This window comes from Salminus brasiliensis, chromosome 6 (genome assembly GCF_030463535.1).
Source record: "Salminus brasiliensis chromosome 6, fSalBra1.hap2, whole genome shotgun sequence".
NCBI lineage: Eukaryota > Metazoa > Chordata > Actinopteri > Characiformes > Bryconidae > Salminus > Salminus brasiliensis.
The window spans coordinates 15,465,489-15,585,782 of record NC_132883.1 but is presented as its reverse complement, the minus strand read 5'-3'; the positions used below and the strand labels follow the sequence as shown (position 1 = coordinate 15,585,782).

Below are 120,294 nucleotides of genomic sequence, written 5' to 3'. Positions count from 1 at the left end.
CACAACAGCCAGGTTGTAAGAAAGAGAGAGCAAAAGAGAGAGAACGAGATAAAGCCTCCTCTAAAGCTCCTACTGTTGATCATGAAACCAAGGCAGTTCTGTAACTTGTTTTTAGCAGGAAAGGCTGAATTAACGAAAGGTTAATTAACTTTTTGGTAAAACAAACAAAAAAAATACTTAAATTAATTACTGTAGAATATAATTAACCTATATATATATATATATATATATATATATATATATATATATATATATACACACATATGTATATACATATGTATATATATATATATAATGTATATATATATTACACACACACACACACGTGCGCATTTGGCACATGGCTGATCTAACTATTAGGGACCCTACTTCCAAATATGACTGCTAAAGCAATCAGCAAAAGCAATCCTCTTTCATGACACAAACACACACAATGTCTCCCATTAGTTTATTCTTACAATGGTTGTCAAGCTTATTAGAAGTATGTCTGTGGATTGCAGTAGAATATGGAAGGCGTACCGTGTCTGGGACTTGAGTGCATTCCTTCCATAGTAATGATGGTATGAAGTTCCCACAGTTCTACAGGTGCAATAAAATATTCTCTTTTCTAGCAGTAGTGCTACCTATCTGGCTTCTGTCTTGCCAGCAAAAGATGGAGGGGGGGGGGGGGGGTAAATAAACAACAACAACAAAAATCAATCAAACAGCCTACCCTCAGAAAATCCACCTCAAAGCTCCCCAAAGCTCTTCCCGCCTTCAAGATATGTCATCAAAATGGGATTTTCCTAGTCTTTAAACCAGACGGATCTTGCGCTAAAGAGAGATTAGGATGCTGGTGGGCCTGCCTGCAACCAGTGTGGTGGTGATGAATATTATTATTATAGTTTTTAAAGGATCAGCCATAACATTAACAAAAAAAAAAAACTTAAAATATTGATCTTCATCTACAGTGGCATCTGTCAAAGGGGTGGTCGATATATTAGGCAGCAAGTGAACAGTCAAATGGTCAAGGGTAAGAATCTGAGCCACTTGCCGCTTTTGTGAGTTTTTTTTTATTCTGGTATGCAGGGGTCACTATCCAGAAAGGGAAAAAGGAAAAAAAACAAAAAAAAAAACAAATATATATATATATATATGAAAATTTTACATAAAGTATCCAGAGTTGTCTGTCCACTGACCATGTGCTTGGAGCGTCCAGAGAGATTTCAAGTTAAAATCACATCCATATGATAAAGTCAGGCCAATAAAAGCAAATGCTGAATAATAAGCACCCTCAATGTAATTAATTATGATCACTTGATTGGCTCCTGCCAGTAAAGGATCAGTCCCACTAAACTCAACCCTATTGCTGCAAATATTACAGGTTAATTTTACTTTAATTTAGCAACCTGGGGCTGAATTCACAAAAGGTGAATTGATATTCTTAAAAAATGTAACCTATTAAAAAAAGATATATAAAAACCTTGAAACCTAAGAAAGATAAAATATTAATATTCATATAAACAATATATACAATGGCCTCACACTTGTCCAGAGTGTTAGAGGTCAATAGATACGCCTCTAAAATGAACTTATTTATGTCTAGTTGAACAGGATTAAAAGTGGAGACTGTTCTTAAAGTATCATTAGTGTCTACATAAACACGATTCACTTCTAGCGCTTGTTTACTGTAAATGTTTAAACGCTTAGTTTGATTCTGTTTTGCCTCCATTTTACTCTCCAACGCACATGTTTAACTAAATACTGGAACATGTTATTTTGTATTGTTTATGATAAGCTGTGATCTACATATTTTTGAGAATACCAGTTGTTCTTAGAATCTTTGAATTTATGAAAAAATATCATTTTATCTTTTTTTTTTTTATCCAAAAGAAATTTCTTTGAGACTTTTCACATTTCTTTCATTTAAGAGGAATTGCTTAAGACACTTTTGTGAATCTAGCCCCTGGCTCCTGTTCATCTAAACCCTTCAGAACCTCAAGCAGAATACATGCTCTTTATGAACAATGGCGGTATGAACTTTATGAACTAAAGCTGGTTTACATCAGCCTGATAGCACATTTAACAACATTAAGATCTTTCTCATTCTGTAATCAATAAAAGTTCTAATGGTGTAGAAGTGGACTGCTCACTTCCTGACATCTGAAGAATATACACTAACTAAAAAATGTTTTTACCAAATGAACAAAAGTACCTTCAGATCAGCAGCTTTAGAAATTGATTGTCAATGAGACTGTTGATTGTCAATGAGAGATATTGTTAGATACTAATAAGTATTCACATACTTTCCCCATCAATACAATTGTTGTTTGTAAATCACTGTTTAAAGGGACACTTCACTCAGACTGAAAAATGTAACTGTAGCTAAATCTGTTGTGAAAGTGCTGCTATGATGCAATATTGTCTGGAGGAAGGTTTTCCAGTTTGAAGACTAGACAAACCTCATTCTCATGACTTACATGAAATGTTACTTTTTCCACCTGCTGGGTGGCAACTGCATACGGAAGCCATATCAGAAATGCTACTGCTTCATCTTTAAAGAGAATGGATTACTGAAATGAAAGAAATAACTCCTTAGATGAGGAGGATAATATGCTGAAAGCTCAAGTTACCTCAGTCTGGCTCCTCTTCTGGGGCTGTTAAAGACAGCAGAAGAATGGCTAGTCATGACTGTTTTGAGCACCACAGGTTGTTGAATGACATATTTACATGCTGTCGTACATGCAGGGTAATGTAAAGAGGGCATTAATGAATGAAAACATAAAAATTGATATAAAACCATTAATTATGTCAAACTACTGAGGCTGAGGGATACAGTGATGCATGCTGTACCCTGAACCCTTTTGTTCTGTTGGATGTTTATGACATGTTTCTGCGATACTTTTGAGTATCAAGTTCTTTACTCTGGTAGCACTGGATTTCCCCACTGCGGGACTAATAAAGGACTATCTTATCTTATCTTATCTTATGTATGCAATTATGGATATGTACCTTGGAATGGATATGATAGCTTGCAATATATATAATGCTCATATGTATATGGACAGTGGTCATATAAACATTTAGCTATTATTCTTTTGACAAAAATATTGCATTAACATTTTAGGAATTGCAGACACTTTGTGTGTGTGTTTATTAGGGTAGCAATGATATGAGACTTTTACAGTATGCAGTATTTTACAATTCTTCCTCTTCTTGTTGGTGTTCTCCATTAATCGATTGTTGTTTGTTTGGTTTTTTTAACTCTGGAAATTGCAGGAAATTTACACACACACACTATATGGGAAAAGTGTTTCTTCCAAAATCAATGGTATTAAAATGCCTTGATTTTGCTTTGATATCCTGCTTTTCTTTGAGTAACTGTGTCTACAGTCCAGGAAATGAACCCCGGTCTGTGGTGGCCCCTTTCATCAGTTAAGGGCTGGCAACAGATGGGCTTCGGACAGGACTTGTAGACCTATTGTGTTTTGATTTTTTATAAACACTATATTTAATATAAATATACATACTTGGTGTCAGACATTATTCATATAGTCCTATATTTGCTGAGGGGAAACAAAACAAAAAAAAAAAAAAAAAAAAAAAAAAAGACCAACACACACAGAGACAGGCCTTTCTCGCGACCCCCTTGAGGTGGGAGGAGTCGCGCGAGACCCGCTGCTGCAGCAGCTCACCGTTCACGTACGAGAGCGCGCGGGTCCCGGGGATGCAGCCACGAATTTAACATCGAGCCGAACCGCACTGAAACCACAGCCAGCCGCAGTGTGTCGAGGCCGACGGAACGGTAAGGTAACAGGGTGTTTTACACCCTAAACTACGCCGGTGGGTTTTCGCCCACCACACACAGATTTATCTCCGTCGGGCTGCGCAGCGTCGCTTTATTCCGTGAAGAGACGGAGCTCAGCTAACGGGCTAACCAATATGGTTGCTATAGCGCGCTGCTAGCACGTATGATGCAGCGGCTAGCAGGCTAGAGATTAGCCCCGCTAAATCCCACCCGTTTAGAGGAGTAATCCAACACGAGAGGTGGAGCAGGGCGGTTGAAAGGGTTTAGCACGTTTAACTCCTGTTCTTTTCCCTCGTGTTTGTGGGAACCGCAGTTGCAGGTCGTGATTTCGCCTTCCTCGCCCCTCTCTGCCTGTGTGTGTGTTTGTGTTCGCCGTGAATGAACGGTTGGGCCGTTTGCTCGGTTTCTAATGGAGGTTGCTTGGTGGTGGTGGTGGCGGATGATAATGCCAAAAGTGCGCCATTTCTCGTGCCAGCAGCGACGCCTCATCCATTCTTCTGTGTCTAGATTTATCCTCTTTAACGGTAAATTCATCCTTCCATAGTAGAAAATAAGAGCTGTTAGACGCCCTGTCCTTTATGTCAGCTCTTACCTCTCCTAGTGGAGGAGAAGGAGAAGCAATGGATGTGTACTGGTGTGTGAGCTCCTGTTTCCAGATGATGCTTCTGGAACAAAAAGGGAGGCTGTTGTCACACCTGCAACCATTACACTTGTTTTACAGATTTGTAACACGACTCTCTCACTACTGTCAAAGAACCGTGCTGATCTCAGCTTTCCTTCTGGAGTAATCTCTCTGCTGCTGTGATGGAGCTGTGCAGTCAAGTGGATTGAGCTCAGACCAACATTCACATTCCCTGTCATTACTGTCCTGGAGCAAATCTGCCCATCACAACACATCATGACCCAACTAAAACGAAAGGGTGGAGGCAAAGATTACGTTCTGATTTGCATCCCTCCTGTCAGTGGGTTTGAAGTACAGTAGTGCTCACTTCATAGTCCTACTCCTCCATGCAATCCAGAGTCCCTTTTTCTCTCTTTGTGCTGGGCATGATAGATACCCTGTGTATTGGTCAGAAGGAGGGGCGGGAGACTGGCCGGCAGTGCTGAGTAAACTAGCTGAAACGGGAGAGTCAGCTGAAGGGTGCTCAATGGATATACCCTAGAACTCTTCCTGATTATTGGAAACCAGCCCAAGCCTCTCCAGATATACGATTGCTAAACACGGAGCATTGCACACACTCCCACGCTTGCTCACTGCTTGTATGGGATCAGTATATATATTTTATGTCATATTGTGTGTCTTGCAGTTCAGCCTCTCTGTAATGGAGAATAGTAGTCTTAGTGGGCAGACTGCAGAATGTAGTGCTTAGTAGGGCTGGGACGCTGGGTCTTTTCACAGTATTAGTCTTTGTAATTGCAGAAGGTGGCTATATGCAATACACGCTGTTCCAGGCTTCTGTCTAATCAAGACATTCATAAAGTCTAGCAAATGTGGCGTGTGATGTAGCATAGTGGGTAACAGCACTGCTTCTCTGTGGCAGACTAAGGTTTGATTCCCCCGGCCAGACAACCACACTACACCACTTGGAGTCGTTGACTCCTATCCCTACATTTGCCTACCTGATTCAAATGTAAGTCACTCTGGTTAAGAGCATCAGCCAAATGCCATATATGTAGATGTGAAGAAGTTTGGTTAGAATGACAAGTCATTCTCCATGTGATTTTTTTTTTTTTTTTCTCCCCTTTTTTTTATTAGCTCGTCAGTGTAATGCAACAATATTATAATCAGAAGATTATAAAAAAAATGTGCCTCTCTCATAGAGCAGAACCATTTAACCATTTTTGCTTTTATAGTGTTTCTTTCAGTCTTCATGGTTCTATACACTCACCAATCAGCCATAACATTCAGACCACCTGCCTTATACTGAGTAGGTTCTCCTTGTGCCGCCACAACAGATCTGACCATTTGAGGCATGGGCTCCGCAAGGCCTCTGAAGGCGACCTTTGCTATCTTGTACCTGTGCTATCTTAGAACCTGTAAGTTGTAAGTTAGGGCATCCATGGAGTCTTGGGTGCCCATGACCCTATCACCAGTTCACCAGCCAGTTGTCCTTTCTGGGGGCACCTTTGGTAGGTCCTCACCACTGCATACCAGAAAAAGCTCTCGAGACCTGTCTATTTTGGAGATGCTCTGACTAAGTCATCTAGATATTGCAATTCAGCCCGTGCTAAAGTGTCTCAGATCCTTACGCTCGCCTATTTGTCCTGCTTATAACATGCTCTCTTTAAGAACTGACTGTTTACTTGCTGCCTAATCTATATCCACCACAGATGCCACTGTAGATTAAGATGATCAGTGTTTTTGAGTTCACCTGTCAGTGGTGTTAATGTTATGACTGATGTATAAAACCATTGCTTTTACTAAAGAACCACTTTTTTGAAAATGTTATTTCGGTAGTAATGCACTAGTATCCTTTCTCTACAGCGGGCAATATTAAGTACTGGATACAGGCCCTGGATATGGAGGAGTTGATGGTAGGGCTGCGCTGAAATGCAAATTTTGGACCAATGCCAATTTCCAGTGTGTTGTTTTTTTATTTATTTTTTTATGTATGCTTCTCCAAAAGGCCTTTTTGAGTTTTTTCCCCCCTCTCCCCTAAAGCCAGATCTTTTGCTTAAATGGACCATTAACTGGTTAAATGGTTCTTCAAATAATATATTTATATATTATGTTTTATTATATTATATAAAGGGTTAACATATTTTTACAAGTCAACCCTTTGTGCTTATAGAGTGTACACATCTGATGATGATACCAGTGCTCATGTATACCTGGATTAGTACTACAAAGAAATGTAAAACATAATGTTCATCTGTATCTGTAGAGATACAAATGCAGTAAAATGTAGACATTTCTGTGTTATCTTATAAATCTGGCCTGTATTCTGGCCTATAATAAACACAAATACATCAGATATCAGCCTGAAATATTAGTCAGATCTAAACATTTGTCTAACGTTGGGCAATGATTTGTTTAATTTGATAATTTGCGGATACTGATATGATTTAGATATAGCTGTCTATCTGTGCATAATGGATTATTCTTTGCGTCATTTCTGCTCATGATCTTGATCTACAAATGACTGTGTTAAGCTGAGCAGTTAGCTGCAGTATGCGTGTTGGTGCACCACTGGAGGCTGCCTATATGCTTCAGACCTATATTAGGAGCAGCTGGCTTAGCAAGCAGGCGTCTCTCTATCAGGTTAGTATATTATAGGGCACAGTGAGTGACAGTTCCTGAGAACAGAGGCAAATGATCAGTATTGATTTCTCCTGGTGAAAGGCAGCACTAAAGGAGCAGCTGACAGGAAAAAAAGTGAGTCAGCTGATGAATCATGGGTAATTCCTCTGATCACTGTACAGGCCTGGTGATGATGTCATCGTGTCATTTGGGTTTGAGCATTGTCGGGATCTGTGACGAGCAGGGCTCGTGGTCTGCTTGGTGTCTGTAAACCAGATGTAGATATTTATTTCTTGACCATGCGTTCTGTTATTTTGATGCACATTTACATTTGCACAGTTAAATGTCTGGATTCTCTAAGGCTGCTTAGGCACTTCAGTCTCCCAACAGTACATTCACTGAATTCATGCATGTATTTGAGCGGTGGCATTGAATCTATTTAAATGACTTTGAACTCTATTCCATTAAAAGCCTGGACTATTCTTTCACTCTGCCATCTTCTACTGAGGCTACATTTTTATCTGATGTCTACCGTGTTCACACAGCTTGCGACAAGCGTGATCCATGCTTTTTTCAGAAGGTCTCAGAAAGGGAGTCTAATAGACTTGGCAAATCTACCATTTAGATGCTGCTTCATTCTAGGCAAGGATGCCTTTCTGAGGATGTTTAGGTCTGTGGGAGACCAGGGTTGGAATATTGTCTTCCATTCATTGTCAATTTAGTCAGTTCAGCTGCTGAAACCAAACATTTACATGTAAAGAGATATATATATATATATATATATATATATATATATATATATATATATATATATATATATATATATATATATATATATATAAATTAAATGTCCCTGTGATGTGAATCTGCTGGATTGATCCTGAATAGATACATTTTAGCCCAACTACTGCAATAGACTTCTCATGGATGAAGACTGGCAAATGTAATGTGGAACCCTTGTTGCTGCATGTAAAGACAACTGCTCCCAATCAGTTTCAGTCACTGTACTGTTTGGAAGTGAAAAGACTGAAAAAATTGTATTTCACCAACATTTTGGCCTATTTCCAGTTTATACCAAATAATTAAATCATGATGGATTGGCTGTAACTAAGTTGTGTACATTCATGTACATTCATGTTGTCTGTCTTTACAGCAGCCATTGGTTTCTCTCCCATTTACTTTAAACTGTTTGTCCTAACTGAATGCCAGCCTCGTTGTCTCCTATTTGCTAATACGTGGGTACGTCCGATGGGTACTCTCCATCAAAAGTTCAGATCTGCTGCCTTTTTTTTTTTTTTGAGTAATGACTTAATGTCCTTATATTCAGATTTATACTAGACAGGGTGAAGGGCATTTAGCAGGACATTTTAGCAGTTACAGGGGTTACATCTTTAGCTCAGTACACTGAATTCAGTGATGTTTGCATACTGTGCTTTTGTAGTTTAGCAACTGGATTACAGGCCTTAAATGTGTGTGCGCACAAACTAAAAAAAAAAAATCATCACCAGAGAGGGGTCTTCCTACTGTAGTTTGTTACAGTATCGATCAGTCTTCCATTTAAACCGCTAATTAACGAAAGTGGCTTCAGTGTTTAAATCTCTGCGCTAAAATTGCAGCTGTAAATATCAGGTTCTATAAGTTGGTGAGGCAGACCACAAAACCAGATTTGGAGCTTTTAGAGATTAGAAACAGATTTGTTGCAAATGTTGCAGGCTCCCAGTAAATGCTGTCCTTGTCCAAATTGCTGGGTAATTTTTAATGGATATCGGGGGAAGCAGGTTAGCCTCAGCATAGTGTATTGGAGAGAAAAGTAGACCACTTGGTTATTACATCTTATAAATCCATACAAAATTCATATAAATGTTGATTTTTAAGACCTTTTATTGTTAATTGAAAGCACATTCAATTAAAATTAATCACAAGGGGCTGCAGGTAGAAGTACAAGTCAGAATCGTTTGATGTTAGTAAATTCACTCCTTGCTATGGATTTGTGAATTTCTGATCTACAGAAATTAAGGTGCAGAAACAGTTGTAGAGCGTGTTTCAGCTTTTGGAAAAAGACAAAAAGGGCAGCATTATTTTCTGATAATTTTGTGATACAATCAAGCAAACCTTCTAATTGAAGATGTTCATGTCTTTAGTCAAATTGGGCAAAAGCTACAGGACTATATAATTTAAATTCAAACTACAAAAATCTTTAGTAGAAGTGCAGTGACTTAACCTCCTGTAAATAGCTTCTAACATGTCTACTTGGCCATGGACAAGGGACATAGAAATTGTCACATTTAATTTTAATTTAATATCTGAAAAAAACTGTAATATCTGAGAATGTTTCCCTCCCCTTCCAACATTCCCACCTACCACTGAGTGAAAACGCCGGTCGTTACCTTTTTTGCAGCTGCACACACAGGATCAAATAAATTTGGCCTAACTTCTAGAACGTTTCTCCCTACGTCTCCTCCTCCTTTTCCTTCCCCTCCTCAACCATCATCAGTACTCCTTCAGTCACTGCAGGTACAAATGTGATGCAGCAGGAGAGGGGGTACTCCCCCATGTTTGTTTTAAAATGCCTGTTTTCACTATCCCATAAAATCCAGACAAAGCATGTCCTGCCCACAATGATTTGCAGCTTGCACCACGTCCAGTTTCTCTAAAATGTCAGGTTAAGGAAGAAAAATGGTCTTCTGATTCAAATATACTTTTTAAAGATGGTTTGCATTTTGTGGAAGCAGACTGTATCGCACTAATACTTCCACAATCTGAGGCAAAAGCCGAATCCATTTAACCTTTTGAACTACAAATAAAATCTTAATTTACATCCTGACATAATATCCCAGACAGTCAACAACACCATTTCCCCCATGGGACCTTTACAAGACTTAACACAGTCATGGATATCTTGTGTAATACTAAAGCTTTGGAATACCAACAGAAATTTCTTATAATACACTAAAAAATCTTTACCAAAGCTGTAGCACTGAAATGAATACCAAAAGTAGTAGTAAACTTCCTAGAAGCAAACCTAAAAAACCCAAATATAACCATATTTTGTTTTGTATTAAGGAGGTTGCAAAATTATTCTTTTTTTATTAGCTTAAAAAAAAGCAAATAAAACCTTATAATGTATAAAAATGCCTTCTGCTTATATTATTAACAGCAGTATTCTAAAGGTTTTATGAAGCTATATTCTGAGCCAGTGGATGTGCTGAGAATTAAATCATACCCATCATCCTTCTTTATATGAATACAAAGTTGTTTGGAATTGGGTACAGAATCTCGTAGATAAGGTCCATCATTCTCATAATGTAAAAATGTATGCCAGTGCCTGTTGGACAAGACAAGCACGAGCGGGGGGAAAAAAACTGCGATGGACATGTCTTTTTAAGACCTCTTTAGAGGCTTACTCACATGACATTGCTCCTGGTTAAGACAAGCTGCAAGTTGCTAATAATAAATAATGTGAACTGTTCTGTAGAAGATCTAAACGTTCTCATCGTATTATGTCTGCTTTCTTTCCAAGGCATCTCAGCACAAGTTGCAACACACAGTCTACTGCCATTGTACTCAGTATCCACCACAGTTGAACTTGTCTCATTCGACAGATATGCTTACCTGAGAAACCTGCTATGTCAGGCTGACTCTGTTCAGGTGGCAAACTTAATTATGATCTTCAGATACTGCCTCTCTGCACTCTTGCAAGAGAGCAGTGGGATGAGTGGCTTGAGAATAGGTGGATTAGGAGTATCAGCTACTTGCTCAAAAGTGATGGGCATTTGGCTTTTTGGTGCCCCTAAACAGGCATTATAAAGAAGCCTTAAGATTAGGGTTAAACACATAAGTGGTACTGATCTCCAACCACTGAGCGCACAGTGTTTTACAGATGTACAGGGCTTGTTGGGATGTTGGGATTTCATAAAAAGAAGAAAACGTGATTATGAAAATTGCACATGTGTAGTGTGGTAATAAAATGTTTTGAGTGAAATTCTGTTTCTTGCCATGATCAGATTTGTTGTACTTTTGTACATTATGCATTTTTAATCGGCTCAAATGCTTATTTCATGTCCAAGGAAAGGACTGGTAATGAGTTTTACTAAAGAGTAAATGACCTGTATATGTATGTTTAATATCATTTTATTTTTTTTATCTGTCTGCAGATTGTTGAGGACGTGAATCGCCATGGCTGAACAGCAGAGGCAGCGTACCCTCTCCACTTCTGGAGAATCCCTCTACCATGTGCTGGGTGTTGACAAGCTTGCCACTAATGATGACATAAAGAAGTCATACAGGTGAATTCGAATTGTCTGTTAAATGTGCTTCCCCACAGTTGCCAGCTGACACTAACCCTCACCCTAGTAATGATACAATTATACAATTGTCATGTACATTGTCCTCACAGGAAACTTGCACTGAAATATCACCCTGACAAGAATCCGGACAATCCTGAGGCAGCAGACAAATTTAAAGAAATCAACAACGCCCATGCCATCTTGAATGATCCCACTAAACGCAACATTTATGACAAGTATGGCTCTCTGGGCCTCTATGTAGCCGAACAGTTTGGCGAGGAGAACGTCAACACCTACTTTGTCTTGTCCAGCTGGTGGGCCAAGGTGAGACTACATTTGATGGATAAGTAAAGACAAGAAAACTTGTAGTGTTCAGTTTGACATTGTTTTTTGTGAAGTGATGCTTGTGTGACTTGGGTGATAAAGTGATGCATGATTTGTGATTCTGTGGGAGGTTCACACAGTAGTGGCACGTAGACGGGGTTGGATAGTTTCATGTTTAGTACTTTATATTACTGCCTTTATTTTAGGACTGTTTTCTTATGTCTCCCCCTGCAGGCACTGTTTGTGTTCTGTGGGCTGGCCACAGGCTGCTACTTCTGCTGCTGTCTGTGCTGCTGCTGTAACTGCTGCTGTGGGAAGTGTAAACCACGGCCACCTGAGGGGCAGGAGCCGGAGTTCTACGTTTCTCCTGAAGACCTGGAGGCCCAGCTGCAGTCTGACGAGAGAGGTTGGATGTTTGTCTTGGTGTTCTGTCATTATTATTGAATTATATAGGTTGTTCAAATGCATCAAAATGATTGCAACTACTTGGTATAATATTCAGTAAAGTAAGTACTCATTTGCAAAAAACGAATTAGGGAAACAATTGGAAAGAAACTTTATTGTTCATTAGAATAAAATATGCAGTTGTTCTTCCCATACAATTTATTAGATAATAAAAAGAAGCACCTCATATATATATATATATATATATATATATATATATATATATATAGATAGATAGATAGATAGAGAGAGAGAGAGATTTACACCTGGACTGTACTCTTTTAAAGGGATATATATATATATATATAATTTTTTTTTTTTTTTTTTTTTTTTTTTTTGACCATTAATCTTCTTTTTTTTTGTTGTTCTTTTTCTTTTTAAATTGCCCAACAGAGGCGGGTGGGGGAGAGCCCATTGTCCTGCAGCCTTCAGCTACAGAAACGACTCAGCTAACATCTGACGGCCACCACACCACCTACCGGACCGACACTGGCTTCAACTAATGCTCCCCATCCTCCCCTGCCTTCACCACGTGGCCCTCCATCTGCCACTCTACTCCCTCCCCCAGTCTGAGGAACAACCAGAGGAGCGACTCCCTCAACAACAAAAAAGAAAAAAAAGCCACCATTGGCAAGGAGGAAAGCCAGTGATCGTGAAACACAAGCTGAACTCTTTAAGATATTCCTCATTGTCCCCTCTTCTCACACCCACTACCACCATCATTCTACCAGAGTGGCTTGTAATTGCCTCAGTGTAGCTTGGGAAAAAGCGTTAAAAAAAGACATTTGTTCTCTTGTTGTACTCCTTTTTGGCCTTTGACTTCCAAACTTGCCTTCCCATCACCCTTTTCTCCAGCCAAATTTGCTCGCTGTCCAGTAGCATGCACTGTTTCCCCCCACTATCAGTAGTAGAGTTTTCTTTTTTTCTTTTTTATGATAGACTTGTGCACATGTTTGTTCCCGACCAGAAGTCAATAATGGAAGTACTTGTGAGTGTAGTTAACAATTGGCTCACATGACTTGTGTTGCATATGTGTAGGTAAGAAAGGCCAGGCTAAATGAGGGGTTATGGTTGTTTCTTTTCCAGTGCATCCTGCTTTTATCAGTCCCATTACATTTCTGGGAAGAGTGAAAGCTGATAGTGAGTTGTTTGGTTGTAGGTTGTTCAGTGTCCACTTTATTAACTGTATTTCATAATCCATGAACATAAAAGCAAAGTCCTGTTCTTGCTCATATTCTCCCTTTGCTCATCAATCAGAGGAAAATTGCAAAAGATGCCACCAAAATTTCAGAAAATCTATTTTCTTAATATTTATTTATACCATTGAAAAACTGTACCATGTTAAGGTGTGTCGGCCAACTGAAAAAGCTGAGCAAACATTTGTATGCATCAGATTACTCAGATTGACCTTTAACATCATAAGCTTGTGCATTGTGTGGATGTTGGTATGTGTACTAGCTGGTCTTTGCCTTAGCCTGCGTAGGCTATTTGGTCCTAGTCTTTATGGCATGTTCTGAGTCTTAGAATTGGTCTTATTGTTTAACTCTTTTCGCTTGGCAATGTCCCTCATCTCGCATTTTAAGGGACTTATCGACACAAACCCTTACTTTGTTTCGTCATATCTCCTCTACCCAAATGTAAATGTAAGAAGGAAGGAAAAATCAAATGGTTTTTATATAGATATACAATATACACATGCAGTGTGTATGTACAGTATATGTATATTTTGTGCATTTTTACTTTGTAATTGTTGGCATATTTATTAGTGTGTTCTTGATCCTTGTGACATGTGACTGGTTTAGTAGAGTGCCCCCTCCCTTGTGGTCACTGGAGACCCTTACGCCAAGAGAATGTTGATTGTGAGTGAATTTGCCTGTGGTAGTTGGAAGTTGTCTATTCTGGGGAAACAATGCCTTTTAATTGCTCTTTACTCCTCAGTGTTAAAACAGGACTAGGATTCAGTACGTCAGTCAGGAGAGTTCAGACCGAAAGTGATGTTTATACACGCAGAAAACAAAACCTAGATTTCTCAGCCGCTCTCAGAGCAGAAGAGGGACTGCGTACAGTAAGTAATTGTTTATATCTAAGATGTCATTACAGATGTCGTTTCTCTTGGGTGACGTGTGTGATGTCCAAACCGTTGAGTCAAAACCTTCATAAAGAATCATGTTAAAAATAGAGATATGTGAACGGAAGAACCTTTGCATTTGGTTCAGCTGGACCTTTAGACTTTGGAAAAGTTTTTCTCAACCACTCTATTACATCTCTCATATGGTGTCGCTTGAGGAACCACATGAAGCACCTTTATTTGTGTGGTTTGGTTGCAGGCTGGGTAACGTGAGGCATCTGTCGACACTGGCTACGTTTCACCCCATACATTGTGTATTAAAGAGCTGACGTGTTTTCACTGAGCAGCTAAATGTTTACCAGATTGTGCTCTGAGCCAAGGTGTCACATGTCTTTATAATACAATAACCACTTAGCCTAATGCTTATTATTTTTGTGTCTTGTTTTTATTCTATACCTTCTTTTTGCGATAGAATCAATCCTGAGAGCCTGTAGTGCTCTGTTTACTTTCTGTATCCTGAATGAAGCTGGTAGAAGTTGGATTTTTGTGGTTGCTGTATCCTTACTTAAATACTATAGTTCATGGTGGCCAATATACATGAACATACATGTCCCTACCCAACTGTTCTTCAAAGTGCTTTAACCTCCTACAGGTTTTCCTAGATCCCATCTGCTGTTTATGCATTCATAACTACAAAGATTAAGCTGCTTATCATTTGTAGCTCATCCTCAGCTTGTACATTTTTACATTAACGTTTTCCACCTCATTTGCCAATCTTTCAGACCACTTTCAGGGTGTGCTAATGTCTTGTGATTTACTAACTGATCATGCACTCATTTTATGCAGGTAACCATTTTTAGCCGCACTCAGACCTGAAACATTGTAGTAACCATGTCACCAGCCATGCTCGGTCGTCTTTCTTTAGAATTTACAGACGAAATGCCAACCATGTTTCACAGAGTTGTGTACACTGAGCTTGCGAGCACAGTCCTCTTCATACTCTGGCACTGGGACACTCTTCTCTTTACCTTCACCTTGCTCACTCTCTTTCCCTGTTGCGCCCCCCCCCCCCCCCCCCCCTTGCTCTTGATGGCTTTTGATGGATGTTTGCCTCTGTGGTCCTCTCCTGTGCATTTCCCTTCTCCCTTCCACACTACATTGATATGCCTACTATGGCTTCTACATTGAAATGTTGGAAAAATGCAACATGTTTTTAGTTGAATGCAATGGAGTAACATGACCAGAAATAATATTAAAAAAAGAAAAGATCCTTAATAGTCTTCAGAAGGAAGAAAAACCATGTGTAATTATAGTGAGATGGTAAACTGCATTTTTTCCAATTTAATTTATTACCTTGTTTTGTCATGTTTTTAAAGATTTGTCTTTGTTTCAGATGGTATGTTATTTGGATGTGGCTATGAAACTATGCTACTCATAGTTCAATGGTTAAGGTCTCATGTACATACACTGAATAATGAAGTATAATAATAGACCTTTATGTTGTAGCATGGTTATTGTCTGTCTGAAAGAAGAAGAAAAAAAACATTTATCTGATTTGCTGGTGTAAAATAAATGTTTATGAACATTTGCTGCTTCTTTGAACGATTTTTTTTTATCGTTATCTAAAATAACTCATTAGAAAACGCTTGATTTCACATTATTTTATATATTCTTTAATATAATGACAAATGGTCATAGGATACCAAATAACGTATAAATTAGCAACATGGTTTTGGACACATTGGCAACATACCTGCCTCTACAGAAACACTGGGATTTCCTTACTCAAGCTCAGATCTTTTCCCGAGAGTTTTGAGCAAGTGCTTGTTTAACTTGGCTTTCTGTGACATCCTCTCCGCTCTGGACGTCTCCATCAGTTCTCTTAACATGTGGAAAGTCAGGTCCAGCGACGTTGGCTTGTTGCCCGCTAGCCTCTTCGCCCTCTCCGCTGCTCTCGCACGTGCTGCGCTGTGTTTGATGCCCGTGGCGGAGTGAAACAAGTCCGGCTCCGGAACAAGGGTCGATCCCTGCGCTCCTGCGGATGCATCCGCTCTGTCCGCCAACGCCGTGCTACAGTGGTAACCTTCCGCCGGGCGGATCAGACCGCGGTAAACGACAGCAGAATGAGCGCTCCACAAGCGAGAGAAAAGTAGGGCGCTGTGTAACAGAAAGTGGGCAGTTACCCTCATCCTAACTGCGACACACCTACAGAGGTAAACTTAAAAAAAAACAAGATAACTGTAACAAAATCAGTGATTCATATAAAAGTACATAAAGGAGCAATAGCACAATTGGGTTATTTCTCGTCGTTTAAAGAGTTTAAGCCTATTATTCAAGTTGGTAAATTTCAGAGACGGCGTCCAAAACCACAGAATACACCGAATAGCCTGTAATACGTACCGGCCCGACATACTATTTACTATTTGTGTGCAGTTAAATCTTGACTTAAAATATTGGAAATATTAAAAATGAAAATATTTAACTTACCAGCTGTATTATCTATATTAGCCTTGGGCTGAATCTTAAAGTTGTGCGTCGATGTTTTATAGACTGCAGAGTGGTGAAATCCTTAAGGAATTTAAAAGTAGCTTAATTTAGGTCACTTAATATGCACATTTTAATCTGATCCCCAATATGATGCAAAGAGAGAATTGGGATGCTTTGCACCAGTGAACTGAGAATGGGTTTATTAAAAAAAAAAAAACAGACCAGAGACTGGGGAATAGTTCGTGCAGGCTGATGGCGATGTTGGTGCGTTACTTCAGCCCCCATGTCTGCTGCGATAAGACAGCTGCAACACTGGATTTTCGGGATATGTGGCTAGCTAACCTGTTGTGAATGATCTACCTACAGCATTGTTTACGACTGGTTATGAAAAGTGAGAAACTATAGTAAGTTATAGCTCGGGGAGGTGATATTCCCAAGATTATCGGTTAAATTCACCATTAAGGAATATTATACATGTATTTATTATCTCTATTATTGCTCTCCCAGTCCACTGAAACTATACCTGGTGTCAAGGCAACGCCCTTATTAAAACGCATGCTGTGGCAGAGTGGACGACGATCTAAAATATAAATAAATGCAAAAAAAATAAGTTTTAACCTTTTTCCACATAGTTTGAATAGAAATGTTAAAGTTTTTTCGAAAAAATCTGTTTGCTAATAGCCTGCATATTTATGTTCCCATGGGAACAAACCGCGTTTTTTTTTCAGATCTGCCCCATTTTGTTTCGGAAGCAAAACACCAGAGACCAAATACATAATAATATTCCAAAAAGAATAGTTAAACATTTTATGGAAATATATAACTATATAAAACGTTTTATTCCTCTGCTACGTCATCGTCATGTTCCGGAAGCGCGTGTCTCGCTGGTAGTTAAACCCGAAGCTGCTGCCCCAAAGTCAACAGTGCGACCAACGATTTAGCTAAATATCAAACTCTACGTTCTTCTAACATTTATAAGTCCTTTTCCAGTTCACATGGATTCTGCGAACAGGGGTAAGTTGTTTAGAGGGATTTGGGACGTTGAGAATACAGAAACAGTGTCTTAACGCGGTGTGTTTGCTGTCAGCTAGTGAAGTTAGCTAGCTAAGTTAACGTTAGTCGCAGCGTTGGGGAGCAGACGACAGGTCTGCCTGGAAACCCTTAACAATTCTAGCCAACACTTCCGACAAGCCTCGTCGCTGCGGTTTATTTTGGTCATTTCTTACCAATGTAGTCGACTTCTTAGACTGACACCAGTGGTTTAAGCAGTTGCTTGACTGTCAACTAAATGAACGATTCGTTCTTCCATGTTTTCTGTATTGAATGGGCATGTTCTACTGTATGTTTCTGTTGGCACCATCCTATCACTTGCTGTCAGCGAATAGCCACCATGACCACCATCTTAAATTATTGTCTAGCTTTAAAATCTGTATTGATTTCTGTATTAAAATCTGTATTAAAATCTGTATTGTTCTTAGCAAATACATCATACAACAATTTCACACAGCTGGATTTCTCAGCTAGCCAGGTGACATTAGCCAAAAGACAGGACTTCCAAATGAGAAAGAGGTACAGGGTTATTCGTATAGTTCAGTGTTAAGTTGACTTGACAGAAGTGTGCCGCTAACTGAATAATCTTGTTTATAAAGCAACCTGCATTCGGTGACACAACCTGAGCTTTTGTTTTGTTGGTTTGGGTGTAGACTTCACGATGGATGGAGCCAGTGGTGGAACTCTGCCACCGGGTCTGACTGAGGAGGAGGCTCTGGAGATTCAGCTAGAGCTCACAAAGGTACTGGATAAACCATTCTGTTCTGAAAAACGGCAAGCCAACAGCCACAGTTCCTAATAACCAGTACATTTCATTAAAAGCTGAGTCTCAGGTTAAGAAATGAGGGGGGAAAACACACACACAGACCAGCTTGGGGTCCTCAAAAGCTGGGGGATTTGTGCTGCGTAACCATTCAGATATGTTTTGCGTTTGCCTTTTTCAGGTGGAAGATGAAATTCAGACACTGAAGCAGGTTCTTACTGCAAAAGAAAGACATGCTGGGGAACTGAGGAGGAGACTGGGTATAAGCCCTCTTTCTGAATTAAAAAGCAACATCACCAAAGGATGGCATGAGGTCCAGTCCTCCAATGCGTGAGTATCTGCTGTTTGTTAAAGTAACTAAAGTCCCTTTACTGTTTCATCTGAAATGCCATGGGAAACCCTGTTCTCTCTGGCATGCATGTTTTCTCTACTCCCTCTTTCCTGTGAGTCATTTTTGTGTCTTTTCATAATCGTATTCTTCTCCTTCACTCTAATTAGTTTTTTTTTAATCTGTGTTAGAGTGGCCTAGCAGCTAAACCTAATCTTCTTCTCACTACACTTATCTTTACTACATTTCTGCTTCTAGTTATATGAAAACCTCTCAGACTCTTGGGGACTTGAATCATAGAGTTACGTCATCTAACCTGTGAGTTCTCGTGTCTGCTTTGTTTCTATTTGCTAGCTGTGGGGGTGTTGTCACTCATATCACCTGTCTCTCATGTGTCTCAGTTCACGTTTTCTGTCTTAATTCCCTTTTCCCAGAACATTTTGTGTTGTAGAAAAGCTTATTGGAGTAAGAAGTTAGCTAGCTGTCTGTCATAAGACATTTGATATGTCTTTTTGGTTGGTAACATCAGTTAGATTTTAACAGGGTAATGACATCTCCTTACTATATGCTGGTTATTTGATAATAGAATCAAGTCACTGTGCAATATGTTAGTTCTTAAACTTCTAAACTGCAGCTGGCTAACTTCTGAGGGCGTTTTCACACCTGTACCTTTTAGTCTGGTTAAAGAGGACTCTGGGTCCTTTTCATCCTCTGTGCAGTTCATTTGGGCAGATGACCGTAATTTCACTCAGATGCACAAAAAAATTACACAAAAATATGCACCAGTCCACAAACAGAACCTTCTTCATGTTTTTACTTTCTTGCTTCTGGTCTGATCAATAACTCAAAGTATACCAACTTGTTAACAGATTTGGACCAGAGCAAACCAACTACACGTGTGAAAAAGCCTTGAAACTTTGTGACGGTTCTTTAGGACTTGTGCAAACATAAAGGAGGTTGATAAAATAATGGGGACATTCCTAAACCTCTGTTCTGAAGTGTATTTTGGTAGAAATAAATAAATTTAAACGTTTACACAAATTTCAAATGACACCAGACAATATTTAAATAGAAAGAAGCACTGTCCTGTTGCTGAAAGGTGAAAAATGTTAAAATGTTATTTTTTTTTATATTTGTCTACTGTCTTTACACACTACAATTATATGTACTTGTGTACTTTTCTGAAATGTATACAAACATCTAATTTGCCATTTTATAGAAAAGTTAAACTGCAAAATTAGATTTCCCCCATAATGCAGAACGTTGTAGTGTTGTTTAGAGGTTGCCTGGGTTGTAAGAGACACCTGTGCTGCTGGTTTATTTAGCAGCTGGAACATGTTAAAATATTTTGAATGAACAAATGTTGGAGAGTACCATGCTCTGTTTGTTTACATTCAATACTCAAATGCACTATTAGATGAGCTAAAGGTGAGAAATGGGTCTTTTGGGACTGTATCTGTCCGTCACTTAAAGGTTTGGCTGTTAGCAGTAGATATACTTTTACACAATCACTTTTCTTCACAGTACAGATTTGGCAGGAAAGAGGAGTCAAACCTGTTTTAGAAGTCTGTCAACTTTGAGGGTTGGACACGTGTAAAATATTATGTATAAGTAATGCTGTTCACACCTAGAACTACACAAATCCAATACGTTTGAAGGCTACTTGGTAGCCTTTAATCATTTAATAATTCTTTATATTTGAAAGAAAATGAATTCAATTGATTGAATGCAATTGTGTGGTTATGCAGGTATACATTTTAAACTTAAGCTGCCATTTTTGCCATGACAGCAAGATGAGATGTTTTATAGGCTTTACATAAATGTAAAATGTATATGTCTTGGGATAATTATAATGAACTTTGCTGGATTGTTTTTTGCAGTAACTCCTGCACATTGCTAGGGATGAGGATCTTAAATAAAATGTGGAACTGTGTGTCTGTGTGTGTAGTTATCTTACAGCTTCTGCCACTCTGGAGGACATTAGCCGTTCTGACGCGTGAGTTTGATTCTGTTGTTGTCTTTTTTTTTTTTCTTTTTTCTTCTAGTAACAGCCTGTTTTTATAAGGCCTACACTCACAGGCTCTGTTAATGTGCTTAATTTAGACAGCAGATATCTCTCTTTGCCTGGGCCTTGACATTTTTTGGGTTCTAGCCATTGCCACTGTGAGGGAGAGATATTCATGCAGGGGCTTGTACACCTCTGTACCTCACAGATTTATTTTGTGTAATGAAAGCAGCCAAACTGTTCAGATGCTAGGAGCATTAGGCAGATATGTGCCGCTGTATTAATCTTATGGGAGCACAAGTTCTGTCCCTTACTGATGCATGGTTTTTGCTTTGATCAGAATGATTAGTATCAGTAGAGTCCAAGCTTAATTTTAGGACAGTTTAATTATTTATTCTTTTTTTTCCCCCTAATCACCTAATCAAGATGTTTTGTAACCAGCTTCATGGTCCAGCCTGCTATTTGTTAGAATGTTTAAACATTCTTTGGTCTCCTGTGGCTTACAGACTACGCTTTTCTCACTAAAATGAGACTTAATGACGTTTTCATTGTGCTTCACTTTAGTGGATGTACAATGTGACATTGTGGCATATCTCATTTCTCTTTAAGTTTATATTACATATTTAGTTATATATGTGTCCTCATTCACCAATATCTTCAGAAAACATTTCCTAAATTTGTTCTTATCAGATCTGTGGCATGTTTTTAAACTGTTTACAACTCTGTAACGATGGATCCCGCTGTTTTTGTAAATTGAACAAAGCCCAAATTAGACAACATTGATGAATGTCAGAATCTTTAAAGTGGGTTGTAAGGAGAATTTTCTTTTAAAGAAGGTTGGTGAATAAGGCATATTGGCTCTACATTAAACAAACCTAAAATGAGCATTTTTCTAAACATTTTATAGCGCAAGTTCTAGTATTACTTTTTTTGTGGAATATAAATTGGTGCTGTAACCGTGGCACATGCCACATTTTAAACAACAGCTTATTTTCACTTCAAGTCATACAATGCCTATAAAACTATTAGGCTTTTCGCATACAGCTGTATACCACAGAGCAATAACAGCAGGACTGCAAAGGTTTTCAGTAAAGGTGTCATGGAAAAATGTTACTGTTACTAAGCTAATAGGCTGAAGTACTAACATAGGATCTGCAAAGGACTTGGAATCAGCAAGAATACATTTACTGATACTAACTGCATACATTTTAAGGAAATTTCTATTCTTTAACTAATCAAATTGTAACTAAATTCAGACTGCTTGTAGTCTGACTCAGTCTGAAATTAACTTACTCTGAATTGCTAATTTAAAATAATCTAATTCTTTGCTTAGTCTCCATTTTCTGTAAAGGAGACTTGTGAGTACAAGGTGATCATCAACAGTCTTCATAAAGTGTCAGTCTCTTTAGAGCTATAAGACCTGGCAATATTTTCTGCACAACTGTCAAAGTAATATGTTATAATTTTATATATTCATATTTTGGAATTAGTGTAGACACATTTTATTTTATTTTTACATTTTATTCTTATTATAAATGAATGTAACTGTATAATAATTGGTATTTGCAAACTATGGTATTTAGTGATTGAGATGTAAACCATGTCATTCAGTGTGCTAGGTGTGAAATGGTTAATTCTATAGTTGCTTACTGTTTTGTTTACAGTGGTGGTTATTGCAAACCAGGGGTTGCAGCATATCTAACTATATAGTCATTTTATTTAGAATTCAAACCAGCCAGTGAGTCAATATGTGCTCTAAGTTTTATATGCAGAGTTGATAATGGTAAAATAAAAAATGGTAAATGTTAAAAAAGCAAAAACAAAAAAACAGAATACATAAAAGATTATGTGAAACGGTAGATGTGAAGGCTGTTTGTTCGTGGATCGGGTGTGTTTAGATCGAACAGGCCAGGGGAACAGCTGATGGGATTTAGAGGTTAAACTGGCTCAGTGGCTTCTGATTATAGTGTCTTAGCCATGGGTAAGGTCATTGCTTTGGCCGTGTTTGTGAGGTGAAAGTAAGCCCGTTTTGTGTGCTGTTTGTTGGTTCACATGTGCATTTAAGAGCGAGTGATTCCTCAGCAACTAAATCTTGGGTTGGCCCAAGATCGTGGCAGAGAGTAGCAGGTGCTGGCATGTATCACCTGTGACTTTCACTTCTCCTGCCTTGCAGACATGCTTCTTTCACTGCATATGTTCTTTAAGTTGGTTAGCACTGTCCTCTGAGTTACTGAGCTTTCTCAGTTTCTTTTACTTTCAGCTGATGAAAATAACTTCTAACTTTGACCATGGGACAGAAATAGCTTTTTTTTGTACTGAGGTACAGAATTCAGGTACAGACTATCTTAAATGCCTCTTCATATTTTGCTTGTTTTGTGTTGCGGATCCTGTCTTGTTACAGTATATCAGCTTATCAGTCTTTTCTTTTGCTTGAAAGAACTGTTAACTAATTATTATTGTTTTATTAACTATTACACCCTAAGAAAAACCTGCTGTTGCCAAAAAAAAAAAGCTTCAGACATAGCCACCGTCACATGCCTGGTGTTGTGTTCTGGTTCACTTGGATGATTAACCAAGCAGTTGCTTGCTGGAGCTGGAGCTTAAAATAGCCACCATTTTAAACCACATCTCTGTATGCTCAGCAAGTAAACGAATGAATTCTCTCCTAATCTTCTTCTCTCTCTGCAGGTATAAGAAGACTCAGGAGACGTTCTCCCAGGCTGGTCAGATGACATCATCAGCTTTGTCCACAATGGGCTCAGCTATCAGAAACAGATTTGGAGAAATGAGGTTAACTTTCATGTTCCTCTTATTTCATCCCATCCATCCATCACACCCCCCCCCCTCTTTTTACCTCTGCATAATCTTCTTAAGACCTTCCTCTCCTACTTTCTCTACTAATGCATCCCTAGAACAGGGGCTTCCAATACCAGTCCCAGGCACATTACAGCGTGGTTGTGTCTCAAAGCTGAGATTCCAGCAGAGGAAGGCTGCCCTTTTTTGGCTATTATGTCACTGAAAGCTGTGATATTTTGTAGGATGCTTGCTCACTGTTATCTTGTGATCAGGAATCATTCAGTAATTGTGGTTGCAGACTACATGATCACTCAGTGTCAGGGGGTCACAAAATACGATCCTTTACCACAAAAAAATCTCCAACCTGTTGACGTTGTAGAACTCCTCCCCCAAGTTTCTTATCACCCTAATGTCTTCATTGGTTGTAGTTCATTGCTGCACTCACTGCCAGTAACAACCAGGGCATATTTTTCCAGTACTGGATTTGGATTAGGCCCAGATATTTAACCTGCTAGTAATTTTATGACTATGGTGAGCTCTTGGATTGCACCTTTTAACAGTTCACAAACAGTGATCAGATCAGTGCTGAAAAACAGTGCTCTGTGTCCGACATGGGACTTTTGCCTGCAATCTTTAAAAATGTTGACGAGAAGGTTACCGGGGCTAAATAAACAAATAAATAAATATTATGTAGAATGAACTTAACTGCAGAGTACCTGTATTCGAAATGTCTGTCCTACCTCAGCTGTAGCCTTCACTTTGAGACATGACTTATTTTCTGCAATTTTCTCCACATGTCCCATAATCCTACCTAGTTTTAGAGTAGGTGTAGTGGAACACTCCTTATCAAACATAGATTAGGAGTAGCTTACTTTTCAAGTCATATTTTTTCCTAGCTTTAAACTTTTCCACATAACACATTGACCCTTCACACAAATATTTGCTCTAGCATAAATTTGTTAGCCTGTGTTTGCTCTTTGTTTGATGAAAGACTTTTTTGTTCATGACTGTATTTGTTTCCTTTATTGCTGCAATGTGCTGCTCAGAGCCTTAACTTACACTAATTCACCTGGGTAAGAGCCTGCTGAGGAACTGCAATTGAACTGCAACTGTCTTTTCACATTTTTAACATAATTGTGTACTTGTAAGAATTATGTACTGCTTAAGTAATGACACTAATAATAATAATACTTTATCAATGATTTGCTTTTTCCCAACTGAACTGTCAACTGAATTTCAGCATCATTCTCTGGGATGGTTTCCTGCATCCAGATTAAGATTAATTTAAAAATCATCAATTATTTTTAGACTGGATTAAAAGCTTAATCTGAGGCTGGGAAACGTATTCTGTAATATACCAGCATGTCATTGGTGTTTGGCACAAAGTCTTGTATCTCCTTGTGTTTAATTCTATTAGTTTTTTTTTATGTAGTGTATTTATGGGCCTGGCTTGTCACTCAGTCAGTCACTCTCCTGTAAAGTTGCTCTTTTGAAAAAACAAACATTTGCCTAGCAGCAAATACAATTTTGATAGGGTTGGGCAATATGGTCAAAATATTGTATAATTATATTTAAAGACGTTTTCATGATGCACAATAGATGTGATCGCAGACAAAATGCATCAGTAATGATTTTTAATACAGTGATTTTATTTAAATGTGCTGCACTTTATTCAGTTAAATCAGATTAATAACACTGTTTGCAATGAAACTGAGCATATGCTCGATTATGCTCAGAAAAGCATATTGTGAATCAAGCTAAGAAAATGTATCACGATACAATAAAATATTGTCATATTGCCCACCTCTACGGTATATCCAATATGTTTTGCTCTAAACTGTGCACTGTTGGTTTGATGGTGCTTTGCTCTTGGCTTGGCTGATGTTGTCTGCTTGCTCTAATGCTTCTGCTTCTGTGTCCTCACTGCTATCTGAAGTAACAACTACTCCATGCGCCACTCCCTAAGTATGCCCGCTATGAGGTAAAGTAACAGACATGCCAGTTCTTTCTCTCTTTTCTCTCTCTCTCTCATGCTCTGAACCGTTTCCTACCTGTTGCCAAAGTCACAGAAACTCTCATTGTGAGAGTATACTCCCTAAATGTGTTGTACTTAGGAATGGTCCTGCACTGAACTACCCAGATTACTCAGTTTAATGGCAAATCCAGCTTTGTGAAAAACCTCCTTTATATATTTTCTCATAATTTGAATGAGGTATATTTGCAGTCTTTATTTTGTACCTGTGTATCCGTGTCATTGTTCTCAACTTGGATGGCAAAATTGTTTTACATTGAAAACTTAAGAATTTAAATTTTATTTATTTATTTTTGTTTTTTTGTTTTCCCCCTTTGTGCTTTTCTTTACTTCTCTTAGGAACTCGACAACCTTCAAAACCTTTGAAGACAAAATGGTAAGCATGGAAGTAACTAACACACTGACCATACCTAAACATTATGAAAAATTTGCATGAGGGATGCGCCTCAAAATAATAATACTTTTTCAAATATTAATAATAAATTACAATTGTACGTGTGGCCTGTGTCAGAAGGGTGGTGCTGCACTGATCCACTGTGCTGTGTAGCTTGCAAGTTTAATCTTCATGGAAGAGGAATCCTTACCTGTGACCCAAAACTCAACATTTGAAATATGCTACAGGCAAAGCAGATGACTTTTAGGAACGAGTGCTGTGGGCTGATGAAGTCCAAATAAAACACACTTACCACAATTGGCAAAAGTAAACAAAAGTGATCAAGGGAGTTTGAACGAGATTGGGTAATTTGGCCTTTCACAATTGTGTTGGAAATTGAGTAAAATTATAAATAAGTTAAAACATGTAGGAGTTGCAACTGCAGTGAAATTAGAATATGCTGATATTTTAGAGCAGTAGCTCAGAGTTGCCTAAACATTGTACTCGTCCAGAGTACGATAAATAGATCAAAAACCTGTTCAAGATATGGTTATTTTTACAGAATTATTCTATTGAATATAATATTGTTCTATGCATAGCTAGGTTTAATTTGAATGCTTGTTTTTAATTTTATTCTGCTGTTCTCTCAATTTACTGTTTGTGATCAGATCTGAATATTGTGAATACATGATCACAGCTTAGTGTGGTTTCTTTCTCAAAGTCCAAGGTAATCGGAGGTGGACCAAACGGTGAAGGAGCGCATCCCCCGCCTGGCAACAATTCAACTTTTTGAAAAAGCACAAACTCCTTACTAGGACTGACCTCTGTGACCCAAACCACCCCTCAATGCACTCTGCCGAAAGCCAGGAGATGCCATGCGAATTAACCAATAAGGAATGTACTAAGATCCCAAAATGCTGTACTACTGCTACTTGTTCAAAAGGCAAAGCCTGTGTAAGGGTCTGGCTTTGTGTGTCTGTATATATTTAACTCCCTTCCTTCAACTTCTCAAACTGACCGTGTGGAAATGCATGAGGGACGCAGCCTTTTCCAACAACTGTTGCTAATTGCTAATGGTACAGACTGCTTAAAGAGAAACGTTCTGTGCACTAATTAGTTTTTGAGTGTGTAAAAAGGTTTTTGGAATCAGGTCGCTGGTGTTAACAGTGAATGTAGTGGTTGGATGCAATTCACTCATGCCTAGAAGCAGCATGACAATTCAGAGCATCATAAACGCTCCTAGACACACTGTAGAAAACACACCAAGGCTTCCTAGGCAGTCTAAGATGCTGCTGTCACATATGATTGTTACATTCTTATTATGCTAAATATCAAATGCTTATTACTCAGGGTAAAAGGTGCTACCACCTTCAATACAATGTGACTAATCGAACACATCCGGCACCATTTTCACTGCTTTGAGGTATACAAGGTAACCCAATTCTGACTTAAAGTGAAACCATTTTTGTTTATGTGTAAATGTTATGCTTCGCTTAGCCCTCTTTACACCTTCCACACGCCAGACATGTTTTTCTAACCGGGTACTGTAGACATAACAGCTACGTTCGTATACAGAGCTTTTTTTTTGTGGGTACAATGAAGGATTCTGTTATTGTTTATATGTATTTTTTCAGAGTTTAGTTGAATATGCTGTCTGCTGTTGTTTTTTTTTCTTTTTGTTTTTTTTTGTTTATTCTGGGGAGACTGGTAAAATATTTAATCTTTTACTTCTAACATTAAAAAAGGCTTAGTTTACAGAGCTGAGCCAGAATTATGATTAGACAATAACTAGCGGGCAGACAGTGAGGTGGACCGATGCAATTAGGGGAACCAATCATTTTTGGTGTGGAAAGTTAAACTAAAATATGAATTCTGTGACTTCTTTTTGCAATATTAACTGCTGTTACATGAGTTACAGCCTTTGCCCCAATGATCAGTTAAAACCTAAAGACTGTAGCTTTCATCAGTGAACATTCATGAACCTGACCGCTGTATCTGTGCTTGAGGCTTGAAGGTTGTAACGTATTAAGGTTTGGGGTATTTAAAATAAACATTCTTAGAGAAATACTTTAATAAAGATAGAGGTGTAAAGGAGTCTGTGTTGATTCTTCTTATATTTTTTTTGTTTTTGTTTAATCACATAAACACAGTTAATGCATACTGTCGTATGTAAGCTTGCCTGTCTGTTAATGGAGGTTTATCAAACGGCAGATGGCGTCAGAGAGCAGTAAAATATAGCCAACGAGCCCACGGCGGTGCAGTTAAATTTAAGAAGCTACAATAAAATATCTAATGTATGGGTTTGTCGATGTCCTTTTTATGCTGCGTATGAGATAAGAATAATTAATGGACTAAAAAGTTACTTGTTCCCTGACCGGGAATCGAACCCGGGCCGCGGCGGTGAGAGCGCCGAATCCTAACCACTAGACCACCAGGGAAGCTGACGGCGCCTCCGAGGTCTTTACATAAAAACACACCACTGATCAGTATAATATGTTTGTCGCAAACTTTCGGAGTGTTTTGTTATCTAATTAAACTTCTTACTGAGTTAGAATATGCGTATTTCAGCTAGAAAAACACACAAACGTGTAAGGCATGAAACTATAAACTGTATAAGTATAGTCTGAAACCATAGCTAGCTAGCTAAGTTACTCTAATTGTATAATTCACTGAACACACAGTGTGCTTATTTGCTAATCCGTTAGAAGACCCGCTAACATTGCACGTGTCTATGCAGGCTAATGCTGGCTGGGTACTATTGCCTGGTTGTGATCACAGTGATTTGGCTGTTAACATTAGCAGCTGTTTCTGTAAATATACCGCTTTACTCAGACGACCCCTCCATTACAGCACACCAGAGACGCGACAGATGAGCAGCGAGCTTTGCTAGCTAACGTTACCTGAGTGTTTTTAGAGCCAAACCCCGCCCCTGGGAGGATCTGCCGGCTGTGGTCATCTCAGAGGATAAAAGCGCTTGGGGTCAGCTTCGTCTGCAGAGGCAACCGGAGGACCTCGGCGGGTTCCACCCAAGACATAAACAACACAAATGGGCTCCATCGCCTAGCGTTTAGCCCACCACACACCATCGACCAGCTGTGATTGCGTTGCTGCGCCCAGAACATCGGCAGCTCCACATTGTAAAGGTGAGAGAAGTTGCAGTAGGACCTAACCTACACTTGACTGCTGTGTGCTCCAACAAGCCTGAACTGTGGGGTCCAGCATTTTTTAATGATTTTTAAGAGGCTGTGTTTAGTTTGCCTAAAAATCAAGATTTCATTCATTGCTTCTTGGGTTTTCCTTTTCTTTACTTCTCCACAATGACTGAGTGCTCATGCTTGTGCTGAGTAAAGCATAGTCACTCTGCAGGACAGGTTATATAAGCTGGTGGTGTGACTAGTTTATCCTTAGGGATAGCTTACTCACTGTATGTAGCACAGACAGGTATTATCTGGGCCAGGCTCTAAGTCTTAGGGCTCATCTGGAACATGGACGTTCCAGGTGCTTTCCACGACATGGTGCCTCTAAGCCATAAGAAAAACAACAGCCTTATATAAATGAGGTGAAAAAATGCAGAAGAAGCTGTAAAAGTAAAGTTCTGTATGCAGACTGGGCCAAATGGCTTTACTTATGATACTTATTCATGCTGTTGTAAACAAGGTGAACGGACAAAAGGACAAGGTCAAGTCTTGCATGAATATCTCCTCATCTGTGCTGTATGTGATTAGACACTTGGGTCGTGTACAGACCAGTGGTTCTAAACTGCAGTCCTGCTGGACCTCTGTCTTCCATAATTTCAAGTATTCTCTGCCCAAATACACCTGAAGAAGCTCGCAAGAGGGCTTGGTTATTACCAGATGAAGTGGATCTGGTGTACTGGGAGCAGGGAGTAGTAAAATCTGGGGAGGGCAGTGGATCCTTAGGACTGGAGCCGAGAACCACTGGTGGAGACCTTTTACAGTCATTCTTTACCAGAAAAGTTAAAGCATATGATGACTACTTGCCTATTGTAGAGATTGGGGATGTGCAATGATGCTGGAATCATTATAGACCCTGGACACATGTTCAGATCTGAAATTTCGAACTGATTTTCAACAATTAATTTATCGTACTCTGAAATATGGGTGGGCAATCTAACAATATTTAATAAAAGTGTGATAACTTTTGTTATTGTGATGAGCACAATATGCTTTTTTTTTATATGCTTAAAGAAGTGAAGCATGTTTTCAGTGTAATTTGCTGTATTCAGTAGAAGAGTATTTTAATAGCAGTTATCCAAATAACCAAATTAACCAAATCCAGTGTCAAAATATTATGTATTATGTTAAATGTCTAAGTATCATGATATGATAATAGTATCACCAACCCCTACTCTGGGAGAGAAGAATGTTTAGATGGGCAATCCAGGTAAATATAATAACTGTTTATAAATAGTATGTAATGTAGCTAATATAGAGAGATGATGATGATGATGATAAAAATAATCATGATAATAATACTTTTTAGTCTACATTTTACAGTAATGTAAACAATGTCCCTGGCATACATCATGATGTTGAGTTATCAGGATCACCTGTAGTGAACTGAATAGTAAGCATAGGCTTATGGCTTACTTGGCTTTTAGGGCTTAAACCTGGCACCCAGAGGTGCCCTCATACGTGTCCTAGTCAGAGTATACTGGCACGGGCATGCTCTGAGCCCATGCTGTTTCCATGGCAGAGCGCCATGCAATGTGAGCTCACACATGCACGCCTGCCACAGCCTGGTTGATGGGCTTCCCAGACTGTTTTAAGCTAAGCGGATAGCTGGGCATAGAAACCCAAACTCTGCCTCCTGCAGCTGTCGGCACATGTCATTAAAGTCTGATCCCAGGAAGGCATTTTCTGCCGTAGAAGCCAGTGAGCAGTTGTGGCCCTGCGCATCCTGGTCTACCACTCCTTTTCTCCTTTTTATCGAGGTAGTTAACCATCATTCTGGCAACACATGGGGTTCTGTAGTTCAGTACATTACAAACATACCAGCTTACTACTTTTTTTTTTTATTTTTTATTTTTACTTTAAATAGATGTAGGTTATTTTACACGTCTGCTGTGTTGCAAAACGTATGCCTGAACTGGAGTGTTCCAGATGAAGTGTTATTTGATGCAAGTACACCCTCACCCTGATTTATTTTTTTCCCATTGATGGTGTGCTTGCTTAAGGTTAGGGGTTGCACTGAAAATAGTGCAGACATTTGCTGGACGTCTGCCTTCATGGGATGCTTTCTGAGCTACCATGCACTGTTAGGAATGACCACCTCACTCTGTTAGCACTATAGTGTCATACAGTAAAAGGGCTAGACGATGGATCATCCTAAGGTATGACATTGCAATACCTTACAATGATTGACTTGAATTTCTTCGTTATGGCAAAAATGCCCAAAAAATGTTTTAGCTGCATGCTGGACTATTCTGTTGTGATGAACTACATCCCATAATGGGGAAACAGGGAAAGTGGGCAGCAGCAGTTGCTAAGCAGTAACAGGTGGGATAAAAAAAAATGCGTCTAGTTTTGGGGATGAGTGTGCCTGGCTCAGCCTCTCACAGTGCTAGAATCTAGTCACTCTAGGCCCTGCACCAGAGCATGGCGCACAGTGCACAATGATAATTGTGGTGTACTGGCTACTATACTGCACACTGACCTGAGTAGCATGCAGTGTACAGTGTATACTGATAACATCCATTTTAACAATTCTCAAACTTTGCAGGGATTCCATCTTTTCCACGGTTAACACTTGAAGATTGGGGGAAAATATGGCATCAATTCCATCAAGCGGCTCCCTTGTTGCCACCCATGACTACTACCGAAGTGAGTTCACTCATTTTCAACAGTTTATATGTGTATATGGATGTTCTCGTTAGGTTTACAAAAGGACATTTTTAAAATAATTTTCCTCGCCATTACTTTCTTTTAACCTTGTCATGTCCATGTGAATGTTCCAGGGCGCATAGGATCTACTTCCAGCAACAGTTCCTGTGGCAGTTCGGAGTATACTGGGGAAGTCATTCCGCACCACCCAGGTACAGACTGGAGCATACCAACTTCTCAAACACATAAGAATAAAAATGACCTCCAACTGTACAAAACCTTATCATGCACATAGGAACAGTTTGAGAATGGTCTGGTTTCTTTACAGCTCTACCAAGGCAAGACTCCGGCCACTGGTGGTCCAGTTTCTTTTTTGGGAAGCAGAATCCGATAGGAACTCCTAATGGATTTGACGCCCAACAGAAGTGAGTCTAAACATTTGTGTTGGTCTGGGTTTGAGGTGAGGATATAATCTACATGGGCAAAAGTATTGGGACACACTTCTTAATCATTAAATTCAGGTGTTTCATTCAGCCCCATTGCCACAGGTGTTTAAAATCAAGCACCTACCCATGCAGTCTGCCTTTACAAACATTATTGAAAGATTGAGTCGTTCTAAAAAGCTCATTGAATTCCTGTGTGGTATTGTAATTAGATGCTACTGTTGCAACGAGTCAGTTGGTAAAATTTCTTCCTTCCTAGATATTCCACCATAAACTTTGTGATGAACTAGAACAGAGATTGTGAGCCAGGCCTTCTCGTCTGACCTCACAAATGCTCTTCTGGATTAATAGGCAAAACGTCCCACAGACACACTCCAAAATCTTGTAGAAAGCCTTCCCAGAAGAGTGGAACCTGCTAAAACTGCACATGGGAGGGAGAGGGCAACACGAAAAAAAAAAGCTCCTGTTAGTGTCCCAATACTTTTGCCCAATGTAGGTCAACTAGTAACAGTCAACACAGAGTAAAGGGGTGAACATCTCACAACAGTTAGATTATTATCCTTTAGGATGATTCGATTATTTTGGTCTTATCCAGAAATTCATTGCTTGTTGTGGTTCTGCATTGTACTCCTTCAGTTGTAACATGTTCCTGACCTTTTCTTGTCTTGTGGTTTGGATGGCAGGCCTGGAACCTACACAGTGATTAATGGTCAGGTGACCTGCATCGCCCAGGAGATGGTGATGAAGAGGCAGCTAAGCGAGAGCAGTGACTCTGGCAAGCCAGAGCCCACCACTCCCCCTGCCTCCTAAACCCTGTCCATTTAGAATACCTCATCCTACACCCCAACCCGGAGTCCCCAGAGTAGACGCAGGCGTTTGGATTTTTGTTTTGTTTTCTCTTTTTTTGTACTTTTGGTAGAATCAGGCTGCTTTCATATTGTTTCTAATACTACCTTTTAATAATGACCAAAATTGTTTCATAAGAGCCAAAAAAAGAGGCATGTTATTCCCACATGGCTTTGGCCACTTTGTTACTGTGTGCATTATGTCATCACCATACCGTTTGCTATTTAATAAAAGTCTGCAGCCTATAGCTGTGTGTGAGCTGCACTTTCTTATATATACAGAAGTATAGCTGGTACAAAAATATAGACTTATTTAACTCAGCATCTGGCTTTTTCTTGCTGTATGTAGAGTATACACTTACACTAGAGATGGTGAACCAGGAGGGCCATGTCCACTGTGTTTTTGGTGCTCTTTCTAATTCAGCTATGTTCAACACTGTTGGTGTGCATGTTTAAGCACCCAAATCAACAGATGTTTTGATTTGCCAGTGCTGACTTGTTCCTAATCCACTGAATTACCACTAACAAATCAGTCAATGCCCAGATCTCCATTGGTTTCAGGTTGTCCAGAGGTGTGTCCCGAAGTGGCCTGTACATGTAACATGGCCCTGAAACACGATACTCCTCCCAGCAAATCAAAGTGACTAATAGGCAATTACTTACATAAAGACTTTGAAAGATTGTATCAGTGTCAGGAAATTTTAGCCATCTTCAGGCGCAGGCATGAACATAGACTGTTGACGGGGTGTAATATAGCAGCGCGACATGCCTTGCGCAGGGTGTAAGATAGCAGGCCAAGAGTGTTTTATTGCATATGACATTAATGCTGATTTAAAAGGTCACTTTAACTCTACACAGGATTACAAGTTATTATAGTTATTACTTAAAGTTAAGTAATAATCTAAAAGTTAAGAATTATCTAAAAAAAAAAAGGGGAACTGTGCTGGGCTCGGTGAGTAAGTGTGGGTCCACGTAGACTGTTACTGTTCACACCTTTTTGTTCACACCTATTGTTAGTTTGCTCTGGTCCAAATCGGTTAACTGGTTTTTAGACTTGGAGCATTTCCCGCTTGGTTTAGTGTGTTTTCACTCGTGTCACAACAAACCATGCGAGCACGTTCTCGCTCCTTATCGATTTAGACCTGTCTGGGGTAGGAGCAAGAAAGTAAATATAGGAAGAAGGTCCTGTGTCCTGGACTAGTGCATATTTCTGTGCAATTTAACATGGAGCAACAATAGTATGGCTTTTGCTCATAGCAGTAGTAGCGCTAATTATCTGGGCACACCTGGCTGTGGGAGATGTTGGCTCAAATTTGAGAAGTATGTCTGATAGTTGATTACCAAAAATGAACCCTAGTAGAGTTTCTTTGAGACCTGGGCCAAGACCACTTTCTCTAAAGGGTCTCTGTGCGGCTGTTAGAGTGCAATGACTGTGTTCACACCTGCCCAAACGAACTGAGCAGAAGGTGAAAACGAAAAAGTTGGATTTAACAGGACTGAAAGTGTAGGTGTGAAAACCTCCTTATTCTAAAGTGAAGTTAAATTAAGCAAAGCTGTGTGGTTTTGGCAAAACACTGCATATCAACTTCACAAATCTTCACTGCTTGACAATGCTGGGACTCACACCACTTTTTGTCGCAGGTTGACCCTGTACACACAGAGGTCAGGATTAAGCCGGCTTCAGTCTGATTAAATCTGCTGCCTAGCTAAGAAGGGACTCCTGTGGCTAATTCTGCTTGTATAACAACACACCTGTTTGGAAAGATAGGACAGGGCAGACGACGCTGAATCAGAAACACATACGCACATCTCAGTTATCCCGTTCTGCCACAGACAGCTGGCTGAGTGAGTGTATTTTTCCATCTGGTTCAGCAGAGTTGCTCAACTGCTTGTGCAAAAGTTTTCACAACTGTTCAAACACACTTTCTGAAAGGCAGCCCATTTTTCAGTCTGCTGGCTCAAGATTCAATAAAGCAAAAGCCCTGGATTCTACTTTGTTTTTATGTGTATTTCAAAAATGAAAATGACAAACCCAAATGACAGTTTGTCTTTTTTAATTGGGAATTTGTGAACACGGCCTCTGTAGCTAATCAAATCCTTAGAAATGCAGTAAAAAAATAAATAAACATTAAAAATGATCAGTATGGTCTGTGCTGATATTTGGGGACCTTACACAGCACACATTTAGTAACACCCTCCTTTAGCAGAAATCACAACCTGCAAACACGTAATAATGTGTATCCACAATTTTTCTATGATGTTTAGGTTTTCCAAATGCATCAGATTGTGTCTCTTCAGGAAGTCCAAGGTGGATTCTGAGGAATATTCTGGATCAATATCCTGTTTTAGAAACCATCTTCCTTTCACCCTTGAACGCTTGATTCTTTGGAGCTCTTGGCTTCTTTAATTGACCTGTAGCAGATATCTCATGTTGAGTGACAAGGTCGTTAGATCAGTTAAGGTTTCCTACATATGACTCTGCCATGAAGATTATGTTTGTACAAGCAACGCTACTCCCTAAAACGGTACACCCCCTACTTGCCTCAGCTACACTTTCATGAAGGTGCCCAAACTTTTGCACAGGCCAAATTGAGCTTTTTGATGTAATTTGATCAGATTTTGTCATCTTGTTAAAGATAGAGTAATTGTTTATTAGGATTCGCTAAAATATGTTTTTATTAGGATCAGAGGCTGTGTTTATGGCTTGTCAATAAAAAAAAGTAAAAATGTGTAATTTGGTTGATCCTAATGGGAATTAACATAAATTGTCCTTGATAAAAACTACTAAAAAAAAATTGCACCACTAATTTATCAACAGCATCATTTAGAGCAGAGATGTATAGGTTGCTTGCATTGGTGATACACATGTAGTGTAGAGTTTTCTGAGAGGATATTCAATATATATAAATATGTCATTATTTTTCATTGTTACAATTCTAAAAATGCCCTTATTAGTCTAGACTGGATGAGTCACTTTGTTGACAGTTAGTTATGAATGTTTGATTATACTCATGCATTCATGCTTTAAGTTAGACATGTACACATGCTTCCAGTCCTAAGAGACAGTGATGATGCTTTTATTGTCTCTAATAAGCTTAGAGTACACAAGAGTAAATCTTAGCACCGGTGTGGTTATCGGTTGAACTAGAATTTGGCTGTTTGATAGAATTTGGAAAATGTAGCACATTTACTGCCTGTATTCCATTACTATATTTAATTAATGCACATTTCTCTGAATAGCAGATTTGAAGTGTCTGCCATCTGTGTTATTTTTTCTTAGTACTTTGTCACTTTACTCAGTAAACGAGAGCCCTCCTCCACCAGCATGGAGCTGAGCGGAGCACAACCCATTTGGCTGTTTCTGTTTTTAGGAAGGAGAAGGTTCCAAGGCAGGCGTGTTCAGTCTGCAGACACACAGGACTTTCCCCACTGCTCAGGATCTGAACACACCCAACTCTCTCCAGCCTGCAAGGTTACTCTGTACAAAGGTGAACAGATGCAGAACAGGCCCGCCCAGCTGAGTTCAGTCTCTGCAGGAGTGTTGTGTTGTAGTTTGTTGTGTTTATTTTGGAGATTCGAATGGCCGTCCAATCACGTCCTGTTTCTTCTGAAGCTAAAAATAAAAGTGGGGAGGTAGTGGAAAGTGTAAGGTTTCAGTGATGGCAGCCAGTAGGTTCTGCATGGAACACTACATGCCAAAAAGTTTGAAGAGCCAATATCATACAGTTTTATTTTTCTATATGATTTTCTCTCCTGACCTTTTATGTATGTTTGCATAGAATTATGTGCCACAGTCATATTTTAGTCTTTAAGATTTACTTAAGATTTCTTTTAGCAAATGAGGCTGCTTGTGTTAGTGTGCCTTTAAAATAAGACTCACTGTTTGCCCTGTTCTGGGCCTCATTCAAAAATATGACTGACCTGAAACACTCCCATAACACCATTGTGCATATGTGGCACTGAACTTCGGTAGTCCTAATAGGCAGATATCATGTAAATGCATTAGTTTTAGTGACCTCAAAACACACCATGAATTTAGAATGGCCTGTTTTTGTGGCTCAGTTTGTATGCATGAACTGCACGTACTGCCCAGTGAGTTGAACGTTGTGTACAAAGTGAATGTCTACCTTTCTAAAATTTATAGTAGATATAGACCCTTACAAATTCTCATTAAATACTCAGCATAAATGGGATTTGTTCTGTGAAATTAAATCAGTCAATCAGTCAAAATGATGCCCTAGACTACTCTCCAATAAGAGAAATTGGCTGCGCTCTATCGAGCTGCCATTTTTAGGTCAACAGAGTCATAAATATAGTTTACCCGGACGATCAGTGTGTCCTACTAGTATAAAAATACGGTGCAGAGGGCATGTACCATACGCTCCATGGGAATCAGGCGTTCTTGTTCTTACATGTGCTGAACGTTCACATGCACACACGCTGACCCGCTTCAATGAAGATACTTCTATGAACTGCTGCCAAGACTGCAGCAGACTTAATCATCCGGCATGACAAGATGAGTGGCAGGCCATATAATGGTCATCTCACCTTAACTATTTTCCATTTGCTTAAGCACTTCCATGAAGACCATTTTCACCCCTGACACCATTCACCTCTTTCAATATGGGTAACATACAGAGAGCTTTCCCGTCCTTGTTTCTTTGCTGACTAACTTTACTAAGTTAGAAGAAGAGAAGAGAAGGCGCTGATGAGCAACGGCAGCTCGACTGATACTTGCAGCGCGTGCATGGCAAAGAAATCTAGGACACACATACTTCTCACACACTTCTCATGTTAGCTGCATGACCTAATTATTTGCCCAGGCACCATAATAGAGATTTACACGTGTCCCCAGAGACTACGAGAAGGAACAGGGAAGAAGGATTAGTGCTAAATGCTCAGTAGTTTGGGTCATTTGGGTGGCCAGGCCTCATCAGAGAGCTGAAGAATAACAGGCATAACCAAGACCTAGAACCTAATGGAAGGGAGTAAAGGGACTGACCAAGAGTAAATTGCCTCGCTACCAAGAAAAGTGTAGGTACACAGAGGTGTAATTATACTCAAGCAGGACTTCAGTGACCCGCTTAGCACGACCCGTTCCTGTTTATAGTCAGGACAGGCCAAGTGTTCCCACTTTTAGTGGACTATTAACAATGACAGGTCTATTTCTGCACAGCATGCACCAACAACATGATCGGTTTGTGTCATGCTACCGGCCTGCGCTTGTGTGTGTATGGAGAGGGAGTCAGTCAGTTTGGAATTATTTTGGTAGCAACAATGACTTAATGACCTTTTGTGCAGAAGAATCATGGCAAAGTGTTTATGCAGAAAAGTCCTTTTGCTATTAACCTTATAGTGTCTCCCATGGCCTTTAAATACCTCTTACATTTAAACAGTGAAATGAATTATAAGAAACCAAGAAGTACAAGCTGTATTACTGTATTACACACTCTTTATTGTGAGAGCAAATTCAATCACAGTGCACACTGTCCACATTTGACAACGCGGGGGTGGGACTGATCTTAATATGAATACTTCCAGTCCTGACATTAATTTTTTAAGGGATCTGTCCCCACATGAAATATTATACACTATAAGTACAAAAGTATTCAGACACTCCTCTTAATGAGCGAGTTCAGCTACTTTACAGTGCACCCATAACTGACACAGGTATTCAGTTGCGCATGCACAGCTTGTTTATTTGCAATAGATAAGCATTGCCGATATACATCATCAGGACACTCTGGAGCATCCATGCCTGACTTTACGGAGAAGCATTTGAATCATGTGCATCAGCAGAGGAGAAAGCTTTGCCTTGCAGCTGGTTTGATTTCTGTGGTGGACAGAAGCACTACACTGTCCAGACAGAAAAGAGAGATTAAGGCTGATGGTGAAGAAATGTGCCTGGTTCCACTGATGTAGAACATTCAACACACACAGTATACTGTGTAAAAAACATATCATATGTTTTTGCTCTAGCGCTTAACTTTCAATGAAAATTAATTACTAAGTACTTTTGGAGCATTTCTATTGGTCCATTCATCATTCATCATGTCAAAGAAAAAACACCAATATATATTTATTTATTTATTTTCCCGCACTGTTCACTGATAAGATTTATCCACAGGTGTGCTCTCTTCTTTCCTGGTTCTCTCTGTCTCACTGCCCTCTGGTGGATTTGAACAGCTGTTGCATCCTGTGGAAGTCCAGTAACTGCTCTCACTCTTCAAAAATTCTTGGATTTCCCTGAAGTTGGGTCTTTCTGGAGCAGATTGGCTCCAACACTTCAGCATGAGATCATAAATGTGAGGTGGGCATTTGGCGGGGGCCGGCATTCTGTATCCAGATGAAATCAGGTGGTAAATTTCATGGTTGGAGTAGCCTGGCAAACCGATCAGAGAATATCTTTAAGTATTTTATTGTTGTACTATTACAAAGCACTAGGGCTTTTATAGCACAATATGAAATATAAATGTTTATAATGTTTAGTGTCATGAGAGCATGTGTACGATACGCCTGAGAAAACACGTTTTGTAAAACTGCTCCAGACTAAAGAGCTTATCTACGTTTACACAACCATAGTGTTCTCAGTTACCAATAAAGTTAGGAAGCTAATATGTAGATAGTTTGAGTCCTTTATAAATATAAGGGTTGATATTCATGATATGTTCAGAAAAGAACATTGTGATGAAATTTATCCCAACAGCAATGAAAACCATCACACTGTCCACCCCAGCTCTCAGCATCTGAGTTGCATGTTCATGCCCCATCAAGTTTAAAGGACCAAGTTAGCTAGCTGTGATGGAGGCTCATGGCTCATACACAAGGGCAGGGATGGGAAGTGGGGTCAAGTTAGGGCTGGGCGATATGGTAAAAATACAGGTATACAATATTAATCACAATACTTGTAATCACAGACTAAATACATTTGTAGCAATAGATTCTTAAATTACTATTCAGACTCTCCTGTAGAAAGAACAGTTTTTTCAATGTCAGATGCACTCCATCTAATTAAACCCGAACCATTCTGTATCAAAATAACATTAAATTAATTACATTTATCATGATACGATAAAATAGTCATATTAGGTCAAGCAGAAACTAGATTGTTCCAGTGTTACTGTGTTTCACTTTTGTAACTGCCAGAGCTCTGTTTTGATCTAATTCCTCTTTAGGAACTCCTAAAGTAACAAGATTAAAGCAATTACCCTTTAAAACGTGTACATGTAAAACAATGAATACTTTTAAATGGAGTTCCTACTTGGATAAGGAGAGCCACCGTAAGTGAAGATTTCATAGAGGAGTATGCCAAAAGACCACACATCAGATTTGTTGGAGAATCGTCCGTGGCTGATGGCCTCGGGAGCGCTCCACTTGTATGGAATCTTCTTTTCTTCTGACAAGTAAAACGGCTCCTGCAAGCATCATGCAAACCAGCCACTTCGTTACTTTATGCCAAGTGGATTCTACACCATGGCACATGATCTTTATCTATTATGTGGATGTAGTGTATACTACACATGCACACATGGCAAAGCACCCATGATCACTTGATTCTTCAAGGGTACTTTATCGACTGCAATTCTCGGCTACAGTAGAGAATATTACAGTTCTGTATAACAAAGTTCAAAAGTGTACAATTTCTTCATACAAGCGATCATCGTCTATAAAAAAAAACACTCCTAATGTGAAACATGGGACTGGTATCCAGGCATGAAAACCTTTGTTACATGCTCATATTCAGTCTTTCTGCCTGGATGACTCACATTTCAAGTAAACCATTATCTGTTATCAGTGTTGAACACACCTCTGCCCTGAACTGACGCACTGAAATGAAATGACATCATAAGCATTATCTATCATTACAATAGCCATGCAGTTCTGGTTAGCTGCTGCAGATTTGCGGCCCATACTGAATTTTGACAAGTGATATACTACATAGACAAAAGTATTGGGTCAGCTGCTCATTCACTGTTTCCTCCAAAGTCAAGGATAATCCTTTTTATCCTGCTATCCTATCCAGTTGAAGTAACGGTCTCTACTGTCTGGGAAAGGCTTTTTTACTAGGTTTTGCAGTACTGCTGTAAGGATTTGATTGCATTGGGCGACAAGAGCAGTAGTGAGGTCAGGGTGTTGGATGATCACAAAAAGTATTGGATGAAGCAACATCATTCCTGAGAATACAGTTCCACTGCTCCACAGCTCAAAGCTGGGAGGATTTATAACCCCTCTAGCCCACAACTGGCATTAGGCATGGTGCCAATAGGTTAATGTTCATCTGCTCCGGAGAGTCCTATTCTGTTGGCGAAATGTCTTTACAGGGAGTAGACAAGCAGTGCGTTTGTGAGAATGTACACATCTGTGTCAGCAATGGGTGCAACTTAAATAGTAGATGAATTAATTCATTAGAAGGGGTGTCCCCAAACATTTGGACGTATAGCAATTGTGCACATTCAGGGAGGGAAAAAAGGCTACGCACTGGATCTGATCTGGGATCACAAATTAAAGTGGCTTAAATTTAGTTCACACAGTTCTGAAAACATCAGACCACAATCTGATCACAGTGTGTGCTAATTCAGCCTTGTTATATGAATGTGGTCTATTTTCTTCTCTTTGAACGTATGCTTTTAGAGGAGGGAGTCAAGAGAGGCACAGGATTCAAAGGGGGATCAAAGGTGTGTAATTTGTGTGGGGGGGTATTTAAGCCATTAAGTAATTAAGGAGCTGAGATATGCTACATAAATCAGTTGTAGTTACAACAGAAAAACTGTTTTGCTATTCCTAACAATATATGATATGATGAATAATGGATGAGACCTTCTATCTAGGCCTGATGACCCAATAACATCAAATACTTGCATCACATTTATGTGATTGGCCATCCCCTCCAAACACCCCTCATGCCCCATTCCACTGAATTACGCCATCCAAAATCCATTTGTGTGCATTTCATACCTTTTTGTACTTGAGTGTATTAAGTGTGTTTCAAGGCACACTTAATGTGGAGTTTTACCTTGATGACCCGTGCAAGGCCAAAATCAGCCACTTTGCAGATGTAGTCCTCCCCCACCAGAACATTACGAGCAGCCAGGTCTCTGTGGATGCTGTTGTGCTCCTCTAGATATGCCATCCCATCAGCCACCTGGCTTGCCATGTCTGTCAGAGCGTGCGGTTCTAAGCTGCGCCCCTCCTGACCTAGAGGTAACGTTCAGGCCGCTTTAACTCTCCTGTTATGTTCAGCTATAAGGAACAATAATGTTTCTGGGTCAGACTGACCCGGTGCAACACTTAATATTAAAGTATTCGACAATCGATAATCAAAACATTTGTTTTAGGAATTAAATATTAATTTATCTATTTTATTTAGACTTAATTTAGATATTATTTAGCTACGCAAAGGTTCCTCATCCTTACCCCCCCCTTTTTTGTAAATGTCTCTATTGGATTTGTGTGGGACAAGCGATTTAACCCTCATTTGACACACACACCTTCAACATTTGAAAATGTATCATCATGATGAGAATAGATGTAAATAACTTCACTATTTACACACACAAATTACATTTGTTCTACATCCTCTCTGAGTTTCCAGTGGGGAAACAGGTAGAATATTTTATGTCTTTCGTTTTTCTCACAGAAAGAGGTGTAGGTTCTGTGCCTGCCTGCCTGCCTATGTGTACTTTTGTCGAGCATTGTTTTCGCACTAGCAGGCAACAGATTGCTTAGGTGGCCCAAGTCTCGTCTGAGTGTGTTCGAGGCCACTCCTGCTGTCAACTGTGGGTGTGTACAAAGTCCAGCTTCCAACAAGAAAATGTAATAGTCCAAACAAATATATATGTATAACTATTTTTATGTTATTGTTCCAAAATTAAATAAATAATTTAAATGAACTATTTTAAATTTGATGTGGCCAACAGTATAAATAACAGTTTATTAAACATTCCCCATCCAGACACTTCTACTTTCTTCCACGCTTTATTTTTCTTCTAATTATCCCTGTATATGTGCAAATATGCAGAACATAAATGGGAAAAGAAGACACTGTGGTTATGGGCCTCTCTTCACTGTTTAACACCACATTGTTGTGAACAGAAACAAAGTTCAGACAGTAGAAGCAGTGGACCTCGGACCCTGTGTTTATGATGGGTCTGAAGATTTGGTTGGAGCCAGTTGTTTAGAATGTTGCTTCACTGCGTCACTTGCATTAAGTGAAAAAAATCTCAGCTTGGTTTGTAACTTCACTAAATCGTGGCTGTAAATTGCAAATCCTCCCATAGCAAAAGACTGGTCGCTTATTGCTCTGTTGCCTGCTAGTGTGAACGAGGTATGTGTGTGTAAACTGAATCAAATCTAATCATTTAATCACCAAGTCTAAATTAAGTCACAACCCTAGTTATTAGTAAATCTTTGCCGTTTGACAGGGCACTGAAAGATAACCAACTGAAATGAGTACTAGTGTAACTAGAGGTATTTACTAGTTTTCATCTAATTCAGTTTTTTGTATTCAATATTGTTTGGCGTTATGTTGGTGACAGCTCTAAAAGGAATCACAAGACAATCATAGCTCCTAACAGATCCTAAGTTCAATTTCTGTGCTGATAAACGTTGGATCTACTAAGAAGCTGTAATTCTCATACACCATTGCTTTACAGTCAGGTTTGGGAAAAGACTAAATGACTGAATAACTGTTTTACTAGGTAACCACTGACCATGTTCCATTATCAACAGTAAAATCTCAGGAGTCTCTCCATTCTGTTAAGCTGTAGAAAAGACAGGAGATCCGTGTTCCATGACAAACATGGAACTGACCCTAGGAAGTGGAGGGCAAGGGTATTGCTGACCTCGCAAGAAGCTGAGCAGGTTGCCCTTCTCCATGAGCTCAGTGATGATGTAGTAGGGGACGTTGGTGGTGCAGATGGCAAACAGAGTTATGAGGTGTCTGTGTCGCAGCTTCTTTAGCATCTGAGTCTCCAGCTGGAACTCCCTGTGGTCCAGTGAGTCTGAAAGCAAGCAGGATGACAGACATCAGCAAAGCGACAGTGTGGATCCATCCGAATCAGACATCTCTCTCCGACTGAGCAGTTAGGCGCATATTGGGCTTTTAAGAAGCTGTCAATTTGCAGGCAAAGTTGGATTGAATTCCATTGGCAATCAGTTATTGAAAAGTTAAGCAAAAGTGAGGTAATGACTGACAGCTAAGTAGCTATTTGGAGGGAAGACATTCCATTGGATGTACTCGACATAATACAAAGAGTGAAATTTACTTGCTAAGGTGGCTAACTTGGTGTCTTGTTAGGATGTTGTTTGTTATAAAAACTATAAATGTGCAAATGTGTTTTTATTTCTTATTGTAAGCTGTGGGGAATATAATAAAAATCAAAAGGCAAACTGGCCCTGATAAATGTTTGTGGACACGCCTTCTAGTAAATGCATTCAGCTACTTTAAGTTGCACACATTGATGTAAAGACATCTATACCTAACTAATGCTCTTGTTGCTGAATGTAATAGAAAGCCTTAGAATAATAGAAATAATTATACTAACAATTGCATGATAAAATCTTAATACCTTTGATTTCAGAGGAAACAATGAGTTAGCAGGTGTCCATGTTATGTCCATATAGTGTATGTTTTATATAATTCCTGATATCCCTCCACCATTAATATTTTTTAATTGGTTGTGACAGAAATGACCACAATCAGAAAGGCCTAGCAGCAGTAGGATGAGTTGAGAAAAAGCACACATGGACACATACCTTCTGAAGAGCTATAGCCAACCGCTGAATCCTGCTAATTAAACTCACTAAAACCTGCTTTGGCTAGAATCGTGCTAATTTATAGGGTAGAGGGAGGGCCATCTTTCCCAATTATGTAGTCTAGGACACCCCTGAATGGATGACCGTAGCATCTCTAAAGGTTGAACTTAAATTAAAGGGAAATATAGTTAGTTGCGCCCCTCAGGACTCACCACCCAGTGTACTTTTTTAATCCTTCTGAAATGTACCAAAGTAATGTGAGATTGGTATAATCAAACTAATCAAATCTAAATCTGTCATTAAGATTTACAGCCTTAGTGACTCGTGTTTTTTCTATGTCCTCTATTACTTGTGGAACCACAAACTGGATAGAGAACAGTAAGCTATGAGGAAGGAAAGGCCAAAATGATCTGTTCCATCAGACTTCTCATTCTTTCAATTCTCTCAGTCTTTACAACTGGAAACACAACATTTCTCACATTCATCAGTGGTGACAGCCACTGGAAAAATGTCTGAGGAGAAATTCCAGTGACAATTACTTAGCATTCCTTACTGTCTCCGTAGAACCAATATTAACAATAATAACTCTCTTTACCATTTTTGAGGATCTTAATGGCTACTTTGACCATGCCTTTCCAGGTTCCACGGTAAACGTCCGCGAAAAACCCAGTGCCCAGCCGTTCCTCCAGGACAAACTCCTCCTTGGGCAGCTCCCAGTCATCCACAGTATGGTGGGACAGGTCCTGTGGCTTCGGTTCTGGCTTTTAGACATTGCAAACACCACAAGAAATATGTGTAAAACATAGCAGGCAAAGGGAAGACCTGATGCTGTGGTCTTACAAGAGAGTTTGTGTAGTAAATGCTTGTCTTAGTATTTAGCACATACATGAGAATGTGTTAATTTGTTACTCAATGTAGGGTTAATAAATCCAGTGCTGTTGGTTCTTTGTTCATGATGAATGGACAAACAGAACTGGTCAAAAAACGTTTGTCCCATAAATGAACATTTAAGGTAAGAACCTTTTCTGTAAAGCTAGTACAAGTTTTTTTCCGAGAGATCAACACTACACAATAGTTGCCAAATACACATGAAAATCAAATCAGTGATTGGCGACATACATGTAACAACATACACTGATCAGCCTTAACAATAAAACCACCTGCCTAATATTCTTTTTCTACGGTTTTGCTGTAGTAGCTCCTATGTGGGGTAGGACCAGACAGGCTACCCTTCGCTCCCCACACATCGATGAGCCTTGAGCCCATGACTTGGTCATACGTTCACTGGTTGTCCGTCCTTGGACCACTTCCTTGGTAGATACTGACCACTGCATACCAGACACCAAACACGACCTGCCTGGTGTTTTGAAGATGTTCTGACCCAGTCATGTAGCCGTTACAGTTTGTCCTTTGTCAAAGTGGCTCAGATTATTGTGCTTGCCCATTTACATAGTAACAACAGACTGTTTACTTGCTGCCTAATAAATCCACCCCTTGACAGATGCAATTATTGAGATAATCAATATTATTCACTTCTCTTTACATCAATGAGCTGAATGTTACTACTGATTGGTGCTGTATTCCACTGTAATAGTCAATTAAGGAGAATGCTGCAAATCCACACCTCCAACCGCATCATACCTAAGATCATGTGCTCACTCATTACATTTACAGCAGCCACAAGAATTTCTGAAAGCAATTACATCATGACACGTTCTTTCCTTAGGCAGCAGTGGCAGCAGCAGGCCAAGCATATTAAATCATTTCCACTCCAGTTCCTCTCACATGTTACACATGAACCTATGAATGAGGTCATCACACACTCACTATAATATGTTTATAATGCTTTTATTATATATATATATACACACACACACACACACACAAATACACACATACATACATATACACACACACATACACACTTACCCGTGTGCAAGGCTCTGCTAGGATGATGTTGCAGTTCAGAGGATGGCTTTTGTAATGCTCCACTAACTTCTCCAGAGCATGGAAAGCGCAATCAAGTTCCACAGAGAATCCATCCTCACTCTCATGAACTTTGAAGTGCTTCACCTCCTTATCGTTATGTCGAACTAACAGAGAGAGATTGGGACAATAGAAGACATAAGATAGCAAAAATACAGCGATATTTAAAAAAACAAAAACAAAATCAGCTCCAGTTAATCATGCGGACTGCAAACACCTAGACGTGCTTGGAAATGCAGCACTTGCAGAAGGTGTTTTAAACTCAGTCACCTCACCTTTACATGAAACACAATCTCTACATTTTCTTTTCACTTGACATGGACAACACTGCACTTCACTGCTGGAGGACAGCAGAACATCTTAGCTCCATTCGTGGCAGTCAGTCCGACAGATCACTCACCCGAGAGCACACAGCCCACCTCGTCCTTTTCACTGCGTCGCAGCAGAAACGCACCGACCCCGTTACCTGCTGCCAAAAGCAGTTTCTGGGTCTCCAGGCGATTCAGTATCCCAAAATACCATCTGAAAAAAGACAGAACGTGACATTTTTCACAGTCAATTCATCTCCTTTCATCAGTGAATCAGTGAGTGAGAGGGAGCGCAGGTGTTAATCACTCTGGAGCACACTGGAGACCTGGACAGCCTGGATAGATCCAGGTATTACAGCAGAGGTGGATAGAGCAGACCAAAGCCACTCGCAGGGAACTGCAGAGGAACTACTTCATATATCCAGTCTAAAACTAGCTAATACACTAATGTGAGAGCAGAGCGGCCTAGACAGATCTAGACTTCATTCAGAACAGTATGAAATTCTATTAAAAATAGGTATTTCTGTGAAATTAGTAAAGAAAATGTAGCTAACTAGTTCCTATCCAGCTCTGAGTGAGGCAGCGGTGTTATTGTTAATAATGTAATGAGGGGTTGTCATACATGTCCGAGCAATGTTCCCATTCAGTCTCCCACTAAAATTAGCTTAGCAACTGAATCTTGCTTTAATTATCGGCTAAAACTCTAATAAAAAAACGCATATACGCCAACAATACCTGATTTAGTTTTTGTAACACTAATAAAGATACATTTACTACATTAAAGTCACTATTTGTGTATTTATTTAGTCAGTAAAACTGAGGGCACTCACGGTTGTTCGTCCAGGGTCTGCTCCCTCGCCAGGTAGTTCGAGGGCACGAAGCCCACAGCCTCTCTCTGTCCATGTGGGCTGAGCTTTTCCACCTGCCACCATTCGCCCACCCGCTGGACGACCCTGAACGAGTCTCCCGTTTCGAAAGAAAGCTCGTCCTCAGCCCGGCCCTGGAAAGGCCGGAGCGCCTTGTAGAGAGGCTGAGCGTCCGTTGGCGGAGGGACTGTGGCGCTGCGTGCGTCTTCGACGTGCTCGGACTTCTCCTCGGACTTGTCCTCGGAGTCTCCCTCTTTTGGAGTTCCCGCGTCTCTTTCGTCGCCCTTTCCTCGAGTAAACAGTCTGGAGAAAAGACTCTGGACACTCTGGAGACTCGGGCAGGGACAGCGAGCATCATCCTCAGAACTTTTCATTTGCGTAAAGAGGTGAAGAGAAAGTAGGCGAGGGTGAGAAGATGGCAGCGTCTGTCCACATCGCCCGCGCGCGCGCGTGTGTGTGTGTGTGTGTGTGACAGCGGGTTTCTCAGACAGGACAGGTGCTTTTATGGGAGGAGCTGAAAAAGCAAACTTTCCTTAATTCGCTGCTCCGCGTCTTTATCCATATAAGCACATATATGGCAACAATTACAATTTATTTATTAATTTATTTAAAACAAGGTATTCATTATATTAAAGAAAAAAATACATTTTGTGGACTGAGGGGATACATTTAATTTTAGGGGATATTGCTTCATAATATTTACATGATTAATGTTGAAGGAATATGTTATTTTTGGAGATTATTTAAATTTTAATTATTTTTATTTATTAATAAAAAATAATATTATTAATTCATGTATTAATGAGGTTTAAGCATCACATTCATTTTGTACCAGTGAACTGCCAGCTACTTTTAGGGAACAGTATTGCTAAGCTGGGCGATATGGTAAAAAAACACAATATTTCAACACATTACGATATACAGTATGTATTTGTCATGTTGATAAAATGCACAAACAGCATAAAAATAATAAAAAAGTATTCAAATACTCTCCATACTGAGTACCATGATTTTTACTCTATATATTATAGAGTATATAATATGCTGCACGCCATTTAATTATGTAGGACTGATTACACTCTTTGTAATGAAATGTGATGATAATCAGTGCTATTTAGGTGCTGATGATATCCACAATATACTTATAAAAGCATAATGTGTACCACCATAACAAAATCTATCATAATTATTTTTTTTTTTAAATATTGTCATATGGCGCACCCCTGCCAGCACATATACTTTATATACTATACTATTGTTCACACTGGTGGTATACCTGTAATATTTATAGTAGTAGTAGTATTCTCTTTGCCTATTTAGCTACAATCTTAATGAACAGATGAAATGCATCTGTAATTCTGTTTTTATTCATATAAATACTGTTTTACAGAAAAAAAAATAAAACAATAAAATGGAGCACCGCACCACAAATTTACACTCCCCTCCACCTCCATGTCTCCTCACTGTTACTTTCTGTTAATCAAAGGGGTCTGGCCTTTCCCCTCCTACACTTACAGCCTCTTCTCATTCAGCCACTGTTGAACCCCATGTCATGAGATCTAGCTACCCTACACCTAGCTAAGGTGCTACAAAGGGTTCTTTGAGCATTGCCATAGAGCTGTTTTTGTAAGAGTGTGAATATCTTTTTTAAAGGTTTAAAGGACTGGACGTAAAGGTTCTTGACATTTGGTTCTTAATGAACCAAAAAAAAGATTCTTCTTAAGAGTACTATCAACCTTTATTGTCTCCTTGATGTTTAAGAGAGCACAGATCCACCACAGAAATGATACATGACTTATGGTTGCTGAGTTACTGACTTGCACGCTTTGTCAGCTGCCCTCAACTGAATTTGTTAGTGGTCAGATTCAAACTACTACAGTAATGTTACTTACCAGATATTATATGCACAAATTAGTGTGTGTAAGTGTTGTGCCGGCATGAATGTATCAGAGGAACAGCAGTGTTGCTAGGGTTTTTACACACACGTCAGTGTCACTGCTAGATTAGGAGTGGTCCACCTCCCAAAAGCATCAAGACAATGGTGGCTCTGCAGTCACTGAAACAGAGCATTGGTAAAGAGCTATAGGATCACTAATATAAACCGTTCATCACTAGAGAAGCCAGTGCTTTCAACTGTACACCAGCAGAGTGGGCCCAGTGTTTCTAATAAAGTGGCCAATGTCTGTATGGGCTATGATGAGCTGCCTGTAAAAGCTGTGAAAAGCAGGGTATTTTCTGTGTGTATTCGCAACTCAAACAATGTGTGTATGTGCTTAAAAGACAGCCAGTACCACAAAATCGTATTTTCAGCTCACTGTTTTTATTCAGCAACTCAGTGACACACACCTCTGGAGGAAACAGCCTAGCAACTCTGCAGCAGGTGGAAAACCAGACAGTTTTTCAGACCGTAGCGTTGACACCACACTGAAAATGTAAAAAAGTCTTTTTTTTTTTTCTCAGACGATAATGAGTCTCTCATCAGAGTGATATGTTCGAGGTGGGAAACTCCCCTCCTCCCTCCCCGTGTTTTTTTTTTCCTTTTTTTTTTTTTTGCATGAAACAAACAGAAATGGAATTACCTGCCATTTTTTCCCCATTTTTTTGTCGCTTCACATATATTCATATATATATTTATATTTATCAACACTTTTCTAAAGAATTCAAATATTCAGCCACGTGTACTGAAAAGAAGATTCACTTTTAAATCACAATAATAAATATAAAAAAAGGATATATAGCAAATCCGATATAAATGACGTGAGAGAGAGAGAGAGAGCGAGGACTGGTCGGTCAGGACATATTGGCCTGGATTTAAGAACAACAAAACAAAACAAAAACCAAGAAAGTTAAAAATAAAATCAAAAACTCAAGATTCAACGGTTCCTGAGGTTCCTATGTTCCCCATATAGACGAACAACATGAGGGGAATGGCTTTTTAAAATCACTGAGAAGCTTCTACAAAAGGTCAAAGTGCAAAATCTAACATTAGAGACCATAACCACATTGGAAAATCTTTAGTCGCATGGGCCGGTGAGAGGAGGCCCTGTATCATTGGCCTTATTTACAAAACATTTCAAGTCTTTGCGAAAGGTCAAAAAATATCATTTAAAGGCCATTAACAAGCAGGCCCGTTTGCTCCGTAGCATTTTTGGGGTGGAGGATTGGTGTTGCACTTTGAGCTGATAAGAAGCTCTCTGTTGCTCTCTTGCTGTGTTTTTTTTCACCCACCAGCAGTGACTGCACCATGCCTCTAAAGGCCCTTGCACATGGACCCCAGCCCCAATTTATTCCAGACCTAACGCTGAGGAAGTAATGCACTTCTGAGGTGCAAACAAACCAAAAAACAAAAAAAGGAACAGTGTTTACGAGAGAGGTAAAGCGAACCTGCAATAGAAAAGAGGCTTCCATTACAGGAGCACTACAATGAGTCGTTTCCAAGACTTGGAGTCCCGTTGGGAACGTGAGAAAAGGAAAAAAGGTATAAACAGTTGTCAAGGAACGCACAATGAGAGTGCTCTCATTAACAGATATGCCCTGGGATACAAACACGAACCACCGTAGAGCAACAACAGTCACAGATACTTGTTTTCTGTTTTTTTTTGTTTGTTTTTTTTTTGTAAATTGTGCAAGGACCTTAACAGTGGTTTAACCAAGTCTCTATAACCTTCTAACATAGCCCCTCCCATGCACTAGATTCAAGAAGCAACTCAAGTCCTAAAACAAGAGGCTGTGGGGGGCTGAGCGGAGGGGTGAGTTCTTCAACGAACGCAAAAAAGAAAAAAAAAAAACAACCAAAAGAAAAAAAAAAAAGAAGAAAAACGACAAAAAGAATCGGATCCTCTGTACATGTAAACATCACACACTTCCACTGAGTCAAAAAACCAGAAAGAAATAATACAAAGCTTCACATTGGTATACAAAGAGAAACGCCTGGCTTCAGCCTGCGGTTTCCGGTAGGTACAGGAGTAGAAACAAATAAAATACAATAATCATATTAATAACAATAACAATAATATTACAAAGCACCACAAAATTAAAAGAACACAGGCAATGGTTGTTTTACCACATTTTGATTGCAGACCTCGGCTGCACTTATAAAAAAATAATTTGTAGCTTTTTCTCTTTTTTTTTTTTTTTTTACCCCCCTCCCAATTTTCCCTAGTTTCCTACTTGTGTGTGTGTATATGTTTGTAAGTCTGTATGCGTGTGTATCTGGGTTTTTATATGTGTGCATGTGTCTTGGGTTTTACCTCGTGAAATGATCACAGAGCTTTCCCAAACCAGGAATATGAACGTACGTACATTGCTGCTGTCATTTCACATGAAATCTCACGCAAGAAAATGTATATACACCAAGCACACACACACACACACACACACACACACACACACACTTACACACTGAAGTTAATGTGCCACATTAGGCCGATTAAAAAAAGAAACTTGGGAGATAAGTACTTACTTACTGAAAAAAACAACAACGACAGAAAGCCCTGACTGCCGTCCTAACTTACGGTCCTACTTTAAGAACTCATGGGAAATCAACCTGGTTCTCTCAGCCATGATGGGAAAAATGGTAAATGCAAGACGTGACGGGGTGGTTTTTGTTACTTAAATCTCACATGGGTTAAATAAAAACATGTTGTTGAATAAAGAAGTGAATTGTGCTGTGGATTTATGAAGGTCAGGTATATGTGTGCCATGTTTAGTCCAGATTTCACCTCAGATTTAAGAATCCTCCAAGCCATTAAGTGCTACCATATTTACTTATTAATTAAAGGAATTCTCCAGTGTTTTCTCAGCCTGATCTCTATCTGCACCTGTAGCGTCAACTGCCATGTCCAACAATTTTGCATTTTATAATACATCAGATCTGCATCAAAATGATTGCCATTGGTATATATATGCTACATTTGCGACTAACAGAAATCAGGCAAACTAGTCCAGTGCGAACACAATAAATGATTCTTCACATATAAAGGGAATACACTCTCGTGAACTTGAATTTTTACTCACATAGACATCTATTTTCTGCTCACACTTGGCTGAGGTTAGATTCTGCACCTGCTGCTGACTGTAGCTGGCAGACCAAGCTGATTGCCTTGAGCATTGACTTCTATGGCTGAAATGCTGAGACACAAGGTGAATTCCCGTTAGTCGGAGTCAGACAGACAGAGCTTCAGAAACCCATTAGACTTGCACAACAAAGAAACACATATAAGGAAGCAAAAATAAATAAATAATAAAAATTAAATTAAGTACAGTAATGTAGAGGAAAATGCATTGCTCCCCTTAACTGTAACCCCCCCCCCCCCAAAGCGAGAATAGTGTGTCTTGGGTGAACAGTTTTCCGAGTATGGCTAAAACACTTGCTATATATATACACTGCCGTGTTAAAGGCTTGAGACAGAGAGCAGGTGTTAATATAGCTAAAGTGTTTTAAATTAGCTTCTCCGAGATTGTCTTTTGCTTCTTTATACAGTGTTTTTTCATCTGAGGACAGACTTTGTTTGGAGTTAAGACGGGTGTGTGTGTGGGGGGGGGCAAGCATAAAAGGGGGCTAAGAGTCGTAGCCTGCATCGTAGAATAGCCGTGCGTACTACATAAATCTAAATTTCCATGAGAAGAACAGGAGACATAAGCTTCACTTACAAACTTCTAGCTAATCAATTCCTTCTTGCTCCAGCCAATCAGAAACCACTCCCGGGTAAGACTGACATCACATAAATTATGACATATCCAGTATGGAGGTTGTTTTTTTTAAGCTTTGGCCTCCTTCTACTGATAGTTAGGTCCCTTCAACTCTTCAACTCGTGCATATGTACATAAATAAGTCCCTCTGACGATTCTGATTGGTCCCCGTACAGTATGAAAGTGACTCAGTCATGAGGTTAGAAAACAAGAGCAGCATTCACAACTTAACAAAATTTGTTTACAATGCAGCATGGGAAAAATGCAGTTCGTCTCTCTTTTTTCCTTTTTCTTTTATTTCTTCCCCCTCTAGTATGGATATGTCGGTTCCTCCGGAAGGCACCTCACAGCCAGACTGCCGCTGCCAATCTGCTCCACCTGTGAGTGTGCGTTTCCCAGAATGCATTGCTGTGCTGAGGGCACAGGGTTGTCAAGGCGATGGAGTGTGTAGGAGGGGTTTGGAGTGGGGGGTTCGAGCTTTCCACTCAGCACAGCTTCATTTGCATAATGTCCAACAGTCTGATGTGCCCCTTCGACAGAACTGAAGCGTCTCGAGCAGTCCATGTCGAGTGCTGATTCTTTAAGTGGAATGTATGTTTTGTACGCTTGTTGTGTTTATATGAGAAAGAATAAATGTTTGAAAATAATGGACGTAATGTCTTAGAAAGACGCCATAACAATTACCGTCTACATTGCACCTTATTCCCAACCTCAGTAGCATTAATCAAATGTTAGATATATTACAGTTTAACACCCCTTACCTTGATGGTATCTCTATATCTCACTTAGAATGACTGTATGCAGCTTATACTACATTCTTCTCTCTGTGGCAATTTTGCTGGCTAAGATCTTGCCATCTTACTGGATATGCTGTTTAAATGATATGAATCAAACTAAGCCCTTGACTGTTCAGACAGTGCACCTGAAGGTTTTGGGTGGGATCAGTATGGACCCAAGTATCTATATGGACATGCTGAACACATTTACCAGATTTCAAGTGGCTTATTAGATCTTTTTTGGCTTGGCTTTTTATGGATAGGACCTGAGGGTTGATATATGGGTGATATACAATATTTCTTTATGTGTATAAATCTGCTGATGCTGATACATGTCAACATGTTGAACACCTGGATTTGCATTACAGGAAAATATATCATTTTTACCATAGGGTGGCAAATACAATAACATGAACAGCATTAGTAAATTAGTCCAGCATTGCCAAACCGCTCTTTTGGAGTGATCATTTGCCAATACCCATATAGAGGTCATAAAAACCTCACAAAAAGGTCAGAACAGCTTCTTATTTCCAAAACAGTATGTTTACCATATAGTTAAGCCACAGTGCCAAGCTCTTTACACTGTTGTTAGTTCTTCTCGCATAATCGCTGCAGACTCTTGGGTGCAAATGATCCCACCCATTACGAACACTACAGTCTAGGAAACGAATGGTGGAGAATGACTACTGGATATTGATGATCCAATCACACAGGAAACCATATCATGTGCTCACTCTGATAACACTCCAATAATGGTGATGGTAAGAAGGAGTTGATTGTGTAGATTAGCGCACATCTATTCTCCACAAGTGCTGCAGTGTTTCTCTGTGATCAGCCATCAGATTGGCTTTCCTGTCACAGCTTGTGCTCTATGTAGTGCTATGTTATGACATCATTGTCTAAGTCCACCCTTTCTCTCTCACCAAACTTTATCAGATCCCCATATCATTCAGCATCATATGGGGAGTTGTGCCCTGCTGCAAATCTAATCACGGGCTAAGGGAATTTGGTAAAGACACTATACTGAAGATAAGGCTGTCATGAAGAATGTAAAATAGGTAGCTCTATAAAGTGAGGGGACTCTGTGTGTTTGTGTGTATGTTAGTGTGTGTGCATGTGTGTCCATGTAGCTACATATACCATTTCTGCTAATGTGCATATCCCAATTTATGTATGATTCTGTGTGCACATTTCTGTGTCTGAGCACGTGTGCATGTGAGCTTGTGTCTGCGTATGTGTGTGTCTGTGTTTAAAACAGGACTGAACCGTGTGCAGTACGAGTTCTCAGTTCTGCTGCAAGATGAGGTTCTCCAACTCGTCGGCTGAGCGGAGCAGGAAGGCTGCGGACTCGCGGTAGCCTGCAATGAGCTGCCGGACAGCGGTTACTTCGGGCGGACTGAGCTGGGCCGATGCTCCGCCGCCACCACTACCCTGACCATGGCTGTTAGAAGTGGAGGACGAGGAGGAGCTTGAGCCCAGGGACTTCATGCTGAGATCAGTGGGGCCTAGGAGAGAAAGACAGAGAGAGAAAGAGGGAGAGAATCATGAAGAGAGAGTAGAGAATAGTATGGGGGAGCAAAATAACTATGCATTTTGGGTGACGTCCCTCGAAAAGTTACTAACCGTTGCTCTGAGTCGTTCCACTGCTCTGCAGGCTGTTGCCTAGGGCCCCGTAACCACGGAAACTGTAATTGAGCCCACCATTGGTGTACAGCTGGTCCTGGGAATAGGCTGAGGCAGCCAATGAGAAGCCTGAGTGGGCCAGGGCAGCCGGGTCCCTGGAGTTGGGCTTATCTGCAGTGATTGGCTCGTCCTACAGAGGGCAGCAGAAAGCATGTGGTTAGAATGGAAGACCTTACAGGATGCACACTGTGAAACAGATAAATAATAACAATAACAGTAACAACAACAATCATAATTTACCACTAATTGACTACATGTCTTTTTTAACATCTACTTTTGAATAGTAGAAGGTAGACACTGCATCTACAGTTTTCTTTATTATATATATATATATATATATATATATATATATATATATATACACACACACACACACACACAAAATGGGTTTGAACATGGCTTAGTCAATCACGTTTTTTCTGTTACATCTGATACTGTATTAACAAATTATTCTGATTTATTTATTTGTTCTGTCACTATCATCTCTATTTTGCACATTCCATCTATCAGTCTGTCTTTCTCTGACACAAACTCACGTGGGTCTGGTAGATGTCGAGGCGCATCCTTTTGGCAGCATTGCGTGTCTCGCTCTCACAGGCAGCTGCCAGGATGTTTTCAGCCATGGCAGAGGTGAGGTGGGGGGGTGTAGGCCGTGTCTGAGGGGAGGTAGACGGATAAACAATGGAAATGTCAGGACACCAAGGCTAATGCACATTGCAGAGTTGCACTTTAAGTAGCCTGCTGCAAAAGAGGTACAGCTCAAATCCATTATCTACAGTCATGAGGAACAATGAGGTCCTAACAAATGTTCATGCTCAGTCTGAAATACCACAAATACATCTGACATATACATACATATATGCACACACCCTCCAAATGTAACTCATGACCTTGGTGTTGAAGCTGAGCTACTGATACAAAAACATTCAATCAAACACGCAAACAAGCAAAAAAACTAAACTGGTCTAGACAAGATCCAGACAGCAGTTTTTCTAAGCATGTTTTTCCTTAATAACCCAGTGCTGTGTGGCTTTATACTCCTCTGTCTACGGGATGGCATTGGGAATGGTGACTATAGACTCAGGCATGGATGCTCCAGAGCGTCCAGTTATATTGGAAATGCTTTTCTATGTCAAATAAACAAGTTGGCTGACTGTCTGTGTCAGTAATGGGTGCAAAATGAAGTAGCATTAAGAGGAGTGTTTTTTAATATGTATAGTGTATAATTATGTGCATACATATAAATGGTACAGTAAAAAAACAACAACAATAACTCTTTTGACTTCTAAGGGTTAAACTTAGTTGTTCTTAAGGCAACTGTGGTAATCTATAGAGGATTCATCTATAGATGAACAAAATAGGCCTGGACACTGCTCTGTCTGTAGTATCTCTATATTTTAAACTACTATGTATTTTTATTTTTGAGTGTATATTCTTTCTGGAAATGTAACTCATGACATTGGTGTTGCAGCTGAGCTACTGAGACAAAAGCATTCAATCAAACAAGCAAACAAACAAAAAACTGAACTAGACAGCAGTTTTTCTAAGGATGTTTTTCCTTACATCTCAAAAACAGCAGGTTTATAGACCTGAACGTGATAATATCCCTCCTAGCTCTGCAATAACCAGTGCAGAATTTGTTCTTTTCTTTTAAGCTGATTTTATTTAAATAAATGTAGAATATCATTGTTTCATTTTACCTAAGCAGGTATTTTAGATTAGCTTAGTAAATCTCATATGTCAATTCAGGCGTGGTACAGTGTAGTATTATAATAACAGTCTCATAGGCATTATCTTCAGAGCCTTTGTCTTTTACCTGAGTAGTTGGGAAGCATGCTTGTCCACACTAGACCTAGTGAAGTGTCTCTGCATGTGGAATTAAGGGCCTTTTGTGTGCTACCATGTTTCTCTACAAAAAAAAGCATTATGCTGCTTTGGTGGATGCACTGTGCTATTTTCTGGGCAACTGCAGTAGAAATGTCCTTCAAGGACTAATCTACAGATAAGGGAAAACAGGCCTGGACACTACTCTGTCACTAAATAACTTTTATGAAATTTTAGAGGGGTTTGCTGGTAGATTACATGGACAAGCTTAAGATAGATCACTGTAGATCACTGTAATCTGCATGCATTTGATTTAATGCAGTGTAGGTAGATTCTGTACCTCAAAGCCTCCCTTTTTCATGCGTCTGCAGGATTTGAGGTAGGTGCGGATGCGTTTGCGAGCACGCTCCTGGAACTCGGGGAACTGGCGGCTACAGGACTCGATGATGGCCTGGATCTTCTCTTTAGGCTGCTTGGAGATGGGCACCATCCGGTCCAGATTCTCATCCACAAACAACCGCACAAACATCTAAGAGTGAGAATGGAGGAAATGACATTAAATCTGAGCAAATGAAAGTAAATTAGGAAGGAAAAAAGGAGTGGGAGTCAGAAAGGACGAAATACGAGACAGAGGATGTGGTTGAGTCTAAGTGAAATTGAAGAGAAGTATGAAGCCGTGCCTCTTCTTAACCCTAACCTGTTCTTAACATCATCCTGTCTGACAAAGATATTAAAAACAAAGTGATGTAGCAGATGATAAAGGGAACAGAGCTGAGAAGGGTAAACAGAAAACTAATTAATAACAAGTGAATCGAGAGAAGTAGAGAGTACAAAAGCAAAATGAATGTATTAAAACAAATGGAGGGGGCCACAAAGAGGGATAATATGGAGTCTCACGTTGAAAGCTTTGAGTCTCTCGGGGTCCATGCCTTCTGCATCGTTTATCTTGTCGCTGTCGTCGTGATCATCATGATCATCATCATCATCGTCCATGACCTGAGCACGCGTTGTGTTCAGATCCTCAGTGCACGCGCTCAGTTCAGTCTTGACTGAGTCGTAGCTCCCTGAGCTGTACTGAGGAGACTGGACGCACAAAACAGAAATGACCATTTTGCTTCATAGTCAGAACAGATAAAGCAGTAAAACCCCCCTTTAGCCTTTGGGTACTGTACCAAACCATGTTAGGTGGGAAAATATCACCTTACAATTTCATATGACTGTGATTCTTAAGGAATAATTCAGTGCATCAAGTTTATCATAATTCAATTAGATTTATTTTATATGGTTTAGTATTCTTGGGAAAAAAATATATGAATACTGTCTCTTTCATGCAAAAACCCTGTCTCTATTTTTGTTGTTTTCTCTGGGGTGGTGATTATCCAACATCCTGACCTCACTATTGCTCTTGTCACTCTACAATCAAATCCTCACAGCAATGTTCCAAAATCTAGTAAAAAGCCTTCCCCAGAGAATAGACACAGTTACTCCAACAAAGGCAGAATAAACTATTTTTTAAATACTTTTGCTTTTGGAAGAAACAATGAATGAGCAATGAATGAGTCCCAATACTTTTGTCCATATAGCATACATGAGGAATTTCTAGACTCCACAGTTCCTGTCCCTCACCTTGTTGTTGTACTCTGTTTTAATAGCATATTTCCTGCTGGGGTCTGCAGGGTATGATCCAAGAGGTGGGGTAACCCCTGGCAACAGTCTATCACTCAGGTTGACGGGCTGCTGGCCTTCCTCTGAGGAAGAGGAGGATGAGGTGGTGCTGAAGTCCAGTGGTGCTGCAGCTCCATTACCATTCACCTCTCCATACGGGACCATGCCTTCTGACACTGGAACGCCACCTGTTATCGCGGCAGCACCACTGGGTGGAGTCAGTGCAGGGAGGCCGTTAGCAGTGCTGCCACTCTCAGAGGAGGATTCATCTAAAAAGACAGATAGAGGGAGAGAGAAAGAAAAACATGGTGCTGTTATAACAAAAGCATTTTGGAACTCAATATAAATTATTCCTAAGTCTTCATTTCAAATTCAATCAAAAATGCAGACTGTTCGGAAAGTTTGCAGAGAGACCATACTTATAAGATCTGGATCTGTATCCTAAATTTCCCTTGGGGTCAATAAAGTATCTATCTGTCAGTCTGTCTATTCATCTATCTGTATATATTGAAACAGCTCTCATAGCCTTACGTTTACTAGAACATTCACAGGCCCTGTTTTTTTTGTGTTACTTTTTAATGACTTTGTTCTTGTTTTATTTACTTATGTTGCCTTCTATAGTACGTGTGCTGCTAGAAAACCTATATTTCCCATCGGGATTACTATAAAAGCGTATAAAAAGGTAAAAAGATTTTTTTTTATGTTTATGTTTTTCTGTATGATTTCAATTTCATGGCAAGTTATTGCTGTGTGTTTTGTGGAAAGAAACATTTAGTATCTTTTTCACTTGAACCCACTGACATACGGTCAATGTCAAATAAATATCAAATATATCATTATCTAACAATGCAATTAAATACACAATTATGTAATTACATTTAAGTCCCTGCTTCTAAGCCCTTAAAATCCTTTCTGATCTATCATTATCTGGCATGACTATTAAAATAAACATTACATTAATGCACAGGTTATTTCCTCTTGTAGATGGTGGGCTGTGCAATTAAAGTTATTTTGTTTCAGTTAGAATCTCTTCACTGATCAGAAGCAGGACAATTAGAAGCCCCTTGCTTTGTCCACTATGTGTACACTTAGCTACATGTATCTTTGCTTTTGTGTGTGCGTGGAGGCGGGTAGTGGTGGTGCACCATGCTCCACTTTAGCGGTGTATGTCAATGTGTGTATTTGTACAAGAGAGCGACATTGGGGTCAACCATCAAACCATGGGGGTTGGGAAAGTGAACAAGCTTCACAGAAACAAAAAGAGCAGCATGGGGATAGGGGGAAGGACGAGGTGAACAAGGGAACATGCAGAGGAGAAAGAGCGCTCCATGCATCATCACCAGAAGAAGAGATAAAACACAGATGCTTGGAGCTTTACTGTATAGAGTACAGTCATAAAGACTGGATAATGCAAGACCATTGCACACTGGATGTTCTTTAATTTCTTTAATGTAAACATCTAAGATGGACCACTTCTTCTGAGGGTCTGACAGAACAGAAGGCCTTGCACTAAAAGCATCGCATTGCATCCCCACATTCCCAAAAAGCCCTCTGGCTAGAAGCTTTCTGCTCTCACTTTCTCTCGCCTTTCTGGAAGGAGGCTTCCGCCAATCAAAACTGGCTCCCTCAAACCAACATCAGCTCCCTCAGGAGACAAATCAGCCCTCTACCACAACATCACAGCCCCTCCTTTTCTACACACGTTAAAGAAGCAGTGGCTGGCAAAGGCCTACAACGGCCCAGAGCTGACACACACAAGCCCATACATCCACACACACACACTCGTGTGAGGAGGGGTGTAGGAGGAGGGCTACAGGGCATGGGAGATTAGAGGAGGAGATATGTGGGGTAAAATGGATGGAAATGGGGCAGTGGGTAAACATCTTTTGAGAAATTATTAAGCGTTCCTGGAGAGGCTGAAAAATTAGAATACTGAAACAGGGCCTGGCACTAATAGCTATGAAGTGAATGTGTGTGCAAGAGGGTTAGAAAGCACAGCACACTAGAGGGGTGGGGCAACTACATGAGAGCCAAGCCAGCTCACAAATATGTTCTTTCATTGTGCAATATAATATTTTCTTTCTTAAGTATCTGTTGATGAGTATTAGTTGTCTTAACTGAAGCATTTCTAAAAGTAGACTACCCTCAAACCCTCATAACACTGATACCTGGGAATGAACTGATGCAGTCTCCAGTGGCATCTGTTCTGACATAAATCAAACACAAACTTCTACTGTTTCTGTCACTGTTTCACTTCCAAAGTTTCCACTGTTTTTGTCAAAATATGCAAATGATTCCCGAAATGTGGTGCCTATTTACAGGCACAATATAAATGTTAAGCAGCGTGGAAGAAACACCGGACATGGTGAATAACTGAGATTCTTATCCACAGTTAAAACAAACCAGGAGTCAAAAACAGTGCCCCACTGTCTGATTTCTGCTAACTCTGAACAGGCTGAAGGGTGGCTGAAAAATTACACTGTGAAATGTGCACTACTGCACCCAAACATGTGGTCATCCACACAAACACAGAGCTTTTGCTGACTGAAACAATTTAAAATGATTTGGAAAACATTTTCAATAGTGGAGATTTGCATAAACTGCAATAAACATTCAAATATGGGCGAACAGCTTCAGGTAATGTTAACATCAACCATCAGAATGGGAAAAGATGTGAGCTTTTAGGTTAAACAAACTTTCAATAAAACCTGCCCAAGTTTGCAGTTTCTACAAAAGAAGTCTTCTCCTATTAGGATGCCAAAGGTAATGCAGCCTTTCCAGACAAATATAGTACATGGGCCTGACCTCATGGCATGCTTTTGGCCTTTGACCACTGCTCCTAACACTCATCCCTCTTTAGGATAATTCCCCTTGGAGCCTATAGTGCTCTCTGTCAAGGGCAAGTCTGCCTGAGAATTGTGCACCACTCTTTCTCCACTTTCCCCACCCCTCTGAGGGTGTGCAAATGTGTGTGGCCCAGTGATTCTCTCCAACCCCCTCTGAGTGAGATTACACCGGATTAGCCCACAAAAGAAGCAGCGCAAGCTGCTCCTGCTCTCTCTGGCCCGGCTCTCGTGACCCACCAACCCCTCTGTTGCCTGAGCGGCCATTTTAGAAAGCCCCGTACCCCCTCCTCCTCCTCTCTGTCATGATCTGGCCAAGCACATGACGGATGGGAGCAAGGAGAGCGAGAGAGAGAAAGAGAGAGAGCATACTGTATGTGTACTGCAGTGTCAGAAAATGGCTCAAAGCTTCTGTCAGCTGAGATTTTTATTATAGTAGATTATTAGTAATATATTTTTGAATAGTAATCTGATCTGTTTTTTTTTTTAACAAACCTAACAGACCAAATTGATCACTGACAGGAAATAGAAAATAAATGAAAATGCACATAAATGATCAGACTCTGTTTAGTGTTGAAATTCCTGACAAGATGTTTGCTGACAAAAAAATGGAATTTTATAATTTGGGAAAAAGCCCAGCCATGGAAAGCGCAGCATAGAATAAGCATTTCAGACAGCCGGAAAAAGTGCTCCTCAGGGAGGTGCTGTGGGTACTGGCTAAAAGCTAAACCTTAGTCAACCAGGTAATCCTTTCACCTCTTACTGCACCAACAGAACAGCAACACTATCCGGTAAGGAATAGTTTACCAAAAACATTGCATGTTCTTGTAACTGTGCTGCCATTAACCAGCCAATCAGAGCAGAGCTCACCATTTAAAAAAAACAGAATAAATTAATAAATCTAAAGTTTATTTGGCCACTTCTCCTGATCTGAACTTTACATCAGACAGGCACAAACACTTGAAAACTTTAAACAGCAAGTGTGGATAATACGTACTATACAGTGATTGCCTAAGTGATGTAGCAAGAACATCCAGAAAGCCTTCAAACTTCCCTTAATGGGGCCAAATAACTCCAGCATGCATTTAAAAGGCACCCTTCCAGAATATAATGGACAAGTCAGAGAGCAAAGCACTGAGAATAGACTGTAATGGACTATAAGACATCCCATCAAAATGATCTTCACAAAACACTTACCTGACTTTTAACAATCTTACCTCCCATTCCACTTAAATATCTCTTTCCCTTTAAACCTTGATATGCTCTAAAACAAAATGGCTTTGGACAAATTATTGTATGTTTAAATGGTAACCTTTCAAAAGTGTGCGGCTATAACTGTTCCGCGCAAAACATGGAACTTTATTAGCCGTAGCTATCAGTTTACCCTCCAAGTGGAAAGTTATCAAAGACTACAACTCACTAAAGCCACATATCTACTGATGGAAATAATCATTAGGGTTGTAGAAAAGAAAGCATAATTAATGATTTTATGTATGTCAGTGTATTTGTTTTACCCATTTTCAAATCACTCCTCGTGACAGTCCAGTACTTCCAGTTTTATTTGTAATTATCATCCAATACCTGCTCTGACTCATCAATACTTTAAATAATAATAATAATAATGCTTATGTTAATCAGCCTTATACCACCCTAAGGCTTAATATTTAGTAATTACATTGACTTCAATCCAAATGAGCTCACATTTTCTTAGTATACAGAAGGTATATAATATATGTATAATACACTGAATGTCCAAATGTTTGTGGACACCCCATTCTAATGAACGCATTCAACTTCTTTAAGTTGCACCCAGCTTGTCTAGTCTCTGTAGAGAAGTACTGTTAATAGAATAGGACCATCTGGTGCAGATAAACATGAACCTATTTGCACAATGCCTAATGCCAGGTGTGGGCTAGAGGAGTATAAAGCCCCCCAGCATTGAGCTGTGGAGCAGTGGAACTGTGTTCTCTGAAAAGATGGTGCTTCATCTGGTACTTGTGGGATGTTGGGGAGTGGGGTGGACCTTTGTCCTAACTATCAGAATATGATGCAGAGAAAGCGACTGAAAGAGAGAGAGAGAGAGAGAGAGAGAGAGAAAGAAAAAGGGAGGTATTTGCACAATTCTCTAACCCTCAACTGATCCAGAAAGCCACCTTGAAAGCACCATAAACAGATTCAAGCATAGTTAAGAGCACTTATACTGTCGTACTGCAAGTAACTTGGCTGAACAGAGCATATATGCTCAAATCACAAGCCAACGACCGCCACAATAACTACCTGTCAATTTTACTGAGAGCAGCATGGAAAGGCACAGGCAAAATATGACTGCCACACACTGGTCCAGTATACCACACACCTACATACATATTATAGAAGTCTATAAGCTTTTGCAAGAAAGTCAGCATCTCGATCCAGTCTGGTCATACAGAACTCCACTGGGATAGAGGGGAGAAACAAAACAGAGAGTGTACGAGTGACAGCACGGTCTAACCTTCCTCCTCTTTGATGCTGGGTTGTGGGGGGGTGGGCTTCCTCTCTGGCCGCTGCTCGGGGGTGCCGCTGGGCGCTGGAGTGCGCTCAGTAGAGACCCATGCTGGCTCGGCCATATCCAGATCTTCACTGCTCACCGAACTCTCATCCTAAGAGGCACAGAGAGAGAGAGAAAGAGAGAGAGAGAGAGAGAGAGAGAGGGGGGGAGAAGCAAGAAAGCAAAGTGCTTACAAAATATATCTGGAAAATATGCATCAACAGTGCAAAACTTATTGCTTGGCCAGAAATCAAATTTACACAATTTCCTCCACAGAAGCTTCTAACTACCAATTAATCTCGAGTTTATCCCCAGTGATGCTATAGCCATACATAGCCTGGAGGCGCAGAGAGCATAATTGGCCTCCCTCTCTCTCCCGCATCACTCGATACTAGCACAATACTTGCCAGTGCAGGTATCTGTTAGGTAAAGTAACAGAATTGGCAGTTAGTGCTCTTCTGCAAGCGCTTTCAGTCATTTGCGTCTGTTAGAAAAGATGTGGTTGGTTAGTTTCTCAGAAGTAGAAAGCTAATAACAAGACTGGAGACAAAACAGAAAAATCTCCTAAAACAACAGACATAAGTACACACATAAAATCAGGCTTCATGAAGGCTCTCACTGTTTTTAGCTATGCAATTCACATGCAACCATTTAAACTACACTTCAGGTAATGGAGTTGTGTAAATTAGATTTTTTGCTGAAAGAACCACCTCCATACTACTTGTCTGAAATGACAACTTTCTTTCTGCTCCTTCCTAATTGAACATCCGCTTCACCGCTGTTGCAGAATTCCTCAGGTCAAAGTGGACAAAGAAAACTGCCCTTACATGTCACCACATTTCCTCTTTCCCACATGTTTATTCCTTGGTCAACCTAAGTATCACATCCAAGTCATAGTCCACTCAGGACATACCATACCATACTAAAAAAACAATGACAAAGGTCCTTCTTATTTTTTCCCTCTGAAGTCAGAACCAATCCATTCACTCTGCCTGCTTTAAATTCCTTCCTGAGGAAGAAGTGCTTCCCACTCCCACCAAACTGGGAATGGGAGGGAAGGAGAACGGCTCCGTGTTAAATAATGAGTGACTTGGAGCGGTGCTATTTTTAACTCTGCTGGAACCCCAAAGATGCTCACTGTAGCGTGACGCGAAGAGGAGTGGACAGAGAGGGGGGCGAGGCAGGATTGAGGGGAGGACGGTTTGGGAAAAACACATGCTTGTGTAGAATATAGTAACACCCATTCTCACACATAGAGAGGCGCTGTGTTTCTAAACACTGTGTGCAGAATTATTAGGCAAATGAGTATTTTGATCACATCATCCTTTTTATACATGTTGTCCTACTCCAAGCTCTATAGGCTTGAAAGCCAACTACCAATCAAGTAAATCAGGTGATGTGCATCTCTGTAATGAGAAGGGGTGTGGTCTAATGACATCAACACTCTATATAAGGTGTGCTTGATTATTAGGCAACTTCCTTTCCTTTGGCGAAATGGGTCAGAAGAGAGATTTGACGGACTCTGAAAAGTCAAAAATTGTGACATGTCTTGCAGAGAGATGCAGCAGTCTTGAAATTGCCAAACTTTTAAAGCGTGATCACTGAACAATCAAGCGTTTCATGGCAAATAGCCAACAGGGTCGCAAGAAACGTGTTGAAAAAAAAGGCGCAAAATAACTGCCCATGAATTGAGGAAAATCAAGCGTGAAGCTGCCAAGATGCCATTTGCCACCAGTTTTGCCATATTTCAGAGCTGCAACGTTACTGGAGTATCAAAAAGCACAAGGTGTGTGATACTCAGGGACATGGCCAAGGTAAGGAAGGCTGAAAAATGACCACCTTTGAACAAGAAACATAAGATAAAACGTCAGGACTGGGCCAAGAAATATCTTACGACTGATTTTTCTAAGGTTTTATGGACTGATGAAATGCGAGTGACTCTTGATGGGCCAGATGGATGGATCCGAGGCTGGATCAGTAAAAGGCAGAGAGCTCCACTCCGACTCAGACGCCAGCAAGGTGGAGGTGGGGTACTGGTATGGGCTGGTATCATCAAAGATGAACTTGTGGGACCTTTTCGGGTTGAGGATGGAGTGAAGCTCAACTCCAAGACCTACTGCCAGTTTCTGGAAGACACCTTCTTCAAGCAGTGGTACAAAAAGAAAAAAAAAAAAAGATTTTGATGCAGGTCAATGCTCCATCACATGGATCCAAATACTCCACAGCGTGGCTGGCCAGTAAGGGTAAAACAGTACACCTCTCTGAACAGTATCTGGGAGGCTGTGGTGTCTGCTGCACGCAATGTTGATCGTAAACAGATCAAGCAACTGACAGAATCTATGGATGGAAGGCTTTTCAGTGTCATCGTAAAGAAGGTGGCTATATTGGTCACTGATTTGTTTTTGGTTTTGTTTTTGAATGTCAGAATTTTTGATATGTTGTGTGTTATATTGGTTTACATGGTGAAAATAAACAAGTGAGATGGGTATATATTTGTTTTTGATTAAGTTGCCTAATAATTCTGCACAGTAATAGTTACCTGCACAAACAGATATCCTACCAAGATAGCCAAATCTAAAAGAAACCCACTCCAACTACCAAAATTATTAAGCTTTGATATATATCTTTATATATGTATTTTGGGTTGATTGAGAACATAGTTGTTGTTCAATAATAAAAAGAATCCTCTCAAATACAACTTGCCTAATAATTCTGCACACACTGTATATAGGGGTGACCGATATGATGGCACTGTCATGCTAAATTACTTCACAATAAGCTTTGCTGAGCATTATGTGTGTTTCAACGATGCTCAAAGAACAATGACTAACAGCACGCTTCATTAAAACGACATTTAGATGGCACTTCCAAGTGGTGGAGCTGTCTATGGTTTTGACCTACTATTGAGAGACTGCCAAATTCTGAGCAAATCTGATTCTATATAGTACAACAAAAACCTTTTAGTGCTATATAGAACCATTTTAGGACCTAATGTATATGGGACCATCTACAAGTTTTTCCACCAATCTGAAGGACCCTCTAACCAGACAAAGTACCATTTAAGCATTCACATGGTTCACATGGCTGTGGGTTGTAATGGTTCCATATACAACCACAGCCTTCACTAAGAATCTAAAGCTGGTAAACAGGATGAAACATCCCCAGCATGAATGGCCAACAGCTCCCTAATTTACAAATCAGGTACAAAGATCTGTCAGTCACTTTATGAGACACTTATCTTAATATCTAGTCATACCAACTCACCTTCACTATTCCCTCATCTCCCTACGGTAGCCTAGAAAAACATGGCAGAGTCTGGTAAGCTTGTGGTACTGATACTGTGGGATAAAAAACACACTGTGCTGTGTTAACACTGTGAGTGAGAATTATTACATATGCAGGGAATAAGGCTGGAATAAGGCAGAATTTTGTGATGCTCCTCTTGAACAGGTATGTTAACACTGTGAATCTGTCGCTGAAATGTTTGAGTGACAGACTTCACATAACGAACTGAGTAAACACAAAATTATCACATAGAGAGCTGAGTAAAGTAAAACTTTGGGCGTTGATGCTAAGTAACTAACACAGGTAGTGACTGATACCACGGGAGCTCATTGTAAAGAACATTGTAACAGTAAATACACTTGACTATTTCACTATCAAGAAGCTAAAGTTCGTAGTAGGCAACTCACTAATGCAACATAACTGATCCTCGCAGGAAGTGTAGGAAGCAAGCTTTGTGACAACGTCCCTGCACATACACAAGTCAAGCCAGCCACAACTCCCTGCAAGCAGACACTGAGAGCTAACTGTAGACTGTAGAACACTAACAAGAACAAGAAACTGATTATGGGGTGGGTGTTAGAGTATGTGTGTGTGTGTGTGTGAGTGTGTTACAAGTTGACACATGTCAAGTGCCATGACCCTTCTTATCACCTACTGAGCTGCTGGCAGGCGTGAAGACACCTCTCCCTGTGGTGGAGTGCTCTGACAATAGAAGAACGAAGAAGCGTACTGTTGTTCTAGTCAGGGTTCCCCAGTTTCAGACGAGCCCTGCCATCTGGCAAAGCTAATATTAGCATCTGCACAGCCTTGGTCCAAAACTCTTCCTTTGCCATTATAGTTCAAAATGTGTTACATCAAATCACTTGGCATGAAATAAAAATCCTTGCCTGGTTCAGCAATCCAAGTCAAATACACTTAGCAGTGTGCACAACTTCTGATGGCCAACAAGGCCTTAATGCAGTTTCTCTCCATTTTTTATCCATGTTTCAGCAACAATATACCCACGTGGACAGAATCTTTGTACCCCTCGGTTAAGGAAAGAAAAACCCACAATGGTCACAGAAATAACTTGAATCTGACAAAAGTAATAATAAATAAATGAACGAAAAATGAACGAATGAAAATCCGACAGTGATTTTGAACCATGCACATGCCTGTACAAAAATGATGGTACCCCTGAAAATAATGTGACCATAGGGACATGTTAAATCAAGGTCTGTCCACTAATTAGCATCACAGGTGTCTACAATCTTGTAATCAGTCAGTGGGCCTATATATAGGGCTACAGGTAGTCACTGTGCTGTTTGGTGACATGGTGTGTACCACACTCAACATGGACCAGAGGAAGCAAAGGAAGGAAAGAGTTGTCTCAGGAGATTAGAAAGAAAATTATAGACAAGCATGTTAAAGGTAAAGGTTATAAGACCATCTCCAAGCAGCTTGATGTTCCTGTGACTACAGTTGCAAATATTATTCCGAAATTTAAGATCCATGGGACTGTAGCCAAGCTCGCTGGACGTGGCCACAGGAGGAAAATTGATGACAAATCAAAGAGATAGATAATATGAATGGTAACAAAAGAGCCCAGAAAAACTGTTAAAGAGATTAAAGGTGAACTTCAAGCTCAAGGAACATCAGTATCAGATTGCACCATCCGTCTTTGTTTGAGCCAAAGTGGACTTCATGGGAGACGACCAAGGAGGACACCATTGTTGAAAACAAATCATAAAAAAGCCAGACTGGAAACTGCCAAACTACATGTTGACAAAAGCTTCTGGGAGAATGTCCTATTGACAGATGAGACAAAAATGGAACTTTTTGCCAAGGCACATCAGCTCTATGTTCATAGACGGAAAAAATGAAGCATATCAAGAAAAGAACACTGTCCCTACTGTGAAACATGGAGGAGGCTCTGTTATGTTCTGGGGCTGCTTTGCTGCATCTGGCACAGGGTGTCTTGAATCTGTGCAGGGTACAATGAAATCTCAATACTATCAAGGGATTCTAGAGAGAAATGTGCTTCCCAGTGTCAGAAAGCTTGATCTCAGTTGCAGGTCATGGGTTTTACAACAGGATAATGACCCAAAACACACAGCTAAAAACACCCACAAATGGTTAAGAGAAAAACATTGGACTATTCTGAAGTGGCCTTCTATGAGCCCTTACCTTAAACCTATTAAGCATCTTTGGAAGGAGCTGAAACATGCAGGCACCCTTCAAACCTGAGACAACTGGAGCAGTTTGCTCATAAGGAGTGGGCCAAAATACCTGCTGAGAGTTGCAGAAGTCTCATTGACAGTTACAGGAATCGTTTGATTGCAGTGATTGCCTCAAAAGGTTCTGCAACAAAATATTGAGTTAAAGATACCATAATTTTTGTCCAGGCCTGTTTTATGAGTTTATTTTTTAAATAATTCTGTTGAAGCATGGTTAAAAATCAATGTTGGATTTCATTTGTTCATTTAATAGAATTTTTATTTATTATTACTTTTGTAATTATAAAGTTATTTCTGTGACCATTGTGGGTTTTTCTTTCATTAACCGAGGGGTACCAACAATTTTGTCCATGTGTGTATATTGGTTGGTACTGACGACCCATGGTTTAATTGGTAATAGGTTGACAACCTTACACAGCTTTGCCACTGGGAACCTAGTATGAGGCACCTGCTGTTTAATTACATGATACTGTAGTGGTTAAAAAACTAAACAAAAACAAGTTAAATTTATCCAAATCTAACTTAACATGAAAATAACACAATACAACCAAACCCTTTTGGTTATAAGTAGAGAACCAATGAAAAACATAAGCAAAAAAACCCAAAACAAAACAAAAAACAGGAAAATAAAAATACATGCTAAAGTACACATTTTCTAGTTCAAAAAAATAGAAAATGTATATCGTATTAAAAAATCAATATTCAATTATTTTTGCAATATTATCAGGTATTAGAATTGCTGCCTTCTAAAAATGGTATTGGCCTTAAACATATAATTTATATCATTTAATCAGTTGGCCCTATTTTATATCATTAAAGCCAATTATCAAACTTCCCAAATACAAAATCAGTTGTGTGGTTTCCCAACAACAGCCAGACCAGACAATCTTCTAGCCACTACTACTGCTAACGTCACCAGCCCCTACCTTGACTTCGCGTGTATGTGCCATCCCCTCACCCATTTCCATCAAAACAATCTCCCCCTCATAACCATCCCCCAGCCCTTACCAAACCCACACATGCACACTCCCCTGCCACCTCCCATTCCCATCCTCATTTCTACATTTCCTTAAGCCCCCAATGCCTACCCATCCACATGACTAGTCCACAAACACACACACGTTTTTTTTCATACAATGTCAGGATGTGGGACAGATAGCAAGACTTAGACAGATAGATTTAGATATAAGCACTTCACAAACTCAGGACTTTTGAAAAATGTACAAACGGGTACACACACACACACACATATGTATAGACATAATGTCCATATGTGCTCAACCATTAAAGCAAACCCCAACCCCCACCAACACCCTCACCCAAAACACCACTGGCAGTTTCTCCACTAACCACCCCCTCCCCCTTCACTTTCCCCCCTCCAATCCAACAAGGCCCAATGCCGACAGCGAATGTAGAAGTCAATTCCATATTCTTCTTTGTCTCTGTGCTTTGGTCCTCATCCTATGTATCTTTCCCTCTTGCTCACTATTTATCGATTCCCATGGTAACGGGTGGACTGGGGTGTGTGTTGGGGGGGTTAAAAGAACAGAGAGGCTCTAGAGAGAAATACATGTGGGCGTACGCTGCACATGGAGGTGTGTGGTGGGGGGTGGAGAGTTGAAGATGAGTGCATGGGCGAGTGCCAATGTGTGCACAGCCCAAACAGTCCTCCTCAGCCACCTCATCAAAGCTCCAAGGTAATGTGAAAAAGCACTTGGGCAAAACCATCTTACCACTGATCCTCACTGCAAGCAGACGGGTTCTGAAAACTCTCTGACCGAAAACTGGAATTGTGGTTAGTGCAGAACATGAGTGAGAGCTCAATGACTTGGAACTTTGGTTTGCAACTGAATCGTGTCTGCCAACGGTTAGACGATACCTGACAAGAACAGACAGCCTGGGATATCAAAGAATGTCCCCCAATTGAAATCTCTGGGTGATCAAAGAGACGGTTACCATCCACACCCTCCTCTATCTCGCCATTCTGATAACACTAAGCTTTTAAGATCCAGACTCTGTTACTGAAGTTCAGGCCAGCAGCCATTACATTCCTTTTCCTCGACACTCAAAGTCTAATGCCCTGAAACTAAAAATGCTAAAAAACAAAACAAAAAAAAACCTTTCCATCTTTAAGCCTGTCTACTCATTTTCATGATTCTCTTCTAACTACTATTATAGTTGTAGTGATGAATGTACTGGCAGAGAAGAAATTAATTTCAATTTTTTTCTGTAATTTCTTCGGTTGGATTTAAGTAGGGCGGGACTAAATTTGTCCTACCTGAAGTCAGACTGGCCAAATAACCAATCAGAGTTGGAAATTTACCTCATCTACCACTATAAAGAGAATGCCATCCCGTACATTCAACCTCTTTGCTAAGCTTTAAACGTGATGCATCAGTCAGCTTTAATTCCACTACTTTATCTAACCTGCTTCCCCAAGCAAACCCCCAGCGTGTAACTAAAACACACCAACACCTGTGTTAATCAACGCAAGTCTGCCAGTCATACAGACCGCACGCTAACTTGTTTAAGCTCCCTGTGCCCGTCTAAACTCTGTGCGCTAGTTTACGTTCCGTGCTCAACATACACCCTTGCAATGTCTTTCCTTGGTTATTTGCTACAACAACATGGAGATGTTGTTTTGAAGGATGCAGATTGTAACTGCAGAGCTGTTTTAAGGAGGAATTTCAGCTTGATGCTGAAGACGATTAGCGCGCTGCAAACTGCTATTTCTTAAAAATACATTTTTAAACTTTTATCAGTCAAGATCCAGTGAATACAAGAATCAAAATCATAAAGTGTCACCACTTGCAACATGCCAATTATTCTGCAATCTGAATTGCTGTTGCAGTTCTGAGCGAGCTTTTTCTTCTAATATTTCAAACCAGAAGAAGGGGGCTTTAAATAAGGAATTTGTTTGTAAAGGTTTACACATAGATTCTTTTTTTTTTTCAAGAATTCTTCACCCAAATGAAGAACTGCTCCAAAACCTGTATTTTTTAGAGTGCAGCATGAGTCTGAGTGTGATTTGGTAAAACACTCATGTTCTGGACTAAAACGAGTGTGTGACTGACTGAGGTATTTGGCATGCTCTAAGCACTGGCGGTCACCTTATTGAAATTTTCTGTGCACAAATCTCAGCATAAGGCTGGATGTGTATGAGCATCACAAGCAACCTTTTAGGGCTACAGCTTTCTAACAGTTGGGCGCAGTGCTGTGTCCAAATTTCCAGTGTTTTGTGAAGAAGATATTTGAGTTTAGTGGCCAGACCCCAATTACAACAGCTTAATGAAGCTGGTGACAAAGAATTTGGCAATGAATCCAAAACACTCTTTCAGACTGAAGACCTTGAATCAACATACTTGCATGCTCTTATACACGTGCGCACGCACATACACACACACCTACATACATGTGTGTATGTGCTTTGCAGGCTTAATCTCAAGAGAAATAGGGTTCCCTGTGAAGTTTGTTTAGAGGCCTGATGTGCTCTGTGTTGGGTCTATTAGGTACCAAGTGGGGCATGGCATAATATAGGAACAGAGGAGAAAGAGAGAGAGAGAGAAAGAGAACGAGAGAGAGAGAGTGGTAGTGTTAAAGAAAAGGCACATAAGGGACGAAAAAAGTGAGTGAGATAAAGAGGGGAACAGAGGTTCAGTGCACAGAAAGGGACTTTGATGTGAAGGAATTCTGTATTCGATCCGTGTGTGTGTGTGTGTGTGTGTGTGTGTGTGTGTAGACCATCAATGAGGAAGTGCAGAAGAAAGCTTCTAAAGTGCTATAACGTGAGAGAGGGACACAAAGGCCCATCAAGATCCGGCCATGGGCAAGCGAGGAGAGACGGAGGGATGAAGATTGGTCCGATTTAGAGGGGAAGAAGTGAGCTTCTGGTAAATGGTCTAATGAGTTGAGAGAGGATTTAGCACAGAGGGCTGCTCCCCAGCTGCTTCTGGACCCGCTGGGTGGGGGATGAAGAGGAAGAGAGAGGGAACGAGGGAGTGAGGGAAGGATCAACTGAGAGAGAAGGGAGTCTTGTCATTTTCAGCTCCTCACTGCATAAGTTAGTAAATGACGTTTACAGTGACTGAATGATCAACAGTACTTAATTGGTAGTAATTCGTCTTTAGATTAATGACTGAATAATAAACATAGAGTTTAAAACCCATCAAATAAAATTCCCATTCTTGGTGAATCGGCAGTGCTTAGTTGGCAATATGATATCAAATTCTCCTGCTGGTCTAATACAGCCCTCCCCGTAGAGCGCTACCCCCCTGCAACTTCATCCTAAATGCAACATACTCATTCAGCCAATCAGAGACTTCTGAAGGCAGTAATTAGCTGGATCAGGTGGGGGTGATTAGGGTTGGCTCCATGGTCCTGTAGGAAGATAGCTCTCCAGGAGCAAGGTTGGAGACCACTGGTTTCCCACTCTGTTTACAAAACCCTTCTCCAGGACCTTCCAGGTGACGTTTCCAGGTGAACTCATTGTGCTACCCCCCCCCCCCCCCCCCACACACACACACACCTCTTTTTTCCACGGTTTATGTGGGCCAGGAAGAACTCATCAGTTGCGTTCTCCAAAATTCTCTGAGCGTAGGTTGCACTTCTGGGATGTATATTTTGGGCCTTCACTTTGGACCAGCCTTCTATGGGTGGGAAATGCAGCCTACCTCCAGCTGCTAGTGTCTTATTCACCAGTTACAAATATACACATATATTTGTTGCTGTCCCACAAGAACCAACTCAAACTCAATTTACAGACTCAAACTGTAAATTGAGTGGGACTTGAACCCACAACTCTAGGCCCCTGAAGCTATGCAGAACACATACTACCTGCTGTTCCAATTATTTTTATTCTTCTTTTTAATAATAATAATAATAATAATAAATGATGTATGTAAAACATACTGTTATGTTATTGTTCACTTAATTTCATTTTAACTGTTAATTATTATTATTATTTTTTCTACCCAATTAACTGTTAATTGAGTTATCCGTATAGCCCACTGATGTTACACCACACTGTTATTAGCACCTTTATTACTAAAATATTGTAAAATATGTGAATGTATTATTCAAGTACAGTGAAGCATTAAGTGTAGTCATTAATCGTGAACACTGATCATCATAATCACAAATGTGGGAAATGACATGGGCCAAGCTTACTACTTAGCTACAATGATGCCACACTTTACAGAACATCACTATAATAAACCGATAATAACCATAAAGATCACAAGCATATCATTAGGGCTGCACGATACTGGAAGAAAACTGACATTGTGATATATCAGGGTTTTTTTCGACATTAAAAAATAACCAGTCACAGATGTCAATGATCCAACATGTCATGATATTAATAATGCATCCGTGTGTCCATGATTGGAGTAAAATAACTGATACTGAGATGGGATAATCTGGCGATGCTAAAACGATATATTGTGCAGTCCTACCTATAATGTCTAATCGTAGATTGGGAGCATTGTGTAATTCCTCAGCACAACAAATCATATGGATATAATAAATATCCGGAGCGATGCGTCTTTAAATCGTTCTTTTGGCCCTGTGCAAGTATTCTTCCATCATCTCTCTCTCTCTCTCTCTCTCTCTCTCTCTCTTCCTCTCTCAAACACACACATGCGCACACAGTTACTTATTGATTTAATGCAAATTGTGTGCATTGTTCCAAAGGCACACAGTGGTGTACACAGTGCTCTCTTGATAATGCAACAATATTGGACCACATCAGTGCTTTAATGGCAGGGACACTGCATTGCTGCTGTGGTGGCAGCAAGAGAGAGAAAGAAGAAGAGAAGTGTGACTTTCACACAATAATTCATCCAGGGATGGGGTGAGGGGAGGATGACCTGGACAGGTTTTAGGGGCAGAGGGTTAGAAAAGCCCCACAGAAGCAGCTGTTGTTATCGTTGTTGTGGTCATATTTTTTTTGTTTGTATATTGGCTTTCTCAAACTCACTGCCACTTGACAGAGCATCAGCAAACAATCCATAAAATACAACAGCACAAAACACAAAAGGACAACAACCTCTGAGAAGTGGCACCATACAACAGATAAGGATGGAGGCTGGAGGATGGTGCTGAGTAAAGCGAAAGCTTTCCGGTGTGGTTTTGAAAGAAGAGCAGTCATGGATATATTGCTGTAATTTGCTTCAGAGCGAGGGGGGCATGGCACTAAATGACCTGCCACTCAGGAGAGAAAGCACTGCTCCAAGGGGCTAGAGCACCTGAGTGCAGGCAGGAGGTTGTGAGAGTGAAGGAGCTGAACTAAACGAGTGGGTTTTGCATCATGTAAGACTCTGAAAGTGGTCTGCAGGAGTTTACAATGAATTCAGGAACAGAGAGGCAAGTCAGCAGAGCACTACGCGCTCCTCACTTACTGTGAGAAGACCTGAGTACACGGAGGGTTTTAGCTGGAAGACCACTGAGGAGGAAATGTAGTTCCGCACTAATTAGGCAGGGACCTGTGCTGCTGCTGCATCTCTCGCGCTAAGCTGAGGGCGACGGTGAGCAATGCTGCAAATGTGATAAACACATTATTTCACATGATTTCATGTTTTTATATAACACACTTATTAAACTGTTTTTTTACAGAAGTACTAGCTAGCAAGCTACAACTTCTAGCCCATGTCCACTGTGAGTCGGTGAGCCTAGGAGAGAGCTAGCTAATAAATAAAGTTCTCCCCTTTCACTTAAGGGTCAGAACACAAATGCCTCCCTATTCCTCTCGCATGTCAAGTGAAAGACACGCAGGACATGGTTTACCCCTTTCACCCACAAGCTAACCGAGCTAGTCGACACTTTGCTCTCTGAGGATAAACAACACGCCGCCCTGATGCTAACCCCCCTTTAGCCACCCGAGGTCAAACCGGAGCGGGCTGAGTTCGATCTGGCAGAGGTGTTAGCACTGGGTAGGATTCAGGCAAGAGCTGTTCTAAAAGATGAACCTCACTTCTTCATTATTACCAAAATAAGTCAAAACGTTTCTCACCTACCTTTTTTAATTTACACCTCTAGTCTTTTCGTTTAAATAAGCCTGTCAGGGGTCTTTAAACCCGCGGGTTTCCTTCCTCCCTCACCGTCCCGCTGGTTCTAGTTGTGTTCTGAGCGCCGGAGTCTCCCACTGCCTCTGAAGAAGGAGGGAGGGGGCGGGAACTTACCAGCAGCTACAGCGCTGATCGACAGCGCTGACTCCGCCCTCACCCTGGTCCGCCCCACCCCTTAACCCATTCCTATCCCTACTGTGAATTTAGCGTGAGGAGGATAAAAGTGCCAGAGAACTCGTTCTGATTGGTGTAAAGTGATGCAATTTGGTGGAGTTGCACACTGGATGAGCATCTAACAGTGTCCACCTGAATCTCTGGATTATATGTCATTTTATAAAGACTTTTTAGACGTAAATGAAAAAAACTAATGTGGATGTTTCGATCGCTTTATTAAAGTGAGGATTGATTTTAGCACGACAATTTAAGTGATAAAAAAACACTTTTTAGCCTCATGGTTTGATCGATTTGGAAGATTTTTCCAGGAATGTGCATCCTAAAACTCAGGGGTTATATATGGACATGTTATCGATATTTATTCTATATTAAGCTGCATTCTTTATAAAAAACCAAATGCAGTAGAATGACTTAAAACTTTCAGAATGATCCTTTCTCATTTCTCAATGAAAACTGCTCATTCTCTTTTCCTCCTCTCCATCACTTCCCTGCGATGAACGTGCGCTCTGAACATCACATGGAGTAGTTGAACACTGACCCCTAGTGTTAATATTAACTAATAGCACCTAAGCTAGTCCAAGCGACCATAGGGCATTCAGTCACACTGAACAACAGTTGCATACTTCAACCAGACCTGTCCTGCTCCCCAAACCAATAGCCCAGCAACACACCAATGTTTCTATCTGTCAGATTCAGAATACTAAGTCCAGGTCAAGCTATGCTTCAATTAGCAGTAGCAAGGCAAGGTCTCTGCAATGGACAGTCTCAGTTATATCGGCCACCAGGCGCAACCTATGACAGCAAGGCGGCTGTTTGAAATCTCATTTCATATAGACACACGTTTCTAAGCTCTACAGAGAGGGATATTTGTAATGAAATGCTATTCTAGGCACCCAGGTACATACTGTTGCTGAGGCAACCTTAGCTATAGGAGTTTACCTTGACAACCACATACTGCACATTACAGTCCCCATGCCTGCGCCGCAGTGTGTGGAACTGTACAGCGTTTTACATTCAGCAGGGTTTTAGACACTCCATAGGGCTTAATTCGGCACCTCCTCAGAAGCCGAGTGATAAACTATGCAAATCTTCATGCGTGCGTGTGAGTGTAAACGTAGTCACTGCTTTACAACCCATAAAACATGCAAAAGTGAAAGCGAATGGAAAGCATTCGGGTGCTGTCATGATGTCACCACTAATATGTAAAGTCTTTTGGAGTTCATCAGACAGAGAAATGATGGTAGCACAGATGCCCTGACAGAGCACTAATGATTCCAACCTAATTTTGTTCCCTAAAGAAACGTTCAGTGTACATTAGAAATACGACAAGCAAAAAGGGCTCTATACAGCAGGCTTCTTTGACATGTTATGGTTCATTATAGATCCACTGCCTTAGCTTCTGCATGAAGACCCTCGAGGGTATATTTGAAAGAAACTCCACATATTGTAATGAACTCTTACATTGGTGATTGGTACAGAGCCTTTATGAATTGTGAAGGTTCTTTAACCCCTTAATGCAGAAAGGCTTATTACACACATGGTGTATTATTCAGCAACTACAGGGACTTCTATACAAACTGGTCAGGCTATTCTTTGGTAATAGACATTTGTAATAACACTTTCAAACCAGTGAGCCAGGGGTTAAACCTTTAGAAGGTTCTTTAGAGTTATAAACAAACCAATAGTGTATTTATTATTGCATGGCAAATAATCTTTTAAGGCCCTATTAAAAATACATTACTATTAACTTGGCATAACGCTAAAACACAATTACTCTGAATGTCTATTCCCCTGAAATAGCCAGTGGAGTGACCTCATACAACCAATTCAACCAATTCAAAGCCTTTAAATGTATAACTAACCTCACATAGTGAACCCGCATGCTCATTTCCCACCTCTAACTTTAATTTTTTTTAGACACATTCTGTTTAAGTACATAATAATAAAGCACATGCTTTACTGCTGTGTTTGGATGGTCTGTCACACCCATCGGCTCTCACCTGCTCATTGTTGTTCATGCACTGCAGTTTCATCTGTTTCAGGTAGGTGGCAGTAAGAGGCATGTTGTAGTCGATGAGGTCCGGAACCAGAGAGGTGGGACGGTCATTTTCTGTGGGAGTGAAATCCCTTTTAGTCTCAGAATGACTGCTTTATTCACAGAAATATAATCACACACATCCGCTTATACAATCTCACATATAATGGGGTTTTTCATACACTGAACAAAGGATGAGTAGGCAAGTAAAAGCTTACATAATCAAACATAATTAATCAAATCTAATATTATAGAAGATTTTTAAAAGAACTTCACTTTGTTCTGAAGGGCCCATGTTGTGGAAAAGCAAAACACTTCCCTTTTTTAATAAAAGAGTTTGCTGCAGTATTTGAACACTTCAAGTTGTAAAATATACCATCCACTCTTAATTAAGCTGCAAACACTCTCACTTGAATGAAAAGCTTTCCTTTCTGCTGTAAAGTTGTCATATTGGAGATTTTACATGGCAGTGCAATGTACCTATTTAACCAACCAACCATAGCTCTATCCAGTCACTTTATGACATTCATTCATAGTATCACTGTTTAATTCTAAGGGTGTTAATTAAAGGGTGAAGATTGAAAAAAAAAAAAAGTCATAAAAAGTTATGAGGAGTTTTAGTGCATAAATAACACAAATGTCACAAGTGGCCTCCTGGGAAAATATACCACAAAAATTTATAGCATGTGACCTTTAAGTAATTTTCACAAGCACAATTATCTCATGACACTGGCGGACAGTTTTGACTAAGTAAAGAACTAATGCTAGAATAATGCTTTAGATGAAACCTGACAGATCTTATCACTTTAGATCATATTATATGTCTAGAAACATGATAAATAATCATTTAATAGTCATTTAATTCAGTATTGGATAGATTGCCTACATTTAGGATGCTCTCCCTTGCAATTGTATAATTTGCAACATTTAAAAATAATATATATATGTAAATTTAGAACTACAAAGTGCTAAAGAACTACAATACAAACTACAATATTAGCACTTTATAGTTCTATAATTACAGACTGTAGTCTGTTTCTTGCCACCTTTTACCCTGTTCTTTAATGGTCCGGACCCCACATGACCATACAGGTATCATTTGGATGGTGGGTCATTCTCAGCACTGCAGTGACTCTGACATGGTGGTTTTGTTCGAGTCTGGGTCCTGTGGTCCTGGCCATTGAAGAACAGGGTGAAAGGAGGCTAAAAGACTATGCAGATAAACAGAAGGATTACAGTCTGTAATTACAGAACTACAAAGTGCTTTTATATGGTCAGGCCAACTGATAAAATAAGCCAAATTCATTCCAAACTTTAACTTCAGACATAAGACAAAAAAGAAAAGGCAACAAACAATATTCTACAGAAGACTGAAGAGAGGTGTGAAATGCATCAGTGCATTATAATGTATTGAAGACAGCAAATCAATTGCATTGATTTTGGTTTGTCTGAATTGATCACAATTGATTTTCATACATTTTTTTCCAAGTTAAAATTCCCAGGCTAATTTCAAACATAGAAAGTAATATTACAAAAATTTTTATGTATTCAACATATTGTAATAAAAAAATAAAACAGAATTTCCGAATATAATTATATATTCGATAAACTGAATTATGCTGATCTACAAATCAGATTTGTAGATGATTTACTGTCAAAAGTATGATTGAACCTTTTAATTTTATAAGTATGATTGTAAATGATTCCGTATTCCGTATACTCCCCTTGTCCTAACAGTCAAAACCACTCAAAGACAATCTATTTTCCAGGGTGTGGTACAGCTTTCATGGACGTAAATGCACAAAGGCAATGTTTCACTTTCTTTAATGTTGGGGTCACTCAAGGAAAAAACATTTAATTGTAAGCTGAAAAAAAAGATTCTGCTATTAAACATACTTCCATGTCATTTTTGCCCCTAAGACAACACGAGGGTTAAGTGAAAATGGGAAAGAGCTGAACTCTACTGAAATGATGTCAGACATACACAGCCTTATAACTGAGATTTATAATTCAGCTGAAATTTACAGTAATGTGTATATACAGTAAAGGACATTTCAGCAGGTGGACTGCTTGGGCTTGATTAACAAATACCATATAAGCACAACTCTAGATCGGGCCACTGGAGGGCGATGTTGAGAATCAGTCCAGCACCAAAATTCCCACTGAAAATCCCCTGGGTCTTTGTTCAAACACAATGAACACTGACCTGCCTTGGTGTCATACAGGTCTGTAGACTGTAGGGGTTCACCTCACCGTTTTAAATAACTACAGCTCAGAGCTCTGTAAAGTCTGTGAAATGGAAAATTTCCTTGGGACAGGTGGGGGTGTTCTAGAAAGACTCATCCTGTCATCAATGTCTGTTTCATTTGGGCCTCTCTCTAAATGCGAAGAAGATCCAATCATCAGTATCAGAGTGTCTGGGAAGGAACCTGACTAACAGAAAGTGAATTAGTCACTTGTATGACTAACAGCAGACAGACATCCTGTCTGTGTGGTGAAGTATCCTACAGTTACTGACTGTAATAAGCTGTATGAACTGTAGACCAATGTGACAAAATACTGTATCTACAGAGCCTGAACCACAAAGAGAAGAACTGTGTTGGCAGTGGGTGCTGGACTGGCTGGATCAAGCTGGTTTATTTATATGGTTAGATACTGGCTAATTAAATATTACCTTTTTAAAATTCACTGATTCACTGATCACTTTTGGTAATACAAAAATACACAAAAAAGAACTTAAATCTGTGTTTTGGGGTTGTAACAAAAATCAACACTTCTACATGAATATCTACCTTTTCAGCCAATAGCACTCAACATTGCTCATTCATTAAGATTTTTGAGGTACAAACAGGGCATCCAATCACAACAGAGATTTTATATATAATAACAATAGACGTTATCTGGTTGAATATAGGTCATGATGTCGGGTGATCAAAATTCAACGTCTGGACAACGTCCTAATGTGTAATGCCATGGTCAATGCGACGTGGAATAGTGATGGCAGCTGACGTTGATTTTTTGTTGGTTTTAAGTTGTAATGTTAAGTACCCAAAATCCAACGTCTTTTAAACATCATATTGACGTAAAATACCTTTAGCTCTAAGGTATGATGACCAAAACCCAGCATCTGCTAAACGGCATAATGTTAACGCCTACACAAACGCGAAAGGTTTTAAGTCACTGGTTATGTAAGCCAAATTTTACATCTGTCTAACATTGGAGCTTGATGTTAACCTGGTGATATTTTTGGACGCATATGTGACTTTTAATGTCCAACAGAAGGCTTAAATTGGGGAGGGAAACTGGGTAAATTGGGAGTTTTCATTCATTTTTGCTAAACCTTGATTATTTTAGGTGCTTTTAATAAACCAAATGATCATAAAACATTATTATATGACTGCCCAGAATGCAAACCATAAGGGAAAGCTGAACAGCTGAACAGAGTGTCATTTCTTTGTCATGTGCCGCTGCGGAGCACCAGGCTTTTGTTTGCTCAGAGGTGTGAAAGAGGATTCTGACCTTTGAACTCTGCAGTGCTGGGGTTGATGTGCATCCTCTTCTGGCACTCTCCACAGCTCATCAGGAAGCGGGTCACCGCCTCGCGGGGCAGGAAGGCATACGTCTCCGCGATCTGGCCACCAGTGAGAGAGAGAGAGAAAAGAAGAGGATAAGGAGAAAGAACCAGAGAGTGAGAGGAGGTGGAGGAGGAGAGTTTTTTTGGGGTGGGGGTGGAGGTGGAGGCCATTCACCTATCCTTATTCCACCTACTAGTGTGTTCTTTTCTAAAAACTAACGAAAGACAGTACACTAAAACCTTTACCTCACTTTCTTTCCTAGAATCACGATATTACACCAGGCTGACAACACGCTCAGAGGAAAGCTCTGGGTCCCCAGCTTCACCGCACCAGCTAACAGATGCCTGTGCCAGCCCACATCGCTTTAAGTGTGCCATCTACCCAGCGCATGGTTAACTGTGCTCTCTCAGACTCTGCCGCTGATGGCAAAGCAGCATGGCTCGAGATTTAAACTTGTGACCCCCGGGCCACAGTGGAAGGGCAATTTGAGTCCATGCAGAGCTAAATTTCACGAGCTGATTGGCATCTGACTATGGCGAGTGCAAATGATACACAGCAGCTAGAAGACCTGCCTGCTTCTTTCAAATCAGAAAGAAATTTCGATGTACAGCAATAGAGAGTGAGTGGTGGATTGGATGAGGTTGGTGTTCGACAGTTGTGGGGTAGGTTTGCGAAAACACACTGAATGTGCTACACACTACAGACAGCACCTAATACCTCAGGGGGGACCATACAGCCATAGGTGAAAGAAAGCTGTGATGTCCTAACTGATTTGTGTAGCAGAAATTAGCATCTTGCTTGTTTTCAATGGTTTAACACAGAATTGAATTTGTGTTCTGTAAAGTTTGTCTAACCTGGCAACAGTAGCTATGGAATAATTGGGAAGTGGGCAGAGCTAGGATAGACCAAGGTGTAAGTTGTATTTAACAATTTTACCCAGAGACGCTCTCTCTCTCTCCCTCTCTCTATCTCTTTCTGCTGCAGTTCTGAGTGCGACCTTCACCCACACACACACACACACACACACACACACACACACACACACACACACACACACACGCACACACACTCACACACAGAGTGGGAGCAGTAGCAGCAGGCTCCTCCCGCCTCGGGCAGTGCAGAGGGAAAAGGCCACCCAGGAAAAAAAAAACACACACACACACACACACGCACCTCCCAGAATGCCACAGTCACACACCCCTCCCTTTTCCGTGTTGGCCGTGCTATGAGACGTGACAGCGGCTCTCTCCAGGGCAGAGGCTGAGGAGAGGAGGTGAACATAAGCCCCAGGGCACGGTATAGGACCCCTGTCCAACCTCTCAAGTCCCCAAAAACACAGACAACCCGCACACACACATACACACTACTGCATGGCTCAGATTTCGTCTCCTCAGCCCTCTCCTTCTTTCTGAACCACGTTAGGCCTAAATATATTTCTTATCAATGGTTTGCTGTGACAGACACTGATAGGACACCCTTCCTCAGCCAAAAACAGCCTTCTTAAAAGTTCTAGCTAACTCAAGTTCCACCTAACATCAGCAGTTGCAGGAGCCACTGCGCAAACTGCTGCTAACAAAGAATAAACATGCACAAGACCACCAGTTATCCCCACATCCCCAACCCCCCCAGCTCATCCCATAAGGGTTGGATGGAGCCTCATCATTACTGAGAACACAGTTCCACTGCTCCTCAGCCCCTCTAGCCCACGCCTGGCATTAGGCATGGTGCCAATGGGTTCATGTTCATTTGCCCCAGAGAGTCCTATTCTATTGGCAGTACGTCTGTGTGCGTGTGTGTGTGCATTTGCACATCTGTGTCAGCAATGGGTGCAACTTAATGCACTTATTGAATGCATTTATTAGAAGGGATGTCCACAAACATTTAGGCTATTTCTTTAAATCTAAACTCGCTGCCAGCAAGAGAGAAAACTGTAGATGCCTCTCAATTATTTACCACAGCTCATCTCAAACATGTAAAATCAACACAGCTACATTATTTCACCACAAGAGGGCAGAGTTCCCTCTGACAGGACAAGAAAACTAGCAGGCCAACAGGACAGATCCTGAAATGGTCTGAAGTGTTTTACACTTAACTGCCATATGTATTCATATATTTCTAACCACGTTAGACACAAAGCTAAATCTGAACCAGCTTCTTTTAGCTCAACTGCCACCATGTTCATTTCACCCAGTAAGATGTGTAGTATCGAAGCACCTTTGAAGTATTAGGGTTTCAGCCACAGAAGCAGAAGTGTTAAAGTCAGACTAAAAGATTCTAAATAGCCATCTTTCTTCCGTGGACAGAGGTGGAGTTGCGGTAAACAACCTATCACCATCAGTCACAGCTGATTACAGCCAATCAAAGCCTGTCCAACCACAGCAAATCACACCAATCACAGAGCAGCTCTGCCAGTCACAGCTGATTTTAAAAGTCATAGCCAATCAGCGAGCACCGAGGGCAATAACATAGCGGCTAGCGTCCATGATGGACAGTTGAGCGGGTCTGTGTGGGACTCTGCGTGCCAAATGTCAAAAACAGACCTATCAGCTGGCTAATTGCTTTAATTAGGTGATTAGCAGAGAGCTCGACGGGGGCTGGAACCGGACACCTGCTTTCACACACTGTGGGATCATAGCTCAGGGCTCGTACTTACCAAGACTTCCCAGGGAAAGAGTGCCTATCCGAGATGGGAAGTCATAAAGAAGTCAAAGACAGACGATCCTAGATCTTAATATGTTGCTTTTATTTTCATCTCTTGGAATAGTAATGAATTAGAAATGACTGGAAAGAGTTGCAGAGCTAAGCCAAGCGTTGTCTTGCATGCCAGTCCTGTATCGTTGATAGCAAAACTTAATGCAGTGGTTCAGGAAAGAATTACATTTGTAAAATCCTTCCTTTACCCTAAATGTAATCCTTCAACCAAGACATGTTTGGTGCTTTTTTTAGTGTGAACTGTAGCTGAGGCTAATGCAGCTAACAAGTAATGTATGTGTAGCATCAAGCAAACTGCAAGCCTAAATCATCGTATGGAAAAACTCTATCAAATAGATTTTGGACCAAACCATTGCTTTAAGGCTTTAAATAATATTAAGACTCGCTTTACTGGAACATCCCTGTGCTGGTTTTAGTGTCGTGACATGAACCTGTCCATCATTTAGATAACAGCATGTTATTAAATGTTGCAAACTGTGTTAGCAAATCTATCCAACAACTTTGGCATGTGGTTTGCTTATAAGCTTCTCTGTTAGCAACATTTGCCCTGTAGCTCCTGCACAAAGCTAAACAGTCTAAAACGATTCATATGAAGCAATTGTTGTTTAGATTATGCCAGAATTTCAGGAAGAATGGACCAATAGAAACGCTTACACTGACATCCATTGAAAGATAAGAAGGTTTTTTCCCTCCCCCTGTAAAGCTGCCATTTTGCTTGACAGCAAGGATATACATTATGCACCGGTGAAACACTAAAATCTTCAAATAGGAAGGACTCTCGAGTGGTGCAACTGTCTAAGCGAGTTTGATCTCCAGGCCATAACCGTCCATGGCCAAGAATGGTAGTCAGCATTATCCTGTCCAGTAACATTGGGTTAAAATAGAAGCAGTGGCTAAACTGGGTGATCAAATTGTGTAAAACACCCATTTAGAGCTACATTTGAATTCAGTGTGTTTAAGAGCGCTTCTCAGACCGAGTCAGTCGAGAGTACAGCTCAAAGACCCCCAGGCTCCTTTAACCTGCTCCTCAGGTAGAGGAGAGAGCTGTTCACACACAAAGCACTCGCTTTACATTGTTAGGAGCCGACGATAAGCTGTTCTGTATCGCTCGCCGAGGGAAATGAAATTGGACAGAGATGCTATGAAGTAAATGAAAAATTGTGAGGGTGTCCTTCCCCCCCAAATGCAATAATATGCTCCCGAGTCAGTGGCTCTCGAGGTCCCTTGGCTTCACACACTCATAGGCTGTGGGTGCAACACCCTGTACTTAATCTATCTGTGGGTAAGCATTTCATCTAATAAAACCCCACAGACACAGTGAACTAGGTGCTTCTCATTTTATTTAGAATTCTGAATTGCATTTTGCTGCCCAGTCTACAGCATGGTCGGCTGCCTGGCTTGCACAATAGCGCTACAGGTGCTGCAAGATGGCTGCGGTTGCCGCAGCAACCGCCCGAGCCAACCGCTATTAACAATGCAAATATATTAATGGCCATTAGGCATTTATGAAATACTGTTATACCAGACATAATGCAGAGACATTATACAAGGCCGCACATTTCATTGGTTAAAGTGTCTGTGGCAGGAGAAATATGCATATTCAACACATTGCCAATACACAGGGCGTTATTTAGCTAATAGGTTATAAAAGACCAATAGGTAACATTTACTATCTTCACTTCTAAGTACCGATGCCTGTAATTGACTCACTACTGGCCATGTGATGAATCATAAAAATATATATTTTAATCTATATTTAAAAATAGGAAATTCAATAAACGTAAATAAACTAGTCCTCCTGGTTCATCCTTTCAGATTAAAATGAGAAGAGTGAGGGGAGGGGCCTATGTTCTGCCACACCCACACAGAAATAACTGGACATTTTAAGAGCTTGACTGGTTAAAGGTGTAGAGTGTAGAAGTTTTCCTCACCGCTTTGTAGGTTTTTTTCTGGCCAGCATGTTTGGGTGCTCTGCCTGGATCAGCACCCATCTCCACATGCATGGCATAGATGATGTCAAAGAAATCCTCGACCACGGCCACCCGCTTCAGCGAGCTGTCCTGCGTCTGTCCGCCATCAGAGCACTGCAGAAGAGCAAGAAGACAGAGGACAAAGCAGGACACAGATTAGACACTTCATAAGCCTGAGCTCACAGCATGAACTATGAAGAAGGATGATAGTAAGGCCTGCAGTCGCGCCCTGAATGAAAAATATTCAGACCGTATTGAGGAACAAATGATCTGATTGACGTGTTCATGACGCACTTGCTCTTGCCTAGACTTATAGATGGAATTGGAAAGTAATTTCTACACTGCGTGTTCCATATTTCCCATATTTCTATCATAAAAATAACCTTAAGCACTGTAAAATGGCAGCTTCTATTTTTCCAGATGAATATAACAACAGAAAATGCTTTCATTTTAAAGGAAGTAAAGAATGTCCCCCCTTTCTTATAGAGCTACTGTTTTGGAGATACCAGGTTTATTATGGCCGTGACAAACCGTATAAACCGTAAACCCCCGAGTATTAAGAAGTTGCCTAGCCAGCATCTGCATGCATATCCATCCAGCCAAGCCAAATGAGCCATGATAGCTTTGGTGACACTCTGCTGGATTCTTCTTGGGAATCAGTTTGCTCTCCGTGAGCAGAATCGTGTAGGGTAGCACAGTTTAGGAGTGTTAACCCTTCAAACTGTAGGTCCACATTTAAAGGTGCCACAATATATAAACGTATTTACCTTGGCATAGTTAGATAATGTTAATTTGGAGATCTCAGTACAACGAAGTGGCATACTGTGAACCTCAAATACTTCAAAATAAAAAAGCTGACATAATCAAATCAGCACTGTAATTCCAAAACCTCAAAACTGTTACATTCATTCAACGGTCTTGATATTCTATATTAGAACCCTGTATCTAACCAAACTGCATGGAATGGCTTCAGTAATTCAGTATTTATTATTAGGAAATGAATGCAGTGCATGTAGTTAAATAGAGAGTACAGAATTACATTGTGGACTCAGACACAGGGCCTTAGGGTTTATGGCGTTAACTAAATAATAGGCTCAGGGTTCAAAAGGTTAACCAGACTGGCCATAAGATAAGATCATTTCTGTTTAAAACTGGCCTAAGGCCCAAAAAAGACTACATCCAAGATCTGCCCTCAAGCCCTCTGGTGCTGCATCGCAATCAGTGGCATACTATGTATCTATGCCTTAAACTGAGCCAGACATTGGCAAGCATTATTGAAGCTTCTGGTCCAAGCCTAGTACCTAGTCCTCTACAACACGAGAGGCCTCACAAAGAGCCTTTTCTATGCTGAAATGTGCCACTCAGTCAGACAGGCCAAGACAGAGAGAGAGAGAGAGAGAGACAAAGAGAGAGAGACAGAGAGCGAGAGGGTGTGTGGTTTTCACATGCTCTCCCTGCAGCATTTTTAAAATAACACCGTTCTGTGCCGCGCTCAAACACATGCACCCGCCGCCCCACCTCCCACCACAGGCCCCCTTTACAACCCTGTTTTCCATGCTCCTGACCCCGTCGCTATGGCAACAGCTCCCGCTCTCTCGGGCAGGTGCGCAGGGCAGCGGGTCATGTGACACCTGCTGAAACTCCGATCGCTACAACAAGCGCCCGGCTCCCTGGTCCCACACGGGCCTTATTGTCACCTGTTTTCTGTTCTTTTTTTTCCCCTCTCTCCTTCCATCCTTCTGCCGTTCACTCTTTCTTTGTCCTCCCTCTTGGTTGTCTCCCTCATACGCTTTACTCTGCTCTTCAGTCACTCTCCTTCACAGGTCTTGCTACTGTGTTAAGGATTTCCTTTTACCTCTTTACCCTCCTTCCAGTTTCCTCCCTTTCAAATGGGCAGTGTGTAAGAACTGTTGCTCGGTTTCAGCTATGCTAACAGTGCTAATACATAAGAGTGAATGGGACATGCTAGCCTAGAGTGTGCTATGCTCCTTTTATTTTTTTACTCTGGAGACCTGCAGCAGGTGTGTATATGTGTGTGTAGGTGTGTGTATGTGAGTTTAAGGAGCACAGACTCCCATGACTCTGACTGGTCCCCAGGTGTCAAGAGAATAGATGGACAACAGCATCTCTCTCTATCTTTCTCTCTCTCTCACTCTCTCCCCCTCCCATTCCGCCCTTTTCTCTTTCTTCCCTTCCGTTCCTCCATCCCGCCGGACGCCTTCTTTTGTTCTCTCTCTCTCCTCTTCTTACTCTCTCGCCCCTTCCTCATCCTCTCTCCCGGATATTTTCCCTTTCCCCCTATGCGTCTCCTTCCATCCATCTCTTTATCTGTCCCACTCTCTCTTCTCCCCCTCTCCCTCTCTCTCTCTCTTTCTTTCGCTCCTCACTCCCGAGTGCCAGGTAATGAACGTTGCTATGGCAACTAAAACCAGCGCACAGAACGGGCTTGCTTTAATCCGGCCCTCTCCAGCCTTCCTCCTGTGCATGTGCTTTTGCTCCTAATAATAATTATCACCCTTATTACATTCATATCAGTCAAAATACATGCGATTACACTTGTCCCTACCACAGTGTTCATTACAACAGGAAACAATACCATGTCCATAGACCACGAGTGTGCAAAGTACCCGTGAGCTCACTCTCTCGCTCCCTCTCTCTCAGTGACTCTCTGTTTGGGTCTTTCTCTCTCTCTCTCTCTCTCTCTCTCTCAGCTGTACGAAACTGTTTCAGAAATCACTCCTCTAGGACATGATGTGATGCAGACTTTTGCAGTCCTTCTGAGAAGAAAACCATAGCTTTAGCTGCAGGGGAGGAGGAGTGTGTGTGTGTGCATGTGTGTGTCTGTGTGAGTGTGTGTGGGTTTCAGCCCTAAGCCCTGACTCCCTCTGTCCTACAAACATCCCTGTCTCAGCTCTACTGCTCCATTCCGGTTGCATATACCCACACAAACTCTCTCTCTCTCTCTCTCTCTCTCTCTCTCTCTCTCTCTCTCTCTCTCACACACACACACACACACACAAACACACAGGCACACATCCGTACTGCTCCCCACCCCAAGCCCCCGATCCCCAATTTGAGGGCACATCACAGGCTGGGATGAGAGTGTGTGTGACTAAACTAGGGCAGGGAGGTGGGAGCACCTCGGGCTGATGGCCGACAGGACCAGTGCCTAACCCTGTCTCAAACCCCGGCCCACACGCTCACACACACACACACACACACACACACACACACACACACACACACATACACATTCACTGCTCGAGCCTGGCCTCAACCTCTATCTAAACACTACAGCAAGCATGTTAGATTTCAACCTTTAGACGACTCTTCAAAATAAAGGTGCTACAAAAGGTTCTTTAAGGGTTCTTCTCCAGGGGCAAAGGAAATGTGTAAGTGTGAAGAACCTTAAAAATGGGAGAGAACCTTTACATCAAGTGAAGGTTTGAAATGTGCTTTACAGTAAGGAGTATATGTGTATATAGGTGTATGTGGTTACATATTAGAGGTATAAAAAAATATTGATGTAAGGAAGTATTGGGATATTATGTTTTCCAATACTGTATCGACTCATTGTAAAAACATCGTATTGATTTTTAGTTAATAGTTTAAATGTAAAGATTGTATTTAAACCACTAGATAGCAGTGATGTATTCAAGACATCTAGCTTATGCATATGATGGTGTGTTTTATACTATGACAGTTTTCCTGAAATTTAATTTAGAAATTCATGGTGTCTTGCTTACAGTATCACAATATATTCCTATATATTAAACTGTAACCCCTGTTTCATTCTACATATCGAATTGCCAGGTTCTTGCCAATACACTGCCCTATTTCATATGCAGTCAATGGATTCAATTGCAGATGTTTATTGCCATCAGCAGCAAGACCCTGAGAGAGCACAACCAGCCTTGCTCTTGCCCCATATTACTTCAGTGTGATGCTGGGAGGCACGGGTGTCTGCAAGTCACAAAGGAGGCGGTAGCTGGCTGCGCATATGTCGGAGAAGGCATGTGTCAGTCCTTACCCTCCCAGTGTAGGGAGTATTACATATAATAGAGGGAGAGTACTCACGAGTGAGTTGGGTAATTGGCTATTTAAAAATAGGGAGGAAAATTGTATATCAAATTTTTTTAAAGATTTTAGTGCAGTAGCCCAGCAGCCACCTAAATGGACGTTGTAGCACAGTGGGTAACACCAGACTGAAGTTTGATTCCCAGGCCTGGCAAGCCCCTTAAACATAAGATGAAGAACCGTTAAAATGAATGAAAAAGAGACGGTTCTTTAGGCCTTTGAAAGGGTCTTTACACTTAAACATCTCCATTACAAAAATGGTTCTTTATGGAACCAAAAGAGGCTCTTCTATGACATTGCTCAAGAAACTATGACCCTGTTTACTCCTGTTTACTCCTTCATGTGACTAGTGTCTGGATTGTATCCCGAAAAGATTTTAGCCACATGCATTTACACTGAAATCCGAGTGGGACGGAATATGCAAATTCGTGCAGCTATTATTACTGGTGTTTCAGTTGTACTGGGAGGAGTTTTGGTTGTTGACTGTGTCTTGGAGAGACAGATGTGTTTACACTGGTATAATGTGTGAGTCAAATGCAACTCAGACAACCCCCTGAAGTGTTTGGGTGATTTGGTTTGAGTGATTGGATTTGAATCGTTTTTAAAAGAGTCTTAGGTGAATTTGTATGTGTTTTGACCTTATCCAGATAATCCTGATACTCAAGACGCATGAAGTGACCAGGTGTGAACAAGGTCTGTTTAAAGCACCTTTGTTGTTAAGGAGGAGGAGGAGGAGACTCTTAATGCTACATAAACACTACTAGATAAGAACATCTGCCAAATGCCATTAATGTAAACATAGACATTCTGCTTGTCCAGAGTACAATAAATACACATCAGCAAATACTGGTTTACAATATCACATCTAAACATCTGTCAAGTGCTCATATGTTTTTCAGCAAATATCTGCAGGCATGGATATGATTCACATATCACCGCATATCCCTACTTGTGTATTGTTTTGTATGTGCTGTGTTTCGTGGAAAGAATGTTTTGACCATATTTTTGTATTTTCTGAACAGACAGAAGAAGAGCCAACCCAGTGCCGCCTGAAGCTGCTGATACACAATGGGAATGGGACGTCAATACAATACACCCTGCAGCACAGTATATAGTTAAGTAAAAAGAAGATTAATGTGGAAGTTCAGATGGGACATGTAACACTTAATTGCAAACCTTGTGTTCATAAATGCAAATGAAATATCAGCTATATATATATATATATATATATATATATATATATATATATATATATATATATATATATATATATTGCACCACAACTAGGAGGCAAAGGTAGCTCACTGAAGCCGCAATTTTTCTGTTAGCATCGTGTAATCCGCATGCATTAGTCTCACTCGTCTCAAAACGCACCATGGAGGCCATTTAAAAGACGCAGAATGCCAAATAAGGTTTTAATCCACTGAAACAAGTCTGAGTGGGGTTTGACGCGAGTGTTTGGTGACTTCGGCATACGGTCAGCACTAAGCTAAACTAGGTTTAGCCGTGTTCCTGGCATTAAAGACTAGATACAGTCACAAAATCATGAACATAGTCCAGGACAGCTCTTACACATTAATACAGAAACCCTGCAATTCACTTTTAAGGGCTTGCCTCGCGGAGGTAATACTAGCTTCCACTAAGCGAGCCAACACTGAACACTGCAGTGCAGATGTTGGATGAGCCCGGCAGGGGAGGCATGCTGCATGCTGCAGTAGCGATGTCGTATGAGGCTCATAGCTGCCTCAAGTAGGCTAAACTTCACTAAAGTGTATTTGTCACCGCATTAATGATCAGTGCTCTTGAAGAGTGCTAAAATGGAACAGCTATTTCTGTACTCATTAGATACAGTCTCCACCATTTTTTTCTAATGGAAACACAAAGACCCCAGATCTTGCGGGGTGACGCGAATATGGAGCCAATTAGCGGATCCCTACACCATTAAGCCCTCCCACTGAACGCTTCTGTGACTCCAAGTACGATTAGCTAAGCGGGCTAAGAAAGTGCTGTAAGCATTAAGCGTTGAATCGTGTCCGTATGGAAAAGGCACTGGAAGTTATTTTTATGTAGACCCCTGCCCTTTCTGAGGTTAATTCCAAATACTTATTTATGGCTAATTACCAACAGTAAGGCAGTGTAAAACACTGGAAAACTGTAAAAGGATTGCGAGGACCTTGATTAGACTGTGTGAATAACGCAGTTCTGAAAAGGATTTTTGGATGTGCTTTTCGTCCTCCAGAGCTATACAAATACAACCCCCAACCGCCAAGAGTAATTTGCCAATATCTAGAATACATACTGGTGAAATGGCCTTCTTCAGCATGGCAAATAACCCATGGCTGCACTGGGTGTCCCAAAGGCACATCCCAGAGTTGGGAATAATCCTGCTATGAGTGCAGGTACTATTATCTGCACACTGTGTTTAGATACACAGGTGGACATATTATTCTCTATGTGGTGTAACTGCGTGTGTTTGTACTGCTTATGTGTGTGTGAATATGTTTAATCATTAAACTGCAGTACAGTGGGACATTGTGTGTATGCCTATCTGTGTGTATGTGTGTGTGTGTGAGTGTGTGTGTGTGCGTCTCAGAGGACAGCAGCTGCTCAGTGGGCCAGTGAGTGTGTGGTTTCATCATCATCACATCATTTTAAAGAAGCACCATGAAATGTCAGCAGCAGCAATCAGCATTTCCCTGCTAAACCTCTATCCCCTCTTTCTCTCTCTCTCTCTCTCTCTCTCCCTCTTTCCCTCTACGTCGCACGCCCTCCTTTTTTACTCATCTTTCTTCCCCGCTCTCTCTCCATCTTTCCTGCTTTCGCTCTCTAAATCCCGCAAGCCGCTGCTTACTCCAGATGTGGCATATTATTCATCCCTTCTATCCCCTCTCCTGCTCTCTATACCTCCTATTCTCTTACTCTCTCTCTCTCTCTCTCTCTCTCTCTCTCTATCTATCTCTTTCTCTCCTTCCCCGTCCCGCTCCAAACAGCTCTGTTGCTAGGATACTGGAGGGGCTGATTCGGCAAGCGTCCGCCTCCGACCCCCCACCCCCCTCTGGCAGTCTCACAGATACACACACACACACATGCACACACACACACACAGTGCACTGACTTGCTGAACAGTCCTATACACACAGAGGTAGTGGGGGGCACAGTGAGGAGGCAGCTGGGTCGGTTGCACACACACACACACACACACACACACACTTACACAGGCAAACACACACACACAGGCCAGCGAAAGAAGAGACCCGGCAAATATTTAAGATGAAAAGGGCAAAACATCCCGTGCTGAGAGGATATGAAAACAGCAAAGCGCCACAGCATGGAATAGCACTCAACTTACAGGCTCTAAAGGCCGGCCTAACTGTAATTGGCACCCTATGCAAAAATGGCCGTATCATACACTGTTCAATTCATTCAAACGAATCCATTAAAAATACAAATATGATGGGCAATGTGGTGTTACTTTATTGTACTGTGATACATTTTGTCACTGTGATACACAATATGCATTAATGAGTATATTGTCAATATCATCAGTACTAATCAGTCCTTTTTAATTGGATAGAGTACAAACAAAATGTAATCACAGTGCTTAGTGGGGGGGCATTTTGATAACAGTTTATTAATTTAGTACAAATGACAAAAAGTATTGCAATAATTATTGTGAAAAAGCCAAAAATACATACTTAAAGCAGCATTATGTAGCATTTTTACCTTAACCTAAAAGCTTCAGAAATTATTGTGATGCTCCACTGACCTGTAATAGGCAGAACAGCACTGTTATCATTGCTAATCGTTGGACTCGAGCACTTCTAACCACAGTATGTAACAATGCTACATCTACATGTCCAGAAATTCATGTAAAATGTGTCCTCAAAACACACATTATACTTCCTGACTGTCGATGGAGCCCAGGAATTACTTGCATAATTCTCCAAATTCTTGCATACTGCTGCTTTAAATATCCCTGTCCTGTGGCTCTCACATAAAACCTTGAATGTCTCCAATGGTTAACTTGATGTGAATCTGGAACTTGTTCTTTACATTGTTACAAATTCCTAATGATGGGACCAATAGAAATGCTCCAAAATGACTTCCATTGAAAGTTAGGTATGTTTTTTTTCCTTGTCCTGTGAAGCTGCCAAGTTTTTTTACATTACAGCCATGTGTATAAAGCAAGGAATGACTGTGTTTATTCAGGGCCAGACTAAAGTCCTTTGGTGCCACCGAGCATTGGAGCTATGGCGGGTCATACCCACAAACTCTGCAAGCATTACACTCTCTCTATTACACAACACTAAGGACTGCTAATAACCCAAGACTAATATCACAAGTCCAGTTCCCTGACCAGGCAAGCACACCACGGATAAGAGTCCTTCTCCATTCACTTACCTGTGTAACAGGGTTCACATAGAGGTCGCTCTGGATAAGAGTGTCAGCCAAAAGCCATGAATGTAAATGTAATATTCTAAAGAACCTCTTGGTGTTTCTATCCACTATTTTACACTATCCAATGTTTTGGATTTTTTTTTCTGCCCATTAAATCCTCATTCGATATACAAGCCTTTTTTCACTTTTGTATGTGTTTAGGAGTGAAGACTTCCCACCTCTGCTATCCGAAAGAGATCCAAAAGAGATCATTTGAGCAAACACTTCTAAAAATGAAGCTGCTTCAGATGGTTCTTTGAGAGATGTTATGGGGGATTCCGCTAAGATCCATGTTTGTGTAAAGAACCTTCACTTGATATAAAGTAGTTCTATAGTTCTTGACTAATTTAAAGGTTCTCCACACTCCAAAAATGGTTCTTCTATGGCATTCATAGAACCTTCTGAAGTAACTTTATTTTTAATAGTGTAGATGGCATATTGACGTTGCTTTTGATATTTCAAGTCATTTCTTTTAGCATTACTATTGGTCCGCTCATCATGAAACGTTCACACAATATAAAGAGCAGGTGTTTTTTTTTTTTTTTTTAATGGTGTGCTGAGCCTGGAGTAGCAACGACAGAGGTGCTACTCTCCCTATTACAAGTCAATGGAGCTTTAATATGAAGGTAAAAGTGCTACACAATGTTCCACTAAAAGGTTTTTTATATGATTTACCCTGCAATTATACAGTAATCCAAAATTAGCGTAATATTCACCAAATAAACGCAAATGCACACAAATGCCCCACCACATGACCTGCGCTCCACCATGACACATTGTTTACGGCCTGTTCTAATCTTCAGACAGTGATGGCCGAAATGTGAATCATTAGACTCTCCCACGTCAATAAATCAATTTGTTGCTTTGTGCGGGTTATAACACATCAGGGGGAAGCGGTGGCGCTGGTTCGGAGCAGCTGGGGATGAATGAGAGAGCGAGCTGTCAGGCATGTAATGTATGTTTGAGAAGGTGGCGGTGAGGGTGAGCGAACTTGCACGTGTATGTATGTGTGTGTGTGTGTGTGTGTGGGGGGGGGGGTGGTGGCTGTGTCAACAGTGCAGGTTTCAGAAGTGGATTCAGATTAGTTCACCCCAAATATGGCAAGAGGTCACCTCCTAAAGCCATCAGGCCAGCTTCATTCAGAGGATGATGGAGCGCAACAGAGTTCTTCTTTCTTTGGGTTTTTTGTGTTCCTCTCCTCCCCTTTCCTCTGTTCTGTTCTTCCCCTCCTCCCTCCTGTTAGTTCATAAAGCCCCTTCATTAAATCCACATTACGCCGCTCTCTCTCTCCTTATCTCTATCCTTTCTAAGACTTTCCCTTGCTCCTTCTTCTATCTCGCTCCATCTTTTTCTCTCTATTTCTCTCTCTCTTGCCCCATCTTTCACTTTGTCCTCCTTTCCATACTTCGGATTCTCTCTTCCTCTTTTGTGTCTCTCTCTCTCTCTCTCTCTCTCTCTCTCTCTCTCTCTCTCTGTTTTGTCTCTCTCTGCCATTTCTCTGTTTCTCCCTCACCAACACACTCTCTTTTGCTCCACCTTTCTAGTTCTCTCTCTGTTCTCCCTCTCTTTCTTTCCAACTCTCTCTCTTTGCTCTTTTACTCTGGCCCCCCTTTCCATCCCCCTCTGTCTCTTCTTCCATCTCTCTTTCTCTCCAACTCTCTCTCTCCTTGCTCTTTTACTCTGGCCCCCTTTCCATCTCCCTCTCTCTCTTCTCCCATCTCTCTTTATCTCCAACTCTCTCTCTCCTTGCTCTTTTACTCTGGGCCCCCTTTCCATCTCCCTCTCTCTCTTCTCCCATCTCTTAGTTTCCCCCTCTCCTTCTCTCCAACACTCTCTCTGTTTCTCTCTCTCTCTTTCTCTCTCTCTCTCTCTCTCTCTCTCTCTCTATATATATATATATATATATATATATATATCTTTAACTCTGCCCCCCCCCTTTTCTCTTGTTCTCTGTATCTCTCTTCACCTCTCTGTCTCTCTCTCTTTATCTTCTCTCTCTTTATATCGAATACTCCCTCTCTCTGACTCTCTCCTTTATTACTTTACTCTCGGCCCATCTCTCTCTCCCTCTGTGTGTGTGTGTGAAAATGTTTTGACAGGTTCTATATCCTAAACTCTTTACTCTCAGGATGCTCTCCTCTCTCCTTGCTTATAACAGACTGCCTTCCTCACCAGGCTCTTCATTTCACTCTAATGTAGATGCTCATTATCACAGCTATGATCACGCTTAGCTTTCTGCTCTAACTATTACTTAGTTCCTCTGTCTCATCATTAGTTCCTCTGTGCCACCACAGCGTACTGTAAGGCTCATCTTCATCATCAATTAAATTGCTTTAATGACACAATGCCTTTGTTATCAATACCATAAATCATTAAGTGTATATGGTTCACAGAAGTGATGCATTACAAGGCATGGTGGGCTGACAGTTTATCATGTGGAGGCATTAGGTGCTACCGCAGCTGCAGGGGATAACTGATCAAGTTGATCAGTTATCGATGATGGTGATTATGATTATGATTTTGATTTTGACAATGAATGGACCAATATATTGTCATTGTTAGGCAAAACCTTGTATCTATATTTTTGTTGTTAAATAAACAATATGTCCAAATTTTGTTTGTGGATACCCCGTCTAATGAATGCCTTCAGGTGCTTTAAGTTGTACCCCCTGATGACACAGCTGTGCTCAAACAGCTTGTCTAGTTCCTTTAGTTAAGTATTGCCAATACAATAGGACTCTCTGGAGCAGAAAAACATGAAACTGTTGACACCATGCCTAATACCATGCATGCGCTAGAGTTTACAAAGCCCCTCAGCGTTGAGCTGTGGTGCAGTAGAACTGTGTTCACTCGAATGATGCTGCTCCATCCAGTACTTTTGGGATGTGCTGGGAGTTGGGGAAAAGGTGGGGTGGTGATCATCCAACATCCTGACCTCACTAATGCTCCAAAATATAGTCAAAAGTCTTCCTTAGACAGTTACTTCAACTAAAGCAGGCTAAACTCTTTTTGAGTACCCTTGATTTTGAAACATGTGAATGAGCAGGTGTCCCAATACTTTTGTCCACATAACGTCCAGATGTGTTCTGCATACTTTGTTAGCCTCCTTTCACCCTGTTATTCAATGGTCAGGACCCCACAGGACCACCACAGAGCAGGTATTATTTAGGTGGTTGGTCAATCTCAGCACTGCAGTGACACTGACATGGTGGTGGTGTGTTAGTGTGTGTGTGCTGAGCTGGTACCAATGGATCAGTGCTGCTGGAGTTTTTAAACACTGTGTCCACTCACTGTCCACTCTACTAGACACTCCTACACAGTTGGTCCACCTTGTAGATGTCAGGTCAGACAGAAGCTCATCTATTAATGCTTAGTTTGTGTTGGTCATCCTCAGTGGTCACAGGACGCTGCCCACAGGACACTGTTGGGTGGATATTTCTGGTTGGCTGACTATTCTCAGTCCAGCAGTGATGCTGAGGTGTTTAGAAACTCCAGCAGCACTGCTGTGTCTGATCCAATCATACCAGCGCAACACACACCAACACACACCACCACCATGTCAGTGTCACTGCAGTGCTGAGAATGCAGTGCTGACCCAACACCCTGCTCTGTGGTGGTCCTGTGGGGTCCTGACCATTGAAGAACAGGGTGAAAGGAGGCTAACAAAGTATGCAGAGAAACAGATGAACTACAAAGTGATCCTATATGGTAAGTGGAGCCACATTCATTCCAAACCAGGGGTGGTCCTAATTTTCTGGCATGACTGTGTATATCTACTGTACAAATGCAGCTGGTGTTTTCAGCTGTCAATTGATGTGGATATAAAAATAGATGAAGAAAATCTGACAATTTGATATAGGTGACGATATGATACACCCACTTCGGTCATTCTGACAGATTGCAACACACTACAGGACGTTCTCTGGGGGCAGTGCGGGTTCCATGTCTTTAAGACTACCCCAGACAGCAAAGCCAAATGGATGCAGCAGTGCATTAACGAAACATAAAAAGCAGTGCCTATTCTGTTTGTTTGGCTTTTGTTACGATCTGGCAGAGCCTCCGTCATGCTAATAGCACGTGCTGAGATGCTGGTAGGGTCATGTGACCCCGATGTCATGCGGTAATTGCAGGGGGGACGGACAGCCGGAGAGACAGACAGGTCCACAAACGCTAATGAGAGACTGCAGCAGCTAATTATACACAGAGAGATGGTGAGGGAGAGATAGAAAGAGAGAGAGAGACATTGGGCAAAAAGGGAGCGTGAGAGATATGGGGGTAGAGGGGGAGTGGGATGCTCTTTTGTCCCACTGCAGCATCCTCCCAGAATAGAGATGGAGAAGGCTTTTATTCTATATCTCTCTCTCTCTCTCTCTCCCTCTCTCTCTCTCTCTTTCTCTCTTTCCCTCTCTCTCTTTCCATCACCCTCTTTCTGTCTCTCTCTCTCTCACACACACACTCACACACTGATCCGCTCAGCAAGCCCGACCGAAAGCTGGCAGCGTGAACTGGGACTGTGTGTGTGGTAATCTGTGTAGGTGCGCACATGTGAGTGAGCCTGTGTGTGTGTATAAGGTTGTGTATTTGGAGCATCTCTCTTTCTCTCTTTCTCTCTCTCTCTCTCTCTCTCTCTCTCTCTCTCTCTCTCTCTCTCGCTCTGGCAGGGGGGAGGCCCTGGAGCCAGTTAAAAATGGTGTTAATTTCTCCTCCTATGGGAGAAAAGAACTGTCTCTCCATGGCAACAGAGAGAGGGTGCCGAGGGGAGGAAAAGCAGAGCAGCGCCATCAGCGACCCTCACACACATACACACACACAGAGCACATACAGAAAGTAATGTACATGCAAGGTCCCATAGCATACTCATTGGTAAATACGGAGAAAATACACATATTTATGCTTTGGCTCATGGGCAAATAAATCTGAATACCGTAGAAACATTGAGAAAAATAATGGCACAATAACCAGCCCTTATACACACACCATACAATTGTCCTCATAGAACGTCAGGCACGCACTGGCTAACACACTGTCTCATTCTCCCACCCTCATCTACGCACACACACACACACACAACGATACTTCCACAGACTTCCATTTACACTCAAACACTGAATGAATACAGGCTAGGTACTGCTAACACTGTCAAAAACAAAGCTCAGATGAATGTCAATATGTCAACAGAGGAGATGAAAGGAGAGGAGAACAGGAGAGAGGAGGAGAGGGGAGAGGAAAGGAGAACTAATGAGAACATAGGAGATGAGTGAGGTTTAGAAGAGAGGAAATGAGAAGAGAGAGGAGGATGGTCAATGAGATTTGATGAAACTGAGAACAGAGGAGGAGAAAGGGAAGGAATGAAAAAAGAGGAGAGAAGATGAGAGGAGATCACAGGGGAGAAGGGATGAGAGTATATGTGAGTAGATAAGTGAATATGAGAAGAGAAGAGGGTATATGAGGTGAGATTAGACAAGAGGAGGTGAGAAAAGATGAGAAGAGGTATGAAAAGAAAAGAAAAGAAAAGATGAGATGAGAAAAGAGAACAGGAGCTGAATCTCTTATCTATTGTCTTCTTTTCATCTCTCTTAGAGAGAAGGGAAGAGGTGACAGGAGGAAATGAGCGGAGAGAAGATGAGACATGATTAGAGTATAGGAGAGGCTAAGAGAAGAAGAGAAAAGAGTTTTGAAAAGATTTGCCAAGATATGAGATGGAAAAGAAGAGATGGGAGGGTGGGATGAGATGAAGAATGAGACGAGAGTAGATAAGATGAGAGGAGATGAGAATAGATTAAATGAGAGAAGATGATACGAGAGTTGATGAGATGAGATGAAAGTAGATGAGAAGAGATGAGAATTGATGAGATGAGAGAAGATGAGACGAGAGTAGATGAGATGAGATGAAAGTAGATGAGAAGAGATGAGAATTGATGAGATGAGAGAAGATGAGACGAGAGTAGATGAGATGAGAAAAGATGACATGAGAGTAGATGAGGTGAGATGAGAAAAGATGACATGAGAGTAGATGAGGTGAGATGAGATGAGATGAGATGAGATGAGATGGGATGAGATGAGAGTAGGCGAGATGAGAAAAGATGAGATGAGAGTAGATGAGATGAGATGGGATGAGATGAGATGGGATGAGATGAGATGGGATGAGATGAGATGAGAGTAGATGAGATGGGATGAGATGAGAGTAGATGAGATGGGATGAGAGTAGATGAGATGAGATGGGATGAGAGTAGATGAGATGGGATGAGATGAGAGTAGATGAGATGGGATGAGAGTAGATGAGATGGGATAAGATGAGAGTAGATGAGATGAGAAAAGATGAGATGAGAGTAGATGATATGACATGAGAGTTGAGGAGATGAGAAGACAGATAAGATGAGAGAAGGTGAGACGAGAGTAGATGAGATGAGATGAGAATTGATGAGATGAGAGAAGATAAGATGAGGGTATATGAGATGAGAAAAGATGAGATGAGAGGAGATGAGAATAAGTGAGATGATATGAGATGAGATGAGAGATGATGAGATGAGATGAGAGAACATGAGATGAGAAGAGAGGAAATAAGAGGAGATGAGATAAAATGAGAGCAGACGAGATGAGAGAACATGAGATTAAATGAGAGGCGATGGGATGAAATGAGAGGAGATGAGAGGAAAGGAGTTGAGAGGAGAGTAAAGTTCACCCATCATCAGATCACTCTAAAACTATAAAAGCTTCTTAAGTAGGAGGCCTCTCACTTGCAAAAGGCAAGATTTGAAGTGGGTCAATCAAGCTCTGCGTGTGTGTGTGTGTGTGCGCTTGCATGAGAGTGGCACCATCAGAACAAGCTTTTTCATAAAATGCACATACAATCCTTACAATCATAAAAATGTAAATATTAATAGGACCTGACTGATATATTGTTTAACTGATAAAATCAGCCAATATTAAGACACCACCGGTTCATAAGCATCAATAGAATTCAAAGCCCTGATAATATTGAGATCAATGTAAATTATGATTAGTAACACTGTGCTACTTTAATTGTCAGATAGTCACCTGTTCTAAAGTTAACCTAAAAGACATATTTTTAAATAGACCCTTTTATATTTTTCTATATTTTTTATAACACTTTATTTGACAGGCTGAGTGAAATATTTCAGCTCTCGAATATATAAAAGTCTGCCAGGCTCGGCTCCTGAACGGCAGGATAATGAATTGAGCTTTAAAGCGGGACTTACAGTAAGCCTGCTAAATTAGGTTGCATTGGTTTGGGTGGTATATTACACAGCTAGATTACTGGTTAACTAATAAATCCAGGGTCACACTATACCCCTCGAGCTATCGCAGCTCTGACGGACAACAGCATTCACCTTTCTGTGATCAATATTAGAGTGACGGTAATGAGATGATTGACATTTCATTCATTCACTTAGGGTGCATTTGCAAAGGCTTACGGATAGTCAGTGGCAATCATAAGAGAAATTTCAGCTGCGTGTTTTCTGGTCTTTCAAAGACTGCCTGGTGGTTTGATATTTGGTTGCAGACAGCTATGTCTACACACACTACATCCTTTCATTTGCAAATACATCATGCAAAACTGTTAGCGTTAATGCAAATGATTGGTAATGGAAAGCACCACTATTGCAACACCGGGTATCGATGCTAGAGATGTCTGATTTTGTTTTCAGTGTTCTCTCTGTGAACATACATGCTAATTAATCCCTCAACATAATAATTCTTGATGCTACAAAACAAATAATAACAGCAATCTGGTTGGTTATTTCCGAGTTGTGAATGTGTCCTACAGAAAGAGGTACAAATACAGAGAAAGATAGAGAGATATGGGAGAGATCAGAGTCCCGTGGAAGAGCTGTAGCTGTCTGTGTGTGTTTTGCATTTGTAGGACTGGAACCCTGAGCCCCGAGGCAGACGTCTCTCTCTCCCTGGCTCCAGACTGCTATTGTGGTTAACCATCTGTTAAAAATGCTTGACAGAGTTTTATCCACCAGGGTACGAACAGTGTCGAGGAGCAGAAAAGGGTCAGGCGAAAAACAAGCGTACAAGATCGCCATCAGTATACTGGTAAACATTTGGCCTAGGGCACCGAAATGGGTCATGCCCTTCACAGGCTGTCAGTGACTATGTGGTAATCATTGGTGCACAGGCGTGTCCAAGTAACTAAGCCTTAACTAGGCCTAACCTGAGACCATCTGTAGACCTCCACACTGAAAATCTGATGGTCCTAAATGGCGTCACTGGCAAATATTGGATGCTTAAATGGGTCTTTGTCAATATGAAGGCTTCTTTGCACTGGTGGAAAACTGGAAGCACAAGGGTCTACATAACCCCCCCCAATAAATTCTACTATCACTGTGAGTCAAAGAACCACCCCTTTCCAGAATCACTTAGAACCTTTCTTACCTAGAGTGTAGTACACTCTATATATATATATATTTTTTTTTTTTAACTGGTTCTTTGAGGGATATCACAGAAGAACCATCTTTGGCTCCCTAAAGAACCATGTTTGTGAAATACATGTAAAGATGAGGGAAGGGGCTTTATATAGGTGGACAAACATCTGTAAATGGGTCTACATAACCCCAGAATAAGTTATATTATTATTGCAAGTCAAAGAACCACCCCTTTCCACAACTATACATGATCTATACATGAGTGCAGTACACTTGTATAAAAACAGCTTAAAATGGTTCTTTGAGGAATGCCATATAAGAACTACCTTTGGGTTCATAAAGATCCATGATTGCAATACAGAAATGAGCGTGAAGAACCATTTAAAAGCCTAAAGAACCTTCTTATAATGTAAAAGCAGTAAAACTACATTTGTGGAGGATGCTCATAAGGTGCTTTGAGGAACTTCCAAGTAAAAGTTTTTAAAAAGGTTCCTCAAGGATCTTATACTTTAAACTGTGTAGATGTGGAGAGCCGTCCAAGAGCATTTTCTCCCACCAGTTCAACACTGTCCTCAGATCTCATGAGTACAGTATGTCTGTATCATGGATGTATGGTGGTAATTTATCAACCAAAGCAATAACTGTATCTGTTTATTTATCAGTTCTTTGCTTGGTAAGAGCAGGCAACATAGGTCTAGTAACTCACTACTAGCGTAGTAAATATTGTTTAGTGTTTCTTAATGGCTTTATGATAACAAAGCTCAAAATGAAAAATTGTAATTAGTGTATTTTAATAGTCCATCTAATGTGCTCTATTACCACGGGCCGGTGATATGAGACGGCACTCCTAACCCAACACTAGTACTGTCACAGAGTGCACACATACACACACATACATACACAGATGAGGATATTTCTGTTTCCGTTGGCATGGAAACTGAAAGCCATCATTTTCCTCACTTAAAATCTTTCAGCAACTTTACTCCTGCCTTCAAAGAAATAATCTAAATTAATGAATCGAACAGCCTGTTCAGTTTTTGTCACTTGTCCATGAGCAGCGAGTGGGTGGGATGAAGGTAGATGCGGTGTGTGTGTGTGTGTGTGGTGGGGGGGGGTGTACGAGTGTGAGTGAGTGAATGGCTAATTCAGTGTTAAAAATGAAAGTGGCGCTAACCTGACTGCGATGTCCTCGTCTGTCAACTATGTGCACGGGAAAGAGCAATGGATGACTGGACGCTTGGCTACAGTACAGACAGTCATTGTTTAATTGTGTTAGTATGTCTGCTTTGCCACAGTTCTGCATAAATTATGGATAGCAGTATTGCTGTGATGTATGGTGGTGTGTCTTGTGTGTTTATCTGTGTATGACAAATAATTGTAATACAAAATAGATTTCTATTTCCTATATTCTAGGCACAATCTAACATGGGGTAAAAGGTAACATGGAAAAAATTTAAAAGTACTCTAGAAAGTGAAACTTTTTTCCATCGCCATAGCTGAATAATGAGAGTTCGCTACATAGAAATGGCATACCTCAAACCTCAAACACTGTCGTTGCCTCTGGCAAAACCAAAAAACAAAGCTGTAAAACATGGCAATTTCAAAACCCTAAAACTTATTCCTACCTAGCAAAGGCCATGCTAACCGTGGTCAAAACTACAAGGCAGTAAAACGCAATGTCTCCCACATGGCATGGTAGCTGTTGCACCACACCAACCACCTCAGTTTCCTGAGACAAGCAGCACGTAATCACCAGAATCTTCTAGTTATTGGAATATGGGTCACTACAAGTACATGGCAACGACTTGTCTGTGTCAGTGTCTCAAGAAGATGAGCTCAAAACTGTCACCGGATGAAGCAAAACTGAGCATGTTAGGCGAAAAGCTAACTCCAGCCAACCGGCTTTTACCATCCTCTCTCTCTAATGTCACCTCATGACAAAACCCTCAAGACTAGAGCTACAAAACATAACAGAAGTGAGCTCGAAAACGTATGTGTGAGGAAGCTAGATCTAGGGAAGCAAGCAAGTGTCATGTTAGACTGACAACCTTCTCTTTACCTAGCTAACCGCACATCACTTTGAGAGGACACAGAGAGGGCCCAGAGAGGACAGGAACACTATCCAGCAAGACACAGCAACAATACTAAAGCCAATTACAATGATGTTGTTATTTTGCTATAAACACTAGCCAGGCTAAAGTACAGCCTCCACTTGGGGGGGTTAGTCGGAACACAGTTTACAATTAAGACCCCCAAAGGAAATGTGAAACAGGTTAAATATACACTTTATAGACAAAAATATTGACACACCTGCTCGTTTGTAGTATTATTTTTTATTATTATTAAAAAAACTGTCATGGGAAGAAGGCTTTCTATTAGATTTCGAAGCACTGCTGTGAGGTGTTTGATTGCATTCAGTGACAATAGTGCTAGTGAGGTCATGTTGGATGTTAGATGATCACCACCTCACCTCACCCCCAACTACCCAGCTCATTCCAAAAGTACTGGATGGAGCACAATCATTCCAGAGAACACAGTTCCACTGCTCCACAGCTCAACGCTGGGGGGGGCTTTTTCCTCCTCTAGCCCACACACGGTAATAGGCATGGAGCCAATGGGTTCATGTTTATCTGCTCCACAGAGGCTTATTCTATTGGCAATATTTCTCTACAGGGACTAGTTGCACTGTGTGTGTGCATTTGCACATCTGTGACAGCAATGGGAGCAACTTTAAGTATCTGAATGTATTTATTAGAAGGGGTGTCCACAAACATGTCGACATATATTCTTTTTAATGGACAACACTTTTTAATGACTGTTACAACTAACCCTGCCTCCATTTTCACATGCACTGCTTTCAGCTGAATTGATCACAAACAGTCAATACTGGGAAAAGGTTATGTTAACATTTACAGTTCCATTTGCAGTACTGTCTTATAGTAATGCCCAGTGGCCTACTCAGGTAGCGCCCTTTAGTAAATGTGCCCACTTACTTCTCATAGATCTCATAGGAAATCTATAGAAATTCCTCTAGTATTCCTATCATTCTTCTCTATAAGTTTATGTATCGCAGTGTGGGATTGCGGACGTGATGGAGATTCTCCGATTGGGACTGTGCACTGTGTTTGCGTATGTGCGAGTGTAAGCGCACGTCAGTGCACGCTCTTCCTCTCAGTGTTCTAATCAGGGCATAATGAGAGATAAACGAGGTTGCACCCCCACACTGGAGACTGAGAGAGCCTTTCTGATAGTCCAGAGACAGAGAGAGAGAGAGAGAGAGAGAAAGAGACAATAGAATACTGATGAAACAAGGAGACTGAAGCGGAGAGCGCGAGGGGAGTGCTAAACGGAAACACACTCATAGCTGAAAAAGAATATGATGTCCCACAAGTGGATCCAGCAGCCCTTGTAACAAAGTGTATATGAGGGGACACAATGAGAAATGCATATTTCATGATTTTATGAATGATCTGCGCCTCATCTTCTCTACTCGAAGCTCTGCCAGAACATCATTGGACAATGACTACTCAGTTACTCTCTCTCCAACCAGCTCTAGTCTTCCTTTCTTCTCGCCCTCTTTCCTTATATATTTTTTTCCTAACAGTATTCCATAGGAATCAATCGCAGGGATGAAGTTAATAGCAAAAAAATCAAATGTACAGATTTTTTACACACATTTCTCAACTTTCTCAATTTAAAGATAAAAATATGTTGTGCCAGAAACTACATAATGAGTTCTATTTGAGATTACTAAACAATGGGACGCGGTTAGAGCTCACCGCGTGATGATTTAGGCAGGTGCTAAGTACTAGCAAAGGCTTTTATTAGATGTACACATGGTCATGGCCTGTCTGTGCCGGTTTCCTCAGAAAGCAAAACTGAGTAAGCTAAAAAGCTAGTAGCGAACACTGGCTAAAAGCTAACACACAAGCTTCTAACCAAATTGGCTACATTAGCAGGTTTGTGCTTTACTTCAGCTTCACAGCTCCATTGTAAAACTATATAATGCAACCTTCAGACACCTTCAAATATGTCTTGGCTGATTGGCTATGTTTGGAGTGAGGAGTGAAACTGTGTAAGTTGCAGCTCTCACAAAATTTGACTTTGTTTGTGAACCCCCGAGGCCAGGCAGTCTCTCTTTAGCTTTCACTTCCTTAAAACCACACAGATGCCACGCCATCACCCTCCTGCCTAACCCCCCACCCATCCTACCCATTCCTCCTCTGTGGCCTGGGTGGGCCCCCTATGCTCAACCTCCGCTCCCTCCCCCCACCTGCCCCTCTTCTTCGTGGTGAAACTTGGCACACTTAGGGAGCAGCTGCATCAGAGGGGGCCTCCTCCACCCACCCCGCTGTGCGTGTGCCATGCAGCGCTGGAGCTTCAGCCCAAACCACGGCAGCCCTGCACCCGGAACAGGGAGGAGTCAACGGAAGTGAAGGTCTGGGGGGGTTGTTGGTGGTGACAGTTGGGGGGGAGGGACCGGGACCGTGGTCAGAAGTTGCTGGATGAGACAGATTTGTGTTTTCAAGTGGAGGTAAACTGATGGTCTTACTACAAACGTACCTTGATTACTATTACAGTGGAATGTTGTAGGTATTAGTAGAGGGTTGCAAATGCAGTACATGTTAGTGCAGTAACTCACTGTCATGTCATGTGGCTCTTCTGGAGCTCAATAAAAGCATCATTAACCAGTCTCTTAAATCTAAGGGGTCCTTTATGGACAACTGGCGGTGCTCTCTCCGGGTGGGTAGATGGCGATTTCTCACTTTAAGAGTGATGAGAGGAGAAATCGCCATCTACCCACCCAGAGAGAGCACTGCCAGTCGTCCAAGAAGGACCCGGCGCTTTCTTTTGAGTGTGTCGGCTGCCTGGGAATGGGTGGGTTAATTGGTAGTACCAAATTTTAAGAGAAATTTGAATTCAATAAATTCTTTTCTCCAATACTTCAAATGTATTGTCATCACAACAAAATCTCAACTGTCTGAATTAAAAGAGATAACGAGGGAGGTCTGAAATGTTATCTGACACACAGTCTAAACAAAGTGTGTGTCTCGGTCGTTCTACCACTGGTTGACAGCTGGAACAGGAAACGCGCACACACTCACACACACATATACACACACCCTCACACACATCTGCACTGATAGCAAATGCAAAGTAGACCCACATTTCTCAAATATAAATGCAGAATTAATCCAAATCCATAAAGAGTAAATAAACGGCCCTGCATTTCACTCAGCAATACTTCTGAAAGCGCAGATTCGGCGAGTGCTGAGCCGACACTTCATAACAAAACCCTTCCTTGTCTCGCAGTACTGTAACTTCATCTAGTTCCCCGTAGCTTTCCAATTATTCCTTTCTGTTTGCTATTCTGTCTTTGTTTGTAGTTTAATGTGCTCACGCGGAGCTGGTCGGAGGGGGGATCTCCTACCGTTCCAGTTATTAATGAGCTAATAAAAATGATGTGAACAAACTCTCACTCTGTGCGGACGGCTTTACTTCCTCTAGAAGTGCCTACTTTCGGGTGCTGTCTGTCATGCTGACTGGCGGGGAAGATGTAGGCCCCTGCATGAGGCCATAATAGAGGAAGTTACCTCTGGGTCGCTTTGCCAGGGCGAGTTTGTGGGCTTTTTGAGGAACACTTCAGTTGGACTAACCCCTCACTGCCGTGTTAGAAGAGATAAGAGGAAGTAGAGTGAATCACGAGCTTTCTGATTCATGCTTTAGCTGGGACAGTCTTGTAGAATGAGTTTAGTTTGATACCACATTTTATGCATTTTCATGCCGCATTAAACAAACGGTTCCTAGAAGAATTCCCTCTGATTTAATTCCCTTTAATTGGCGATTCTTTAAAGAAACATTGTAATGTTTATCAGTCTAATCACTGCAGGCAGTTTCCAATCTTACATCTGAACTTAGTTAAAGAACAGAACACCTATATTTAAACGGTTCTTTCAGGTGTAGCCGTTCTTCACAGAACCATTGTCTTCACTAAAAACGTTGAAAGGTGCTTTATAGGCTCTTCACACTCACATATCTCACATGTTAGCCACAAGTTAAAGTACTAGTCAAAGTTAACATACTAGACATAGCGAATACACTAACCACGAAATAACATACTAACCACAAGTTAAAATACTATTGAAAGGCTAGCATGCTAACCACAAGCTAAAATACTAGTGAAAGGCTAACATGCTAACCACAAAATAACATACTAACCACAAGTTAAAATACTAGTGAAAGGCTAACATGCTAACTGCAGGTTAAAATACTAGTGAAAGGCTAACATGCTAACTGCAGGTTAAAATACTAGTGAAAGGCTAACATGCTAACCACAAAATAACATACTAACCACAAGTTAAAATACTAGTGAAAGGCTAGCATGCTAACCACAAGCTAAAATACTAGTGAAAGGCTAATATGCTAACCACAAAATAACATACTAACCACAAGTTAAAATACTATTGAAAGGCTAGCATGCTAACCACAAAATAACATACTAACCACAAGTTAAAATACTAGTGAAAGGCTAACATGCTAACCACAAGCTAAAATACTAGTGAAAGGCTAATATGCTAACCACAAAATAACATACTAACCACAAGTTAAAATACTAGTGAAAGGCTAACATGCTAACCACAAAATAACATACTAACCACAAGTTAAAATACTAGTGAAAGGCTAACATGCTAACCACAAGCTAAAATACTAGTGAAAGGCTAATATGCTAACCACAAAATAACATACTAACCACAAGTTAAAATACTAGTGAAAGGCTAACATGCTAACCACAAAATAACATACTAACCACAAGTTAAAATACTAGTGAAAGGCTAATATGCTAACCACAAAATAACATACTAACCACAAGTTAAAATACTAGTGAAAGGCTAATATGCTAACCACAAAATAACATACTAACTACAAGTTAAAATACTAGTGAAAGGCTAGCATGCTAACCACAAGCTAAAATACTAGTGAAAGGCTAATATGCTAACCACAAAATAACATACTAACCACAAGTTAAAATACTATTGAAAGGCTAGCATGCTAACCACAAAATAACATACTAACTACAAGTTAAAATACTAGTGAAAGGCTAGCATGCTAACCACAAGCTAAAATACTAGTGAAAGGCTAATATGCTAACCACAAAATAACATACTAACCACAAGTTAAAATACTAGTGAAAGGCTAACATGCTTACTGCAGGTTAAAATACCAGTGAAAGGCTAACATGCTAACTGCAGGTTAAAATACTAGTGAAAGGCTAACATGCTAACTGCAGGTTAAAATACCAGTGAAAGGCTAACATGCTTACTGCAGGTTAAAATACTAGTGAAAGGCTAACATGCTAACTGCAGGTTAAAATACCAGTGAAAGGCTAACATGCTTACTGCAGGTTAAAATACTAGTGAAAGGCTAACATGCTAACTGCAGGTTAAAATACCAGTGAAAGGCTAACATGCTTACTGCAGGTTAAAATACCAGTGAAAGGCTAACATGCTAACTGCAGGTTAAAATACTAGTGAAAGGCTAACATGCTTACTGCAGGTTAAAATACTAGTGAAAGGCTAACATGCTAACCACAAGTTAAAGTAGCAGTCAAAGCTAACATACTAACCGCAAGTTAAAATACTAGAGAAAAAATAGTACTACTACTACTTTAACTAATAAAATAGTAGTGAAAGGCTAACAGTTTTCAGTGGTTCTGCAGAAAAAGCTATTTAAGAAGCACCAACAAGAGGTTTTATTTAACCAGACAAATAAGTAGTAATGCCTTCAAACGGTTCTTTTAGTTGTCACAGATCTAAATAGGACCTTTGTCTTCATTAAAAACTTTGAATGGTGTTTAAAAGGTCTGCCGCACTGATGCAACCCTGCTCTCATATATTTTCAAGTTATCCTTTATGGAATCAAAGGTGGGTCTTCTTTGTCATCGCTCCAAAGAACACTTTCTAGCTCCTTCATTTCTGAAAGTGGAGTTTAGTTGACTGGGTATTTCCCATTTGACGAACTCGCCCATGTGTGTGACTGACAGTGGCTTTTCATGGCTGAGATGTAGCTTATGCATCATCCACTGACAGGACGGTGTATTAGAGCGCGTCACGCGGCGGCTCCGCACGGGGACGGAGTGATTGATGAAGTGTTAAACAAATTGGGGCATTAAGGAGGCCTCAGTGGTGCTACAATGATGCTAGTGAATGGCAGTAGTGTACACATAGCAACCGGATGAGCCGACAGAGACCAACGTGTGCGGGTTGTACAGGTTTATGTGAGCTGAAGGGGGGGACGTGGCCTTTGGGTTGCAGGTATACACACCTGCCGCTGAGAGCAGGCCGGAGGAGCATGCAGGCCGGAGCGTTTGTGATAAGAGTGCACTTGTTTCGGAGTGATGCACAAAACATTTGGTGCTTCAAACCGTCAGTTCCTTTCTTATTCAGTATCTTCCCTTCAGGCTGCAAGGATGAAGGTTTCTCTCAGGATCAGTGGTTTGTGGTTTGGGAGTGATTTGTGGTTTAGAGGAACCATGGTCTCAATTGCTCAGTGTGGCCAAACACTCCGTCCTCCAGGCACAACGAACACCCCCCCCCCCCCCCACCCCCACATCTGTGTGCAGGGTTAACAGTCGCAAGAGATGTTACTATGTTCAGAGTTACGGCTCATTTCTCCCTAATAGTCGCTTATAAATTAAAATCACGTCTGGAGCCGCCTCTCTCAGGAGCTGTCAGACGGTTGCGTAGCAATTATCTGCTAACAAGGATTTATCTACGCTAATGTAGTTTTGCTTATTTTCCAAAAGAGGAAGAGGAATGGCGACAGATTCAAACACTAAGTGAACAAAAGGAGTTTGCTCACGCGCATTTGGGCTTTTTTTAAGCACGCCTGGATTGGTTTATAACAAATCTGCTTTGCTGTATAGTATCCCCCCCCCCCCCCCCCCCCCCAAAAAAAAAAACCATTTTACCATTTGCCCTCTCACTGAATAGACATTCAACGCTCGTTCAGTCGTTATTGTTCCTAATCTGTGTGTTTATTTCTCTGGCGGGGCGTGTCGGGGGAGTTGGTCCCACCTGCTCGGCAGGATGAGGTCTGTTAGCAGGTCCCCCTCAGGGCACTAGGCTGCACAAAATGGTGGCTGTTCCTCACACTCCGGGCCACAGAGGCAGTTTGGCATTGAGCACTACAGTGAAGAGGAGTGGAGCAGTGGATCACTCCCAGTGTCAGGGGAGATAGATGGCTAATTGTGTTCAGTCAGATTAGTACTGTGTGTACTAATAGGACACATTAAGGTTAGTAATCAACCCATCTTGTGGATTTGGAACATTAAGACTGTATTTATTTATTTATTTATTTAGAGGGGGGTCTCAATATTCTTGCCAATTCCAGCACCACCAATTCCCAACCACTAGCTAGGATTCCTTATTGTAATTCCCCTATTGTCATTTCTTAGGAGATTTTATTATCCTAACAATTTTCTTCTGTCCTGATATAGACTCTGATATCTGATCCTGTAGTATGGGTGAATACCGACAAGTAGTCCAGAACCAGTGCTTTCTTGTAGAACTCATCCTTTAGTATTTTATTTAGAATAGTGTAACTTGCTTTATTACGTTGTTATAGAGGGTTTATAAAGTAGGATTGCTATTAATAAGAATATCATGATTATTGTGAATGTTAACTGCCATTTTATTGTTGTTAATGTAATTTTTATTATTTTTATTATTAATATTATTATTATTATTATTATTACTGTTGTTGTTAACACAGCAAAATACTAAATATTAAATGAGCAAACCACGCCAACATTTTTGGGTCACAAGCGAAAAGCATCAATAATCTGTTTAACCCTATTTAAACCAACCAACTGTTCAGGTCATCGCCCCACCTTCACTTTCCTCACTAAACGGGATCACCGAGAGCTCGCTCTGTTGCGCTCTCTCTCTCTCTCTCTCTCTCTCTCTCCCTCTCTCTCCCTCTCTGTAACCGAGGCTAACTTCTTCACTCTCGGTCCTGGGATGGATGGGAGAAACCCCGCCCCGCGCCCGCGCGCTCTGTACAGCAGAGCAGGTAGGTTACCAGGGCAACAAGGCCCCGCCGTCCGCTCCGCCCTCCGCGCGCAGGACAATGCAAGCGGCTTGCGGCTCGCGCTTCGGCAACACGGCGATCATCTCGATGCGGACGCTCAGGCTGGGCGCTTCTTTGGCCGACACGTCGCTGCGTGCGCGTGAAAGAGGTCAAGGAGGTCAGTGTATTAGTAGAGCAGAGCAGCTTGTTGAATGACGGATGGGAGGTGGGGGGTGGTGGTGGGGGGGGGGGGGTCGGCTGTGTGACGTGCCCACCGGAGAGCGCGCGACTCTCGACCGCACAAGCTTGGGTCGCTGCGCTGCATGAACGATGTCCTGTGCATATAACACTTTAGCACGTTACACAGGATTACTTCTGTTTTTTAGCAGTGGATACTGACGTTCACCTCCAACATCCCCTCCTCCCCAGCGCGCGCTCTTCCCCGTGCAGCCCAGCGCACGCCGCCCCCCCTCGCCCCCCCCCCCCCACCCCAAACAACTGGCACCGTGAACGCTCCCCACGCGCGCGTCCCCGACCACACACGATTGGGGGGGTCTATATTTATGAACAGCTTATGTATGAAACAATATGTTCCGTCCCGTTCAGCATCCGCGCGTGCCGTCCCGTTGGCAGGACGACGCGCGTGCCCCCCTTGGGCTCGACAGCGTTACTATACGCGGCCCGGGACTGGCACGAGGCTCCGAGCGTTGCTATGGCAGCTCGGTCTCGGAGCGCAAGCGAGGCGAGGGACGTGGCACCGCGCTCCTCAGAGCCGACTGATAGTTTTCAGCATAAGCACACACACAGACTTCAGCACACGCACTCGAAAACACTGATACACTCTCACAAGGGGAGGAAGCGCACTTTTACCGTGGACTTGACGGGCACGTAGAGTACGGGCTTCCCCGGCGCCGACCCCTTCTTGTTGTGCTCGCCCAGCACGCTGCTGCTGCCGCCGCCGCCGCTGCTGCTGCTGCTGCTGCCGACCTGGAAGCCCTTGGACTTCACCCAGAACTTGAATTTGGCGTTGATGTGGCTGTTGTCCACGTACACGCCGCCGTCCACCTCATCACTCTGCAGCAGCGTCTGCATGATCTTGTTGTATTTCCTGCGAGTGACCGTCTTCGTCTTGCCCGAGTCGCCGTACGTGCGGAGGCACCACTCCTGAAATTCGCTGAACATCTCCGCCTCCAGCACGACGGGACTTCGGCTCCGTTTGCTCGGATCCGCGCACGCTTTCTTCGCTGCCATGAGCTGCCTGTTGTTGTTGGGTTTTTGTTGAATTTTTTCTTTTCTTCTTCTCTTTCTTCTTCTTCTTGCTCCCCTCGCCGCGAGCCGCGTCCCTGTCCTTTTAAAAACAATAATAACAATAAAAACAAAGCGCAAACAGAGCCCAACTCCAGTCCCTCAGCCCGCCGCTGAGATGACAGCACGATCTCCCCCCTCCTCTCCCCGTCCCGCTAACAGGACGATTTCCCCGACACCGCTCTCAATGTCCACCCTCTCCTAACAGGCTGTGTGAGAGTGAGAGTGGGAACGCGCGCGCGCGTGTGTGCATGCGTGTGTGTATGCGTGTGTGTGTGTGTGTGCGTGTGTGTTTGAGGGGAAGCCGCACACCTGTTAGCAGAGCCGCCTCGCCTCGCCTCGCTCAGCTACTGTCCCAAACCGCCACGGCTAATGTCCCTCACACACAGCCTCTACACACACACACACGCACACGCACGCACGCACGCACTACACACATGCTCCTTTCTCGGCGGAGGGAGTGAGAGGGGGCCGTCCCTCCGCAAAGCTTCTCTCCCACCTGGACGGCAGCACTAGCCTGCTCTCCTCACTGAGCGGTGTGAGGGGGAGAAACCCCCAAATCACCACAGCCGCACAACAAAGAGAAAAAGAGCCGGAGTGAAGGAGCGAGGCTGACACGACCCCTAGTTCACATTGACGACTCTTTCTGGCCAGACCACCCCGAAGAAACTTCCAGAAGGGAAAACATGTAGCGTTGAAAAAGCGCGAAGCTAATTTTAGCAGCTCTGAGGCGCGGTGGTGTTTAGCCGTTAGCCGCCGTTAGCCCGCTCCGCCTGTCCACCTGTTTGAATGGAGCGGTGCGGTCGAAACAGGACTGAAAGAAAAAACCCTTAATCACAACTAACCGGGTTACAAACGACCATATCCCTGGTCACAGAGCCAGACATGAGTGGTGTCAGGTGTTTGGCAGCGAACTTGGTCAGACAGGACATGTTTTTTTTATTATTTATTTTGAGGAAGTGGAGGGTCTGCTGCTTAGTTACGAAGCGAGCCGTGTCGCAATCTGAGTGGAGGAAAGCGACCAGATCACCCTGGAGGTGAAGGCCGAGCTCTGGGCTGAATTAGGCTGAAATCAAGGGGAAATGTAGTGAGCACCGACTACCGTCAGACTCCCATTGACGTCTAGGTTTGGGCCAACCTGGTGTACCTTAAACGGGCCCACAAAAACACTACGATATAAACAGTATGTCCAACCTAGTACCTCTACCATTTGCATTTATTGGTGTCGCAAAGTGGGGAGTAGACTAGTATGGGATTTTAGACACCGCCTGTGTAGTCTAGACTAGAACAGCCCAAAAAACCCCAAAACCATCCATTTCTAACCAAAATGTCCAAAGAAAATCCAAACATTCAGTTCCTTAGGTAGCCTACGTTATCTCGGTGGCCACTGAAGCTGTCTTTTATTATGACTATAGATGAAAAATGTCCTGTACGTCCTCCAATGCCAAATTAAAAACTGTCCCAAATGTAGATGTCCATTAAACGTAATCTTATTGACATATTGTAACCATATTTGAGCTTACTGGCAAATATTACAACACCAAATAGTATCATTAAACAGTAGCTACATGACTATACTAGTATACACACATATATATATATATATATATATATATATATATATATATATAAGCATGTGTTTTTACACAGTCCGGCTGTTTCGTCAGAAAAGGGCATTTATGAAGACGAAAATGGCGTATTTACCTTCTTCTAATGAAGGTAGGAAGCCGTCCCGGTTTGAGTCGTTGAGTGGGGTGAATTATTCAGCTTATTATTATTCATTTGCTGCAGTCGAGGCATTTTTGGTTGGTCTGTTGTGGGTGAAACATTGATGCACTTTGTTTCCAGTGATTTTGTTGATTTGTCCCATGGTGGTCCTCAACTGTGATCAATTTCTAAAAAGCAGCAGCAGCGAAGCGGGACACATCTTCGGTCCTCAATGTGCTGTCGGAGGCACAGAAAACAATGGCCCACTCAAGCCGGGCTCTATATCTTGCCCTGTGGTTTTATATGGGTGCTGTACTTTGTGTGTGCAATGCAGTAAGTGTTAGGTAAGTAAGACGGGATGCTTGTGTCTGTGTGTGAGGAAGTGTTTGTGTGTGTGTGTGTGTGTGCAGTCTCTGTCCTGCCTAAAGGGGATCTGTGTATGAAGCCTATCACACAATAGCATGTATGTGTCTGTGATGCTGTATCGTCAGGTTCTTTGTGTTTTTCACTTGTGGATTGTGTGACAGTAGGTTACGGCGCTCTCTCTATCTGTGTGTGTGTGTGTGTGTAATGGTATGTGAGCGTGCTGTGTGTGTGTGCGCCGTGCAGTGTGACTGCTCCGGGGCTGTGTCGAGGACCATGCTGGGACTGCTGGTGATGTCGGCTGCTGTTGCTATGACAGCAGCTCTGCTCAGGCTCTAGCAGAGGGAGAGGCAGTGCAGGACAGTCCGGATGTGCCCCAGCCCAACTGCTACACCTCCGCTATTTTTCCATTATATTCTCTATAGCTCCAGTGTGCCTATAGCATGACATCCATACTATCCACTCCAAGCCAGAATGGTTCTATAGAGTTTTAAAAAGGGGTTCTTTGACTCATAACAGTAGTGGGACCCTTTGTGGTGTTATATAGAACCATCTACAAAAGGTTTTTCCACCGAAGTGAAGGATTCTTTAACCAGGCTAAGAACCCTTCAAGCATCCCAATGTTTTATTTTGAGGGGCCTTGGTTCTGTATGGAACCAATTTATTTGGTGAGGAACCATTGAAGAACCTTTTTAAGAGTGTAGTACATGTGCCCATGTGCACTCTTGAAAATTGTGCACCACTTTTGTTAAACCATGTTTGTAAAAAAGATGTGAAAGTGTTATTTAAAGAATCTTTACTCAATGTGAAGACTCTCGATGTGAAGGTTCTCTACCAAATAACCATGAAAATTTAACCAAGCCATTTAACCAGGAGAAGAACCATTAACTTAATTTGATTGATGTAAAGGTCCCCTATTAAATATAAAGGACAATTTAACCAAATAAAGAACCATTAAAGCATCAAAAGTAGTTCATTAAGCATCAAAAGTCTGTGTGAAGGTTCTCTTCCAAACATGAAGGACCATTTAACCTATCAAAGAACCTGTATGCATCCAAATGGTTCTTTAAATTGTCATGGTTCGATACGGAACCATTTCCTTTGAAAAAAAAAAAAACCTTAAAGGATCTTTTAAAATAAAATAGTGTAGTAGATAGCTAATGTGTACTCCTGAGTGTGCTAGACATAATGTTAGCCCCCGATTTTTCAGTGTTGAAAGATCATTGACAAAAGCCCCAAATCTGAGGGTCAACGTTTGCTCGACACTGTACTGGTATGATCGCTATTAATGAACTGTTCATAGACGCTTTCCAAGAGCACAGATGTTTGTGGACACCCCTTCTAATAAATGCATTCAGCTACTTTAAGTTGCACCCATTGCTGATGCAGTTGTGCAAATGGACACACACACAGCTTGTTTAGTTCCTATGCAGAAGTGTTACCAATAGAATAGGTCTCTATCCAGAATCTAGAATAGGACTGGAGCAACCTATTGCCACTATGCCTAATGCCACCATGCCTAAATGTGTGGGCTAGAGGGGTCTAAAACCCCTCGGCATTGAGCTATGGGGCAGTGGAACCGTATTTTCTGGAATGATGGTGCTCCATCCAATACTTTGGAGATGAGATTCATCCCACGTCCTGACTTCACTAACACTCTTTAAACTCCAAAATCTAGTAAAAAGCCTTTCCTGGACAATAGAGACAGTTACTCCAACAAAAGCAGCATCAACTTTTTTTAATAACAAACAAACAAACTCTTTCTCAAACCTTTCTCAATATACTGTGTCTAGCAATCAGGGAGTCCAAATCCAGTAGTTAGAAAATGTGACCTGGCTGTGACTGGCGGTAAGTGCTATGGCAAGCCAATCA

At 41.1% G+C, this 120,294-nt stretch overlaps 5 protein-coding genes, 1 long non-coding RNA gene and 1 other non-coding gene across 11 annotated transcripts; 3 read left to right on the top strand and 4 right to left on the bottom strand.

Annotated features, from left to right (window-relative positions):
* Window positions 1-3,639: 3,639 nt before the first annotated feature.
* Window positions 3,640-15,735, top strand: dnajc5aa (DnaJ (Hsp40) homolog, subfamily C, member 5aa). Its single transcript, XM_072681821.1, has 5 exons — window positions 3,640-3,784; window positions 11,183-11,314; window positions 11,425-11,638; window positions 11,873-12,044; window positions 12,476-15,735. The coding sequence occupies exons 2-5, from the start codon at window positions 11,205-11,207 to the stop codon at window positions 12,583-12,585; spliced, it is 606 nt and encodes a 201-aa protein (XP_072537922.1). The 5' UTR covers window positions 3,640-3,784; window positions 11,183-11,204; the 3' UTR covers window positions 12,586-15,735.
* A 61-nt stretch (window positions 15,736-15,796) lies between these two features.
* LOC140557418 (uncharacterized) lies at window positions 15,797-18,061 on the bottom strand. The gene is made up of 2 exons (XR_011979817.1): window positions 16,638-18,061; window positions 15,797-16,368 (listed from the first exon to the last, which is right to left on the bottom strand). It is a non-coding gene; the product is annotated as an uncharacterized lncRNA (long non-coding RNA).
* On the top strand, window positions 17,431-28,281 carry tpd52l2a (tpd52 like 2a). Of its 3 annotated transcripts, XM_072681822.1 has the most exons (9): window positions 17,431-17,651; window positions 18,341-18,429; window positions 18,632-18,780; window positions 20,727-20,774; window positions 23,472-23,573; window positions 24,626-24,652; window positions 25,516-25,560; window positions 25,951-25,987; window positions 26,706-28,281. In XM_072681822.1, the coding sequence occupies exons 1-9, from the start codon at window positions 17,633-17,635 to the stop codon at window positions 26,775-26,777; spliced, it is 588 nt and encodes a 195-aa protein (XP_072537923.1). In that variant the 5' UTR covers window positions 17,431-17,632; the 3' UTR covers window positions 26,778-28,281. The 3 variants fall into 3 exon arrangements, with proteins under 3 accessions (XP_072537923.1, XP_072537924.1, XP_072537925.1); XM_072681823.1 differs by lacking the exon at window positions 24,626-24,652 and having other exon boundaries at window positions 17,432-17,651; XM_072681824.1 differs by lacking the exons at window positions 24,626-24,652; window positions 25,516-25,560 and having other exon boundaries at window positions 17,437-17,651.
* A 69-nt stretch (window positions 28,282-28,350) lies between these two features.
* trnae-cuc (transfer RNA glutamic acid (anticodon CUC)) lies at window positions 28,351-28,422 on the bottom strand. The gene has a single exon. It is a non-coding gene; the product is annotated as a tRNA-Glu (tRNA).
* A 534-nt stretch (window positions 28,423-28,956) lies between these two features.
* On the top strand, window positions 28,957-33,361 carry ppdpfa (pancreatic progenitor cell differentiation and proliferation factor a). The gene is made up of 5 exons (XM_072681820.1): window positions 28,957-29,127; window positions 31,727-31,827; window positions 31,962-32,039; window positions 32,156-32,252; window positions 32,954-33,361. The coding sequence occupies exons 2-5, from the start codon at window positions 31,773-31,775 to the stop codon at window positions 33,078-33,080; spliced, it is 357 nt and encodes a 118-aa protein (XP_072537921.1). The 5' UTR covers window positions 28,957-29,127; window positions 31,727-31,772; the 3' UTR covers window positions 33,081-33,361.
* A 5,240-nt stretch (window positions 33,362-38,601) lies between these two features.
* On the bottom strand, window positions 38,602-48,458 carry ptk6a (PTK6 protein tyrosine kinase 6a). Of its 2 annotated transcripts, none has more exons than XM_072680931.1 (8): window positions 47,994-48,458; window positions 47,256-47,377; window positions 46,799-46,962; window positions 45,465-45,630; window positions 43,957-44,115; window positions 42,129-42,310; window positions 40,377-40,530; window positions 38,602-39,497 (listed from the first exon to the last, which is right to left on the bottom strand). In XM_072680931.1, exons 1-8 carry the CDS (start codon window positions 48,401-48,403, stop codon window positions 39,220-39,222), a joined length of 1,635 nt encoding a protein of 544 aa, XP_072537032.1. In that variant the 5' UTR covers window positions 48,404-48,458; the 3' UTR covers window positions 38,602-39,219. The 2 variants fall into 2 exon arrangements, with proteins under 2 accessions (XP_072537032.1, XP_072537033.1); XM_072680932.1 differs by having other exon boundaries at window positions 39,309-39,451.
* Window positions 48,459-52,083: 3,625 nt separating this feature from the next.
* Window positions 52,084-116,970, bottom strand: nol4la (nucleolar protein 4-like a). 2 transcript variants are annotated; one of them, XM_072681818.1, is made up of 12 exons: window positions 116,665-116,970; window positions 115,912-116,395; window positions 88,034-88,186; window positions 83,332-83,443; window positions 79,778-79,887; window positions 65,003-65,150; window positions 59,630-59,937; window positions 58,901-59,086; window positions 58,344-58,532; window positions 56,716-56,835; window positions 56,120-56,309; window positions 52,084-56,001 (listed from the first exon to the last, which is right to left on the bottom strand). In XM_072681818.1, the coding sequence occupies exons 2-12, from the start codon at window positions 116,296-116,298 to the stop codon at window positions 55,781-55,783; spliced, it is 2,124 nt and encodes a 707-aa protein (XP_072537919.1). In that variant the 5' UTR covers window positions 116,299-116,395; window positions 116,665-116,970; the 3' UTR covers window positions 52,084-55,780. The 2 variants fall into 2 exon arrangements, with proteins under 2 accessions (XP_072537919.1, XP_072537920.1); XM_072681819.1 differs by lacking the exon at window positions 116,665-116,970 and having other exon boundaries at window positions 115,918-116,653.
* Between the last annotated feature and the right edge of the window lie 3,324 nt (window positions 116,971-120,294).

Excerpts from the sequence above, each read along its gene's own strand:
- dnajc5aa (XM_072681821.1), top strand. The coding sequence starts at position 11,205 with ATGGCTGAACAGCAGAGGCAGCGTACCCTCTCCACTTCTGGAGAATCC. Across the intron at positions 11,315-11,424 it reads GACATAAAGAAGTCATACAG|GAAACTTGCACTGAAATATC; the intron begins GTGAATTCGAAT and ends TTGTCCTCACAG. Across the intron at positions 11,639-11,872 it reads TGTCCAGCTGGTGGGCCAAG|GCACTGTTTGTGTTCTGTGG; the intron begins GTGAGACTACAT and ends CTCCCCCTGCAG.
- tpd52l2a (XM_072681822.1), top strand. Across the intron at positions 25,561-25,950 it reads CTAAGTATGCCCGCTATGAG|GAACTCGACAACCTTCAAAA; the intron begins GTAAAGTAACAG and ends TACTTCTCTTAG. Across the intron at positions 25,988-26,705 it reads AAACCTTTGAAGACAAAATG|TCCAAGGTAATCGGAGGTGG; the intron begins GTAAGCATGGAA and ends TCTTTCTCAAAG.
- ppdpfa (XM_072681820.1), top strand. The coding sequence starts at position 31,773 with ATGGCATCAATTCCATCAAGCGGCTCCCTTGTTGCCACCCATGACTAC. Across the intron at positions 31,828-31,961 it reads CACCCATGACTACTACCGAA|GGCGCATAGGATCTACTTCC; the intron begins GTGAGTTCACTC and ends TGAATGTTCCAG. Across the intron at positions 32,253-32,953 it reads GGATTTGACGCCCAACAGAA|GCCTGGAACCTACACAGTGA; the intron begins GTGAGTCTAAAC and ends TTTGGATGGCAG.
- ptk6a (XM_072680931.1), bottom strand. The coding sequence starts at position 48,403 with ATGAAAAGTTCTGAGGATGATGCTCGCTGTCCCTGCCCGAGTCTCCAG. Across the intron at positions 46,963-47,255 it reads GGTGGGCTGTGTGCTCTCGG|TTCGACATAACGATAAGGAG; the intron begins GTGAGTGATCTG and ends TCTCTCTGTTAG. Across the intron at positions 45,631-46,798 it reads TAGCAGAGCCTTGCACACGG|CCAGAACCGAAGCCACAGGA; the intron begins GTAAGTGTGTAT and ends AATGTCTAAAAG.
- nol4la (XM_072681818.1), bottom strand. The coding sequence starts at position 116,298 with ATGGCAGCGAAGAAAGCGTGCGCGGATCCGAGCAAACGGAGCCGAAGT. Across the intron at positions 88,187-115,911 it reads CCGTCAAGTCCACGGTAAAA|TGCTCTGATGGCGGACAGAC; the intron begins GTGCGCTTCCTC and ends GCTCTTCTGCAG. Across the intron at positions 56,002-56,119 it reads TGGAACGACTCAGAGCAACG|GCCCCACTGATCTCAGCATG; the intron begins GTTAGTAACTTT and ends TTTCTCTCCTAG.